Raw genomic sequence first — 142281 nt, forward strand, 5'->3', positions numbered from 1 at the left:
ACAGCAGGAAACACTCTTAGGTGGCCAATCAGACGAGAGATTCAGACCGTGTGAACAGAGCAATCATAATTCTGTTCCTGCTGAATATCTGTTTTTCAGAAGACTGACTTTTTTGTTGTGCATGTTTCATCAATTTATTTAATAAAAAGTAAATTGAAGATTTTTTTTTCTGAATACTTGCAATTTGTTTTCTAGCTTTTATAATTTTAACCCCTGATTTTCGCTCGGAAATGTATTTGAAGATCTTTAAAATATAAATTCACAAGAATAAAAACCATATGTTCATTTATTTATATAATTCATAATAAAAATCACAGAAAAGGTATTAATAAGAATACCCTAAATGGTCTCTTTCACCGGTTGATGAATACATATACATGCATATATATGACAGACTATATAAAAAATAAAGTTGTCCTTTATAATTCTACAGAGTTAATGGACTTACAAGAAGTTTTGTGTAAGAGGATAAGGAACGAGTCTCACAACATCTTGCTTCAGGATGAGGTCTCCAAGCTTCCCTATGAGTTATCAGAGGCAGTGCGTGTTTTCATTTCGCAAACTTGTCCAAAAGCATGTAGACTAAAACCACATGAGCTCATCCTGTAGTGAAGTCTGCTGAGGAATTATAAAGTGACACAATGAGGAACGTAAAGAGGGTCCGTGTGTGTGTGTAACAAACTCAACATCACTTTGTCAGTTAGATCCTGGCAGGAAAGTTATTAGAATATTATTGATTTAACAGAGATCTCTGATTTTCTATATGCTTATTTATCAACCTATGTTCCTTCTAAGAGGCTCACCAGTTCGACTGCAGCGAAGCCTAAAGTCAAAGCCGGAGAATCAACTCTTTCTTGTGTATTTCTGGTTCTATTATGAGATGTTTGAAGATGCATTAAATGGTAAACGCTCACTGTGATCAGGAGAGTGTTGGTGTTTTACTCATGATGTAGGTGAAGTATCATAGATCCTCCAGCTTGACCTACATTGACAAATAAATGTAGGATCTGTATCAATCCTTTCTGCAATGCAACGTGTTGTAGTATGTTGCAAAAAACACAAGTCCTATATGTTCAGGTTCCCTGCACCCTCCAGCCAAAAAGACGATGTGTTAAGTCCCGCCTCTCTGGTGCATCTGTGGCTCTGTGTGTAATCTCGTCAACAGATCAGAGACGAAGGGACTGAGCACAAAGCAGAGTTAGGCCATCCACCTCCTAATGAGATTGGCCACCATTACTAGATGTGCTATTGAGATTAGCCTGCTTGGAAGCATTCAGGGATTTAGACCCCAAACACCCTGCCCCAGGCAATTAGCACTACATACTTAGGCAGAATGACGTGAGCTAATGCTCAGTATCTCAGCACAGAACTGGACTGACATGGTATAAGTGGGGTAGTATAAAAGGGAAAGTGGGGTTTCTTTTTTGATGCATTTATTGTAAAATATAAAAAGTACCTAAAAAGTTTCAGCAATGATTGGAGTTCTTTTATTTTTTTTTTGTGCGGCTGTTCAAATTTGACAAGAGATTTTGCAGTAAAATGCTAAAAGTGTATTAATTCCTGTAAGGTAGAACTCATTTAAAAACAGGAAACAAAGATTTTGAAGCCACTGTGAAACTTAAAGGAATCATGGTTTCTTCTTTCACCTATAGTAACATGTCACACTTTTCCTTCCTTGGAGATCCCAGTCTGTCAATCCTTTAGCTTCCCGCTGAGCTGTTTGACCCTGACGTCACTGAACTGGTACTCAGACTTTCTGGTCCAACTGCTCTTAAACCTGCTCCCCTTACAATGCATACAGAGAAAGTTAGAAAAAAAAACCAAATATGTGCAAGGTTTACAAAAAAGCATTTTAATAAAAATGCAGTAATTCCCACCAAATTTATGAGATTTTTCTTGAACTAGAATGAGCGTTGTAGTTAAACGCCTCTGGCAACCAGTCCAGTTACAGTTTACACTCATGTTATCACTTCATAATTGGATCCTCTTTGACATTTGTGTCACATTGTCCTCAGCATTGCATTTGAATTCTTGAGTTATGGCCAAAACATGCGTTGTGCGGTCGCGGTGACTTTTGACCCCCACATTTCAAATCAGTTCGACCTTGAGTCCAGGTGGTCGTTTGTACCGTTTGAGTAAATCCCTCAAGGTGCCCCAGGTATATCCACACTTATTGTTCTTGGATTTCATGTCATACTGCAGCTGCCTTTACACAGTGAGTACTGCTGCATGCTGTCTGCATGCCATTGGGACAAACAGCCTGAACTTTGACCCTCTTGCTCCCTAGCTGCGTATAGGGTTGTGGGTCAGAATGGCCAGAAGCCCATGCTGCTTACGTGCTGCAAAATGCGACCGGATGCAGTACGACATCCTGCTATTTTTAGCATGCTGCATTTTAAATGATGTCTATTGGGCCATACTGAATACCTTCCTGCATACTAAATAGTTTGGTGGTATGGGTACTGTAATGCACAGATTGTGTTTACGAGAATGAGTTGGACGGACGTACAGATGAACAGATAAACTAAAAACATAATGCTTTTGGCCACGGTTAAAAGCTTTATGCCGTGAAGCTGGATTAAAAAACACTGTTTACTGCGGGTTTCACCACAAAAGCATAGAAGACTGAAGACATCCATCAATTCAACCCAGCAGATATATTTTTATCTCAACATGCTTGTCGTCCCAAAACATAGTTTTTAAAATGAATCGTATCTCCAAATGTTAAAGACATAAAGACTAAATGTAAATATTATGTTGTACATTCCTGATTAATTTACCCGTTTATGCAGCAGTGGGTTGAAGAATGTCCACACACAGACACAAATCTGATGTCTTTTGTTTGCAACGGCGTTTTTTTCCTGTAATAATCCAATGCAAAAATAACCTTCTCTTTTTGTTGAGGGAACAAATAATGCTAACCTTTCGGGTTGGCCTACAAAAATTCCTCATCCCTGCAGCACTGTATTACAGACTTCATTAAAATAGTTTTCAAAGAGTCCAGGACCAGGACACTCGTAACAGTAGAGTTGTGTCATCTCTACTGTGACCTGCGATGCTCCTTTCTTAAATATAAAGGTTTTAAACATTCAGCGACCCAAAATGATGAATTTTTTGAGCACACCTCCAAAATGCAATATCAAAAGTATGTAGAGACAAATAGAAACTAAAACGCTTCACTTAAAAAGCACGGGACATCAAAAGTAATCGATTAACCCCAAAAACATTTTGTGAAGGCCCTGCTGATTTCTGATGTGCCTTTTTGAAAAGATGTACATCAGCAATATAGTATCTCAATGTAAGTCCTCTAACACGCAGGGCAGTACTAACCCTAAAGACCAGGCCCACTGACCTCCACTCATCAGGGCCACAGAGCTGACCTGCTCCCAGATCAGCTGATCCAATCCTGCAACAACAAGCTTAATGCACGTAACAGCCCACCGACTGTCTTAAAAGTGTCTGCTCTGAATGAAAACATGAATATCTTTCAGATAGTTTCAGTTATGTTGGATGTAACTGGGGGAACATATTTAGGTCATGTTATTGTGAGAACGTCTCTAAACAGCAAAGAGCAGAGTCGCTTTATTTAGCAGGCATCACACCACCTGGGATTTAAACGTCTTAACTATAAGAAGTTTAAGAGAGGTTAATGCCTCCCTGCTTCGCCCACGTGACCGACACTGAAGTCAAGAGTCCGACAGGAAATACAGCATGAATCAAATGTATGCACACTGACTACAAACCACAATATAAATGATGGACTTCTCGATCCCAGTCAGACCTTTTGCAGGTCTAAATGTTTCAAAATGCTTACCCACAAATAGGTAGAGTATAAATGAGACTCTGTGATGACAGGAAATACAGTTTGCATTGTGTTCCTAATGTATATACACTGTAGCTGTAGAAACAGTTATGTATAGAGTTATTTTGTGTACTTTCTTCCTATGTGTATACACAAACACACACCAAAACCTCTATAATACTGACACACATTTATAGACGAATCGATTTAATGACTCACTGAGCCCAAGTATGTGAGTGAGTTAATTTGTCTCCTATTCTTCACATTCTTCACTATTGCCCTTATTACGATAATTGGATTGGCTGACCAATCAGGAAGAGGCATCGTCTAAGTCAGGGGTTTAAGCAGAGGGAATTAAAGGGAGTAACTCTGCTGTACAGAGCTGCTGAATTGATTTGAACCTTGAGAGAGTCTCTCTGATCACCTAATCGAAAGAGGCCAACAAAGCCAGGAAAGCTCAAGCACCTCCCTCCCCAACCCGCATCCGCTCGGAAATCGCCTTTCAGCTCGATTAGTGCTGCAACCAGATTCTCTGCTCTCCTGCTCAGACAACCGTCAAAATTTCCTACCTTGAGGATCTTGAGTTAGCGGAGGAAGAAAGCATGGGTGCGGGAGCAAGCGCCGAGGACAAAAAGTCAAAGGAGTTGGAAAAACAACTCCAAGAAGATGCTGATAAGGACTCTAAAACAGTCAAGCTATTACTGCTTGGTAAGTGGACTTATAGTCTTTTGCAAGTTTTCCTTTTTTGTGCCAGACTGGGGGTGATGCAAAGTTCTCAGACTGAAGGATATTCACTTTAAAGATTTAATACTCACACCAATACCAATATTATTTTTAATTTTTAACTTTTTTTTCCTCTGCTTGATCCAAATGTTCTGTCTGCAAAGTCGAACAGGAGTCTTGCAGTCAGCCAACAATCAGCAGGTGTAACTGATGCATAAGTACATGCACAGGTATTAGACATGACTACCGTGTGGGAAAAGTTTCAGGATGAGTTATTTTATGTTACAGATTGTCAAATTCATAATAATGTTTTCATAAATTAATGATAATTCCCTTTCAGATGATTGGCTCATTTGCTACATATTCTTCTAACCTTGGATATGAGCCATCTGAGTCACGTTAAACTCCTCTGAGACAGCTGTTCACTGCTTAGTTAGATGGAAGATATGGTATGCTCAGAGGATTTGTTTCTGGATTAAACTCTCCATTAGTATATTAAAAAGAGGGAAGGACTGTTTAATCTTGAGTAAAACTGAGAGGGAATTAGCATGAGAAAAGTAGAGGGAGACCAGAGAGACATGTTTGCAAGTTGAGCAGCTATAACACAAAGATCTGAGATGAAATTCAACACACAGCACTTTGTAGAATTTAGATTTTAATTTTTTTGAAGGAATACTAACAACTAAACATTTGTAACAGACTTTTTACAAACTACTTTTCACAAACTACGTATGCTTATACTTAATGTAATATAATTACTACAGAGACTTGAGAGCTTGGTCCTCGTTTTTTAAGTTGTGCTTTTCTTTAAAGAATTTGCAGAACCTACATTTACATTTTTTTATTTTTACAAATACATTGTACTTACATTTTCCCCCCACATCTACAATTGAACAATGACTATTAGACATTGGTGCCTAAAACATCAAAGCCTTTGGTCTAAATGAATCACAGGACGGCTGTGATTTGTCGATCTGATTAGCTAACTGGTTTAGTGCAGATCCACTTGGTCAAGTCTCTGTTGATCCCTCAACTTGCACAGCATAACATGTGTTTTATTGCCACCAAAGTTATGATTGATGAGAAGTTAGGATACAGCGTTAAACAAACGTGATACAAAATAGTTGTAGAACAAAAATAGAGATTTATTTTCCACAACATTGCATTATTCAGTCTTTGTACCTGAAACACTATACAGAGACGTCCTATTTTCTCCTTTTAGAGTCACAGAGAAGCTGCATGTCCAGCAGCATAGTATTGGAGATCAGACAGTAAGAACTGAGTTGATAAAGATTAGAAGAGTGCCATCTGGTGGGCTCTGGTAGACATTATGAAAGCAGCCAGAAAGTAACAGATTTGATCCTTGTGTGACGCTGCGCTAAGCAGTGAAATATTTATTGAGGAAGATTTCTTAATAAACGAGAATATTTAGGATACATAAAAAAATAGCGTTCACAAAGACTTTAATCAAGAGAACGTGACAAAGAACCTAAAAAGTGTTATGCTGCAAGTCAGCCCCATTTGAGTCTCTGTGAAATCTGTGAAATTAGCTTTCAAACTACAGCTTGTATACTAAAAAATGTCTGCAAAATCTGCACCCTTTCATTTTGTAAATTGACTGAAGGCCAGAGTTAATGTCACTGCAAAGCCTAAAGGCACATTCCCTAAATGAACACAAGGTGGAAGAATGACTAATGCCTCCGGGAGGATAAAGTAGTTCCTAATCTTCGCAGCTGATGAAAACCAGTCTTGTACGTCACAGTGTCGTCATAAGGATCAGGTAGTAAATGAGAAAATGACTGCTAGTGGGATAACACCAACAGTTTCCCCCTGAGAGGCTTGAATGAGGCTCCACAAGTATCTTTAAATGCTTGTACAGTGTGAGGACCGAGCTCAACGCGGCTCCAGTGAGAGCAGAGAGCCGGCTTAGGTTGCTCTGGGATCTGAGGCGGCTTACAGCGCTGCAGAGAGCCTGATCCGCCTGCAATCTGTTGCTAGCGCATCCAACTGTGACTTGAATTGTACTTAACTGCACAGTTCACATTATGCATCAACGTACAGCGTATGCACAAGTTACATTTCACTACATGTTTCAGTTTCAGTGTGATTTGTTTAAGTTTGAAGATGTGTGCCAACGCACTGGAGCTTAGTGTCTATGTCACAGAACGAGCTGCTCAATGTGCAACCATCTTCCGATAATCTGTCATGAATTGCGCACAGAAGACCAATTTAGACTACATTATGGCTTAGCAAGACAAGAAAAGGCAAGCTTTGTTGTGCTGGAAGGAGATTATGTTGTTCTCGTTAGCGGAGCCTTTAGCCAGTTTAGTGTCTTCTTTTAAACCATCACAAGGCATTACATGAAACTGGGAGCCAGAACACGTCAGACAACTTCATGAGCACCATCATTTCACAGACCAGCTGAAATTAGCAATGAAATTAGCAATCAGCAATAAATGCACACATAAAAAATATGTCTAAGTCTAATTTACATTTGACTTAGACAAGGGAAGCAGTTTTTAAAGCAAACTTAGAGACATGATTATTAATGGTGACACACACTGGGGAACAAAAACAGTTATTTATGAAACTGAGGGTGGATTTTGGCAATGTCATGATTTCCAAAAATACATATGTTACTTATAGGCTTCTCTAGTATAACTCTTTGCGTTGTACAAACCAAATGTCATTGAGATTTGCTCCCATGTGATGAAGGCAGATATCTGAAAACTTCAGAAAATCATCCTGAAACTATCCAAACAGAAAAAGTTTTTTTCTGTTTTGGCCAGACGGCTTCTTTAAATGTTCATGAAAGCAAATTCATATCTGTTTCTGGCTTACAGTGCGATCTAACTCAATAACATGTCTCCGATAAAAACAGCAGTTAAGTGTGTTGTTGCTAATCTTTTTATTCTCTTCCAGGTGCTGGTGAGTCAGGGAAAAGCACCATTGTAAAACAGATGAAGTAAGTATTCAAATAATTGATTCCGTGTCGTTCGCACCATGGCAAAGACAATCAATGAAAGGGTTTCAAATCTCATCGGTCAGACAAACAGCTCGCAGGCCAAAGCTCCGTCATCTCTGACTGTTTTACTTGCAGTGAAGCCGTTAAACAAAAGGTCAATAGGGCAAACATCCGCTTAGTCTGATTTGTCAGCACTTGTTTTGTGCTGGGAGTTTCACTCCGGCAGTGAGATCCACCCTGTGGCCAGAAACACACCACAGGGTGGCGCTGTACAAGCTCCAGTGGATGTCCAGTAGGTCGTTTTCTCTATTGCTCTTTTTATTGACTTTTTTCCTGTGGAAATCCAAACCAATCATTGAGATTTTAGTATTTCTATTAAAATAATAATATTAATAATACATTTTCCACAAATTACTTTTTCCATTCAATTATGTGAAGATTGTTTTATGTATATATTAGGATATATAAATGCCCAACCAGTTCAGCATGGCAGAGGATTAACATTGCACATTTTCTCTCTTCTGTGTACAGGATTCTGCATCAAGGTGGTTACACAAAAGCAGAACAATTGGAGTTCAGGGCAGTCATCTTTGGCAACATCCTGCAGTCTGCTCTGGCTATCATCAGAGGCATGGAGATCCTGGGCATTGATTTTGGATCGAGCGCTACACAGGTCTCATATGACACTTCAAAGATGTACACCTGATTAACTAGCAAAGCGTTTATTTTCAAGGACTTAAAATCGTACCATGAAGTAGTTAAAGTACTGTGCTGGTGCTGATGGATCTCTATGTGTGCATTAAAACCACAGGAGAATGCACAGAAGCTGCAGAACTTGTCAGACTCCATTGAAGAAGGCACAATGCCTGCTGAGCTGGCTGACGTCATCATGAAGCTGTGGAAAGACTCTGGTGTGCAGGCCGGCTTCGACAGAGCTGCTGAGTACCAACTCAACGACTCTGCTGGCTAGTGAGTTCATGTCTACTGCTGGTATCAATCAAGTAAAGGGGTTACATGTAAATCTAAAGAGGCAGCTGGCTTAACATTGATGGATGACGGTGATTTTGTATCTGAGGCCTGACCGCTGTACCATTTGTTTTGCCATCATCAGCTACCTCAATGAAATGGACCGAATCTGCAAACCAGACTACCTCCCGACTGAGCAGGACGTGCTGCGATCTCGAGTCAAGACAACTGGTATCATTGAAGAACAGTTTTCCTGCAAAGAGTTGTACTTCAGGTGAGTCACAACAGGGCCCTAAAGAAAGGTCTGTGACACCACTGAGACCACTCCGAGATAGCCGGGACTGACTTTGTTGGGACTTTCCGTGTGGTAAACAGGATGTTCGATGTGGGTGGCCAGAGGTCAGAGAGAAAGAAGTGGATCCATTGCTTCGAGGGTGTGACCTGCATCATCTTTTGCGGCGCTCTCAGTGCATACGACATGGTGCTGGTAGAGGACGATGAAGTGGTGAGTTGAGGCTCTGCTACACGGTCGTAAAGCTCGAGACGGCAAACACGACGGCTAGTAAACTTGACCTATTGTTCTCTGTCCTTTTCAGAACCGCATGCACGAGTCCCTCCATCTATTCAACAGTATCTGCAACCACCGATTCTTTGCACTGACTTCCATCGTGCTTTTCCTCAACAAGAAGGATCTCTTCGAAGAGAAGATCAAGAAAGTCCATCTGAGTATCTGCTTCCCAGACTACGATGGTAAGACAGACCATCTGATGCTGTTTCAATGGTTTGTGACCGTGCTGTGATGGGACCAAGTGTGTTGCAACAGTGAGAATAACAGGCTTGATTAACAGGGAAACGGTTGTGATCGTTAATAATGTTAAAGAAAGACGAAATTGATCAAGGAAGGAATCTTGAGATTGTAACTGCTTCTTCACTTAAATGATGTGATTGATGCAATCAATTATATCAACCGTACGTCAGTTGAAGATGCATAGAGATTCATTTAAGGGTACTTTTCTTCTTTTTAACAACAACACTCACACATTCTCATAAATCCACTCCCATGTTTACCTTCCTTTCTCTTTAGGCTGCAACTCGTACGAAGATGCCAGCAACTACATCAAGTCGCAGTTCTTGGAACTGAACATGAAGAAGGGCGTGAAGGAAATCTACTGCCACCTGACCTGTGCCACAGACACAAGGAACGTTGAGATTGTGTTCAACGCTGTGACAGACATCATCATCAAAGAAAACCTTAAAAGTTGCGGTCTCTTCTAAGCAGCTCAAGAGTGAAAAGAGGCGAGTGACCACACCACATCCCTTCCAGGGACTCAGTTGATACAGAATAATGGGGTCCAGCTGAGGCCGACCCCAGACGGTTCGATTTAACTCTTGTACGTATCAGGCAATCCTGTGTTGCCAAGCAACAACTTCTGACCATGACACAAATCAACTTGAACCAAACAATTTAGCAACTGTGCAGCTTAATTACACTGCCTGGCCCCAAAAAAAGTCACCATCAAAAAAAAGGTCACACACACACTAATATTTGGTTGGAGCGCCTTTAGCTTTGGTTACGGCAGCATTCGCTGTGGCATTGTTTCGAGAAGCTTCTGCAATGTCACAAGATTTATTTCCATCCAGTGTTGCATTAATTTCTCACCAAGATCTTGTATTGATGACGGTGGAGTCTGACTGCTGTGCAAAGCCTTATCCAGCACATCCCAATGATTCTCCATGGGGTTAAGGTCTGGACTCCATGTGTGAAAATCATGTCTCATGCTCCCTGAACCACTCTCGCACAATTTGAGCCTGATGAATCCTGGCATTGTCATCTTGGAATATGCCCGTGCCATCAGGGAAGAAAAAAATCCATTGATGAATAACTTGGTCATTCAGTATATTCAGGTAGTCAGCTGACTTCATTCTTTAAACACACACTGTTGCTGAACCTAGACCTGATCATCCAATAGGAGGCTCGTACCTATTGGCTTAGTACAATCCAGGTGGCGACTTTTTTTTGGGCCAGGCAGTGTATATGAATGGAGCAAAATGCATACCTTTAAAAGACAGAAGCAACTGATTTTACAAATGATGTTAGGTGATTTAAACATGTGTTGTTCTCTTCTTTGCAGAACTTCCTTTCCTACCTTGACCCCTCACGTATTGGCATTAACTGAGAAGTGTACCGTTGGAGCACTGAAGATCGTGTTTGTCGAGTTCACGCCATCGCTTCCATGCCAAGTCCTTGACTGCTCGTAGCACACCACCATCTCCAATATTACACCCCTGCAACGCAATACACACCCAGCTGGGTTGAAACAATCATCAAGTCACCATATTGTTGTTGTGGGCACGCAGCTTTCTACAAGCTTTCTAAAGTGCAGTATTTGTCTCACACGCTGCTGGTTTAAAGGTTTGAAGATGAAGTAGTTGCTCAACCGATCCTCGTCGCTTCCTTTTGACTAACGCTACTGTGTCGTGAGTTGTATTTATCAATCTCTGTAAAAAAAATTATGAAACAATAAATTGGGGGCTGGGGGTAAATATTAATATTTTGAATAGCAATGTTCCAAACTTGTTTTTGTTTTTGAGTACAGTAGTCTCTGTGGTCTTGATATTTAAACTGTAAAAAGTTCCTGAGCAAATATCTCAGATATTCCCACTGCTTGCAGTATGTCCAGATGACAAACTAAATTGTACATGTATCTAATCTAAATAGTGTTAACGTATTCAATTCATTTAAACAAGTTAATGTGATGAAGAAACTTTGTACATAAGAGTAGGTAATTCAATATATTTTGAAAGATACATCTATATGAGCAAGAGTCAAACACTAGAGGGATGATGCTTTACTATGAAAAGGGAATGAAAATCTACTGAGTTTGTCCTTTCTTATGGAATGTAGAGGCATGAAATAAAGATGCATTAACATCCCTTGTGTCGAAATGTCTTTGCTGAAGAATCAAATGTCTGTCACTGAAAAATGTTTCTGCAATTAGAGAAACCGAGCTGACGACACTGAAGGGAAGCCTCAAGGGACGATGCCGCTGTTGGACAAGTTCTCTGTTCTAGTCAGATGGGAACTGGCAGCGTTTAGAAGTTCATTCACAATAAACCTTTGAGAGAGGGAAACACAAATGAAAGCAGGAATTCATCTACACATTGAGATTTACTGGAAGATTGTTCTTAGACAGATTTATGAAACTAGACAGCAAGCAAGGACAAAACTGAGAGTGTAGTCAGGGCGTGCAACCACGAAAACAAAAAGTCAGCACATGTATATTCAATATTTGTCTCATTTCCAACAAATCCCATGAAATCCAAAAACAACAACTGATATAGCCGGAGCTATAAAACTCTAATATTGTCTGAAAAATATTGCTCCTAAAAATGCTCCTGTAGTTAAGTTTGATTAAATCTCACATACATACCCATGAATAGCAAACCAAAACATGTATTAATCCGCAGATTCCCAACGTTTTACTTCTGTTTGAGTAACATTTGCTCAGAACTACAGTAGCTTGATCTTTTCAAAAAATTTCCAAGCCTTTTTAAAAAATAAAAAAAACTATGCGTGTGCGACTTGTGTGTGACTTGAGTGAAGGACACAATCTTTTAGTCTTTTTATGGGATTCGTTGAGAAAAAGGAAACATCATCAGCCGAATCTTTCAAACTGAAACTGCACAAATTGAGGATTTGGGGCTCAAAAAGTCGGCAAAGAATCTGTCCCTTCACGTGCTCATGTGGACTTGAAGATTGAAAGCAGTTTGAGCATATATCTCGATAACTCATGTCAGTAAAACATTTCTATGGTACACTCCAGTGACAACATACAAGGTAGGACAATGAGGACATATTGGAGAGCTGTGCAGCCGCTGGAACAAACTGAGCTCAGTTCAAGCATACAGATGTGTCTAAAGTCTAAAAATAGTGTTTTCAATTTGCATGACCTCCTTCCCTGCATGGCTTAGGTGAGACTTTATGAATCTGGACCAGTGGACAACATCTGATTGGTGTCACTTGTGGTAAGATTTTGGTTTAGTCTTTAAATAAAAGGAAAGAAATACAAGTTTTTGCCACCATTTAATGATGTTCAAATGAATCAATACAACTCCAGCAGAGTACACAAAGCTAGACTCAAACCTTCAGGAATGTTTTCTCCCTGAATGTTTCATGTGTAGGAAGTGACTGATATGATCCAAACGGTGCTCCATACAGTATTCTGTCTTTCAGCAACGGACTTCTTCAGTATTATGGGATTGCTGCAGCCAAAGAAAACAAATAGAGCTTCTACAGCTTTCAAACTTTCCAACTGTTTGTGTTTAATGTGTTTATATACATCTTCACTGATATCCATAGGATTAAAAAATACCTTGAAAAAAATGTATATTCTACATTGATCTCCATTGAGTGTATTGTATTAGTCATATTCAAACTTCTTGACAAATTAATTTGCAGTGATGTGTCTCATGTATAAAATTATTGTTGAGTACAATATTGTCTAGTTAATAACCAGTTAGCTAAATATGTAGACAGCTGTGTTGCTACTGAGTTCATTAAACTATTTCTAATTAATCCCAGACCCAAAAGAGATTACATTATATACATCAAAACTGCAACAAAAAATAAAACACTTCTCAATACATAAGTTATTGCAATGCATTCACACGTCCAAAAGTGAAAATACTAAATAACTGCAACTCAAAAATTAAAATATAACAAATATTCAATAAAAACCATGTGCTATAGACTACAGCTAGAAGAAGATGCAATAGAAATAAAAGTGAAAAGAATTTACATATCCACTTTGAAACTGTGAAATGCAGTGATGGATTTGATACACAGGCTGTTTTGGTCCTTGTACACATGATAGACAAACTTTAAAGGTGTCAGAGATATCAGAGGGGCTTTACCTGCCAGCCCCTCGACCGATGCAAAGGTCTTGGATATGACAGGACTACACAGTTCTCACAGTGATTATTTCACAAGCTTCCCCAACTCATCATCACTTTCTCCCAGTGTGCTCTGCGTCACAACAAAAATAAGTGTAATATCAAGTCCCTAGATTGTGGAATTTAGGTCTTGCATGCAGCGCGGCCATCAGCTTAGTCCTTAGGTAACACCTACTTTCCAATTTGCCCTCTGCAGACAAGACGTACCAGTCCAGAAGTCTTTCTTCTGCTCCTAACACCTGCAAGTTAAAGGGAAACAAATCAGTCGCACCGATGGCTACAGGAAACAATGAATCCATAATGAATGAACTAATTTCCTAGTTTATGAATCATTTGTTCAGCCCTCTATTTGAAACATGTTAGTGGCACTACATGAAAACTCAGGTGAGGAAGTAGTCGAAGCCACATTTCATTGCAATGCCTCCAATAGTTATGAAGTTATGTTGTCTCTGCGGTGATGCAACATGCTAACATTTTAACTGTTGGCTTTCACAGTAACAACTTGTTGCCACATCTCTGCAGCGTTCGGTATAAACTGTCCAGCGGGTGAAGGTCAGTGTGCTGACCTGCATGGCTTGAAGCTTCAGTAGAGCCCGATCTCCCTCAGGTTGATCTTGATGATGACGTCGGTGACGGCGTCGAACACAAACTGCACATTCTTGGTGTCTGTGGCACAAGTGAAGTGGGTGTAGATCTCCTTGGTGTCCTTTCGTTTGTTTAAGTCTTCAAACTGGTCCTGGATATAAGATGCAGTCTCGTCGTATGAGTTCCCACCTGCAGTCAAAAATATAATTTACACCAAGAAATTGGTTGTAATCCTATATGATCTGTAAAAAGCTCCACACATGTTATTGTTGATCAAAAACACGCTAAAGCAAGTTCAAGATGCAGTTACCTGTGACCAGTTACAGCGCAGTGTACTTCAAATTAACCTTTCATTGGTTGTTCCCTTTTGATCAATACATGTAGTACATTTTTACTTTTAATTTTAGCTTGTTTTGTGAACATAAGTAAAGATTTATCAACAAAACATTTGAAATGCAAACAGGAGGTATGTAATTATTGATGGTCATTTTGTTCTGCGAGCGGCTGTTAAATTCTGTGTGGGACTTTGTGGAAATATCTTAAGTTAAGTCACTTTTTCAGAAGTTACAAAATATGAAGCCAGGAACACACTTAAAATGCTGGTATGTTGATCAAATGTGATAAAATAGAAAATAATAAACATTCATTGCTTATTCATTACACACTGCAACATTTACAAAATTGGGTTTTGCTGCGGAATCTAAATCCAACAGTATTGTCTAACAAAGAGAGATATCCATTGTTATTTATTCAGGTAAAGAAATCTGAAGCACGATCACGCATTTCCAACAAGTTAATGCTCAGATACATCAGCTATAAATATGAAGATATTGTCTGATCACATGTGACAATATCCCGTTAAAACTTCATGAATTGGGAATACACGGGTTTGCCTCACCGGGGTATTGAGGGTAACAGATAGTGAGCGGACTCCGGCCAATCTTCTCTTCGAACAAGTCCTTCTTGTTGAGGAAGAGGATGATGGAGGTGAGCGTGAACCACTTGTTGTTGCAGATGGAGTCGAAGAGCTTCATGCTCTCATGCATCCGGTTCTGAGGAAAGAGCAGAAACCCGTGATCAGCCTTTCTTCACAGACAAGACATTTTGACGCAGGTGTAAATAATAAAATTAATGATAATTTAATTTCCTCGAGCTGCTTTGGTTTCACGGTCCTTGGGTGCGCTCCAAAATGTATTAGTGCTGGTTAGTGCCAGTTGAGCCTGGTGTCTACTCTGATTTAAAAGGCACTTAAATAAAAAAAACACATGTACCAAGCAGATTGTAAACGACACAGACTAATAAAAACATATTTTACATGGCTTTTAGTGGCTGAATCTTAATGGAACAGGTACTGTTGTGTCTTTGCTGGCACTTAGAAGCTATAAAAGTTACCTCACTGTCATAACTTAATGGGGCATTTGAATAGAACCGTCATTAAAGCTCTTAGTAACACAATGCGTTTTTATTCTTATGATTTTCCTGTATCTACTGAAATGTTAAGATTCAAGAAGTGAACCTAAACCACAGTGTAACCATCACCCACCATCTCCTCATCCTCAGCCAACACAAGGTCATAGTCACTGAGCGCCACGCAGAAAATGATAGATGTGACTCCCTCAAAACAATGGATCCACTTCTTCCTCTCCGAGCGCTGACCCCCGACATCGAACATCCTGGAGACACAGACACAGGGACTGCATAAATACATGGACAGTGAATGTGCTTACTTTAATTGTAATGTCAAATTAATTCCTGTGTTTTATGAGAATGAGTGTCCTCGTAAATCCAGGGCAAAAGCACACACACACACACGCACATGCACGCCCACACCTGCACACACACACACACACACACACACACACACACACACACGGTGGCCTCTGTCTCCACCTGAGTCCCTCAGAGGCAAACTGAATCTGCACTGAGCTGTTAACAGACAACACCAATCCAGTGATTGCACATTTGCAGATCCTGAGCGTTTTTTAATGGGGTTACATATGCAGGCCAGGGAGGCTATTACAGTTAATGATTCACCAATATTTATAAGTACAGAGCCAGATCATAAAAATAATGTAAAAGGAATGAAGAGATTTAATCACTTTTACTTCTACAAAGCTGGGTCGTTTTAGGCTGAACGCCACACAGCAGCATTTGTGAGTTATAAAGGCTTGGAAATCCGCACGCCCATATGCAGCTTTTTAGAAGAAACCACAAGCATAACCATCATTATTCCATATGATGAAGAGAGCATTAGGACAACGTATGATACACAGACAACTTAGGAATACCAACATGGACGTGAATACAATACACAGTATGAAAAAAGGCAAGGGACTGCTCATGCAACTTTTATCCAACATATCCAGCTATCCAGTTTGTATTAGAACATATTATAAAAATAAACAAACAGCAAAGGCTGGAGAAAAGTAATACAAAAATCTATTAGAACATTGTCCATTATAATATAGTTCTTGATTGATTCTTGCCCCCTGTGATAATGTCTCTATGAGGGTTGGGAAAGTTAATGCAGACATCTAAATGCTGAGCGATACTGTAAACCAACTCAGTCCCAGACTGCCTGTAAAGCTTCATAAGTTATTTTAATAGCACAAGCCGCCCTCCTGAGGCCAGGCCCCTTCATGAGCAGATAAATTACAGCTGTACTAACTTGAAGTAGAGATCCTTGAAGGTGAAGTGAGTTTCCACGATGCCAGTGGTCTTCACACGTGTACGTAGCACATCCTGCTGAGTCGGGACGTAGCTCTGCTGGCAGATCCTGTCCAAGTCATTCAGGTAGCTGAGAGACAGAAAACGAGCATATGAAGACAATCCCAGAGAAAAGAAACACGTCATAGTTCAAATTTACCGTCGCAGTACAAGCGGCTCCCAAATTGTGCCTCGTAAAAACAGATGTTTGTCTTTCTTTTTTTTTACACCACATGATAAAATCAGTTTATCCAAGTCTTTTTAATCAAAAAAAGATGTATTATTTTCAGGACACTTTTGCTTGGTCGAAGGAGGTTTGCTCTGCAGACAGACCTTTAAGGACAGCACAGAATGATACTAAATATGGGCTCATATTTTGGTGCATGATAAACACTGGCTCCTTGTGGGTTGAGTAAAAACAGACTAACTCCACTGGTTCCTCTTGTCTCGCAGTGTGGACAAAGTGTACCATGACAGTTTGGCTGTTTTCAAAACAAAGAAAGCGTCCTTGAGCTACTCTCTTTTGGGGAGAGCGCGATATAAACGCTACAGAAACACAAAACCATGCTTCTGGTTTCTGGACTGCACTATATTTAGCTCAGAGCACTTTGTTTTCACTGAACTTGCTCAGACAGTTGTATCCAGTGGTTGATTCACATAGTAATCTGGAACCATTTTTTCAAATATAGTAAGACATGAACAGCTGCAGGTTGACAAAAACATTATTACTCTTTGTCAGTTTCTCCTTTCTGTTATTCCTTTTTCAGGAATGCAATCAGCTGTACGACAAGCTGACACAAGACCGTGAGGAACAAGACGCATCTTGTCCCCATTTTTGCTTCGGTGAAACAATTACAAACATGAAGCAGGAAATGTAGTCTGACTCAAACTTGTCCACCGTCCAGTGAAGAGACAAACGCAATCACGAGACATCAGAGAAGTATCGTGCCAGTTTAATAGTGGGAAGATAAAGGATGGTGCAATTTCAAACTTCCCTATTAACTGTTGAAGCTAGTTTCATTTCCATCTGGAATCTTTAGAAAATGTCAATACGTTGAGTAATAATGAGTAAGAATGACACTTAATTAATTGGAAGTTGATTCAGAATCAAATACGGCTGCATGTGAAGATTATTTTCATTATCAATTAATCTGCATTAATCAAAAACCTAACAATATTCAGTTTATCATCACATAAGATAAAGTAAAGAGCCTCATTTTATTTTCAGCAGATGTTTTTCCTTGAATCCCATTGAATTCATCTGTGGATGGACCTGATGACACATAATGTGACGCGCGTGCAGTCGTCACTCTGTGTCGTGGGTCTAAATGTAGAGAAGTGAACAGAGTCCTCACTATGCAGCGGAGTCGTTGAGCTGATACTCCCGTGATCGATCGAAGCACGCCTGAACTCCGGCGTCGCTCCACAGCCTCTGAATCACACCAGTCAGCTCCGCTGGCATCACCCCTTCCTCCGCCGAGCTCGCCAGGACAAACAGCTGGCGGGCATCGTCCTGGCAATAACGACAATAATTGCTGTCATTGTCGTGAATGAGGAGGTGGCTCTTTAAAAGGCATGTTTAATACAGACTGGATGTAGTTAACTTACCGCCCGCGCAGCATCCCCAAAATCTATCTTTAACCGGCCCATCGCCCTGATGATGGCCATGATGGACTGGATGCTGTTGCTGTACACCACCACTTTGTACTGCTTGCACTCCTCTTCTGAGTAGCCATCTTCATGAATGATTCTGACACAGTAACACATCCAAAGAGATTTTTGAGAGTCCATATATATATATAGACTGTATGTGACAGTGTAAACAAGGGCTGCAACAAATGTGGGTCGAATGACAGATACAAAAAAAATCTCATGCAACACTGTCATTAGTGCTGGAATTTGAGCTCCGATGAGCATGCAGCGTGCCTAATGTGGGAACTGGGGGAGTCTATTCAGGACCTGCCAGGCTACAGCGGGCCGCTGGGGCCTTTGTTTAACATGTTATTCAAAAGGTTGCTTCCTACACTGCCTAAGCCGAGTGAAATGATGGTCCCACTTTACTTCAATAGTATTTCCAGAAAGCTGAGCCCCGTTAGTAGCCACATCTCCTCCCGTGTTTTTAAACTCTGACAACGAAGCTGCAGCTGAAAGTGAGAGTGAGGAACTGTTTCTCCTCAACGTAATGCAACAATAGCGACACCGTTTCTTACAGGATGAAGTTTGACATAATGTCATGTGCAGTGGTATCAGGAAGCTGTCACTTACTTCATCTGCTTTACTATTGTGCTTTTCCCAGATTCCCCAGCACCTGAAAAAAGAGGCACAGTAGTGAGATGAGAGCAGCCGAAACACCTCATAATATCTGACAGATCCAAACCCCTCTCACGTGGACGCTGGATCACAGCAGTGTGTAGTATGTTTTTGTCCAAACATCTGAGAAAAAGCAGCCTTGTGATAACTTTTAATGGCAGGGGTTTAAGTGGGGCCTGAGGGAAACTACAGTATAAGGTTGTAAAGTGTCACATGGAGAAATCAGATGCTCACAATAAAAAGTACAGTATGTACCACAGCCTGAGGTTTAAGAGGTGCACAAACACAGGGAGGATAATGGGAAATAATGAGCAGTGTGAAGCACTCGGGGTCCTCTTTGGGAAGTGAGAGGTTTCACAATATTGTCCATCTGTGAACTGATGCTCGCTCAGCTGATATCAAAGCCTCCATTACAATAAAGACCAGCGAAATTAGGAGAAGTGGGGAAATTATTTCACACAAGGGACCTTCATAGTAATTCTTCAACAATCGGCCAAACAGGAAACAGTTAACATGCTTCTGGCTGAGCCAGTGTTTTTCCACTGGAGAGACAATACCAGATATCGTGCTGTTCTGGGCGTTGGAGAGCAGAGGGGCCGTTAGAACAGCACATATGATTAAAAGTCTGTTTGCAATCTAAACAAAACGTCATCACAACATGCAGTGGTGACAACCAGCACACAACGTTTCCTTATTGATAAGAAAGATTATTCTATTCCTCTTTAACAGAACGCCGTTAACTGAACGTCTTTTATGTTGATCAGCCGAATCAATTTGATTCCTCATCATGCTGTTGGAAGCCTCATGGTTCACACTTTTCTCTTCTGTAACAACTACAACGACTATAAGGAGTCACTCCAACAACATGAACGAGATGTCGGTTTTTGTTGGAATCATACAGGAACAATTATTTTTATGATCAATTTCTCTGCATATTATGTTCTATTGTCTAGCTAATCCTGTGTGTCTAAAGCTCAAGGTGATGTCTTCAAATTATTTGTTTGGTCCAAAAAAAAACTAAGATGGAAAAGCACATAAAAGCCACCAGGAAGTGTCCGTGCCAGCACATAACCCCTGTAAAACCAACCTGCTATTTTGACACTTCTGTTTATTTTAAAAATGAAATCAACAAAGCAGATATGAAGTGTTAATTAGTGAGCTTTAGAGTTGCCACTCTGCAGATGTTGCTACATTTGCCAGGCTAGCTGTTTCCCTGTTTCTAGTCATGCTAAGCTAAGTGGACTGTCTTCTGGCTCCAGTATCATATTCACTGTTGCACGATTCATTGACCGTGCAAATAAAGTCAAATACACAACCAAGGCAAGCTAAGATATGAACCCAGGTGTCCGTGGAGGCTTTTCCTCTGTGTATCCGTTGACTCAGTTTAGGATCAGTGATTTTTCTTAACTGAAGTTTAATTAAAGAGGCATGAAAACATGTGTGCACATGAAACATTAGATGTCAAACACACCCAACCAGGGAAAAAAATATTTCCATAAACATCTGGGGTGAGTTTACACTGGCAGCAGAGCCTCCTTTTGCTTAATATAACCACAACAATTATCAGCAACGTCAGGAAGAAGAAGTATTCAGGCTCTGAAATTTGAAATACAAATACCTGCTTCGTCCAGATACAAGTCTGCATGTGTTACATTCTCAAAAGAAGAATATACATTGTCTTAATACTGTTGTTCCCCTAAAAGGTGGCAAGACACGTTCCTACTGCCGGTTAAGAATCGTTAGCAGATTCATTTTGTCAAGGAGGTTTACAGTAGAGTAATATGTTCAGATGGCCGGGCCAACAAGAATTAAATCCACAAATTCTTTTGTTAAGCTGTCACCAGCAAAGAGATTTACGCCCGCTCACACAGACGGGGAGGGGAGGACAAATTGTGTTGATCCCTCTCCTCAGTTCTGTCAGTCACCAATTCTCTCATTCATGGCATTTTTGAGCTGATCATCAACCGTGGCTTCCTGCCAGTTCACAAACCAACTTTACACAGACGTTCACTGAGTTGTCTAAACACATGCGTGAGTCCAAACCAGGCCTCATTCAACAAGAATCTGAAATGCCAATTTTCTTTTTTTATTAATTGCTTTTCATGGTCAAATGGGAGACCATTTTCATCAGAAGAGCACGCTTGTTCTCGGCTATGTGGTTTGGGACAAAGAGCAGCAGCCAAACTCCTCTTTGTTTTTTCCTAATACTCTCTTGTTCCAGCACAGACAGGGAGTGGAGGGCACAGCCTGGAAAAATAGCTTCCCCCCACACACACACACACTCTGTGTTCAGAACTTGAATGTAAGATGTTATATGGTCTGCATTGTAATGTTGCACCATCAAACGTTAAATAAGATGGAATTCATCTGTGTCCTCGACAAATACATCCATGTGACCTCAGGTTTCATTTTTGTTATTAGACTCAGGGTTTCACTACCTAAAATAGCTCTGCGCGACAAAACAACGCAATCAGGCTTCAATCTATCAACAAAACAGTGGAAACACTTTGATAAAAATCCCCTCACAGTTGTGCGTAGTGGCTGTGGAATGGAAGGAAGCAGATAAATCAGCATGGTTTTGTTCCGCCATATCTTAGCTCAAGGTGCAAGAAAAAATCACAGCAAACATAAAGGGACAACTGCATTTCCTAGTGAGAATAATGCCACAACCAGGAAGACAAACAATACGGAAAAAGGCAGGAAAATGGGCATTTAAAAAACACATTTATCACATCTTTAGATTTGCAAGGCATGCACAAACTGTAATGAATGACACAAATCAGGTAGGTAATTTTAAATCTTAATAAGATTTACTACATGGCACTTCATTTTTTCCTGATTTTCTGAATTTCCTGATAATAAATTGCTGCGACTGAGATGCAGCTCTCTGTGGGCTTCATATGTCCTCATGTCATAATGCCTTCAGATCGTCCACTTGCATCTATGAATGTCATGATGATGACTAATGTAAAAGCTGCATCTGTTCTCAGAATCTTCCATTTAATCAAATACTTGGCCCATTTATTCTGGTATGTTGATGTGAGCGCAAGTTACAGGAGGGATTAAAAGACCTGAGTGAGGACTAAACTAAAAGGTTTTGGTCAGTATCTTGAATCCACAGGCATTTACAAGATGGGTGTTTTCTTTGTCGTATTATTCTTTTAACATGAACTGTAAACTATCTTTCTCAACATTTCATGAGAAAAAAGCAAATGTCTCAACCAAAAGCTTAAAAGCGTTGCGTCACAATTGCATCAGCACAATCCGCTGGTACTGCACAATTATTTACAGTGCAAAACATTGCGGATGCAAACATGCTGTGTGTTCAAACGTTATATCCTTCTTCAGCTGATATGTGGGTGAGAAGTTACAATCTGTATTTAAATTTTACAATGAACCATTCCACTTCAGTCCTCAGAGGTAGCTTTAGCTAAAGTGCTCTCATTTCTAGTCATTTTCACCCTATTGTTTTGGCTTGCGCCTCGCTGGCTTTTCACGGCGTTAAGTAAAGCATGGGCGCGTTGCACAAACTGCCTCCTGTGTGTAAGGCGCTTATTCTCTCTGGACAATTGCTCAGCATCAACGTACAGCCATTAAGAGTGTGTATGTTTGCCACCGACAGGCCCAGATTGTGATTATGTCTGACAACAAGTATGTCAGGACTGCATGGAAATAAATGGTTGTTCTGCCTTTTGACCCTGAAAGGCGTGTAGTGATGAACTTGCAGAGATTTATCACCAAACTCTGCTGTTCCCTTCAGCGCTACAGAGTGTCTTTGTATATTTCAGCTCTGTTTTGGTTTTACGGCCCACACATTTACTGTTTCTGTTCACTTACATTGTTCTCATCAGTGTCATTTCTCGCTGCATAAGGCAGTTGTTTTCGCGGAAAAAGCTTAAAAACTCGACTGTGCACTACCACCGGACAAAGTTGGCGACTAACTGAAGAACATATTGGAGCATTTTGCTGAATATTGGACTTACATTTGGCAATTTGATCTCTTCATTGTTGGGAAGGCCGTTTTTTTGTGTCCGCATGCCAAAGTTGGGAACTTTCAAATTCTGTACATTGATAACTGCTGTGATGGCATAAAAAGTGCAACAGGAAAGTTGCCTAAGACACAAATATAACACAGCTGTCTCTCAAACATAGTTCCTCTGATGAGGGTGTGCCAGAAATGTTTCATCACATGAAACGTGGCCAATACTGGCCAAGAGCAGACAACGCTTTATGTTAAAGGGTCACAAACTAAAAGACATCGAAAACTAGCAGCAGACAGAAGTCCCTACCAGAGGGCACAGAGCATATACATGCTGGACTCGAGGCATTCAGTCCCTTTGCACATCTGTGCAGGCCACACCCACAGTGTCTGCAATGCATACGAGCAGGTAGTGCAGTTACAACAGTCACTGGTCAGTACAGACAAGCGCTGTTCCAGTGAGACAACCTGAAGTTAACTGTAACTGTCATATAATGGCAAATAGAGCCATGTTGATTCAATTCATTAGTCGATCAATAGAACATGATTTGGCACTGATTGTTATATATAACAGTTAATCATTTAAGTCATGTTTCTAGTAAAATGTTATGCACTTCTAGCTTTTCTTTATTGCGAGAGTTTGATACACCGCATCCTTTTGAGCTTTGAATTAATGAATATGAAGATACCAATCTGGGCTTTGAGAAATTGTTATTTTATGACATGTTATGTGTAAATAGGCTATTCAGAAATGTCAGCAGCAGCCTTAAAACTTCGTACAAGCTGTATCATGATGCGATACAGCAAGAAAGAGCATGTTATATTGTTGGTACTTGTGACATTAAACACATGATCACCTGAAGCTCTATTTCAGTAGCCATTAGGGGACAAATCTGTCTCGGAAGTTGTTTTGTTTGCTGAAGCACCGCCATGATGTGGAACAATTCAATTAAGTAAAACTACTGCAGCATTTATACTGACCAGCTCCAATACAGATTCAAGTATTTACTTCTCAAAACGTCGTGCTTATAGGACTTTTAAATAGTTAAACAGCATGTCCATGCAGCTGTAAAGTGTTGTGTATACACTGAAGTTAAACAGGCCTGGGTGAGTTACGACATGCTTTGTGACAAGTGACAACATTTAGTCAACAAATAGTGTTCTCTGAGCACTTTTCAGCAATGCATAACCGATAGAAAAGTTCTGAGGCAGCACAGGACGTGTACTCCCTTTTCCCACGAACATCTGGTTTACTCAGTTCTGTCAGTGGAGACATGATGAGCCACAGCTGCATTCAAGTAACTGCACACAAAAAAGTGCCCGAACACTCATGACGGCTAAAACTGATTTTCACGGATCAAAACGCAGTTCATACCAAGCAGAAGCAGTTTCACTTCTCTGGAGGACTTCTCCCTGTCGTCCCGCAGGTTTTTGTCAATCATTTTACTCCTCTCCACCGCGGCTTTGTCCTCGGCGCTGATCGTGCAGCCCATGTTCACTCTAACGCGACTTCTTTATCGTTAGTGTCGGATTGAGGCTTCAGCGGCTCATGAGTTGGAGGTAAAAACGCCGTCAAACGAGCCCAGTGCGAGCTGAAGTGTCCCAGAGAGAGAGAGAGAGAGAGAGAGAGAGAGAGAGAGAGAGAGAGAGAGAGAGAGAGAGAGAGAGAGAGAGAGAGAGAGAGAGAGAGGAAAGGCGTTGCCACCGGAGGCTCGTCGGTCCAACTGAGTCCACAGTCTGATGCTGAGTTTACTCTGCTTCACTCTGCAGTCTGCACAGGTGAGCTGCAGGATTTTTATAAATAAAATGAAAAACTCCCCAAAAAAGATTAAAACAAATATATATGTATATCCAAATTCTCCGAACTTTATTGACTACTCTAACAGGAGCGTACAAAGAACAAACAAACTAATGAAAAATACTTTAAGTATAAACTTGTATGAACAATCCGCAGCAGGACTGTAATGTAAAACTAGCAATAACAATCTCCAGATGTTCCCCTCGAAACTCTTGCTGCTGCGCAGTCGCGCGGTCATCCAGCTGATCCAGCTGCAAACCAAGAAAATGGGAAATGAACATCGATGCGCCCCAAGGGGCTGATGGGAAGTGTAGTCGCTTCTAAAATGCCGGCTACCAGAATTCTGCTTGTGTAGCCTAAATAATGTCTAGAGTCGGACACGTGATCCTCACAAGCTGTATACAACTTGCACTCTCATGTAGTTTCAAACAGGTCCGTAACACACATGTGCAGGGTTTCTCTGCAGTCTACACCCAACGCAGTCAGAGGGTTTGTGGTGTAAGAGCGCCCCCAGTGGAGTTACAGCTGAACTGCATGTGTAGATGTGATCGATTTGGTGCTCAAACAGACTCAAACGATACACAGGTTCAGTGTCAATCTCTAGTAATTATTTTACACCTCTTTCGATCCCGGTCGTGTTATTACAAACTAGAACTGTATTGGATTTCAGTGGCGACTTAGAGTCGACTCTCTGAATGCAAACATGCAGCCATGTGGTTTTTCATGGTGTTTCCCACACTGCTCTGATCACCCAGCAGTGTTTCTGTCAGGCCGTGAACTCGTCAACAAGTTACAAGGTTTGTAACGCACATTGTATTTGACATCATGTTACTGGTACACAACAGGAGCTACTATTGTTTCGTTCCCTTCACACTGGCTTTAATGTCATTGTAATTTCACTACACGCACGTTTTTATCCACCTTCTACACATCAGTCATGTTTACATATGATAGTAAATACATCTTTCTGGTCGAGCAGTCTCGCATCATCCTGGTACCACTCCCCCGTGAGGTGCCCGTTATACAGGGTTCATACAGTGTAACTATTGACATTATTTACATTGAATGAATAATTTACTAATGCTTCATTTAAAATACATTAATACGAACAGATTTTGGGCTAAACAAAATTGTATTTACTGACTGGACCAGATGACCACTTATCCTATGGATTACAATACATTTACTAACTATTTATGAATACAAAAAAATGCATTTCCAACATTTATGAACACATTGTCTAAAGATTGAAAGGATTTAAAGCAACAAAAGGGATTTTTTACAACCCCAAATGTGTTCTGTTATGGCATGTGACTAACCTATAAAGCCTTCAAAGACATGATTTATTCACCATTATTAAAGCTGTTAGTTACAAAGTAAGAAAGCGGTTTGTTAACAGGAAAAAGAAAATCATTTATTATTAGAGGAGATTTCAAAAATTACATTTTTAGAAAGTTACGAATGTTATTTAAAAGTTGTGATGTGAATAGTGACTCATTAACTTATAGTCAGTCAGGAGAGACCCACTAAAGAGTACGTCTTTATTACTTTAGTGTAACAATAATCTCTCTCTCTTGTCTCTGGTGTCTTGTGTCTTGTGTCTTGTCTCTTGTCTCTTGTGTCTTGTCTCTCGTGTCTCGTCTCTCGTGTCTCGTCTCCTCCTGACAAACAAACCCATCAGCGCTGTCACCATCAACAGGTTACCAAGGCATCGGTTGATTTTGGAGGAGTCAGGATTTATGGAAGTAAGTGAGACATTCACGTGTTTGAGTTCATCTTGGATCCAGCGAGGGATCACTCTCAGAAGGTTGTCTTGCTCTGGGAGCCTCACTTCCGTCTCAGATGATCCCAGCTCTCTGTTTCGCCGTTCAGTTTATGAGAAACACACCCGACTCACCCACTGAATGACTGTGCGCTGCACCCAGTGGCCCCCCAGGGTGACATGATGGGGACATCTGTCCTTGAGCCCTTTTACTGGGCGTGTTGTAGCCCTTCACAAAGGTCAGGCTGTTTGAACTGTTTCTCTGCACTGTGGGAGGCGCCCTCCATGGCTCAACATGAAAGCCATGAGTCACTCTGTCCGATTGGGAGCAGCACAGGAGCGGCTATGAAGTGGGATGATCAGAAAATACAGGACGAGCCCGAGTGCTGCTGAGAGGACGCTTGAATCTGTGGGTTTTCTGGAGATAAACAACTGCAGCTACACATGCCAGAGCTGAACATTTATCATAACCTAGATTTAGGAGAACTATTGAGGGGATCTTTGTGGCATTCATTTGCACAATCCATATCTAAATAATCTCGCCTTCCTTCCTATCTGTAGTCTTCTTTTTTTCATGACTAGATTTAAGATTTGTATGTGAAATCCTTAAGGAATAACAGCTTTGATTCATCCATCAGTGCACTTATTGAAAAGAGTGATTGTCCTTAAGTGTTGGTTTGTTTTTTCCTTGAAGCATTTGAGTTGGGTTGTAATTACATTACGTATGTTGGGCCTAAAGGGAAGTTGAGTTCTGTGTTTTTGGTTGTTAGATATTGAAAATAACTGAGTCATCCATAACGCCCCCTACAAGCTTCAGCATCGTCCAAATGTCACTCTTCTTTCATCCTGTTCTTGGTGCTTTGCTCAATCTCTGTGACGCTGCACCAGCTTCCTGCAACACACACACACACACACACACACACACACACACACACACACACACACACACACACACACACACACACACCCACACACACGCACACACTCACACGTGCAGCTAGAGGGCAGAAGAGAAAGAGATGATTGACGGGATTGATCATGTGTTATCAATGCTGTTATTGATCTGGTAAATAAATATGACAACACCCACAACACTCAAGTTAATGTTCTTGCTGTGTCTTTAATCATTTCAACTGATAGGTAACTAATACACAGGGACATCCTAACAGGAGGAAAAACAATCCTTAATAAAGAAGAATCCAAACAGCCAACTCAGGTACAAAAAAAAGAGAGGAACGGGAAAAAGAAATCAAAGGGAAATTAACAGTTTGACTATATTGATGAGTTACAATGACCAGAACTGTAGCTGACAAGGTCCGTGAATATTTCCCAAGCTGGGAATATTATGTGCCATTCACCTTCAGAGCAGCTTACTTCTCCATCCACATAATCAACAGATGGTGGCAGGAATAGATTAAAGCATTTAATCAGATTGGTCGGGGCAATTTTGCTGCTACGGTAACAGAAATCCAGCTGATTGAATGGTGGATTCAGTCACCATGAGGGGCTTTATAATGACCCCGGACTGTGTGAAATATCACTCAATCTATTACAACATGATGATCAATAATGCTCAATGAGGAAGATCTCAGATTATCTCAAGAGATTAAACCACACGCTGGTGGTTATTTCATTGCATAACATTGAATATTAATAATTCTTATACAAAAGTATTTTTAGAATTACCACCAAAAATAAATACAAAATGCATACATTATGCAGATTACTAAGGATTATGGCAGTGATTTCTTCTTGTGCTCACTGTTGTTGGATTCAAATTGGGCCTCACAATACTGCACCATCATTGTGGCACAGAAGAAACCTTTTAAAACCAGATGACACAACGACCCCATTAGAAAAACAGTCAGCAACAAAGTCATGCAACAAAATTAAGAACTTTATGTCTCCTCCTTACAAAGGGACCTTTTTTTTGTTCTGACTCCCAGCCAAATATGAGCTTTTCCTGTACGCCTTGTGTCGGGTGTCTTGTGATCATGCCAACAGTCTGGTATGAGGCGGTCCGAAATAGATGAACACAGCAAGAAAGAGCACGTATAAAAAGAGACAAATAACATTTTTAGTAGGAGATTTGTGCCTTGTAATTTTCTTTGGAACATGTGTCACTGCTCGTGTGACTTGTGCAAACTGTTTGTATTCCACCTGAGATCAGAGAGTATCAGCAGAGTCTTCCGTTTGTTGCTTAATGAGGCCAAAGGCAAAGCTTGCCATATGTAAGCAGTGTCTCACCTGTGTGCTGCTGTGTAGCCACAACAAACCTGGTTGTTTAGAGCACAAACATAAGCACACCCACACTGCCTCCGTGTTTACCTGTAAACAGCACAGACGTTACGTTTTTAACAGGCTCTGGTCGAGATGTTCGAATCTGTCCACATTCAGTTAACAGACTGACAGTTTAACCGTGCTGTGAGCCGATGTTTTTTACAAAGCTTAAAACCTTAACACCATAACTGGCATACAAATCAAACCAGTCACAATGTTTTTCTTTGAGTGGAAAGGGGGTGAAATCACGAGTATACCAATGTGAGATGATTTTTGTGAGGAGGTGATCATCACAAGACTGAGAGCAGATAAACATGATAATGATGTTCGTGGAAAATGCTTAAAAATATGCTGGTGTGTCAGCCTGTTTATTATAAATACCATCAGCAGCACCAGCTGTGAAATGATCCAGTTTAACACAATGAATATTTCAAGACGATTTTAAAAATGGCTCTGAATAATCACTCCATTCTGCTGGGAAAACAGCCACATGTTTGCATTAATTCCTCTGTGTCATGAGTGAAAGTGGTATAAACAGAGAAAATGCTGAAGCACTGAGTCAATTGGATCGATTGTCTAGGGGCTTCTTCAAGTCTTAAAACACAAAAATGACAGAACATTTTGTCCGATATCCTAGAAACAAAAAGATGTTCCATGTAATTACAGTGATGTGTTACGACTAATGTCATTATATTCTAATGTCTGATGGGGAACTTTCCAAGAAGAGTAATGAAGAAATGCATATCAAAACTAGCAGTTCACTGAGCGTTTGTCTCAAAACTTTTTTTCAATGGCTCACATAGTTTTCCATGAACTGTGTCCTCCCTGAAGTTGTGCTTTCCCAGAGTTTCAGCACTTCTTTATATTAATGTGATGTGTGTCACACCACTGACCCGTGATTAATAATGGTTCAGTGTCCATCTGCTAACATCCCACAGAAAACAGCCCGACACTGTGTGGCTCTAAAAACATGTAACGCTCCATGACTCTGATACAAGTAAGGTGACTTACACAATATTCTCGGCTTCGTCTTTCTCTGAAAAGCTACACAACTTAAATTCTTTAAAGAAGACACCATGTTTTGCAGATAGTTAATTCAACACATTTAAGAAAATATGAATGAAACTAAGTACATTTATTGGATTATAGATGGTAAAATAGATGGTACATCAGAGGCAGCTACATCTCTGGTACAGTTTTGCAGCAGTTCTCTGATACATGAAGCTCATTGTTTAGTTGTTGCCGCTGTATGAACTCTGAGGTTTCCTCAAGGATCTGCCCCGGGATGTGGAAGTCAGCTGGCGTGTTCTGCTGAACAGCTGATTCCTGATGGCCTTCAGTCTCTGGCTCCTCTGGGCTGTCTCGGCTGTGAGAGTTGCAGGGCTCCAGATTGCATCCAGTGCCCTGAAGGAACTGCAAAAAGTTCTCCTCAATAGAGGCCTCACGGCTGGGCAGCTGCTCTCCTTCGCTGGGCCCAGCCCGCTTGAAGAGGCAAGCCAGGTGGCGGCCCAGCTGCTCGCGAATCTGCCGGTTCAGGCAGCCGTAGAAGAAAGGGTTGGAGGTGAAGCAGAAATAGCCAATCCATGTGACTACATCCTCCAGCTGGGCCAGCGAGGCGGGAGAGGTAGACACCACAGCCGAGTAGAGATGGAAGGAGAAATATGGCAGCCAGCAGCAGAGGAACTGGCCTCCCACTGCCACGAGCACGACCGCAGCCTTCCCGCCGCTAAAGGTCCTCTGAGGAGTGGTGCGGGGACCGGTCCCACCGAGGCTTGCCGCCATGGTGGAGTGGCTGCTGGTGGACTCGGATCGTTGCCGCGGCGTGTCCATCCAAGTGGGAAGGGGCCCGTGCTGCATGGCTGCAACGCGCGCCACCTTGAACATGTTGCAGTAGACCACCAGAATGATCAGCATGGGGCACAGAAAATAGATCAACGTGAAGAAGACCATGAAAAGCAGCCGCGTGGTCCTGCCTCCCGCCCAGTGAAGGGAGCAGTGTCTCTGACCGTGGACGAGCACTGAAGGAGTCCCCGCAGTCTGGTTCGCCTGGAGCAGCCATCCCAGGAGGGGCAGCACTGACATGATAACAGCTTTAATCCAGATTCCCACCAGAACCGTCACCACCACCCCCACCGTCATCTTCACCTCGTGACGCATGGGGTGGACAATGTAGTAGTACCGCTCTACGTTGATGGCGCAGATGGTGAGGATGGCAGCACTCACCAGACACACACTTAAGCAGAGGTAACTCCGACACAGCGCCTCGTCCACCAGGATTCGGTCGGAGAGCATCCCCAGAGGCATCAACACCAGCGCTGCCAGCAGGTCCACCAGACACAGGTGGAACACAAAGGAAAACTTACGCAGCTGCGGCGTTTTTGTGATGACAATCATCACAGCCAAGTTCCCCACAACTGCAAGCACATCGATGATGAGCATAGCACACAGCGCCAAGGACTGGTTCAGATCAACCCCACCTCCGATGCTCGCGACTGGCGAGGTCACGTTAGAGATATTCGGGTGCAGTGAGGGTGAAGATATGAGAAGGTCGGAGAGAGAAGTGTTCCAGGAGGGGCTCGGTGTGACAGGACGCTCCATGAGAGGATGGGAAGAGGAGGAGAGAGTCCGCTGAATTTCACGGGCCCATCACCCATCCTCCCCTGTCATAGGGTGTCACAGAGAAGCTTAGGTGGGGGTGCCTGTCATGGCAGCTGGAGATGTACTGGCACTGAACACCAGAAGACTTTAGCCTGGAGCTCTGCAGACAGGAATTTTCACTCAATTCCTTGAAACTTTTAGTGTCCTTTCTTCTCCAATGTGACCTTCAGATTGAAATATCTGAAAAAAGAGAAAGTCCTGTTTAGAAGTATGCACAAGTGAAGGTTTTGTGTTCGTTTTTTGCAACAAACTCAAGATGCGTTAAAGGGTATTTCATGAAAAGTAAAATAAACTAATAAGATTGTAAAATATTATATTTTTGTAGTTCTAAAAGATGAAAAACTGTGTTCCAAATTGGATATTTTCAAGGATATTATATGACTATATATATTGTAGCAGGTTGTCTGGAAATATGATTAATTTGTTATCCAAAAAATAAACTAATTCATTCTATGTTCAGACTAGAAATACATTATGGAAATATTAAATAACAAACCTGAAAATCTACATGCCAGAAATCCAATATTGGCCACTTCTACATTAACTGAAAATGGCTTTAAATATACTCCTGTGTAAAACATGTAATTATTTCTGCTGCTGTGATCCTGTGAGTCTAGAAGAAATGCTTGTGCTCTCGCTGCAAAGTCCCACTTGTAGCCTTGGTCATAATTTACTTCACATTTGACATCTGCATCCTCAGATGTGTGTTTTCAGGGCAGCAGCCGGTGCCTCAGGGAGACGCTAAAAGCGCAGAGTGAACCATATGTCCCCTTTACCAGAGTCAAGAAGCAAAATGGATGAGTGAATAAACTGCAAAACTCAGCACTACAGAGCTCCCTGCTGTCTGAAGTGATGGGAGGAGAAGATCGATAAACACTTTTCGTATTACAACCATGACGTGAAAAATATTAAATGTTAAACTTCCTGTGGTTTTCTCATTTATGGTGAATACAATTTGAAAGACTGAATACACATTTTGTAGCTATGTTAAATGACAGAGCACTTTCAGCAGTGAGCGCAGGTGTTTTTGTGGCCAGTCGAGTAGTCGAGAGGCCCGGCGCTGTGTTTACTGTCATAACCTCACCTGGAAACAACCCCACACACTGTAAAAGCCGTGGAACAAGCGCGAAGGCTTTGGTACATTTCCATATGCTGCACACCTGCATGTGCAAGTTTTCCATTTCACCAGTGTGACAGGCTTCGTCCCTGCAAGGCGCCCGTTGTTATTCCTGCGCACGTACGCACAATTGAGCAAGACAGTCACCTGAAAGAGGTAGGCGCACGTAGGCGGCCTTTGCTGAATAGGTCGAAGGGTTACGATCACCCTCATCCCAATAAACCTACCAATAAACAACATCTTAGCTATGATGTAGCAGCAACTGTGGAGCAGCCCTCTTGAGATTCTTAGTTTAATCAGCATTGATTGTTTTACTGATCTTTAGTGTCTGGGGTCACTTAAGGGCTCTAAAGATCACCAAAATTGAAATTCTTGCTGCAAAGAAACTTATCACCACAAATGTTCTAGTCCATCAAAGACCCTTTTATGGCAGAAAAGTCACTTTAAAAAGAATCAAAATGTGCCGGTTACCCGTTTTAAAATTGTTGTTTTATAGTAGATTTTATCAAGTTGAAACCACACAAAGAGAACTATTTCAATGTTTTCGGGAGGGGGCAGGAGGGATGGACTGAGTGGATCTAATGCGGTAAATCCTCTTCTTAAATATAATCAAATAATTGAGATGAATATCATTCATAGTTAAACTCTGAAGCTCTAAACAAAATCCCACAAAGCTAGAATTTAAGGTTGCAGCAGAATCTCTCCGACTGCCGACAGGAAGCCATATGACCCAATAATATGCACATGACATGGTGTTTACTGCCAGGAGAAAACTAGCCTGTTGTTCAAGTGTCCCTTACAAAGCACTTTACTCCTCAGCAGCAACATGCAAGTGACCATCGGGAGTTTAAATTTACAAAACGTAAAAATCTCTTTCCAGATATGTCCTTTAACATGGACACACAAATATGATGAAATGATAAAACACTTCAGTATTGCCCAGTTGAGTCAGATGTGACTCTCCAGCCTCCTAACTTCCATACATTTAAACACACACGCAGACACAGACACACACACACACACACACACACATATATATATATACACATACACACACACACACACACACACACACACACACACATCTCTCCTCACACCCTGCGAACAGGCAGGTATGTGTGGTGGTGTGTGTGAAGATACATTGGTGACATACCTCAGTCTGGAGAGGGCTGCTTCCTCCAATGCAGGTTCACAGTCTACTGAAGGAGTGCCGACCTGTTTCGCTTTCTCTCCCCCACACACACAGCAAACACACACTGACACACCACACACACTTTCTCACACACGCACACACCACGTCACAGAGAGAAAGAGAGAGAGAGAGAGAGAAAGAGAGGGAGAGAGTGGAGAGAGACGCTCTCCTCCTCACCTGGCCCCTTTCATCTCGTCATCACCTCCCACCCAGCCAAGCTGACCGCCCCCCTCCCCATCCCTTCAAACACACACCTCCCTCCCATCAGTTCTCTTCTAGCCAGGTCTTCGATTCAGGTGGGAGAGCACGAGCAGAACGGAGAGATGGTGCAAAAAAAGGAGGAGAGGGCTCCTGTCTTCCAGCCTGCGATGCACAAAGATTGGACATACACATGCACACTTTCATACACACATGTGCTGTCTCCAGCACGCGCCCAGGGCAACTGCAGAGCCGTGCAGAGCAGACAGGCAGGCGGCGGGTGGGCAGGCTGGCAGCACCCAGCCTCCCTGCTCTCCACTGGGTCTTAGTGCCTAAGTGTCTCTGGGCTCCACGCTTTGCTTTTCAACCTTTTCAACGAATTTCACCGCAGGTCACATCAAGTCCCCCTAATAGGAGCAGACGTTGCAAACAATAAGGATAAAAAGTCCCCGCTATACTCTGGATCAGCATTTCTCTGATTCTCTGTCTCCGTATGCTTAGCTCGCCGAGCTCTCCCTCCATGCACAATCCAGCAAAAGCCCTCTCACGAGGCTGGATTATTGATTCACAGAGAGGAAAAGAATCCCAGTGGTCAATGTTAATGAGCTGAGATTAACATTTACAAACTCCCGGTGTACACAACATACATATTACACTTTCTGGACTGTTTCCTGCCCTGAGGAACGACTTGTTTTCCACTGGACTGTGAGGTGTAGGATCTGAGGGATTTTGATATTAATTTGTTGAGAGCAACAATATGTTGACACTTAGTTTGTTATTATTTAATCATGTCGACTCGTCGAGATCAAGAGAGCTGAAACAATTAGTAGATCATCTGATTTAATCATTGCCAGAAAATATAATTGAATGAGAATGGTTATAGTTTAATCAAGAGAAAGTACTAACATTGTATTTTGCATTAAACATATTTGAGTTTTGGACAAAACTGAACGTTACTTTGGTTTTAAAGAACGTGTTTTTTTTTAAAGATATTATAGAAATAAGTGTTGAGTGTGATAGCAGTCCTAAAAACATCAGATATAGAGCATCGTTTGCAGGTGGGCCCACTGTCGCTGCTCGATGGCTCACGTCCTTAATCATACTTTTATTAATCCTGCCAATGGGATGATTTAATAACAATGTGCTTTGGACACAAGACGTAACCTTTTGGTGTATGGCGCTGGCTTTTGCATCTGTCATCTCGATTGTATTTTACTGTGAATATCCCCTTTTGTTATCCAACATCCAGTGTTTTGACTTTATTTTTAGGTTTTCTCGTCTCAATTGATGCCTTAAAAAATTGGTATTTCCTCCCTCAGGATTTGCATGAATGGACTGTCCCACACAACATCAGTAAGTGGCATCTCTCTTTCATGCAGTGTATTTCCTGAGGGATCCATTCATCAGAGGAAGTGCAGCTGCACAAACACTGATTTGTTTATGAGTCATTGCTTTTGGTTACTGATAAATCAATTGGTAAATTGAAAACATTTTCAGTTATTGATCCAAGTGCAGTTCAGCAAAGGTTATCTACCATGAAGCTGCTGCTGCCGTTTGAAGATCACACGTCCTGCTGCTGCTGAGAGGCTGCGGGCGCTCATAGATCTGTAGGAAGAAGGACCAGATATTAATGTGTCCCATACATGTGGTTTAGCATTGAAATGAAGATAAAACAAAAACCTTGGAGTGTTTTTGTGTAATGATCAGGGATTGAAGAAGGGAACTGAGTATAGAGGAGTCTTTGTTTGTGTTTGTTAATGTTCCACTCTTCAAGTTCTATGTATCCTGTGTTTGTGTGTTTGTGTCCTGTGACTGCGCTCGTGTCTGAGGTGTTGAATAATAACACAAATAGCAGATACTTGCTCTGGCCATGAGCACCAATCAGGGGTAGGGGAATACAATGGTTTCTGTGGCAACCCCCCCCCCTTCTCTCCCCCTCTGCCCCCCCCCCCCCCTCTCCAATCCTCTAACAGCAGATAAGAAAAGAAGAAAAGTATCAACCTCAGAGCACAAATACACACTTACATCGTACACACTGGACGCACTACCAGCCATTATGAAGAGAGTGCAATGTGTGCTGCCACCATGTTGGATATCTGAATATTCTCAGCTTCCTTTTCCCCCTTCAACTGAGCACAGGTGGGCTGATTCATGCTCAATTACAGTTGCTGATCTCATGTTGTTGTCCGTTGTGATCTCAGATCTCATCAGCAGGGGGAGCTCTCACATTTAACAAGTAACTGCAACACCTGACGTCCCAGAACATATTGCTTTTTTTAGCCAAATGACTAATGCTCACAGAGCACGACTTTTAATAACATTCAGTTATTTATGTGGCTGTCATCACGGTCATTAAATGTATGTTCCACACTGAAATGTTTGGCCTCATTCAAGCTCACTGACTGCAGACAAACGCTGTGGAACAGTTCATGAATTTTAAGAAGGACGCAGTGAAGCAGGCACACAAACTCAGTGTTGGAGCAAGAGGAGATCCTGTTTGGGCTGACATCAAACCCCCATGGATAACCTGGGCTGTAAAAATCATTTTGCATTATTCCATTTAAATTGCTTTGCTCGGGGCTTTAATTTCCTCATGACCTACATACCAGCGACTGAGTGTGCACATTATTTTAAAGGCAAATTACCTATTTTTAATGTCTACATTTTATTTTTGTATCTGTATACACAGCGCTATTTAGACTTGTACATAGTCCTCTGTAAATTCCAGTAGTCAATACATTAATGAAACATGCAGGAAGACAGTTTAATCGTCTTTGCTCAAGTTTCATCCCCCCACAGTACCCAAGAGAACAACATCCAACTGGAAGGTCACATCCGACTGATTACTAACACCCTATCATGCACCGCCGCAGATGAGGGAGATGACAAATCTCTGGGAGCAACATTGTGTATCCTCACTTACTTCAGCTAAACAAAGAGCTATGTGAAACCCGAGTCAAAGTCCATGTATGTGTAAACACACATGGCCAATCAAGCTGATTTTAAACTGCCAAAGGTAATGCTAAATTGTATTAAAATAGGGCAGCTGCAAAGAAAGAGCAGTGATCCAAAATTGTAGGGTTTGTTTCAATGAAGTGTCACCAAATGTTGGTCTACACATGCTCCTCTAACTCCTTTTCAGTTATTAGAGCATGTAGATCTTAATATATTTCATCCTGTTTTAAACATTATGGACAACACCAGACTATATCAGACACTGAAATCTACTTTTTTGAAGCTCACTTTAACCAATAAGATCATACGAATATTTTGGGATTGCTCGCTGGGAGTCCTGGGACAGCCAGAGAAAACAGGAGCCAGTGACGGGAACTGGTTTCTGCTGTAAGAGTCCAAACAGACACAATTAGCTCTCTCTGTTGGCTCCAGGTTGGCAGCGTCATCCTCTGCACACTCTGAGTCACGGATGAGTGTCGACGCTGCAGGCCGCTCTGTCTGTCTGGGGACGCATAATACCACTGAACTTCAAAAAACAAGCCAAGACCGTTTTATAAATTAAATACAATTGAGGGTGATATGGCATCTTGCAGGTATTTGAATTCCTCCTGCTGATTATGATTTTCTTATCACCACCTTTTCTTTTTCAGCGTGCTTCAGACCGGTGATTTGAGTAAATTTTATTACTTTATTACAGGCTGGAAAACTACAACGGACTGCCTCGAGGCCACAGATGCTCGATGACTCTTTTCAATGTCACACTTTTTATTGTGAGAACATCATGACTCCTCTTCGAGTTACAGTTTTTTATTCACTTATCGACTGTGACTAGTTTTGTGTCATTGGACGGATTCACTTGTCACTTTCTGTTTATTGTAAAAAAAAAAAAAAAAATGTCTTTCCTGTGATACTATATGCTCTATCACTTTTTTGACATTTTGATATTCTGGCTTTTCATGAATAATGACAATAAGTTGAATTTTAAGCATCAAGCTGGTGGTTCAGTAAGGTGAGAAGTCCTTGGTTGAGTCACACATGGCCTACAGTGGCTTTGCTGCTTCACACGGCGGCAAGACACGACCACGACACACAGCTCAGAACCACACAAGTAGACTTGGTGGACCAGAAATACAGGACGGAAATAATGGCATGAACCATACAATATAATTAAATCTAATACATCAAACCTTTTTTCTGTTAAACTTTTAACACAAAGAATACAAACATAAAGTTGATGATTTGCAGGGGTTATATGCTGCACTAGCGCTCGGCGTGCAGTTAGTCCAGCATATCACCCCCTTAAAACCACAAATTACACTTTGCTTTTTTGCACAGATTAAACAAGTAAGATAGAGGAGATGTATAAATGTTAATTTGTGCTGTTAAGTGGAGCCTGACTGTTTCCAATCGTAATGCTAAGCTAAGCTAATTGTATTAGCCATCTCCAAGCAGAACCAAGCCCGAGGCCCTTCCACCCCTCCCCCCTCTGAAGGTTACCCACCATGCATCACAAGTCTCATCTTCACTGAGAACGACAGCATATTTGCATTTTTATTCTGGAGCCTCTTTCACTTCCTCACTCACATCAGGAAGCTTGAACTCAGCAGTTTTTGAAGTAACATCAATATTCAGCATAAATATGAGCACTAAGTGCATTTCCTGTCAGTGAGTTGAGCCCAGATGTATATTCACTTATCCCACCTTTCATTTTTTTTTGCTTTCTCCATTTTGACATCATGGGAGTGTAATCTCTAACTTTTTATTTTTCATAAGAGGATTATGTTTGCGTTCTCTTTTCAGAGAAAATGTGTTGTTATATAACAAATAGATCCTACTTTTTTTTAAAGTCCCATTATTTATGAGATTATTGTATCATTTGTCCTGTAAACAGTTACATGTAAATCCAACATTATTTACCACAGTGGTGGTCCAACAAATCCACTTCAGTCTGTCAACTCATGAAGCCCTTTTTTACGTGAACACAGACTCATAGTTGATATTTGCATGTGGACTCAGATCAGGGAGTGATACACATGGCTTTAGCCTTAGAGACTACAGGTGGATGCAGGGATGACGAACAGATTATTATAACAGCAGTGAAACAAGAGTTAATGTAGGGTTAGTAAATCTAGGTTTAAACTCGTTTATACTTTATCAGAGATATCTAGAATCTAGTTTAAACAAAGGTTAAAACAGGATTAGTTTATGTTTAATGTCTGCAATGATGGATTCCGACAAAATGTAAACAAATTCACAATGTACATTTAACAAATATGGAACTAAATAACCCTAAATAAATGCAATATTTTTCCTAAGCTAACCCTGTAGCATAACATCTCAAAGCTACAGCAGCTGGACAAGTGTTGGCACAGCAAAATTCCTCTCACTTCCATGCTTGATTGCTGGTCCAACCTTCCCATTGAGGTATATGACAGATTACCAAAGGGTTAGATTTACCCAGGGTTAAGTGTAAACTAAGGTTAAACTAGGTTTAAAGTTTGGTGCAACAGGATTAAAAGACAAACCTGTGTGAGACAACACAAGTTACACTTTTTTACTTGTTATGAAGAAAATGAAAGCATGAATAATGATGCTTCACCCAGTTTTAACTTGAATTCTTGAAGAAAACTTGTTTTTTGTCACATGCCTCCACAACAACATTTAACAACAGCTAAATTATATCAAAACATCCGTTTACAAACTGTCACATAACACATGCTGTATTACCCGAGTCTCATTTGTCCAGTTGCTCATTACATTTAGAAAAAGTGTTTTTTCTTTAAAGATAAATAAATACAACTTTATATGGCAATATATTTTGCTGCGAGGCAGTTAAATGACAGCTTAAATGCCACAGAGTGATGAGAGAAATAAAGAGTGAGTGTGTGTCAATATCACACTGGCTCACTGCACAACCTATTCTCTGTGGTTTGACGGGTGATGAAAGAGCATTACTCACTCTAACTGTCCAAATACACATTAGGTGACAGAAATAGTCATGCCATACATATTTATGAGAACATTTCAAATGCCAGAGGTCTGCAAAAGTGAAACATTTACACGACAACTTTCCATGTCTTTAGTCACAATTTGTGAGCTTTTCGCTCACTGGTGCTGACGTGTTTTTTTTTTTTTACAGTAACTTTTTTTTACTCTCAGCCCTTATCTCTTCTCTCCACTGCCATCTTGTTCATGTCTTCCGTGCTCATTAGAGCCAGAGAGCCGAATCCTGGAGGCGGGATGTTGTGAAAGCCAGACAGATGCCGCACAGTTAATAATCCAAGCCAGCTGTCAGCATTCAGAAGGGTAAGACACTGGAAATCAGCCGAGCAGCCTTCAGGCTCGTCCGGCACAGTGGCTCAACAAACTAAAACACATTTTGACTTCAGCCACATCAGCACATGCACAATTTCACACACAAAATACAAAAACCAAGAAAAAAAAACATTCCACATTTTGGAGAATACTTATTACATACAAGCATATTTATATAATGCACCAAATGTTTGCAAGAGCTGCAGCATCAAGAATCAGTTTCCAGCTGCTCATTCATTCTACACGCTCCTGATTATGTTTTTGACACAAATGCCTCTTCCTCAGAAATAAATGCCTGCTCACACTTTTACATTGTATATGAATAAAAGACAAGAAAAGCATTCGGGATCAATTGTTTTATTCCTATGGTTTCAGACAATATCTTCATGCTAATTGGGTGCAGTTTAGATAGACAGATAGACAGACAGACAGACAGACAGACAGACAGACAGACAGACAGACAGACAGACAGACAGACAGACAGATAGATAGATACTTTATTAATTCCCAAGGGGAGATTTGCTAAATGCAGCGGAACAAGTGAAAAGTGTCTCCTGTGTCATTACGTCTGCTTCCTTCTGGTCTTATTGATAGTAATTGCACATCATTCATTACATTATGTCTGTCAATGTAATGACTGAGCTTTGATGTACAGTATGACAATATGTTGTTATGTGAGTGCAATTAGTAATGCTTTCAAACTAAAAATCTATATTCATCAAAATAAAAATATGTTTTTTTCTAATTAGCCTCTGTATTATACTCAAGTTATTTTTTTTTTTAAATAACACAAAATAAAGCCTTTCAAGTGTGATTCAAGTTTAAGCACAAGTCAAAAAATAATAGGACTGGAAAATAAACATGTACATGTCGAGACAAAAAGACAAATCTATAAAAACAACATGATTTCTATTTTTGACAACGTGAGCAAACTAAGGGATTTTTCTTTGTGTTTACAGTCGAATCAGATGTAATAAACTCAGTGGAAATCCATTAACTAGGTAACAAAAATGACATTTGAGTGCTCGAGGGCAGCATCTCTTTTAAGAATCACTATGCTTTGACTGTGTGTTTGTGTAAGAGGGGTATTTGTACTTGTCACCGGGTTCACAGCTCTGTGGTAATGACACCAGAAACAGGATGGAATTGTAATAATGACCCTGCATTAAACCTCTAATACCCAGAAACCGTCCTCACGCCACTGAGAGCAGAAGGTTGTGATTAATAGAGCCAACAGCAAGAGAAGTAGATATCCTTTTAAGTCCCTTATAGCTCGCCACAAGGCTGTTCTGAAGATTATCACAGACTGACACTCATAAAACAAATCTATTTAATATCAGTAGCATGCTCTCTTTCTCTTGTGATCCCAGAACGCCTTGCATTTTCTCTTGATTGTGGTTTTTGTTTCAGTGTGTCCTGGACTCCTGGACCCTGATAGCCATCATGACCATGACACAGACGTCAGAAACCAAATCTGATCTTGCAGGTTTGCAGTAGCAGCGTAGAGTCAACCAACCCCTCTGAAGGGCAAAGAACAAAAGGTATTCAGACGAGTGAAATTAGCAACACCGCAGAGTAAAAACATTCAAGTCCTGAAGCTGAATAAGAGTTCAAACTGCTTTCATCAATACTTTCAAACCCCCAGATGATCGCAGATCATTGTAACGCATCACGTGCCACCACCTCTGAGGTTGCTTTCGTCATACCAAAGTGGGTGTGTGGGTGTAAATTCTCAGCCTCAAACCCATTTTTTTTTTTGCTGCATTTTGTTATTAAAATTGTGCATTGGGTGGAAAGTCACCCGGTATTGTGCAACAATTTCTGCCTGTTTAAACTGAACTGTGCGTCGCTGGGAGAGTGCTGCACTGCCACAGCGAGCGCTGACATCCCTGATGCTCGTTCGCCGGCTGTTTCTCTGGACCTGCTGAGTGAGTGTCTGGTCTTGACTGGAAGATTGACACATGGGAGAGCACCCAAGGGCCAGCCTGAATAATAGATACATCCTCCAGCAGCAAAGCAACTGACTCATTCCACTCCCTCATCATACAGTGTCCTCAGCATCAGCAGTCATTACATAACAACCGCAAAGGCCAGTTTCAGCTTAACAGGGTCCGTCTGTCTGGAGCTCCTGCTGAATTGGCTTTTTGGGCCAACTTCCCACTAGTGCATCATGGGATTGGAGCAACCACATGCCGGAGAGATAAAATTATAATTGAGGTTAGATTGCATAGGGGAAAGTTTGAAACATAAAATCCTCTTTACTCGCATTTGAGTCACTGCTGTGCATTCATGCCTGAGGGGTGTGTCTTACGCAAGGTTTTGTTTTGGCTGGCGCGGTGAAGGTCAGAGTTCAAGGGAAATAAGAGGCTGTATCAGACAATAGTCAAGCAGCTCAAGATGGGTATTGAGAAGGTGTGTATTTCAGCATTTTGACAATGATGACTACATTTAGAAATAGCAAAGAGCATCAACGTGACTATTAATCGAAGAGGACGTAGACTCAAATACATTAGCAAATGCACAAGTGAGTTGTCTGGCAAGCGGACACACACAAACACACACTTACACACACACACACACACACACACACACACACACAAACACACACAAACACACACACACACACACACACACACACACACACAGGGAATTGAGGAACCCCCTCAGTGTGTGCTCCATTATTCACAGCCTAGAGCTAAATAAATAAAGGCACAGAGTAAACACCCCAGATCCCATGATGCAACAGGACACTCGCTTTGGAAAAGCCAAAGGACATTCTGTCCGACACTTTCTCGCTCTGCCACCCTCCCTTCTTCTCTGATATTAACGATATCCTCTTTCAGCCCTCTGTCTCCTGCTCCATCAAAGCCTCCAAAATGCCTCCCCGCGTCCTGCTCGTGATCCAGCCACTAGTTTGTGGTTTGGAGGACATTTAATGAGCATTTCATGTGAAGATTCAGTCGATTCATGTTTCCAGGCTCCGTTATCTCTTATGGGTTGAGACTTCCGAGCCACTTAGCCTCTCGATTACAGTCCCTTCCTGTATTGTGTAGCACCACCCCATTATAATGTAATGTTCCACATCTAGCTCACTGAGGTGTTGGAGAAAATGATCCGTGATTACATTTGATTTCCTTCACACAGATTTTTGAAAAAGCATCTTGATTCCCTTCTAATTTTGCCGCCGTTTATTCACAAACTATATTACTGTGGTATGTTGCTATTGATAATTACTCTGCTTCTTGTCTGGAAAATTGCAGAAGAATGTGTATCTCGATATGGCGCCGGTACAAAAAGATATTCAGGACTGCAGCCTGTTACTTCCTTTACTTCCGTGCATGCTTCCCTCTCAGCCTCATTACAGCACTCCACTCCAAAACGCAGATTCAATTTTCTGCCTGCCCTGAAGCACAATCATTGCCATTTGACTGGAGAGCTGTAGAGAAGACCTCTTTGCCCAGGCTTGATGTGCCACGAGTGGCTACAGGCACTGGCACTGGGAAGTGGAAAGTGAGGGAGGAAAACGAAAGTTAAGTGCTCAGCAAACAAGGACTGGAGGTCAGTGTTTCAACCTGCCCACTCTGGCTGGATGGACTCTTAGCAAAGACAACGAGAGGGTCTCCGGGGCATGCACAGGGAAGGAAGTCCTCGTGCCAAGTGATGGGCTCTGTGATGTGTGGGCCTCATTGCCTCATTGCTCGCTACACCTCTCTGACACGCTCCTAAAATGGCTCCAGAGCAGAGAGTAACAAAAGACTGGTCTAAGAGGCGAGTCTAAGAGGCGAGTCAAAGAGACTTTGCTTTGTGTTAAATTTGTAAACCTCTGTCTTGTTAGTACTTGACAATGTCTCCTGAATGATGACACATGTTTGAAATTGTAATATTCTCACTCTGTTCATTGTTTGTGCATGCATTGTAAAGCGTATAACCGTGTATATTTAATCCGATTTTAGTTTTTTGTTCTGTTTTTTTAACATCTGCCTTTCGGGACTGCGGAAGAAAGATAACCTCTTGGCTAACTAAAGAGCATTCACATAAATGTTTTTATTAATGTGCACTGTGCCCTTATCAAATAAACCATTTGACGAGTCTAAAAGACCAGTCAGAGAGACGAGTCTAAGAGCCTCGTGCTGAATGAAACATTTCAAATGAGGAGAAACGTGCAAGGCTGAGTGCTAAATGCAGGATTAACTCCTGTTGGAAACCAGCAGCACATACTCATACTTATCACGATAAAAAAGACATTTTTTTTCTGATTGTGTGGAACACATGGAGCCAAACATTTTCAACCAGTGAGTCACTGACTATTAGAGTCTTTTCCTGCCTTCTCCAGGGGGCCTCGTCTTATTTGCCGAGTGCGGGGGGCATGGCTCTTATTGCAAAGAGAGAGGATCAACTTTGTTTTCCCACAGAGTTAATTAATAGAGATTCACCCGTTTCCTTTGGGAACAGCTTGCATGCATCAACTGGTTTATCTTTCCCCTGAGGACCGGATTAACAGGTATTAGAGATACAGACCGGCCAATGCTTTGTCTTCCAATACCTCTCTCGCTCTCTCTCTCTCTCTTCATTCAGAATATCAACATAACTCAATTATGTCCTCTGTTCTGTTCTTTCTCTACAGCCCACCTGATTGCAGATGTGATATTTCCCCAGCTTCAATGGATCCGTAACGGGCCCTCGGCTTGATAGTTTCACCTGACAGAGATAATGATGCTCAGTGATTACTTCCAGAGCTTGCAGTCGCATTAGTGACAGCTCTAATGAGTGAGTGAAAACAATGCGTGCCCTGCCTCTTGATTGCACCCATTGTCCATGCTCACAGGGTGACACTTGCAGCCCTTTCTCCAGGATGGAGAGTCGTCGTCTCCGTGGCTAAATTACGGCCTGTTGCTAAGCAATGGGAGACTTGTCCGAGCCAAGATTACAAACAGCTTTGCTTTTATTGAAGCATGTGTCGCCCATGTGGGCCTTCCCTCCCAGATATGATTGTTGAGTGACCTCGTTTCCTCCAGGCACTTCTGAACAAACATAAAACTGAAAGTGTTGCCATGGAAACCAAGAGCAGTCCAGATGCAGGCGAAACAAAGATTGACGAAACCTTTTTAAATGTATGTCTTTGCTCTTTCCTCTCGGGGCCGTTCCTGCAGATCTCTGCTCTTTGTCTCAGAGTTTTGAGCCGGAGAGAGGATGCTGACCACTGAAGAGCTCAACGCTTCACTCAGCCACAGACACCGGCGTCCGACACCATTTCACTGATTTATATAGAACTTATGCACATTATTATTGGTGAAAGCTGTCCCGGTATTTGTATGCATGATTAAACCTGACGTAGAAGAATTACAGCTACTAAAAACGTTCCAGTAAGAAAATGAACGTAATGAAGTATGAAGTAAATTCACCTGGAAGCAGCTTTTATTTTATAGCAGGATTATAATTTACATTTTAATTACTCCTTAGACTAATCATGAAAATAATCATGTGAAAACAATGTGACATTGTGAAAAAGAGTTGCTACTTTAGCTTTAAGTAAAGACCCACTGACCGCAGTGCGAGACAAAGTTCCCCCGTATTCATCATCTTCAGCAACCAGGCAGAGATCATTAGTTCATGCATCTTTCTGTCTGTCCTCATAATCTTGCATACTTGTGGACCTGTCTGTCTAATATTTGTTTGTGTTCATTTATAACTGTATGTTAAAGGACCCCTCGCAGATATGTTGTGATCTAAAGTTTTACTTGCTGCTGATGAAGGAGTAGAAGGAGATAAATGTTGTAGTTTCTGAGATCCGTATTGTGTATGGTCTTTGCATCAAAGATGACATATTATGCACACAAAAACAAAGTGCTGCATGGCACAAAGTTACTAACATTGTCTGAAAGCGTTTCAGGTTTTTTTGTACACAACGATCACAGACAAGCAGGCCATCTGCACACACGTCCATGTGTTTCAAAAACGGTTTCTAAAGGCACTGAGACAACAAGAGCAATCATACCTGTGTGCAACAACACGCGTTTATCTGTGTTGCGCCATGTTGTGTACAACAAGCACTCCAGCATGGAGTCTAGTTGCATCAGTGCTGGAGGTCATGTTGCTGCCGGCTCGGGGACAAGAGGGTATGTTTACCATGTCAGCAGAGAGGCAGCTGGAGCACAGAAAGCACCTGCTGTATGTAAACATCATTTACATCAGCGTGAGTAGGATTTTAATCATCTTCTCGGGTGTAAAATGAGCTAATAGGTTTCAGAAAGAAAAAAAACTTGTAATCCTCATGTTATCATTTGTGAAATAGGATCGAGAAATACATCTCAGGCGCCAAAGTGCTGGTGACAAGAACCATACACTTCACAATGCTGCCACCCTTTAATGATTAATACGTGGTGGATCACCGCTTTGCAGAGAATGTTTTGCATATTTAAATAATCGCTAATGCATTATGGACAAGAGAGTAACAGATGTTTCTCCCTGTGCTCACGGAGAGGCGTTTTATTTTTGTTGCAAAGATCGAGACATCGATCCGTGCTGGAAATCCCATCTGAGCAGGTAAACAGAGATACACAAGAGAAGGAGAGACACCTCAGACTTGCCATGAAGCCAAAGCAGTCAACGAAAGGCCGCAGACAGTTGCCAGGCAACACTATCCCTATCACAGCAGGAAGTGGAGTCGAACATTAATCACTTTGCGCATCGCACAAGAGTCACAGTGTATGGTGCTCGTGTGAGACATGGGATTGTCACTGGGTTTCGTCGGTTCATACCTGTATTTCCTCACATTTTGCCTATTGAGAAAGAATCGAGTTGTGTGTTGGCAGAATTAATGGAATTAATTTCTGAGAATTTATATATTCGTCCGTTTTTGTTCTAATTTACTGTTCACGTTCTAACAGTGTTTGTTTCAAATGATCTATTTTGTGGAGAATTTATTTGGCACTCAACTTTCTGAAAACAAACCATGTGGGAAGTCCGCCTGCAGTTCAGTCTGCTTCAAATCTGTTTGTTTCACCTGCCAAAGCACACCGTTTCAAGGCAACTCCAGCTCCAATAGAGTTTCTGAAATGGTATCTGCGATGCTTGTTTGTCTCACGAGGGTCCAGCTTTGTACCAAGACAAAAAAAAGACTTGAGCCTCGTGTCAGCAAAACAGGAAAAATAGAAGTTGACATTTAAAGCACAGAAAAGCACAACATTTCACAGCAGTCCTCCCTCTATTGGTCAATTGAGTTTGACCTTGGGATAAAATCAGCTTAATGGGACCAAATGGGGAGTGACCCCTTCAGCGTCTGACCGATATTGAGATGATATGATCAGCTGTGATCACCTGATACGTCTCCATCGATCAGAAGAGGCTTTCACACATTTATATGTTTTACAATGCGGTAATAATAACATGACATTAAAAGTATCCTGTGTCCCCTGTTGCGATGCTATTCATTTATTAAATTATTTCTGGTGGCATTTTGAGTAGGAGGCTACATGTAGCAGCTTATTGACCATGCATGGGTTCTCACAGCTTTGCCTAAGCCAGGCTCGCTGCAGCAGACCTGTGAATTGAGGAAAACCCGAAAAAAAAAAATCTCAAAAAGGCAGCATGTGGGCGGATTCACTTGAGTAAAAAAAAAAAATTACACGGTTCTCCCCGCTTAGTCGGCACTCATAAACAGACTCCAATCAAATACATAAATAGAGTCTGCACACTGAGCAAGAACAGAACAGGAGATGTGTGAATATTATTGTTGGAAAGCTGGACAGGCTGATGGCTGCCTGCCTAACTGAAGCTATAAAATAGTGTTCTGATGTAAATAGTAAAACCAGTATGTTACCTGGGCTAGTCAGCAACTAACTACTTACAGAAATACTACAATGAAAGTGCCTCTTCGGTTATAAAGGCCCTCAAAGACTGGCACAGGAGCAAGTTGGCTGCTGTATGTGTACATTTCAAATAGGCTGAAAATGTGAATACAAACTGCAGCTGAATCACACATTCAAGGATTATGAATGAACCAAAGATAGTCCAGTCTATATGACAAAATAAAAATAATGGCAGTAGTCAGAATATGTAATTGGCATAATCAACTGCCAGTGAAGATGTACTAAGAATGTGTGACTGTAGCATGGCCACATTCACCAACTTGCTGGTGGACTCTGTGTTTTAGTTTACCCCATATGGTACAGGAACATCCATCATGAGTCTGCAGTGAGGTCTTCATTAATATCAGACCAACAAGGGCACAACTACCAGGGCATTAAAAGAGGGGAAGAGTCAGTGAGATGATTTATTTTCTATAAATTACATTGTTGTATTGAATCATTAACCACTGCTACTTGGCAGTTGTTTATTAGAGACTAATAATGATGGTAATTTAAATCACCCTAAAGCTATATCGCCGTTATAACGGACACTGAATAACATGTTCAAGGCCGCGTGGACCCTCTCGTGGGGTTTCAGGAGTGCGTCTCCGCAGCGCATCTTCGGTGCGGCCACTTCCAGTAAACAGCGCCTTCTGAGTTTGAGCGCACAACACACGTCCATCCCTGCAGCACTGCGCGAAGACAGCAGCAGCAGGCCTGTGAAGAGCCACAGGGAAGCTTGCCAGCCACAGACTGCTCATTCTTAATTATCTCCGCGGCTGCTGATGATAACAGACAGGAGCCGGATCTGCTCGAAATGCACCAATTATCCGCAGGGGACGGACGTGCGTCCGTGTGTGCGCAGGGCTGTATGCTCAGCTGAGAGCAAAAACAGTTGATTATCGATGGTTGTCAGCAGTTAAAAGGACGCGCGTGCTCTGCTCTTTACGTAAGCCTCTTTTTTTTGCGTAATTTTGCACTGAGTACTGGATGCCGCGTGGACCGGGGTTATATTGGTGAGGATATCTCTCGGGCTCTCCCCGCCTCCCTCCATCCGTTTTTTTTGTCCTCAACAGCAGACACACAGACTCATTCAGACTGGGACTATTTGTCTGGAGCAACATTGTGATTGTAAACAGACGAGGAGCTGTTTTAATGCAATCCACCATCGCTGCATCCCGGTTGAAGGTAGGTGTTTCTCTCGGTTTCCTTCTCCATCTCTCGCCTCACGTTTTCATGTTGTGCTCGTTTGTTTTCGAGCAGAATGGTGCAATGCAACGTTTGCACAGCTCTTCCATAAATGGATAAGGACATTTCAGAATGCGGCATAACCTAAATTTGGATAATTTCACATTTGAATGCGTTTGTTCTTCGTGTTTTTGTGCCGGCTATAAAACATTTTCAGCGTCTTAAAGAGATCAAGAGAGCGAGGGAGGGATGGAGCGGGAGACAGAGAGGTGAAATAAGAAGAGGAAGAAAATCAATGCATGTCTTCCAGGAGTGTGAATGCACATGGGTCAGTGCGTGTGTGCGTCCGTGTTTGTTTCAAAGGAAGACGTGCGTTGTGCAAAGCAGCAGGTTAAAGTTAGCATTGTACACAATATATGCGCGAGGAGCCAAGAGACAGGTGCGTACGGTGTTTTACTGCATGGCCACATCGATGAAGATGTGATAAGTAACTATAAGGACATTTATATAAGTACTGCGCAATATGCACAACACAGATAATACAATAGTATAACGCGTATTTTCCCTTTGGGTAACTTGGCATTTACGAGGGAGATAATGCAGCAAGTCCATTCAGGCTGCTACACTCCTTTATTTGCATATTAAGCGTGTAGTTTCAAAACAATAGTCATTTTTTAAAGATTTAAAAAGGATATATAACAAGTTACACAACATTGCAATGCTAGTTTAAAGGGACAGTTCTTCCTAACTTTTAATATTTACATAACAGCGAATGTTTGTTATTGTTTATTCGTGACCGTCATGCAGGTAAATATTTAGAATGATGTGAATATGCATTTATGTTTGTCTCAAGAGATCATAATCAAACATATTATAATTGAACTAACAGTCAATACTGAAGTGAATAAACGGATAACAGCATCTAAAACATGTGTTGTTTGTCCCTGTGTTAATGTGAGACATCAAGATCATGTGTCAAATATTTCCATTGTGGTACCTTTGGGATTTGAATACGTTCTCTCTGTGGCATACGTGTTTGTTTGTACAAAGCATGATATTCCCATTCAGCTATCTATCTACACATGTATCTATACAAAGTAAAATCAGTATTTCTGTCTAATAATTAGTTTGTTGTCTCTGTTTCTGCTTTATTTTTCCAGCCTTCACTGTGCAAAGCACCGGGGAATTCTCCAGCTGCTCTTCCATGCTTTTCTCTGAGAATGGGATCGTAGTAAACATTTCTGGGTTTTAGATCAACAGCTAGCATGTTGCAGCCTTTTACCCGAACAGGTGACAGCCTGCTGAAAACAATACCTCACTGGAGAAAGCGTCCGGGATGGGTCCTCTCCCTCACTCTCTGCATGGCTCTACTCCGGCTTCCGGGGGCAGTGGCATCGACCCTAAACTGCCATAAGACGTGCATCTGCGCCTCAAACATAGTGAGCTGCTCCAAGATGAATCTGACTACCGTCCCGACAGGTCTGCCACACTACACTGCTGTGCTGGATCTCAGCTACAATGAGATAGAGCGTCTGCGATCTGAGTGGACGCCGGTCAAGCTTCTGAAGCTGCATAACCTCCTCCTCAGCCACAATGGTCTCCACTTCCTGTCTTCAGAGGCGTTCCAACATGTGAAGCCCCTGCGTTACTTGGACCTGTCCTCCAACAACTTGCAACTGCTGGATGAGTTCATCTTTGAGCCTTTGGTCAACCTGGAGGTCCTCTTGCTTTACAATAACCAGATTTCCCAGATTGACCGCTCAGCTTTTCTCGGCATGATCAACCTTCAGAAGCTCTACCTAAGCCAGAACCAAATCTCCCGCTTCCCTGTGGAGCTGGTCAAGGACAAGTCCCGCCTGGAGAAACTTAGTCTCCTGGATGTGTCCTCCAACAAGATCAAGATGTTTCCCCTCGATGAGTTCAAGGTGCTGCCTGCCTGGATTAAAAATGGCCTCTACTTCCACAATAACCCTCTGCTGTGTCACTGTGATCTTTACACGCTCCTTGCCCATTGGTACATTCGAAAGCTCAACTCTGCTGTGGACTTCAAAGACGACTACACCTGTATCCTGCCTGGCCAGCAGAAAACCCATGTAGGCGTTTTTGATCTCAGCGGTGACAGTATGAACTGCAGCACATTTAAGGAGGCAGATGAAGAGGCTTTTTTGGAGCAGAGGCTGATCCTTAGCTGTGACACCAAACACAGGGGGATGTTAAAAACCTGGACGATGCCTGGCAATGTGGCTGTGACAACTGGAAGCAACCAGACAGCCAAAGTCTTAAAGGATGGAAATCTGCAGATTAATCCAGTGAGGACTGAGGACTCTGGGACCTACACTTGCTTTGCCATGAGCTCGGCCTTCAATGAGACGATCTATGTGGTGCTAAAGGTTCACAACTTCACCATGCATGGGGGCAGCGAGACCCTGAACACAGCTTACACCACCTTGGTGGGCTGTCTGGCCAGTGTGGTGCTTGTGCTCATGTATCTTTACCTGACGCCATGTCGTTGCTTCTGCTGCCCCAATAAAGGTAAAGCTCGAGGTGATGACAGCATCCACTCGTCCATGCTCAGCGTGACCCCGACTCATGAGGACCCAGCGCTCAAGACCGAGCTGAACAGGCACGTAGCCTTCATAGACTCCAAGGACTTGCGGGGCCAGAACGGCAAGCTGAACCCCAATGGGGATGAGGATGATGAGGATGATGATGATGAACTGGACGCAGAGGCTGGTTCTCTTATGAAGGGGAAGAGGAAGAAGTCAGTAGCAGAGTCCATCAGCTCCGTCTTCTCAGACACTCCCATGGTGGTCTGAGAAGAGACTGGATGTATATGGTGCAATGTGAGCCATGTTTCAGTTGACATAAACTGTGACCTTGTGGGAGAAAACGGAGGAGGGAAGTTCATCTGGAGTTGTCGGCAAGTGGAAATAAGGATCTCAAAGGGAGTAGAAAAGGGTTAGTTTTGTTCCCCACAAGGACAATGAGAAGACTTTTCCAGCATTTTAATCTGTAGCACTTAATATTTATACTGTGAAGGAATGGCAGTGTACATGAACAGGAACTACTGAAGTCTTATGAGAGTAAACGTAGACAATATGTTGTTGATATGAGCACTCAGGAAGCAATCCATTAATCTGCTAAAGTGTGAGAAATAGATATAATACAATGCACAGATTAAAATTAGATTTGAAAAACTTAGTTTATATTTAAACCATGGCTGGCTCATAATTCTATATATTACATTATCTAGAATAGATTCATCTTACCTAAACATTAGATCATAGGTGTGACCCTCCTCTATCTGCACGGGGAACAGGCCATGAATACATTTGAGTCATCTGTAGAGAAATAGCATGCCATAAAAAACCCTCATTATATGAGGTCTCAGGCTGATCTGTAGAAGTGGGATGAAGAAAAATGTGAGAAAGATTGAGAAAGCAGTAGCACAAACATTATAAATTGCAGGTCATTTCTATTCTACGTCATATCCGATACTTAGCTACACTTAGATATAGTTCATCGGTCTGATATTTATAAATTCATAGTAGTTGTGTACAGCGATATAGGAAATATCAGTATTTGAGAAAAAGGGATGAATTTACTCAGATGTATTGTATAAAATAGTTAACCATCTGGAGGCAGATTATTGCTTATGAATGAACTAGAAAGGAGAAAATAGCCTCTTAGTTATTGCATATCTACAGTATAACCCAAAAAGAAGCCTCACCATTAATAACACGGCACACAGCCAGCAGAACATATTGTTTCAGATCTGTATACAGACCGGGTCTTACGAGGACTAATAGACTCATGTGCCACTTGCTGAGGAGCTCGACGCTTCCTTTCGATAAAGTTATATTAATTTGTTTCTCTCAGTCACAGGAAGCTAAAGACCAAGCTAAAAGCTGCCAGCTTGAGTTTATTAGATTCATTCTTGTATGTAAAATAAGCACCTTACACAGAATATGAACCGTAATGTGAGCATATGTCATAAATTGTGTAGTGGATTTAAATATTTTGTTGGATGGACAATTACAAATGTCACACTGTCCTGTGGCAGGCAAACAGAGTCTGCAAATAATAAAACCTACAGGATTCCTCCAGATAATTATGAGTAATGTTGATGAGGCTGTACATTATTTGACAGAGATGATTCTACAGTTTGTAGCTACTGTCAGAAAACCTCTAGTAAAAACTGTAGACATCAGAAGATAAGTTTAATTATTTTCAATGCGAAACACCTCGTATGCTGTGCATATTTCATTAACAAGGTTTAAAACAGGAGTGGACAAGAGTGATTTTAATAAATGTGTCATACAACAAGACTAGCCCGGCGTAAATGCTAATTGCATCTTTTTTTTTCTGGGACGCAGCTTCCCTCTGCTTCGTCTTTGTCTCTCTTGGAAGCAGAGGATCGGTGTGTTAACATGAGTCACAACAACACAAAGCCTTTCTCTTTGGCTCCCTGCACACGGACAGCCTCAATTCAGTCCAGATGTGTTTGCTTTTGTTTGTGAACCTCTGTCAGTACAGAGCTGCCCTCACTTTTGTTTAAAAGCAATCAGTCAACCAGGCCATGAATGTGATGCCCTTTAATATGTTTAAGAGGGAAATGCCTGGAGCTTTCATTCAACATCTGCTCTCCCACTGAGTCTTATTATTTCCAAGTATAATTATAGTATAATTTATTGCTCAATGCTTAAGTTTTCCACTCCACCACAACACTACATATAAGAACAGATAGGTGTATAAAATCCCTTCAAGCTCACAATTCAATGTTAGTATAGCTCTCAAATGTTAAAATGTACACTTTTCTGAGTGCAATAGGTTTTTACGCAAAATGTATGTTATATTCACAGTTGCAGTGTACAACGCAGCATCTCCTGTGTGTGGGTGAGAAGAGGAAGTCACACTTATCAGAGAGGTGGTGTGTGAATCATTCCACTCTCACGCACACACATAGGAATACCAGGTGGAAAAATGTAAAGCTACATTTAGCACGACTGCTGACTGGCTGCAATTGGTGAAAAATCTGTCCCATTTTTAGGGCTTCAGCCTCTAGGTGTTGCTCTCTAGAATTTAAATGTATGTGCTGTTCCCTGTTTTCGCATCAGGGGAGCAATCCAAAACCTCTCGGATTTCAAGCCCTGGTCCCTCAACGCAGCATGAGAAGCTACTGAATGGAAGTTACAGAATCTAAAATGGTGAAAACAAATAACTAAACTAATACACAGAAATAACTTCTGTTGCATTGTGCACATTGATCTAGAAGACTCTCAATGAATATCATGTGTCTGGCCCGCATTAAGTTAGTGTCAGTGGATTTAAATCGGCCCGGGCTAATGATTGGTCTTTTGGGTTTTCACTCGAAATACAAGTTGCAGTTCTGTACAAAGAAAAACTAAGTGCTATTGCGAAGGTCCTAGCATAGAGGAGAAGAGTGGCTTTGTTGTCTCTAGAGCAAATCTGCCTTCCTATATATATATCTATATATACAGTATATATATATGTATTAAGACTCACTTTTCTGTGTTCAGTATTGATTAGTTGTGTACTGCTATGTTCTACCAATGTACTGACTGTATTCTCGTATAATCTGATGTCATTTTGCATTACGTCTGCCGCTGTGCTACTGTTAGTCGTTTCAACATTCAAGTCTTGACCATAAATGTTTATTTTTTAAGCGGGGTGGGGTTTAGTTTTTTATTGACATAGGATGTATTTTACACTTGACTATGCTGAACAAAATGGTTAAACTAAAAATATGTATTGAACATGTCTGTAAAACTGCATAGGAGTGCCAGTTTTTAATTCATCGATCCATCCTAATGGGCAGTGAGTATGTAGCCAGCAGTTATTCTCAGTCAGTATCATAAAGCCATAAGGAATTCAAGGAAAAGCAGAGCGCTTCATCAGATTAGTGGCTATGTCAGGTGATACATGGAGTTGTGTGTGAGTTCTCAAATCCATACAACGACAACTTTCCTGTCGATTAAAAAAAGTAAAAGAATATTTTTTATAAAAGCTGGTTGGGGAAATCAAGAGACCTCTCCGCCAATGAATCCCTGAAACACAACGAGTTCTGAAGGGATTTGAAGAGATGGTGAATAAATCTTCTCAGGACTATGTCATTTTTAAGTTCTAATTTAATACAATGTACACATTTGCAGCATCAATAAAACTAAAGCTTTGGTTCGAGATCTGTGCAGTCCACCGGCCTTTTGCCATCTGCAGTAATGATACATTTCCTGTACCCTAAGTGATTAGGGAAGGGAGGTCTCTGCCCGACATACATCTAGCTCCGATCATCTGACTGTGTAGTAGCAATTACGGAAACATCCTTGAGGTGGTGGGGCTAGAATCTCTCTGTTTTCAGTGTCCAAAGGACAGAATGGAGCTTTTAACAGCATTAAAAGCATAGAGTTTATTGACCACTGCCTCAAAGATGAGCTGCCATAAAATCTGAAAGGTCTTGCGGCTAAAGTGGAATGGCTTTGCATGGTTTGCTTAAGAGCTTCTCTGACTGCAGGATAGGTGCAACCTAGTAGGCATTAAAGATAAAGAAAAGGTCATTTGACTTAATAAAAAATCTCAAGATTCTCACGTTGTGCTGAATCGTCCTTCACTGTTGTTTCGTACTATTTCCAGAAATCATCTGTGACATGTTCCTGTATTTGTTTTCCTCTAAATCTTTACGCCTGATATCTCATTGGGTAGTTTAAGGACACAGTTGTGATATTTTGCCAACGTTATGACTAATATAGAGGTGCTAACACAGTAAATATTGAGTAGCCATTGGGTGATACTTGAGACATACACCATGTATTTCCCTGTTCAGTAACTGTCATGAAAATATGATCTGCATCAATGTGTAAAAACTCCATCAGTTATAAATGTTCATTGTGAACTTATTAAATCATTTATCTGTAATATAACAAACAAATTAGGTATATATAAAGTCTGGGCTTACATAACATGCTGGGAATGGCTAAAGGTTCATCATCCTGCTTTTTTTCAGAGGAGCAACATTGATGGGTGAACAACATCTGGTGGTACACCGAGGTAGTGCACTACTGAATAAACACTGACATTTACTGGTAACATCTAAACTATTTGACACATTTTAACAAAAAGAATTTCCCTGTTTTAAATAACTGTACTTTGAGTAGACAAGAACATTAGAGTAACATTAAAGTTAATGTTTTTCAAAATGTCTGTATTAAACTACTTTTGATTTACTTTTTTACTCGTTTTAGTCCACAACACATCACAGACACGGAGATATATATATATTTTAAAAAAGCAACATTAATTATTTAGCCATAAACCTTTTTTTTTATTTTTTATGTGGCTCCTGTAAGACACAAGTGAGATTTCTTACTTCTTGGAAAAAAAAAAAAAAATGGTATCCCTTATATATACACACATACATACCGCCATACATACATACTGTATATACAGTATGTATAAATACATATGCACACATGCATATGTTGTAATCCTTGCGGGAGTTACTTCATGTTATAAATATGTTTTAATTTAATAGTGTCTACCTGGTTAAACAGGAACAAAACAAAGCAGTCTGCTCATCTACGTCAGATTTTTCTAATACCGGATAGCACCATCTGGTGTTAAACAAATCTGAAGATTATCAAAGCAGCACTTGGCACAATAAGAGAAAAACCTTCAAATACGCCTGACCGTCTTGCTCTCGTCTATTGGTACAGAACAACAGTAAAAACACAGGGCAAAATATGGATTGATTTTTTTTAAATTGTTTTTATGATATGACTTTTCATTTTAGCAGCAAGATGAGTATTGAGGTATTTTTACATTCTTACACAAGTAACAAACTAAGACATTTAGTCACGTAGAAAAATAGACTGTTTGCAAAAAGACATACATATGGTAACATGCAGACAAATATTTATTCCTGATGTCTGTGCATAAAAATGTGACGACCTAAACATGTGTGGACAGAAACATACAGACAAACACACACCATGCAGGCAGCAGATGCAGCAGACTTCTCCTTCAAGTCTTTCTTTAAGGCTGGCCTCTTTATTGGCTGTGAAGATAAGACGTAAACAACTGTCACCTATAAATGCATTTATTGTTGGTGAAACATTCAATGAAATTCAGGTCAAGAACATCTTCAGTGCCACTCATGTCATTTTAGACTTCACGGTCAAAAAAACATTGATGCTATGCGACCTGCAGTATTGCATGCCACAGCTAGCTAGTCTACTCACTCTTCAGGAGTTGGATCTTTTCTCCAGGCCCACAGCATGCGCGTGCTCGTTATTCTTTCCATCCTCTCTCCTCTCTGGGAAGGGGAGGGCAAGCGTTGACACTTGGTTCTGGATAGTGAGGAGCTGAGGGGCTGAGACTCATTACTGCCTTTGCGCTTTTGGGCAGGACCTCTGTGGTCGTAGCCCACCACCTTCTGCTGAATCCCCGGGGGCTTCCCTCTGCTGCGGGGCGAGTTGTTGAGAGAAGGGCATGGCTTCTTTTTGTGTGAAAAGGTGCCGTTTACCGTTCCTTGATTGGAGGGGACGTGTGGCTGGTCCTTTTCATTGAGGGGGTCTCTGGTGTATTTGGGGGATTTGTCCTCACTGCTATGAGCAGCTCTCTGTGCTGTGCTTGCATCCTGCATAAGTCTCACAGATGTGGTGGAAGATGGCGGTTTGATACTGTAAGAGTTGTGCTGACTGGATTTGGTTTCCAGTGGTCCCAGTGAGGTAGACCCAAGGCTGAGGGAGCCAGTGGATTTAGTGGGTCTGGCAGTCTTGACAGATGATCCTACAATTGGACGTGTGACATGAAGGGACCTGAGACCTGATGACACTTGAGGCATTTTCCTGCAAGTTAAAAGGAAAAACATGAGGCAGATTACAAAAGTAAAAAAGCCAAGCAGCAGATCGGAGACAGGTCTGGTCAGCTATTGCTTTGCTCAAAAGCCGGTGTGTCTGGCTATCAACCACAGGTACACATTGTGCCTTCAACTAAAATATCTAAACCCTTTTTTAGTTTTAGTGCTTGTGCACATACATTTGGATATCTGGAGTCAATACCAACCCACGACCTATGAAATAAGAAAACTGTGAGTGCTGCCCAGCAGGCAGGATGACTCTTCGATGAATAGCCCAGTTGGGCTAAAAGATCCTCATTAAAATGTAAAACAGGATATTATCACTTACCCTGATGTGGTTCTCATGGATGAGTGGCAGCATTATTTCGTTAAAACAGAAGATGCAGTGGCTGATCCTCACAAATGTAAGTTTCTTTTACTAAATTTGAATAAAGTATATATCCTATTCTAACGTCCTTGCGATTGAATTCCAGCTCAGGTTCTAAAATCTGGCTTCATTAGTTTTTTTTATTATTATTCTTATAAGAGAAAAGGGGTCCTTTTTTAAATGGGAATGCACTTTTTTTTATACTGGCTAGGTGTCTCCTGACTCACTGAGCAACTCCTTTTCTTCACCTTGTCATGTGAAATAGATGTAATTTCTATCGTGTAGAGTAGTGATACTCACTTCCACAGCTGCGTGCTGACATGGCGCTCCAACATGGCACTGAGGGCAAACCGCAGGTGCTGCCATCGCCGGTTGAAAGTGAAGATGCTGCAACCCAATGTGCGACATCCAAAAGTGCATAGCTACAGAACAGAAACAGGTTTAATCGTACGGACAAACTTATATCCTATTCAGAGGTATAAATGGTGAGTTTAAGAATATTTCAGCCTAAAGCATAGAGAACTACCCTTTTCCTTTTAATTGAGAAAATGAAACTTAGCCTTGTGTTTTTCACTCTAAATTCCAACATCCCAACTGCTTAACTTTTACCCTATCAAACTTTTACCCTCTTAAAACAATCATACTAAACTACTTTTGCGTTGTACTACTATTCCTACACTCACCCCGAGAGGTTTGGGGTGCCAGGGTGTGGCAGACAGGTCTATGGCTTCAGCCTGCTCATTGTCTTCACTCTCCTCGCCTGAAAACAGGCTCTTGTTGAAGAGAATTTGAGGCTCCACTTTAATAATGCTGTCGCCTTCCTCCTCTGGAATGCTTTCTGATGGGACTCTGGACCTGCTTTGTAGGCAAAAAAAAGTTACAACTGGGTGCATCAGGAAGGGTATTGCTCAAATACTTCCTAAATGCAATGTGTGTTACTGGAGATTCCACACCAGAGGACTCAGCTCATATAGAAGACAGCCATCAGGACAAGCATATTGTGTGCAGAGGCAATGACGCATTGTACAGATGCAGGTAATTATGAGAAATTGCAGACTTGGTCCATTAGCTTATTTTCAGAGGTTTTCCAACATTTTCCTGCCTACTGACCCCTGACCCTGTCACATCATCTTACTGCCCCTACTGTTCATGTGTGTGCACAACCTACACTCCAAACAGACGCAAGATACACAAGGCAACCATCCTGCAAACACAAAAAAAAGTATATCTACAGTTTAAGTATGTTTAGCGTTCATGTTTAGGAGCCCTTGTTTATCTCAACCAGGGATTTAGAGCAATACCTAATCTCCAGAAACAATTTGTTATAGTTACTTAAAGGAATATTTTTAGTCAATCAAATAAATGTATTTAAAAAAAAACACACATTTCATACCTGAGAATGTTCACAGTTGTACTGCTCTGCAGTGCTATTTTCTCTTGTTGTTGCTCTTTGTTTTTTGATTTGACAGGAAGCTGCTCTATATCTTGACCCGCAGAGGCTGTTTTCTGCTCTTCTGTCAACTGATCAAAGGTCTTAGTCCTTCCCAAAGCTTTCTGCTGCTGGTGGATAGAATCCATCTATGTAGACATTAACAGCACAAGGAGGAAAAAAAAGAGCTTTACATCCCATCCCAAACTATGATAAGCAGATAAAAAAGAATCTTCAATGTTCCTTTATCAAATAACAAATACAACCGTTACAACAAAGTCTCACATCTCTGTTAATAATAAACACCAATAAAGACACTCGTAACAATATTGGGCAAAAGGCCATGATAATACACCGAAGGTTTACATTGCATATAAGCTCCTGGCTGCACAGCTTCTTCCTCTCTGGATCCAGAACCCCATACTGTTTGTTCAGGTCACATTCTTTCTCTATGGGAAAGAAAGCAAACACAATAGTGAGTGGACAACACAGACGGCCAACGTGATCCACTGCTGGTGGAGAGATTACAGACCACCGTATGTTCATTTTTCAAAAACAAACTACTGCAAACTATTATGCATACAATCTAATTATACTAGCATGTAAATATTGCTGTATACAACATACCATGCTCAGACCAATTCACTTAATGTTTATTGGTCCTTGAAAATTCAGAGACATGGTAGAAAATTAGTCAAGGAAGAAAGATGTATCAACAGAAGACTTACTGTTGATGCTTTTGTAAGTCCGGCTGTAGGTTCTCGTTCCCCGCAGAGGACTCTGAGACTCACTGGACTGCCCAGCTGTGGGCTTCTGCACTGAGAGTAACTCTGACGGAGAAGTAGCAGAGGAACAGTGGCCAGGGGGCAAGGTTCCTGAGAGCCGTGGAGGGATCCTGAGGCGAGGTGTGGAGGCGGAGTAGTGGTGTGTGAGAAGGGACTTCTCCACTGAATGAAAACTGCAAGTAGTGAAAGTTGACTTCAGAAATGTATGCAATATAGGCTTGAAACATAGATATAAAATCAAGCTTTACGCAAGTTCCAAATGAAATAAAATCTAAGACAGTTTCTAAGTGGGAACATATTGCAAAGTATTTGGTATGTTAAACATAATATTTTGTTGACATGAACTGGGCCTCATTCTTTAATTAAACAACGTCTAAATCTGAATAATTCACATTCCGTAAGTTGCTATGAAATACGTCGTAAACAGTACCTCACTGCCTCCTGCTGGGCCTTGCTAGGCCTGTGCTGGTGTACCGGTGACGCTGCTGAGGAGGAGGCACTGGCTTCATGACCTCTGCCATCTTTCTGCTTTTCTCTCGAGGAATGATTTGCAAGAGGGCGTGCAGGGCGAAGTCGCTGCTGTGAAGCCAAAGAATAAGACTGTCCACATGTCTTAGTGAGAGGATCATGCCGCCTCTCACAGTGCTTCTCAAAGGCTTGAGGCTTCACCACCTGGCCACAGTGGCTGCACACCACCAGATTGATCTCATCGTGTGATGGGCAATGGCCAAATGTGTGCATATCTGTAGAGATGAACAGAAGAGTTAATGGGATATACATGAACTTGAGGCAATGCTGAATGAGTGTGATTGAGTTTCATGTGTCACCTTCTTTCTGTAGGGTCGTGGTCTCAGGGGGGGTTCTCCCATGCTTGCTGCTGTCATCAACATTGGACTCAGCTGCAAGAAAGGAAAAACAAGTCAGCATGAAAAATTGTGTGGTGACATTTTTGTGGCATCTTCCAAGAGACAGGTGTACCAAAATATAGATAGCTTTGCTGACGAAACACCGGAACAGGGCGGTCAAACCAGTTCCAGATTTAAGGAGGTTTTGCGCAAATGTGAATAATACATCTAAAAGTTATCCAAAAATAAATTTCCTTCTCGAAACCTCACCTATCATACATCACCTGCCAGCAACTCCCTTTTATGTGGTCCTGTCGCAGCTGCTGGAGACTCAGTTTTGCTGTTAGCAAACTGGACAAATCCCCCTAAGTAGTGCTGTTGTTTAGTGTGACAGTAGCTTACAGGCTAACGCTAAATGTACCTGTCATAAAGGTAAAGCGTTCGCGTTGTTCGCGTTGTATTTGTAGCGCATGTTACCGAATGCAAAATACAGTATTATTTTAATTTTTTTTCTTGTTTATTGTCGGTTAACATTCCTAGAAAACGTGCCCTGCACTAGGACCCAGCAGGTCTTTTGTTTGGGTCGCCCTTTATGCCGCTATGTGCATGTAACAACAAATAAATCACAGGCCGTGCGCACTGTGACGTGATGAAGACCAGGTCTGGGGCAGGGAGGGCGACTCACCGTCAGATGGTGAAATGTTCACTCTTTCTACCCAACAACTCCAGTTTAATCCCACAAAATCGTCGAGATTAGGATTTCGCCGATCCAAAGCGGCCATTGCTGCTCTTGCGTGTTCACGAGGTGATCGCGTCAGGTCGCGCGCATCACGGTCGCGTCACAAAGCTCGCGGCCGCGTCTTTTGAGGTCGCGTTAAGTAAGGCTAATATAGGAGGGAGGGAATAGATATTTGTAAAGTCGTCATTAATACATCTGTATTCACAGCGAAAGTCACCATATTTATTAAACTTTTTGTTTTATAACTAGCAGAATAACATCTTATACTGAAGACATTAAAGTCTATCAGTAACGAGGAAGAAACCAAACATATTGGCTGTGGAGGGCCGTCAGAGCCTTCTTAGCCTTCACTGCTGGCCTTAACAGAATCACAAAGTTATAGCTAATTTATAATTTAATTGTTTTCACAAATACACTACATGTATTATACTTATTTTCCCCTTATTTTCTCATGGCACAAATCTTGTCATTGCTCTGCCTGCAGTCTCCAGCCTGCAGCAGTGCAGTTTGTTTTAAGAAGAAGCTTTCATCCAATCCCAAGCTACTAGAAACTTCTAGCTTTTCCCAAGAACCACAGCTGATAGAGTGATTAGGTTTTTAAGCTGTAGAGACGTGTTGAAGGCTCAGGTAGGAAATGCACGGCCCATCACTGCATATTGGCAATTTTAGAATGTATTATAATTTAACAGTCAGGAGCCTTCAGTAGCGTGTGCAAGAACAAATCAACAAATGGAGACGCCCGACACACCGTCACACTTCCTCCACCAAAAGGTTTTACTCTATCGGTGCAGGAATCAGCTTAGCATTCTCCCCGTCTTCTCCACGCGTTGACCCTACGATCCAACTTCTGTAGGCAGAACCGGAAGCTCAAAACAAGAGTCAATAGCAACAGCAGAATAAGCTGTTTGGCATAGACTGAGAAGATTTGCCAAATTTTTCATTGGCACAACCAACATACTCATGTGCAGGATACTTACAAATGGGGCACCATTTAAAAAGAAAAATGAACAGGCGTTCCAATGGCATAAAAAAAAGTATTGCCAAGAGTATTGTTACAACACAGAAGTAATCTACCAAACACAATTTTGGACGAAGTAGGACGTCTGCCACCTAGTGAGTGTCAAACTGTACCGCAGGCAACCTTGTCTTTCTTGATAAAAGCCTAATCAGTACTACTACTTAATAAAACTGTGGCAAAGTGTGTGAGAGGTGTAAGATCCTATTCCGCTGTCTAATAAAACATTACATACAGTATATGTGTGTGCTCCTAAGAGTTAAAACAATGAGGCAAGAAATAAGACATGTCACAATAAGTCCAGTTTATCCTTTTAATGATGCAAAGCATTTCATGACAACTTCTCCCTGAAATGTGAACAGCAACTCCAGTCTCAACTATGTGACACTTATAAAAACACAGTTAACTCAAGCGAGAAACAGTGAATCAAGCAAGACTATATCAAAGTAGGAAATAATAATAATGGCAGTAACAGAGTAAGCAGCTCATCTTATTATCATACAATAAGGTAGATTCGAGGCAATAGCAAGAACAATGATTAATGAGTAAATGGTTAGAGATCAGTAAATTGTTACTAAAGTAAGGTTATAGAATACATAGGACCGTCGCTTTGAAATACTGTCGGACATTGCTGAGGTTACAACATTATAAACACCCAGGGAAAGATAAGAAATTCTGTGTAGTACATGTGATAGTTAAATGTAAAATATCATAAAGAGTGAACATGCTGTTAGTCTTTATTAACTGCAGAATTGAGCCTTTTGTAGTGAGCCAATGAAGAACATTACACAAAAAATGCAATTAAATTTCTTTCACCCATTATAAATAATCTCAGAATGGCAACTGGAATAATGTTCCAAATAACAACTATTCAACATTAATTAATTGTAACTACATGTTTAGATACCTAGGTTTGGGCTAAAATTATATTTTGTCTAGACCTGTGTCAACAATAATAAATGCACTTCAAGTATTTCATGTTGTATTTCCTACACTCAACTACCCTGAGGTTTTTTTTGTTTTTTTAAAGAAAATGCTGATGGTACAGAAATGCTGTTGGAAGTTGACAAAGTGATGCTTCATTCAGGATGCACAGTCCAAATCTGCAGTAACATATTTTAGAAGGGACACTTTGGGAATAAATGTTTTAAAACATTAAAACTGAGAAAAACATTTGAATGCTACAATTTCCTGTATTAGTTTGACAATGAACAACTCAAGGGCTAATTAATGTTCTAAGTGTATGAGAAAATACAGCCTTAAATATAAAATTAATACAAAAAAAAGATCAGTCAGATTTGGGAATGTATACCGTGTAATCTACAGCATTTTGACAGTTAGTGCCAAAACAACTCTTTCCATTTTGAAATGATGAAGCTGCGTGGTTACGATGACCCGACTACTTCCTGCACATCTGCAGGCGGGTTAGCTGATTTGTGAAAAGGTGTTTCCTTGAAAATGAACCAGCAGTTGCTGCCCCACAGGATGAGGTTGAGAAAACCAGAGATCTGCCACAGAATAAGGCAGAAGTTAAATATCCCAGACTGTTGTACACACAATGTCTGAAAAAGATAAAAAGTTTTATGCAACTTACCACAGATGCGTTCAGTCGGCCCATGTGAGGCATAGCACCTGGGGTGCACTTGTTCTTTATGTCTTTGCACACATCAAGAAAAGTTACAATGTTTGCAGGACTGGTGGCCCACTTCACATCGGACAAGCCTTTAGCCCAAGCAGAGGAGGATGCCAACCACAAGAAGGCCAAGGCGGCAGTCACCAACAGGTCCTGAGAGAAGAGAAATGATCAGTTTAAAATCAATAGACTGACCACAGTGGTAGCCTCACTCAAGCAGCTTTCTTGGACGTGGACTACCGAGTGCAGTATGTTCCTTAGTTGCTTGGGAACTACAGCCCTTCCCTCTTTTTCATTTACACAACTGTGTTAACTGCACTTTCTCTGACCTGCAGTCGGATTCCAGGATGAAGTGGACTCATTGAAGTCCAGCAACAGACGTCAGTTGCAACATTTTATACATAAAGCAATATAAATATTATAAATATTACCTCCAAAGATAAATCTTCACATATCTCTTCAAATCAGTGGTTTCGGTAATCTTGTACAACAGCTCAAAAGAAAACTCTCATGCTTCAAGTACAAGCTCTTGTAAATCCACACCGTGTCATTTCACCTCACTCCATATCCAAGCTATTTATACACGGAGAAGGGGACTTGGCTAAACACAAACATTTGCCAAAACTGCAAAATGTGGAGAATTCAGACAAACATACCAAAGTGGGACCACGACTAGATTCTCTATATATGTGCTGGTAGCCCAAGTAGAGGACGAGTGTGGCTGTGGCGTAGAGAAAGGACAAGACGCCAATGCAGACGTAAAACTGGGCAGAGGATGCGTGGTCTCCAGTCAGGAAGAACTCGGTAGTGGTCGTTTGATTGATTTTGCAGTCAGGAACATGATAGGGATGCTGCATCAAACTGTGTAAATACAGATATGAAAATTATGTCAATCCCAAAGAGTAAACACTTTCCAGTAAACTGGTTCTTCACTGTAAAGGAGTGTGAGATTGTTTGCTCTCTCTCTCTCACACACTCACACACACACACACACACACACACACACACACACACACACACACACACACACACACACACACACACACACACACACACACACACACACCACACACCTGAATGGGTAGTTAAAGTCTGCCTGTATCTCTTGACTCGGACTCCCTTTGCACTGGACGTTGATGGTTGTGTAGCCGCTGTAACCTCCAGTCGTAGCAAAGGCAAAGATGGAGAATACCTGCAGCCACAGGATGAGAGGAGAGATTTTGACATGAGAGTACTGATCAAACTGTCACACACACACACTTCCCTTTATTTTTACGCAACTCACTTTTGACAGGAAATAGTCTTAATCACCAGATGCCTTCACTGTGAGTTGTGTTCATAGTTCACAGCAAAATGGACTCACTTCTAAAAGCAGAGCTAAAACTAGTAGTGTATGAGCAATGCATTAAGACGTTTCATCTGGGAAGCAGAAGCACACATGCCAAAAGAAAACGCCACATTTTGTATTGTTAGTAGACTAGAAATATTGTCGACCTTGACAGGGATGCTTCCTACTTTATACATCATTAGCTACAGGTACTGCTAACACGTGTTAGTTAGTTAGTTAGTTAGTTAGTTAGTTAGTTAGATAGATAGATAGATAGATAGATAGATAGATAGATAGATAGATAGATAGATAGATAGATAGATAGATAGATACTTTATTCATCCTATGGGGGACATTGTTTGTATAGCAGCAGCAAGCAAATTAGAGAGTAAACTTACAACTATTAAGTATGAAACTAATCAATACATACAATACAATAAAATAAAAAGCAAAGTATATACAGTGCATATAAAACATTTCTAAAGTATATACAGTGAGACATGTTAGCTCAACAGTTTGTGTCACATAGTTTGTGGTATGTTGTTGTCACGTTACTTATCTGGACACACACGCCCTCCTGAACTGGCGTTAGTAGAAACGTTCACAGCTCAGAGGATGGGCGTCATGGCCGCACCGGCCGTGCAGTGGGTCACAAGACAAACAACATAATCAATTCGCGTGGAATTCCAGCTCCCTGGGATGGACAGCTCGTGCTTAAGACACGCAGTTAGACTGAGGCCATATGCTCCAAAATATGTTAAAAACTCACCCATTGCAGCAGGCGGATGAAGGCCAGCGGTTCTTTCAGAGGTCCCAGGTCAAACGTGAATCCCGAAGACAGCACTTTCTAATAGGAAACAAACATGCAACGTGAGCGAGAAGTTGCTACACTGCAGAGGAAGTCACACGAAAATATGTGTTTGCTACCAAAACAAAGTATGCGCCATGAAGCGTTCAAGCTTCCTGTCAGCGGGACTACCTGTACGACGGATTCCATTGTGTGTCCGGAGATGTGAAATATATAAGATAAATATGTAAGATATGATGTGCCTCTTTCCCTCAATCCGGAGCAGCTCTCTCTCTCTCTCTCTCTCTCTCTCTCCCTCTCTCTCTCTCTCTCTATCTAGGCTTGTCAAACTTTTCTCCAACTTCAGCGAATCGCAGTACATAGCACGTGATCACTGACGTGTACGCGTCGACAGGCGGCGCTGCTCACTGCGGTCAAGTGAGCTCTCACCCGCCGAGTGAGCCGCACGCATGAAAATAAATGACCGTCTATTCCTGGTGTTACGGTATGGTGGTGTACAGTGGCTTAGATAGCACAAAAAGGATTCAAACGTAATTCCCCAATATCCCAATATTCAAACAGCTATAAAAACAGATCCTTAAATTTGTAAGGTATGTCCATGTGTATGGCCTTGAGATTTTACTGTACAGTTTTGGAGCAAAGTGACTTCAAAGTCAGCTTACATGTAAAAATGATATTCATACCTTCACAATTTCCAATATTCAAAGGGCTATTAAAGCAGATCCTTAAACTTGTAAAGTGAAATTACAATGCAGCCTTGTTCGGACTGACCCCATCTATGTCCATGTACATGGCTTTGAGATTTTAGTGCACAGTTTTGGAGAAAAGTGACTTCAAAGTCAGCTACAATGACATAATAATATTCATAATGTCACAATTTCCAATATTCAAACTGCTATAGAAACAGATACTTAAACTTGTAAAGTGAAATGATATAATATATTATATAATATTTGTGGTAGATGCTAATACTTTTGTACTTTTAGACCTAAGTGATATTTTTCATGCAGGATTTCTACTTGTAACAGAAAATTCTCTCTTATTATTGTTATTACTAATGTGTTAAGCAGTGTTTTATGTTTAGATAAGCAGGATGGGACTGATTGAATACTGAAATATTATTCATTGTTTATATTAGTTATTTAATTTACTTTTTTGTCACTTTCAGAGTACTGGTTGGTCTCTGGGTGTATTATCAAACCTGTGCGCTGCCTTCTGTCTGAACTGTACTTATATGGAACTTGGAGGCAACAAGATACATATACAATGCAAAGATGGCAGATGTTCGGGCCTCTATTGGGCCCAAGCAACAATTGTTTACCCTGGGGTCCCTTAACCGGTTAATCTGGCCCACCCGCTGAAAAGAAAAAAAACACTTCATGCATGCTTCCAAAAAGCTGAAGAACCTTTTAATTTCAAATTGCAAAATGTCAGTTCCTTAAAATATTCAGGAACTAAACTTTTTCTGCCTTAGGTTAAAAAAGAAAATTGTGGTTTTTATGTACACATCAGTTGTAAAGTTTGAGGTCACCCACCACCAAAGCTTGATCAACTACAGTACGGCTAAAAGGACTGCTCTGTATATGTTATGCTGTTAGGTAGAAAGTCCTTTTCATAAATATATGTTGTTTTCTTTGAGGTTTGTAAATAAAGGGTGCGTTTTGTACATGGAGAACAAAGCACTGTACAACGGTAAGACCAGTAATTGAAAGGGCAGGGAGAGAAAAAGATCCCTCTTTGTAGCAGTTGAATAGGAATCACCAGGCATTAGTAAAATAAATTGGAAGCTTATCAAAAAGTGTGTGAACATGCCTGTAAAAAGATGGAGTATTAACAGCTGTGTTAATATTAACAGCTATTCTTAAACAATCCCAATACAAATAAAAGGTTAGTATAGTGTTACCAGTATTTAAATTGTAACCATGAATATTATGGACAAAAATGGACAAACACATCACAGTGTGAAACTATTCAATCCCACCATTGAGTACACTGCGCAGGGCCCAACATATTTAGAGCTCAAATGCACTGTTGTGTTTCAAGAATGAGCTTGGGTTCTTTATGCAAATTAAAAATGAAGAGTATTTGGGGGACATAGTTGCAACAATATTCTCCTCTGGCATGTAACATTTTGGGACTTTGACTAAACACACGTTTTATTTAAACAATTCTTCTTCTTCTCTTGGGGCCAAAACTATTACAAATGGGAATAATGAATGTAGCGTTTGCATTTTACTTTTTTTTGTCTTCAAAATAAGAAAGAAAGAAAAGAAAGAAAAAACATCAACACAGGTAACCCCAAACTTTATCACTGATGATAATCTAAATTTAGATCGGAATGTTAATATCCCCCTTACATTACAGTTTGCAGGGTGTTCAAAATGCCCAGGAGTACATTGTGAATGCACTGTAATGGTAATTATTTTTCACTAGAAGTCGCCATTTCCACAGACACTACCTGAACATTACTAAACTAACAATTTTTACACAAAGAAGCCATGTGTTTGCCATGACTCTCATAAGTGTGGACTGAACTCATTGGCACACAGACCGTTTGGTTCAAATTAAATGCTTGCTAACAGGCAAAGGCACTTTGTTCCATCCTTTAAATTTCCCACTGTCTCTCAACCAAAAAGGAAAATCTGCAGAAAGATACCGCTCTCATCCTAACAGAGTACATCTCGAAGGCATAAGAGTGGCTTTGTTCTCCACCTTTTAATAGTTGACTGAGCTGCCATGGGGGAGGGGCTGCGACTCCATTGTACAGTCTTTTTGTGGAGGAATGCTTCTCCCTAGATCAGATTATTTAGCTTTCTGAGTGAATCAGGGAATAAAGAAATACACAAGCAAGACTTGATACATACAAAAAGTATTCCGAGGATCCAATGCTTAGTTCTGGCTTCAGCTTTAAAATTATAGGTTTTATTCAGGGAAATTTAAACTTGTTTAACAGCTTTTTTCAGCAGTGAAGAGATGACACACTTTTGTTACAGTTACATGCCTGCAGACCTGTCAAACAGGTTGTACTCTCTAAAGGACAAACATGAGGATAATTAAATACTCATCATGACTTTTGGAGAAGATTCTCCCACCCTCTACTAACAGAGAGTTTGTTCTTGTTAACCCACTGGTATGACTTGACAACTAAATCCCATCCTGTTCAATTGGAAGTTTAATACAATGGGAACTTAAAACTCCTATACTTATTAAGTTAGAATTACAGTTGGTGGTCTGTATCTCTTCAGTCAGGCCCATGGCGGCTTTAGGTGCAGGATTCAATTTCCCTGCATCACATGACCAGTCGTCATGGGTTTGTTATGACCTGCAGTCTCATCACATGCACCAATTTAATCAGGAACATATTTGGACTCATCGCAACCAACACAAATATAAATGTAAGAATACAGCAGGCTACACAAAAAGAGCCACTTTAATTAATTCACAGGTGTTCAGATCATATGATACAAAGGTTAGTTTCTTCTTGACTACGATGAGCAAGTTAAAGCTATCCTAAACATTTTCAAAAGACTTTGGTAACTGAGACGGCGGTGACTCAAGCAGGTCACCCATAACCACAAGGTTAGTTCAATAGTCTCTTTATGCAAACACTGAACCCAAGTTGCTTCCCAGACACTTCACAGTAGCCCACTGATCCCAAATGATCAAAATGGATTAAATGAAAATGTATGTACTTGTATGTTTATGATAAGTAAACCTGAAATGATGTTTAAGAACAGGACATAAATTAATTACATTATTTAAGAAAATGTGTTTGTGTTAATGTCAATGAATTAAGCATTTTTTTTCCTTTAAAATATCTGCCATCAAAAATGTACCACTAGTTAGTTAATTAGTTACAACTCATTTTCTCCAGTTGTTTTCAGGACTGTTTTACTGGTGGAGAGATCACTGAGATCCAGCAATGTAGTCTATTATTGGCTTATTTTTTTAAGTAACGTATTTGCGCTATTAATTTGATTTTGTTGTCTTTTAATTAGATTGGATAGAGTATTTATGATAGTATTGCTCAACCTAGCTTGGCAGGCTTTGACAGCAAATATGCAATTCCTCTGACCCCGCCTTTTCAGAATGTAACCAATCAAAACATCGGATAGGTGGAGCAGAAAAAACGATCAGCCAATCACAGCGCTGCACAGACCATCGCAGTCCACAGACACAATTTGCGTGCTCGTTACAGTGTGTCATGTTGGCTGAGGAGTTACAGCGCGGATGATTTGTGTCAAATATTCCGGTTAATTTCGCTCAATTGCAATTTTTTTCTGTTTGGATATTTGCTCTGCTGCTGCGAGGAGAAATAATCGGAGCGTTAGGGGTTATCATAGCCCCGAAATAATCGCTGTCAGTGTTGTTGATGTCATCCTCGGCAGAGCTGTAGCGACCTTCAATTTGTAGGCAAGACCAGCATAAACAAAGACTGGGTTTGGGGTGTTTTTTAGCGTCTTTGTTTTGTTTTTGTTTTTTGCTAGTGACAACAGAAACGAGGATGGGACTTTTGCTGCCCTATCTCCTGCTGTTATCGCTGTCCACTTTAACAGCCGGTCTAAATGTTAAGCTGGGATCCAACCCATTCGCACAGTCGTTTTTGAGGCATTCAAAGAGTGAAGAGAAAGCTGCGAACATCATAAAGAGATCTCTGCCTGCATGGCTGGCTGCACCATCAACCCACAAGATAAAACGAAGAAGCGCCGAGCTGGGCGACAACTGCAAAGCTCTTCAAGGATATGACACCAAGTTAGCAGACAACACCCACAGTGTAAGTTACCAACCGAGGTCCTGTTACTCTTCACACGTCTGACATTTATATGTGCCTCGACAAGATGATGCGCAGGTGCTAACCAGGTGCACTCATAGGCCTAATCAGCTATTCTCTGCGGTTAGAAACCTGGCTCCTGATGGGCTGTTTTCCATTCAACTGTCAGCATGGAAGCCCGAGATGACAGTTAGATACAAGATATGTTGCACTGTATATGTATTTATGTGTTGTAGGCTACAACAAAAGCAAACAATTAAATCAATAGGACTGGCTGGTTCCAAGTCCTTACACCTCAATCAGCCATTAAATATACCACCTTAGCTTTGTGTTGGCTATCAGTTTGGCCCTACCACGTTTTTTGTTCTTTCACATTTGGTGCAGTGAAATACAGTGAAGTGAAACAGTAACAACGCCTATTTCCCTCAAGCTTTTAGACCTACGTAGGCTCAACTGAGCTCTCCAGCTCCACCGGACCGGTTTACCTCTCAAATGCTCCAGTAATGGCCATGACCTATATCTCATTCTTGTGCAGGATGCAGCTGCATTCTGTATGTGAGGACGCCACTTGTCTGCCTCACTGAGAGTGAATCTGTTTACAGGGAAATTGGCCCAGTGGGATCCTTGTGACTGGCTGTGTGGTAGTTATTTTGTAATAAGCCTAATTAAAAGTTGTGTTTGTGTGGTGGTGAAAGCAGTTGGCATTGGCAAGCAGGAACTCTGTTAGGACACAGAGAGACTTCCTTATTGTGATTGGAAAGGTCAGAAGGCTATATTTGGTCTCACTAGATGTGTAATGGATTTCACTGCTATAGGAAGTAAAAGCATTCAAATAAATGCAGTTTATAAAAGATATATTTAACTGTGCAGTGCCGAGTTCAATGCAGGTTATTTACATAGCTCCTCATTGCCATGGGATCAACTTTGCATGGCAGTCTCTGTATGCTTGTCCCCAGTAATCTAAAGTCAACAGAATTCCTGGTGGCTCAGCTTCATCGTTCCCTTGAGGTTTCTGTTGCAGGTCCCTTCGGTACTGGAGCTGCTTACAGCATCAGACCTTGATTTGCACATAACTAATGTCCGCTTAAAGTCTGATCCCAGGTTGTTTGGTATTCAGTAGCTGTATTCAGAAGTGTTGGCTCTTCCGGGATTCTTGCCTGGTCTGATAAGTGGTGCTTCACTTTTTACACTTTGTCCTGTATGCTCGACCACATGGTGAAGGGGAACACGGTGCCAGTCAAAGCAATAATTCCGCCTAGAGTCCAAATTCACAAATAGGTTTTGACTCCAGTTTATAATTGTGTGGTCAGTTCATCCCTTCTTGTCAGCAGAACTTTAAATCCTCACTTGATTTAGTGTCATTCACACAGCTATTTTGACCTACTGCTTAATTGGTGCTGTGGTTTTTAACGTGTTTAATTTTGTAAGTGTTTTACATTTTTTCTCAGTATACCTTCAATGACCTAAGTGGGTCGGTGTCGCTGGCCTGGGTTGGAGATGGCACAGGGGTGAGTGTTATATTCAGTGAACGGTATGGAAGTGACGGGGTAGCAAAGAACCTGGTAGATTACACAAACAAGGTCCCTCACATAAGGGTCTCATTATGCATGATCTATGCTCCACTTTCCTCAAGCTGAACCTCCTTTGTTTCGACAGGTGATCTTGGCATTGACAACTTTTCAGGTGCCCTTTTTCATGATAAGGCTTGGGCAGTCCAAACTCTATCGAAGGCAAGTCTCACAACCTCACCTGTTGGAAAAACAACACAGTTTGCATTTGTTTGGCATCTAACTTGACTGAAACCATTTGTCTGCCAGTGAGAACTACGGGAAGTCATTCGAGGATGTGACCAATCTAATTAACAACACCTTCATCAGATCAGAGTTTGGCATTGCAATTGGGAGCTCTGGGAAAGTAAGTCATGTCCTCATCAATAAGTGTAATGTGGGTTTTCTTCTATGAATAACCTTTTAATGTATGACCATCTTCTATGGTTTCATCAGTCTGAATTTTGGGCTTTGGCTTATAGGTGATCCTGACAGGAGAAATGTCCGGAGCTTATGGATCTCGGATCTTTGTCTCCAATGACTTTGGAAAGAGTTTCACCCCTCGGGGCCTGACCTTCATCCCCATGACTCAGATCACATATAATCCTGAGGATTCCAATGTGCTGCTGGCCCTCAGCAACAGCGTGAGTAGTGAATGTGGAAAAGCTATACATTTAAGTAATCCGTTTGAATGCAAGCTGGTCTATATGAACTTGAAAGCTTGGATTAGTAATTAGTAATAGTACATATGCCATTAATTTAAGAGGGCAAGTGACCTTTTTTATGGCAGGTTGTAAAACTTGCCATAAAACTCCATCATCTCACTCCCTCATGGCCAATGAGACCCCTGTTGAGCAAACATTTGTTTGCACAGAGTACATTTATTAACATGGCTATAACCTTTTATAGCCAGCTCTAGTTGACCAAGTTCTACGGGAGCTGTGCGAGCCGTGTAAACGGTTCCTAATTGAACAAATGTTGTTTTTTCTGTACTCAGATGGAACTCTGGCTGTCTGAAGATTTTGGCAGCAACTGGAAAAAGCTCCACGACATGGTGTGTCTTGTGAAATGGTGAGAAATGACACAAACTGATGATATCTTTGTCAAGTGATCAATGAGAAAACAGTAATTCTATGCAATATCCCCAAGTCACTGTGTCTCAGGGAAATATTTCTAATGAGTGAGATAGTGGAGGTGTGGAAGATCAACATTGTTATTGGTTTGACATGCAGCAAAGATTTAAAAACATAACTTTGTATCCTCCTTTTCTTTCTGTCCAACATGCTAATTATTAAAGGTAGTTGAAGACAGACTGGTGACAAAAGAACCATTTTGAAAACTTGTTTTGAATCCTTCACAGTTATGCTAGCTTGCTCTCTCTTACTGAGAGTTGTAATCACTTTAAACACCCTGAGATCAATATGTGGGCGTTTTTCTCCCAAGACTTTCATTGTTGCTCCACCTTTGCAAAATAGCCAGTACAACTGCATTGCAGTGCAGTCAGTGACTGTTTAACTTGCTCTGGTGTGGCCAAGCCTTCACCACATTCTTGTTGTTTTTAGAGGAACTTCCTGGTACATATCGCTTAGTAACCTTAACAGCGCTAGATATCTGTTCAGTCACATTTGAGGCTCCGCTTTCAAGGTCTGAGAGAACTGAGAGAAATAATTAATTACTAACCCAAATACGTTGATCTGAACAAGCTCCTTGAAAAGCTCCAGGGGCAGACAACATTTAAAAGACAGTAGATATTAAGTAAGGGCATGCCTTCATGCTGGTTGCATTTGATAAGCCATGCCATGTGATGCTTACTTTCACAATGAAGCAAAGCTAATTATGGGAATAGATAAATAATACATAAAGAATCCAGCATGAGAGCAGATTTCTTCCATCCTGATTTGTTCTTTATTGAGATAAAAGCTCACAAGAGCTGTTGCAGCCTTTTCAACAGAGCAGCCTGCCCCTATATTTTGCTCACATATCCTTGAGTCTGTCGACTCACACTGTGTGTGTCTGGTTATCTGACATTTTGGGTACTTTCCACTCTTGTTCTAGGGGAAGAAAAAATACCATCTTCTTTACAGCCAATTACAATGGATCCTGCAGTAAGTGATCCTCTTTTTTAAGCAAAATCTGAAAGAGAAGCTTGGTATGTGCAACTTTTGTGTCCATGTAGGAAATGTAATGTATTTTAAACATCCTCAAGGCAGATTCAAAGATAAGCATCATTACATGTTTTTAATTATCTGTTCATCACTGAATAACTGGATTTGGATTGGATTATGTTGTAATATAATTGTAATGAGAAATGCTTTCCAGATTTTAGTATTCCTCTTAAGTGGTTGCCCTTTAATTTCTAAATTGTCTTGTATTATTTTTCAGGTGATCGGGGAATGCTGGAACTGAAGAGGACGACGGACTACGGTAAAACCTTCAAGACTGTCGCCGGAAAGATCTACTCCTTTGGCCTGGGTGGACGCTTCTTGTTTGCCTCTGTCATGACAGGCAAGGTCAGTCTACAGTTGGTCTAAATCTCCCACAGATACAGAAACAGAATCAGGCATCCATAGGCAAAATATCGCTTAAATTTCCGCCTTTGTGTTTGTAAGAAAAAGCTTCATTCTACTAAATTTGAAATAAAGTATGCTGTTGTGACGTGAGACATGTTTGCTGTCCTTCTAGATGCTTTTTATGACATAGGGCACTTCAAATCAAGCATTAGGACAATATTTGTGTTGTATTCGTATATTTAGAATACCCATACTTTCTATCTCCATGTTTGGTTTAAAAGAGAAGTAATTTGGTTAAATCGTCCGTGAGGAAGTTTGGTATTTTGAAGGAAATCAGTGTGTTCCTTTAATTATCAGATGGGGAAATGTTCATGGATAACAACAACTGACCACATTAACTTCAATGGTCAGAGTCAGATGAATAGTATGCTGCGCTCCACGGCCAGCTAATGTGGATATTGTTACTCTCAAAATACATCCCATCGCTCTCATGACACATTGTGTGCTTATTTTCTGCACGGCCCTGTTTCTTTTCCTCTGCCTTTTAGCACGAGGTAATTACTCTCCAAACTGATCTAATTATTTCCTCTTTCTTTCTGTCCGGCCTCTTTCTCTGCAGGGCACTCTGAGGATGATCCATGTGTCAGTGGACCACGGAGAGACGTGGAACATGGCCCAGCTGCCCCCTGTTGGTCACGAGCAGTTCTACTCCATCCTGGCAGCAAACGATGAAATGGTCTTCATGCATGTGGACGAGCCAGGAGGTCAGTCCATACATAAATACATCTCACCTGTTTACTCTTCCTATTGTAGAGCAATGTAGTAACATTATTTAGGAATAGGCCACAGTGTGTTTAGACAATATAATGTAAAAAACGTGGTCATGTGTGAGAACTTGCAGCATGTTAACTCAATATTTAATTATTTCAAATAACCATCTCTAAAAGCCTGCATCTGAATTTTCTCTCCAGTAGGTGTGAACTAATTTGTGTTTTTTTTCCCCCACGTTCACAGATACAGGATATGGCACCATTTATGCGTCAGATACCCGGGGCACTGTGTACTCCAAGTCATTGGAGCGTCACCTTTACACTGCCACGGGAGGCGATACAGACTTCACTAACGTCACCTCCCTGCGAGGAGTTTTCCTCAGCAGTGTCCTGGCAGAAGGTACGGTAGCTCTATTCATGTGCCTGTGCGTTGATCAGGAATAGCAATATTTGCCTTGACTCAAATTCTCCTCAGAAAAACATACACATATGACTTCTCCATTACATGCCAGAGTGAGGGCGTTGGGTAAATATTTAATTAGATGTTCAGTGTTAGATGTGCTCTCCATCTGATGCGGCGGGTTGACCATTGAGCAGAAATACCACATCACCAGTTAAAATCATGACTCGCTGCTCGCTGTATTTTCTGTTGAACAATCTCCTCTGTCTTTCTCCATGTTTACAACATTTTACTGTCACACCAAACAACAACAAAACTACTTAAAGCAGGAATTGTTGCTGTCAGTGGATGTGTGATAAGAGAGGTTTAAAAAAGCAAATTATATCCAGATAACTTTTACATTTCTTATGAAAGTCCAGTCAAACTATCTCAAATCTGAAACCTGGATAGATGTAAACATCCGGTTCTCTTTTTCTTACCTCAACAACCAGTCAGTGGTTACATGATTATTGCCAGCAGTGAGGTGGCAGATTGCAACCAGCTGAAACTTCTCCCTTGTGCTCAGCATGAGGTTCTCCAACTAGTCGCTTGCGAATTACCAGGGGCTCACGACCTGTTTCCAAGTGGAATATGTACATACATTTTATAACTGAAAATCACTTTCTATACCTGTTTAAACATTTAAACAAGACATTCGAGCCCCTTCAGGCACACAATAATGAATTGCCAAAAAGCTGTCAATTCAACAAGTATGAAAAAGTAAGACATTGTTTATGTCTGCTATTGGAGATGTACAGTGAGTGAAAAGTATCGGACTATAGATTTAATGGTTTATCCTAAGGTAACAAAAAACAAAAAGATTCACTAAAGAGAATACATACCTTTTATTTGTATATTTCATTTCCAATACATCCTCCTGAACGCTACATATGATGAGCCCTTTAAGCTTTACCTGCACACAGTGTTTTTGGACAGGGGTATCTCAGTGCTTCATGTGATATCGTTGTCTTCTTGCTCCAGATAAGTCTGTGCAGTCAGTGGTGTCCTTTGATCAGGGAGGGGAATGGGTTCCCCTACGGAAACCTGCCAACAGCCATTGTGATGCTACAGCCAAAGACCCAGACAAGGTAAAGAAAGAAACAATGATCCATAGAAAGTTGATCAGTCTTGATCAGTCTGCTTTGAATAACTATTTATTTTTCATGTTATTTTTTGGACTTTCACAGTGATTGTACCGTGTCCAATACCAAATGCTTCTTGTGTTTGCATCTATAGTGCTTTCTCCACCTCCATGCGGCCTACAGTACTGCTATGAGGCTGAACGTCCCCATGCTCCCTCTGACTGAACCAAACGCTGTGGGTCTCATCTTAGCTCATGGTAATTATTTAATTTTTTTTAGATGGAGTGGAAGTTATTCATCGGGTAAACTGGAGCTTTTTGCCACATCACCTCCTATGTATCTTCTCAGGGAGTGTTGGTGATTCGATCTCCGTGATGAAGCCTGATGTTTATGTGTCTGATGATGGGGGGTACACCTGGATCAAGGCCCTGGTTGGGCCCCATCACTATGCTATTCTGGACTCTGGAGGGCTGCTGGTTGCCGTGGAGCACAGCACCACTCAACCTATCAACACAATCAAGTGAGTTACAGTTAGAAGGAACAGATGAATTCGTAACGTTCAGTGTTTTTGTGAGATTTACTTATGCTCTGATTTGTTTTTTTAATTGCAAGCTATACAACTTCCTCTCATATGTTGTTGCTTTACTTCTAAAGGTTGTTTATGTCATGCTAATGTTTGCACATTCTTGTCCTGACAGATTTTCTACTGATGAAGGACAGTGCTGGGGTGTTTACAACTTCACCAAAGACCCCATCTACTTCACTGGGCTGGCATCGGAGCCGGGAGCTCGCTCCATGAATGTCAGTGTCTGGGGCTACAGAGACTCTCTCCTCAGCCAGTACTGGATCTCCACAACAATTGACTTCAGGGAGCTTCTCACCAGAGACTGTAAGTGGCATGACAATGGGTTTGCTATAACAAACTGATCTTTAACACACCTGTGGAAATCTAAAGATCACTTGTCAGTAGTTTGTGATTTGGTCGAGGTTATACAGAGTCCACAATGTTGATGATCATAGGTGGTGACAAGGATTATGTGCAGTGGTTGGCCCACTCAGATGACATCAGTGACCCCAATGATGGTTGCATGCTGGGTTACAAAGAGAAGTTCCTGCGTCTCAGAAAGGACTCTGTTTGCTGGAACGGACGAAAATACCAGGTCAACACCCAACCAATGCTGTGTCCGTGCACCCTGGATGACTTCATGTGGTAAGACTACACACTACACACCAATTCTGTACAGTCTATTGGACATAACAATTGGTATTGTTTATTATTTTTGCAATTAGTATACCAAATAAATGTACGTACACAATAATAACAGGAAATAATGTAATCAATCAAATAAACATGCAATGTCAGATGTGCTGCTGACGGGCCGTGATTGCTTTTATTGAAAGTTAAATTACTGGTGTCAAGTCGACTCAAGGAAAGTTAAAACGTTGCTTATTCAAATGTGATTATCTTCCTTTTCTAACACTGATGGAATGGATGTACTTTGACACATAAAATACAGTAATTTGAGGATAAGTTGATGTTAAACATCGCAAATTGGTATTGACAGCAGTGTAAAAGTATCCTTGAGTAAAACTTAATTGTGGTTCGTGATAATAAATTCACCTTTGCTTAACATCCTGCCATCTTACGACTCTTTGCAGTGACTTTGGATACTACCGTAAAGAGAACAGCTCGGAGTGTGTGGAGCAGCCGGACCTGAAAGGCAAAGTGCTCGAGTTCTGTCTACACGGCCAAGAGGAGCGACTGCAGACCAGTGGGTCAGTGAACATGTTGACTCTCTTTTGTCATCAATGCTACAGGATTTGCTTCAACTTTGCTGTGGTTGTCTATTCTGCTCCATCATTTATTTAGTTATTGTGGAGTGTACTGCCAAGAGTCTTATCAAAGCAGTGACTTTATTTGTATTTTTTAGATATGAAAATAATATTAATATAAAAACAGATACTGTGTACATTGTTTAGTGTACGCAGCCATGCCCGCTGCCGTGTTTCATAGTAGAGACAGTGACAGAGGATTGCTTTCACTGATGAGGAAGTCATTGTCATGCAAAGACCAGTCAGAGGAAGCGGATGAGGGGGACAGTGGTGAGTCTCATGTTTTCAGTGAGGAAGAATGACTGCTGACTGTAAAAGCAGAGGACATTCTTGGTAAATCATGTTTGCTTCACTGCACACAGTGTCACTCATACAAAATGAATACTTGTCGTACAGAATGTTTTGTAAAAGTGTGATAATCAATGAATGAACAATTTGTGGAACAACAATAAACTGTTTTAGACTGATTTCTGTTAGAAAGAGCCAAAACTCAAAAAATATATCAGTTACAGCTGCAAACCTCCAATTAACTTTCATGCACTCTTAATGTTTCTTTGGTCCACAGCTATAGGAAAATCCCTGGAGATAAATGTGAGGGAGGAAAGATGCCTGAGCGTAAAGAGATCGACCTCAGCAAGAGGTGTGTGAGTGACCTGGTGGCCCCTGAACTTCTGGTCAGTACCCCTGCCTACTTCTGGATAATGCCATGTGTATAGGTTCTATGCTATGTATTTACTGTATGTTTGCCAACAGTGTGTTCGAGCACAACCACTTTACCACACGGCTGTTGTCTGCCGTTATTTTTTACAGATTGAGAGTCACTCCTCTAAGCGTGTAGCCATTACGGTAACAGTCATCATCATCATGCTGCTGAGCATTGCAGCAGGAGTCGTCTTTGTCAAGAAATATGTCTGCGGTGGCAGGTCGGTGTTTCTTTTCACACAAATGTATAGTCTATTACAAAACCAACAAATTTGTCGAGGATAGCTAAGTGTATTTTTGTAATTGAGGCCAACACTTTTCTTTTACTGTCCATGTGTGTTTTCCAGATGATTTTAAGCGAGCTGATAATATTTTGAATGTGCCCTCCAGGTTCTTGGTTCACAGGTACTCTGTGCTGCAGCAGCATGTCGAGGACAATGCTGTTGATGGGATGGACGAGCCTCTGGAGACCAACCACACTCAGAATGGGAAGATAGAGTTTCATGACGACTCAGATGAGGTACAGTGGATACCGTTTCCTCGTTCATACACGGGCTAAGATAGAATAATGGGCCATTGTTTTGCAATGGAACTGATGGCATACGTCTGTATCTTTAAAGCTTGCTTGATGTTCTGTAGAAATGCAAAGAACTTAAGTAGTTACATAGAAATATCGAAAGACGTAGAAAACAACCAACCCAGAATAAAAATAATCTCCTACACACCTTAATGCTGAAGATAAATAACTTTAATCAACTTTGTCAAAAACACAAGGGAATATTTGCTTTGTTAAATCAACTCTAACGGTGGTTTTGCTTGGGTTTATTGATGAAGGAAGAAAACCTTTACATGTCATGAGCCTCGTTTTCACGTAGTTAAACATTAAGGACCCTGGTGATGAAGCCATGATGTCCCACTGTGCACTCCTCCTGTACAGACCTGCTGTGACAGCTCAATTGTCTTATATAAGTAGTGAAGGTTTAAAGGGAAACCGAGCAACATAATAGCCCACAATGATGATGAGATAACAGATGTTGTTTGTTCTTGTAATGTGACCAATTAACTAAGCGTTGCAGCGCTCTCTGGTGGACAAACTCTGTAATGGGACAATTTCTAAATGACTTCAAACTTTGACAGTTCTGAACTGCAATTTTTATTGCATTTTCACCTAACATTTCACCGATGCAAGAATACCTGTGGTCAGCTATCACTAGCTGATACATCGTCCACGATGGGATCATCAAGGGATAATCGTGCTTTGCACGCCACATTTCTGTCGACTTACTGCTCATTTTCTTAGAGGTGAAGCTTTAATAAAACAGTAATCGGTCCAAGAGTAAGTCAGAGTTTTGAAGCTGAAAGTATGGGTTTAAATTATTGCTCCAAAGCCCCGACATTGTCATACATTTCCCTACTACCTGAGTAACCGAGTTAAGTGCATGTGTAAACATTGCCATAATGGTTCCTTGTGTGCTCACCTGTGTTGTTTCTGGCTTCATTGGTATGCTGTTTTCTTTTCTTCATACAGGACCTGCTTGAATAGCGGGTACAACCTGTTATGCAACTGAACAACAGGTTTCCAGTTCACCCGAGGCCGGCTACTGCTCCGGTCACTCTCTTGTTTCCAGCTACTTTACCTTTCACTTTCTATTATGAACTTTGGCCTCAGCTACCAGATGAAGAGTGTGAATCACTCTGCTGTCATCTATGAAGTATAATGAATGTACAGAGGCTTTCTGGGACTAAAGCCACAGTTAAGGGGGAAGGAGATGTTTTAGTGTTTGTGCTTCAGTTATTGATTCTGTTTGAGTCTCCAAGTTATTTATTTTAGGGAACAAAGAATTTGTGCAGTAATTTGAACTGCCTACAGAGCGAGAGTAATGGGTTTTGAAGCAAAGCTCGCTGTATAAATCCACCACCATAGCATTATGGGTCCTGCCTCTCCCACCACCTGGGAGCGTTCCTGGAAATACTTCTCACTTCTGTTGGAGATCTGTTTCTTTTTTCTCATGCAATTGTAAATAAATCCGCTTTTCTTTGCCATTTTTGACGTGGTATGAATTTGCTAGGTGTAAAAAAGGTTACTGTTGGTTAATAACTCTCCCAAAACCACTTGAGTCTTAATCCCTACTTTTAACAAAGTAGTTGTTTGTCGAAACAAAAAGTGTCCCAGAGTATGTAAATGTAAGGTTTTCAGGTTTCTCCTCTCTGAGCACTGATTTGTGAAATCCTCTGTTGTAGTCTGTATTTGGACACAAGCCAGCGTACTTTTACTCCATGGCATTTAGAACCACGGCTCAAGTAATAAGACATAAAATGGAAATGTCCCTTTGCATTAGTTTCAATAGCAATAACGATGTGTAGATTCAATAAATTGTTCATGTAAGTTAAATAATCTTCATGGCATGTTTGGTGAATGAAGATGTCATTGTGTGAAACACATTAATGTATCGGGAGGTAAAGTGTGTCTGTTTCAAGACAGGATTTGTTAAAAAATGTATGTCTGCAGTTATAACTGCCCAAAGCACAAAGTCCTTTGTATGCACACAGTTTGTAGTTCAACATTTTTCCTAAATGTGACCTAATGATCAACGGGATAAGACTGTAATAATCACTGTAGTCATATACGAGTTGTGTTAATAATCATTTGAGCAGTTTTTGTATTAACAGCCTTTTGAACTTGTCACAAATTGTGGTTCGAAGATGTTCAGAAATGACAGAAATAATTTTAGTTTGATAGTAAATATCTGTTGATATTTTTACATCAGATTCAGATAACTGATTTATTGATTTGGACAGAAGCATAGGAAGCAATAAGAAAAAAAAAAAAAATTGTGTGAATGTTGTACAGCATAATTAAAATTGTAGTAGCCTTTTAGAGTTAAGACATGGTTGTTGGGACTGTTTTTAAATTGGTATTTGCATCTGAGGTGGAGCAGGATTGTTGAAAGATTTTTATTTCACAGTAAATTGCTGTTTTTCACTTTGTAATCATCCTAATACTGCTGTAATTTTAAAGCTGAACTGGATTGGTCAATGCCTCTTAAAAGATCTGTCTCGTTTATCACGCCAAGTCTTAGTTATTTTCTGTTTCTTTCGAACATTTATTGCACAATTATTTTTCTGTCTTGTGTTAAATACATTGCTTTTGTGAAGGTTTTATTTATTCATGACTTGCAGATTCAGAGTGCAGTAAATTGGATGTGGTTACACAAGTGCCTGTTGTGAGGATATGATGCGAGGCCCTCTCGAGGTGTGGCCAGCATCTCTTTACTATTTTATTCATAGTAACTAATGTGTAACCAATTCCATTCAGTTCATCTGGGACACCCTGGAGTTGCGCTTATTGCCTAAATTATATCCTTAAGCAGTGATGTACTTGTGTTTCATACGCGCATCCATTGAACTGCATGTTATCTTTCACTATTTAAACACACGGAGCTTTGTAAAGAAAAATAGCCTTCAATAACCTGTTTTTTCCCCCTTTCATGTCTTGTTCTGATTGAAATTTTGATGAGATTATAAAACAGAGTGGATACAGGGTTAAGTAGCTGCAATACACTGAGAGACACTCGGCAAGTTATTGAATGATGGTTTATTGCATTATGTAGAAGTTACATTTTTCTTACTGTTTAAAACTGCTGTATAAAATAATAATTCATTGTGATGGTTCTGTAAATATACAAGGTTGCATCTTTATATCTGCTATGTTTCTCTTCTGTAAATTTGAGGCAATTTTCTTTGGGTTTGCTAATAAATTCATATGTTCCTCTATTTGTCACTGAACTCTTTTCATTTTACAGCAACATAGAAAAGGTTGTTTATAAAGGGATATATTTCCAAAAACATTCTGGATGTCAGAAGGTTGCTTTAAGCAGGTTGAACTACTCTGAAAGTACAACTGTAGTTTCATCACAGTTGAAAAATGCATTAAAGATTGTTTTTATTTTACCTATAACGATTTAGAAAGTCACTGGACACATACATAGTTGTAATTCCAATCCTCAACATCACACATTGTTAGTCAACAGTTCAACACAGGAAGTCCTTAGATTCTATACAATAAGTTGCCCTCTCCATCAAAGAAGTCATTGCCAATTTGCACCGCAGGGGAAGGCTTTTCCATGTCCATAAACTCTTCAAGTTCTTCGTCTGTCAACAGACGTCCATCCCAGCTCTCCTCGTCCTCTTGGTTATCTTCTGTCGGATTAGAGTTAGAAGCGCAGTCCTGTTCTTCTGTTATAGTCATAGAGACATCTTTACTACCAGCTTTGTACTGGGTGGCCTGAACAGCAGCAGTGGCAGGAATCTTTGCCAGGGATCCTGTAGATTCACCTCGAAGCATCATCGCTTGCTTAGCCACCGGCACCACTGCACATTCTCTACTTTCAGGTGGGAATGCAGCTGATGTGTGGCTCCTAAGCAGCTTCAGCCTATTCGGCTCGGTCCCAGCACCTAAAGGCAGCGCCTGCTGCCCGAGACTAGACAGTACTTTGGCATCCTGCTTTCTTTTTGTTTCAGGAGCCGGGACATGCTTGCTCCGGAGCACTCTCCGGATGACATCAGGGGTGACAGAGTAGCCCTCAGCCAGACGCTCTACTGTCCAGGCATCTGGTTGCTCTTGCTTCAGATATCTAAAAATTGAATACAATTGTAAGCCTTATTTATGCAATTATCTTGAAGTCAGAACAGCTATGTATTGGGTGAGTGATTGATGCTAGATAACAAAGCATCTCACCTGATCTGCTCAATAGCATCCCAAGTTAGCTTCCTCTGTGGAGCTCCGAGTGGAGTCATCTGCCTTCTCAGTATTTGATATTTTACATTCTTCCTCGCCATTCTCTCCTTCCTGAAAAACACGGGAGATGTAGTTTAAAGTTAGGCAGCACACATAAAAAGCATTGCACATTATGTTAATTGTTTTATACGAGACTAATCGAATCTTACTCAGCCAAAGCTTGTAGTTTGCCTTCTACATCGTCCAGTTCCAGTTCATCAATTGACATCTCGTGGCCGTGTTTCGGAGCACTGTTTGACCGTCGGTCACTGTACACAGGGCTCTGTCGCAGCCTCGGCTTATTGGCTCCTCCGCTAGCAGATCGACACCCGTTTATGGAAACGGAGGACATCGCGCACAGAGCACCAAGCCTGGAGAGGAGCGAGAGGACCTGTCGAGGTCGAGCCATGTTCACCCTTCGCTTTTTGAGCCAACAGCACGAGCTAGTTATCCCACAGAGGAGGCTTAAACTGTCGGGCACAAGTTAACTGACATTGAAGCACTTCTAAGAGTCTTTGCTCAACCCGAACAACGTCCCTTGCTTGTTGTGCTCACTGGATGTTATCAGTTTACATGCAGTTATTACAGAAGGACCCTTCAGCCAAAATAGCCAGCTCCGAAACGTGTGGAGGTACTTCCGTAAATGTCACTAAACGTCACAGCGACGCACTGCATTGCCCACTACCGGAATGGAGGCGCAGTTATGAGCTGGACCTCCATCAAACAAATAGGTTCTCTTGTACAAAATTAATCGCAATATCATCCATTACACGACTTAACAGCTACTTGTGCTATTGCAATGCCAAACAATCCGACGGACGATCTCATAGAGGCCATCATGTAACCCAAATAGGCGCTGTCAAAGAAAACAAAAAACACCAAAATGGCAACATCTGCCGGTCGCCCCCGGCCCTGCAGGCTGCTCCGTCCCCGCGTTCATGTGTCACGCAGCTGCGCACCTCCTCCCAGGCGCCGTTTGTTTCATTTGCGCCATTTTGTCCGCTCACTTTGTTGATTGGGCTTTAGCGAGCTGTACTAGAGCCAATCAGAGGGAAACCGGACAGCGGAGACACGGTAAGGGAAACCCGATTGAAGGCATTGGTAGTTGTCAGCACGGATTGGTTTGCCACGAACCAACCAAATTACTAACCCAGATAAATGCAAAAAAAAGAATGGCAGTTTTGTTTCGACCGCTGCGTCCTCGGGCCGGCCGGGCTGTAAATACCGGCCCGTTTCCACTCTTGGCTCCTGGGAACATGATCTCGGTGGTCCACGAGCCCCGGACAACGTTAGCGACGAAACAGACTCAAACAAAGGGATGGGCGGTACACACATATGTCCTCTCGTCAGCGAAAGTTGCCTCGTACTTGGTCACTAACGTTATAATCACATAGCAGCATAAAGGCGGGAGGTACCTGTTTACCTGTTCCTGTTAACTGTTTACCTGTTAGCTGGCCTCCTGCTTTGGAGCGTTCACCACGCGTTGTACGGAGCTAACTAGCCCGACTAGCTCCAACGGTGATATCGGCTAGCTTAACACCCAGCAAAGACGAGCGTGGACCCAGTGTGTGCTTCTCATATCGAGGCCAGATTCCCGAAGTAGCATTTCATATATTAATGGTACACACGTTAGTTAGTTAGTTAGTTAGTTAGGGATGAGTTGAAATATGGTGAAAAAGCCCCACTTGAATATCCTTCATGCCAAACGTGATCAAACAATGAGTTGGCTGCAGTAACCTCAGATTGGTTGACAATACCTTCTTTTTTTCTGGAGGATCAAGAAGGTTGTTTGTACATTTACAATGCATTGTTAAGAATCATGCATCTGCTGTCGGCAAATACTGTACGTGTCTTTCTTTTGTTTCTATAGGAGGTTGTGACGATTACAAGCTATGGAGCAGTACACCACTGCCACCACTACTACTGGGGAGCAGATAGTTGTGCAGACATCCAATGGACAGATCCAACAGCAGGTGAGCACAGGGTGTACTCTCATTCGTTTAGTTTTGATAAATAAATCGTCTTTTACCACCAACAATGTAACACACTCTGATATAAGGTAACAGGTACCCAGAATAAAAGCGTTCCAGTGGATTCCAGAGCCAATCTTTTTTTCTCTCCTGTTAATTACTTGTCTGAGACTGTATTATCCTGCATTACCTTTAGACACAGGGCACAGTGACTGCTGTGCAGCTACAAACAGAGGCGCCAGTGGTGACGGCCTCAGGCCAGCAGGTGCAGACACTCCAGGTAGTGGTGTCACCGCCGCCGCCCTGCGTCAGAGTCATGACAGTGTTACAGCCTACGAGATTGCATGCTCCAACCAGGGCTGTTTTTCATGACCCTTCATCCTCCCTCCCGGCATGTCTTACAGCTGCCTGAACTGCATGTTCCTCAGCACAGTGTGTTGCGTGTTAGCCTCAGGTTCCCGCTTGGGTTCTCATGACGTTTGTTTGAGTTGTGTTTGTCTCTTGCAAGTTAAGCAAGTTTAACGTTCTTCCCAATGACAAAGAAATTGATCTGAAACATGCGTCATATGGATGTGTTTTGCTGTCTGCTGTCGAACCAGAACTGATCAGCAAGGATCGATTTTTATTATTGGCTGTCACCTCATCATCTATCTGTGTTTTTTTTTTAATTTTATAATGACAAAATGTACAACTGGTACAACTGCTGCCACAGGCTTTCAGTTGTACATTGTGGTCCCTTGCTTAATGAAGCGATGCCAATTGCACAATTTGTACATGTTAAGTTGCATAGTGAATGCAAACTAATTTGATGCCAACATATTTTTAGCAAATCAAGATGAAAATAACTTCAATTTCTTTATCAAATATACTGTACATAGGCTAGTTTGGATTTACTATGGAGCCAGATAGTTTCATGTTTGTATCCCAAAACGAAAAAGCAAAATCATCATATTTAATCCATGATGTGGTGTCCTGGATGTTCTGAATTTTAAATCATTTGCTTGCGGTCTGTGAGTCACCCATAAGAGATATTGATGTAACAAACAATGGCAGTGGTGCTGTAATAGCTTTCAATATCTCTCTGTAGGTCCAGGGACAGCCTCTGATGGTCCAGGTGAGCGGTGGGCAGCTCATCACATCATCAGGGCAACCCATAATGGTGCAGGCCATGTCCGGGGGTCAGGGTCAAACCATAATGCAAGTCCCCGTATCTGGAGCTCAGGGATTACAGCAGGTAAGAAATGATGCTCAGTTTCTAGATTCCGTTCTGTATTCATATTGAGCCACATCATCCTATATCAGTATTTGTGTTCTCTTTATATCGGCAGATGTAAAAGGTAGATAAAATATTTTAGTATGAGAAGCACATTGTGGCTGGGCTTTCATTTAATTAGTCATCAGTTGCTATACATGTTGCTGTTGGCAAATGCTTCTTATTTGGGAGGTTTTCTAATTTAAAGTTACTACAAGGAACTTCAAACTAGTTTAACGAATACATAAAAAATCAGTTTCAATGTAATACTGATGCCTGTTAACGGTGAGACGATTGGTTATTTCTATATAGTCATCGATGTTGCCGCATCAGATTCCACATGCAATTAGATGAAATCATGCAAGTTCACCAGAAACCTTTTCAGGTCAGACTCCAACAGGGCCCCCGGCAGCAAACAGCCCACCGAGGAAATACTCAGATCTGGCTTTGCTGCTGCCTTCAACCTACAATCTGAGCTCTGGCGGGAGGTGACGAGCTCCACGCTGCTGGAGTGTCACACACTCGGCCCACTGGAGGGGCAAGAGAACCAGGACAGTGCAGGAAAGACTGTCAGACCGTGCTACAGTAAAATAAGGGAATCTGGTGCTTGGAAACATTACTACTTTTGTTCTCAGTAGCTGCCAAAATCAGCATCAAATGAAAGTTCCTTGTTTTAACTTTAAAGTGCTGGAAATATTTTTTGTCCTTCCACTTTGTTTGTGTAGATGTTTGAGCTAAAATGGACACGGCTAGGATGTTCTTAAATCTAAAGGTAGTGCTTTGTCCACGCTTAGATCCAGCTGGTGCAGCCCGGTCAGATCCAGCTGCAGGGCGGGCAGACTATTCAGCTCCAGGGCCAGCAGGGTCAGCCCCAGCAGATCATCATCCAGCAGCCACAGACAGCCATCACCGCTGGACAGAACCAGGTGTTAGACTCTGACCAGTTGAACGGCAAATCCCTTTAGTCAATTATTATTGACATGATTACTGACTGTCTTCTCTTCTTACTTGTGGTCCCAAAGGGACAGCAGATCAGTGTGCAGGGCCAACAGGTGGCACAGACGGCTGATGGACAGACCATTGTCTACCAGCCTGTCAATGCAGATGGCACCGTCCTGCAGCAGGGTAAACTCAAAATTCTCCTCCATTTTCTGTTTGCCTTCTGCTTTGTAGACTTTATAAAGAGGAGCACTGCTGAGTGGTAATTTTGCATAAGAACTGGGATATTAATCTGTTTGCAGGAATGATCACTATTCCAGCTTCCAGCTTGGCAGGTGCCCAGATTGTACAGGCAGGCGGTGCCAACACCAACACTACTAACAGCGGCCAAGGCACTGTGACCGTCACCCTGCCCGTCTCTGGTAACATGGTCAATGCAGGTGGAATGGTCATGGTAAGACCCTGTGCAGAGGTATCCAGCATCTTATTACCTTTTTTTCACACAGTGTGGTGGAGGTCCCTTTTTAAGAGCACCGAATACAGTTTTTCGATTTATAGTTTTTGTGCCAATCATAAGTGCTTTCGTCTATCCATTGTGAAACTGTAAACATGTGGTGTAGAAATGTATTTATATTGTTTTAGTATAATCATATTGTGTTGATTTGATTCATTCATTATTTGGTGATTCATCCTTATTTTTCTAAAGTAGTTTTTCGTTGAATGCAGTGAATAATACTGTTTACTTAACACTCATTGTCCTTCCACATTGGTATTTCACACTTCTTTTCAGGGCACTTTTAAGTTCTTTATTTGTTCAAGGCATTTGGTGACTTCATGCAATTCCCAGAATAACTCCACCCTGTGTCTGCCTATAGAGAAGTCTATTCAGCTAGAATGACTGAAAACACCTGTATTTGCACAGTAACTACTTGTTTATGTCAGCATGCTGCTATATATGTATGCTTTCCATGCCAGAGACTCTAAACACTGTTTCTCTGTTTGTGTCTCTCCCTCTATCAGATGGTGCCTGGAGGTGGTGCAGTTCCCACAATGCAACGTATTCCCCTGCCAGGGGCTGAGATGCTCGAGGAGGAACCTCTGTACGTCAACGCCAAACAGTACCACCGCATCTTGAAGCGAAGACAGGCTCGTGCCAAGCTGGAGGCTGAGGGCAAGATCCCTAAGGAAAGGAGGGTAAGACACATTGATTAACGTGACCCGTGCAGGCACATTGAAGCTCCTTCTTCCTCAATGCCTGCAAGTGCACATGTTTTTTTTCTTCTTTTATTGATCAATTCATACTGGGCTCATTCTGTTCTTTTTCTTGTGCTGTGATAGTGTTCGTCTCGTGGTATTTAGCCAGGTAATCTAAAAGATGAAAGGCAAGCGCGAAAATGTGTTAAGTTTTTTTCACCAGTACTGGTACAGAGGTGGCACATAGTATTCACAAATGTAAAAATGCACTGAACCTATACATCTGCTTAATCCATAGCAGAAATACCTTCACGAATCTCGCCACCGTCACGCTATGCAGCGCAAGCGAGGAGATGGAGGACGTTTCTTTTCACCTAAAGACAAAGAGGAAATGGCCTTGGCTTTGGCACAGGTGAGAATTTGTGTGCAGAATAACATCACCTACATACATCAGCATAAACAAATATATTGATTCAAGCTTATATACTAAATGTTATAAATTGTCAACTCAACATTTGATCTTTATGGAATTAGGTGTCACTTTGTTTGAATAAGAGATGTCTCATTTTGTAATGCAACTCCACATAATTTATTATGATGACCTCACTGATCATTTCTGCTCCTCCTCCAGCAACAGCAGGAGGTAGCCCAGGCAGCAGCAGATGAGACCGTGGCCCAGATGATTCGAGTCTCATAGCATTGTTGTTGGCAACATCATCTCTTCTGTCTGTGAACTCTGCCCTGCCTGAGACTCTTCATCCCATCTAACCTGATCTGCCGCACCATCTGCTCTCACTTTTACTCCCTCCTGCCATGCCGTCACACGCTAAATCACAGCACCGTCACTGGGTTTCTTCTGTTATCTCTCCATTCCGACACTGGTCTTCCAGAGAGCCGTCTAATGTGGCAACTCAGCCTGTTGACTGTTCTGGGCGTCATTCTCTGAAATTGAGAATGCTTCCACCTTCAGCTTATCTGGTCGAGTGGTTACAACCAGTTTTTTATTTTCATAAGGACAATAATGATGCATGAATTTGTAGGTAACCAGGGCAAGTCACTCGCAGCAAATAACAGCTGATGTCACATTGCGGTCTGTAAAAAAAAAACAAAAAGAGATTTTGTCACCAGTGGATGCTTTAAATATTTTTTGTAAATGGTACATTCGTTTTCATAGACACTCTTTAATTATTGGTGTCTTGTATCTTTTATGTGATGCCCATTTTGACTTTTGCATTTTTTTTTTCAACCCATGTACTGTGGGGCCTGGACTGCATCCATTGAGAAAAAACTAAAATGTGATACTAGTGTGAAGATATTGTACAGACATTTTTCTCTTTCCCCGTGTGTAACCGATGTACTTACTAATTTGCCCAATTTTGCAGATGCATTTTATACAATTTTGTTGTTAGACATAGTGTTTGTAGGAAAACAATGACTTGGTGTTGAATCACATTCTATCAATGTAGTTACCTCTTCATCAGTCAGTCCACCTAAGTGTTTTGTTTTTTCATTGTTGATAATAGATTTTTTTTTGTAGCTATCAGATGCAGCAATGCAATATTTTTGTTTGTTTTTTTATAATGGAAAAAAAGGTTGGACATTCTTAAAAACCTGTCAATTACATTTTATTAAGACACTCAAGGTTTTTTTGTGGTTACTTCTCCACTCCCAGTTTTGGTTAGTTTAGTTATTAATCTTTTCATCATTCATTCAAGATGTTACATAAGCTTTATCTATTATCTTTCTATTAATACTTTATGGGAGTTGTAATTGTTAAGCTTTTGGATAGTTCAATAAATACAAATATAGCACATTTTCTATATGTATTATGTAGTTTGTATATAATAATACTTTTAATAATAATTGTATATAGCTTTTTTTTAAATGATCAAAGATGCTTACCATAGGACAGAGACAAGCAGAAAAAAAAATAGAAAGACAATGGAGCGAACAAAACAATCAGAAAAATGTGAATGTGAGTTTGAAGAAGTGAGTTTTGAGGGCTTGCTTAAATGATGATAAGGTGGGAGCCAGATGGATGTGGAGGGCGTTCCAGAAGAGCGGTGCGGCAGCTGAGAGGGTCTTGTCACCCGGCGCTTTGTACTGATGGTCTTAAGAGTGTTTGCATCAGCGGACCTGAGGCAACGGGTTATTGTATTACATTTAGCTGACGCTTTCATCCAAAGTGACTTACATTTTTTTTCTATACATCATAGACACAGCAACTGGGAGCAATTCAGGGTTAAGTGTCTTGCTACAACTGAGCCACAGTCGTGTGACTTAAAGGAGGATGAGGTCTGACAGGTAGAGAGGGACAAATTGTTTAGGGCTTTGAGGGTGGTGAGTAATATTTTAAAGTCAATGCTGTATTTGACTGGGAGCCAGTGGAGGTGGAGGACCGGGGTGACCGGGGGTGGTCATGGCCGCAGGTGAGCAGACGAGCAGCAGAGTTGATATTGAAGTTTGTTGATAAATTTGTTGGGAGAGCCGTAGAGGATGCTGTTTTTCATTATTATTCCATCCAAATAAATGACCCTGGGACTAATTAAATTATAAAACTTAGTGTTTACACATTTTAATAAATAAATTCAACGCAATACATGTATTGAAGTATTTTCGATAAGGGAAAATGGCATGGACCTTTCCTATTTTTTTTTTACACCTCCTAGGTCAAAGGGTCAAACCCTGTCCCGAGCAGGCTTAGCCAATCAAAGGCTGTAGGATACAGACGTTGGTACCACGGTCTGCCAATCACAAATGACGAGGGCGGGACATGTCCTCAGCCTCCTATGACGTTGAAGGGCCATTGTAATACTGCTTCTATTGAAACGGAACATCTAGGTTACACTCGCATGGACTCACAAGTAGTTAACTGGCACTAACTGGCGAATGTAACCAAAACTAGCGCTACTCTTCATTTGAGGAACCGGACTCAGCCGTTGCTTCTCCGTATTCTTCCGCACCGGTGCTGGCTGGACGAACGCCGACTAACGTTCCTCGTCCAGGTGACAGCCTCGTCAAACCGCCCCCTCCCCTCCGGAGATGCTGCCGCCTGCGGATGACAGCAGACCAGAGGACCGAAACAAGTGCCTGTGCCGCTCTGTAGAAAGTAGTGAAGATAGAGAGCACGTTCACCTCTTTTAAAGAAGGCTACTTATTGCTTCTGCGCTGGGGTCTAGTGGAAGAAGAGCTTCCGCCACGGTGCGGTCATTTTAAGCCACGAAGCTTAACGACGCTCGCTGACAACGCGTCTGTCTTCAGCCAACAGTCTCACCATCTCCTGGATGCGATGACCGACACGGTTGTGGACAGCAAGGCGGAGGTGAAACAAGCCACAAAATATGTCAAGGAGACCGAAAACGTCGCGGAAAAATATTCGGCGTTGACCGTCAGCAAGAACAGCAGCGATGTGAACATGAACGTCGGGGAAATGCCTTCCGCCGCGTTCACCGCAGTCCCCACGCTGAAATCCGTCAAGAAGGTAAGAAACGTGACATTCGCCATCACTCGGGGCAAAGAGATAGAGCCGGTACTGTCTGCGGGCACACGCGGGGAGGATACAGCAGCATTGTTCTGCAGAAAAGTACCAGTAAATGTACCGTGTGTTGAATTGTCATGTATTTATTCATAAGCCACCAGAGGGTCAGCACGACGGCAGGGCAGCTCTGATGCCTCGTTACGTCTAATGCTGCAGTGTCACACTCTCCATCCTTAGCAGAGCTGCGACGTGAACAATTATATTTACCATTTACGTTGTTAATATCCGATTATATAATCTGAGAAGTCAGACCACCAAGCAAAGCCGTCACTTGTGGTATATGTCTCTAATCGTTGCTTTTAGTATATTACGGGGGCTACAGCATTTATGTCAGAAGGGCTTTCATCCAGATTGGATTATTGCTAAAAACCTGCCTTCATGCAGCCTTCCTGTTTATTTAAATCGCAATGTCGACATCATGTCACATCCTGTCGGCAGGAAACAACTAAAAGCCAAGTTGAGCTCTTAAACCTCTGATTTAAGGCCTCTCAAAAGTCAAGTAATACATGGCCTAACATACCTGAGTTTAGACGGCGTCTGCACGCCACACATGAGGTGTTTAATGAGGGGTGGGCTTTGCTTTCTGAAGGGAATGAATTGCCATCACAAAACTTTAATTTTGTTGAAGGTGTAGGGTCAGGGAGATTTCATTTGTAAAAATAAATCAGGACTATATTTATTATAAACTTATTGTTCAGGAGTGTGTGTTACAGGTATTAATAATACGAACAGCATGACAGAAAGGCCATGTGAGAAAATGCCTTAAATGCCTCGGCGGTTACAGAGCGGCACAAAACAATCATCAGAAATAAAGACTCTCTTGAGATGGCTGCTTATGACAGATCCACCACAATGTCTTACGGATGGCAACAGGCAGCAGATTCCAATGGAACAGACAGTGGATTAAAGTGAATTTTATTTTTCATTGCATATTATTGTTAAGTTTGCAATCTCAATTGAGGAGCATTTTTCTATGACTCAAGGTGACCTTTAACTTGTGACATCGCTCTTTCATACCAACACGGTTTGTTTGTGTTTGACACACACAACTGATGCAGTATCATGTCATGTCTCAATATGATGGCCTGTGCCCATACCTGTACGCATGTGTGTCAGCAGATATCCATTCCATTGAAGCTGTACAACATGTATTGCTATGTTTACTATCACTACAATATTGATACCAGCCTCACAATGTCAGCATCAGTTTGGGTTCTACGCGACACATTACATAATTACAAAGTAATTGTGACACACCTGCTATTCAGGGACCAAATGCTAAAATTCATGAAGATGTTAAATCTCACATGCAGGAGTGGTCGCCACACCTCTTGATACTGTGTATTGTTACCTCAAAAACAACAATAGTTTGCATATCATTCAGTCACAAGCACTGCACAGTTATGAACTGGGGTAAAGATACATCTTAGTAGTCACAATGGCATGTACAATGTACCCAGCACAGGGATATTGCAGTGGCAGAGGAAGTTAATCACAAGCAGACAGTCCCATTGAAGCAAAATGCTGAGTTATCAACAATGAGGCCCGCAAACTAGCTTTTCTCCTGCTTTATTGCTTGTCCTGTTTAACACTAGTTATGTGTTATGGTCCCTGTTAAATAAACTAACAAACAAATAATCACAGCTGTAAAAAAAAACACCCGGGATTTGAGGGAACCTCTCTTACAGTATCAACAAAATCTACAAAATGTGAACTTCACCAAAGTGACATTTATTAATGGAGTATTATTTTAAAATGTAATCCAGGTGGTATCATTTATTGTTACATGTCAGTAGTGTTCATTCAAAATTATATTTGTGGAGCTGCATTGGTGATTTGATTTCTTCAAAATTAAAGTAGTCTGATGGACAAAATAATCAGCATAATACAAATATCTATATTCCCAGCAGCGGGACTTCCAGACTTCAGAATATTAGCTCAGACCCCCTGTCTGACAAGGCAATAACGTGTGGACTGCGAGTCGCTGTGGGGAGCCCCATTGAAAACATATTGGATACGAGGAATGTGCTCTCCGTTTATGAAAACAAAGCAGTGTTATGAATAAATGTGAGAGCCTGGTGTCAAATGGAGCCACCTGTTTGCATGGAAACAATGAATAAATAAAACAAATACTGAAAATGATTGGGAAAAAAAGATAAAACTAATTGAAATCCTAGAAAAAATATACAGGAAGAAGAAGCGTTCGATGTCTGATGAAGTTAGGAGGCCTTGTTACATAATCTACTGAGAGGGACCACGAACGAAAACAATCAATGCTACAAAATGAAGTGTGCGTGTGTGCGCCTGTGTGTCAAAGAACACCACTTCTCTCTCTCTCTCTCTCTCTCTCTCTCTCTCTCTCTCTCTCTCTCTCTCCCTCTCTCTCTCTCTCTCTCTCAATCCATCCAGCAGCAGTTACACAATACGCCCCCCTGGGAACTGGACTTACTCACTGTGAATTTGTTCATGCATCATCATCCTTTTTTATCTGATTCCTGTGGGCTGTTTTACATAGATAAAAAAACAGATTGTACCTCATTTTCGCTATCTCATCTGATCAGTCTGCCAGTTTTGTGAAGGTCTAAATAAAAATGTTCTTTTCCCCTGGCAGGTTTAAATATAAGTGGGGAAATGATGTGCTTAGCTATATGATCAAAAAATAAACCTAACAGTTTCCTTCTGCTGTTAATTGAATGTCACCCTGTTGTAGTCCACACAAGTATAGTACTGTGCAATACATATTAACACTGAGGGAAAAGTCACCATAAGATGAGAAATATAACACCTCCATACTGACTTGTTTCATCATTTCCCGTCCATGTTCTTAGTTTTCCTTCTGGTATTCAAAAAGGATCCTTTGAGTTCAACTACAGTTTTTGTTATCAGCATTCTTTCTCTTTTATCATTTTACAATTGTAGGAACGACATGGTGTTGGTATTGTAGGTGATAGATTTCCTAGGGCCTGTTCATAAGATACGATTTTAGGTTATTTGTTGTATATATTCATTGGAGATTTAGGTGTATGGTAGAAGTTATAGTTTCTGGGAAAGGTCACATAGTTCTGAAGGAAGGATTAGCATTGTGTGTTTTTTTCACAACACTGTAATCCGTCATGCAAGCGCTGATCTCAACAGGCGCCTCTGCAGAACACATGAAGAGCTACATCTGTCTGAGGAACTTCACACCCGTTGCACCCCACTGCTTTACTGTCCACACCATTTGTCCTCAGTTAAATCCGAGAAAATTACTCCTCCCCTCCTGACTTTGACTTGTTGAACTCTGTAGTCAGTAGACAAAGATTTGTGTGGATTAGACTGGATGTCTTGTCTGTTAGATGGCGCTGTAGAGCACTAGTGGTGTCTTGCTAAGTAGTTAATGTCACCTTATGCCAGGCCCATATTGAACCCTTTACACTGCTGACTGACAGTCACACCACAGATTAAGTCGGTGACCTGGCCTGCTATCGAAGAGAGAAAGGGTATTTTTAGCCGTAGGATGGGACTGGATGGGCCGCTTATTGATGCAGCTAAAGGCTAATGGAAACAGGGTTTAATTCCTCCTGTCAATCCCCTTTCATTCAGCAGTCCAAATCAGGAGTACAGCCTGAAAGTAAAAGCTGCAGCAGATGTGTTTTTTTTTTCTCCTTGTATGTAATTTCTTTTCTCCCTGTTCCTATTTCTTGTTTGTGTCTATATGTACAAATATTGAATCTTCCAACGTTTGCACTCTCAGCACTTAAAAAACCTAAATCATAAAATACAACATACCGACTTTAGCAGCTGGCTGTCAAGGGCAGAGACAGAGAGAAGAGAGAGAGAGAGAGAGAGAGAGAGAGAGAGAGAGAGAGAGAGAGAGAGAGAGAGAGAGAGAGAGAGAGAGAGAGAGAGAGAGAGAGAGAGAGAGAGAGAGAGAGAGAGAGAGAGATCATCTCTCTCTCTCTCTCCCTCTCCAGGTTGGCCATTAGAAATCACGATAATAGGTGGGAACCTCCCCCTGGCTCTGCCTGGGAGTGTTCTGGGATAATAGCATCAGGGACACCTAGTCCCATCACACAGAGGACACACACACACAGCAAAGCAGGCTAGAGAGCTGGAGAGTGACTGGCAGCCATGGCACACAAACATGGGCACGGGAGAGAAAGGGTGAGTCTCTACTATCGCATCACCGGGAACTCATCCAGCACACTTATTCTTAAAGATACTGCATATCCCCCACACATATGTGCCACATTTACTTTTGGCATGTCATAAGTTTTCTTTTTTTGGCAGTTATGTAAAATGGCTATTTATCTTATGCAACAATACAGACCACATAGAAGTGGTTCTCTGTTAATTGCAACTCAATATTTCAGCCGAAATGCAGGTATAAGTCTATCTTCTCCTCAAAAGGCCACGGTTATTCATAGGCTCACTTCTGGTATAGTTTACTGTGTACAGAACCCAAAACAGAATGCTGTCTTAAGTAACACTTCATCATTAATCAGATTAACCTCTAGGGACAATACAGAAATGTAAGAGACTGTGCAAAAACTAATGCAAAGCGAATATAAAATAACTATTTCACAAGTGCATGAGAAAGAGCACAATCTCAATTGTAAAAACAGAGACATGCCGAGATCTCGGTTCAAACTGTCTCACAAGCTTCTTGAGTTTCGTTATACTGACACAGTAGATGTTGAAGGTATCATTGTTCATATGAAACAGGGACTTTGAGATACACACACTCAGTAAATAAAGTTACTACTGTTGTAGCCATTATTGCTACAGTTACTTTCATTTTGAACGAACAGCATATCAGACGTAAAAAGAAGTTTTAGGTTAAAACAAACCCATTTTGTCTCACAAGGCGTGTGCGTGCTGTGTGAAGCTATTTTTCTTAGAGATCAGAAATGATGGTGCTGGCCATATGAACTTTATTCATTCCACCTTGGCTTCCGCTAACGTGCGTGTGGTGACTACGAGGAAATTGAGTCATGCACCCTAGTCTCCCCCCAGCTGTGAGCTTACACTCCTCTCAGTACAATGTTAGACAGAGCAAATCTTATCTTTAAATTGCCTAAATGTCATTACTCTTTTGTCATAATCGTTAGCACTAAGCTTTTACTATAGGTCACGGTTGTGATCTGGTGGTCATGTGTGCACTGCACATCTTACTCAAATGTTACCCAACCCTTGTGTTGTCAGTCTGACATTTTTGTGTCCCCGGATTTATCCTCTGTGTGTTGTGTCAACTCTGATGGCCTGCACGCTAGTTTGAAGTCCAAACACATTCTATGGACATTTAAAATAAGAGAAGAAGGAAATCCCACAGGAATGTCACTATGGAAGATAATTGAATGGAGTTATCACTGAGGACAACAAAGCAAGATAGCACATACAGTTGACGATAACCTCTAATCTTTAACACTATCAATAAAGAAACATAATTGTTCTGTCAATGATCAGGAATTAGAAAGTATTAGCAACAAGAAGGCCTTTGAATGGGTTTCAGGGGCTTGGCACATCCTCCAGTCATTAAAGCACAAGTAAACCATGAATATAAATACATAAATATTATGACAGCAACAAGACATCGTCACTCAGCAGCGATGACAAGGAAATAATGAAGGAAAACAGAAAGAACACCAATAAAAGAATGTGTAAATGTGCATGTTACAGTTCACCCCTCTTCATTGCATGACATTATACAATGTTGTGACCTAATACAGTGTTGACAGAAAGTTTAAGGTTAGCAACACCTCATCAGGCTTTTAGCAAAGTCAAGGTAACATTGGTGAACTGTTTAATTTATGCAAGATAACGTTGCTTAGCATGCAGTAGTGCATCTGCTGTCGGCAATTATCAAAAAGCATTTGTGCGTCAGTGTTCACCAGATGTGATGTGAAGTCTTGGAACAGAACAATTCAAACCAAAACTAAAACTAAAGGACATTTACGAGGTTTAGACTTGAAAGCCATCTGCAGGATTTCTATTTCAGTAAAATGCTGAGCACGTTATCTAGCTCTTTCTTACTGGCCTATTTATTTACAGTGCCAGGTGGAAGCAAAGTAGAAGCTACAGCCCACCTGGACTCCTACGTGTGTAAATAAGTATTTCTGCATTTAGTTTGGGATTGGTTTGGTCCTCTCTACATTTGTAGGTATTGTCAGGATCAATGTAGTTGGTTTGAATTGTAACTCCTTACATCGTGACCCAGTTTACTCAAGGACCTGAGTGTCAGGTTTCCCTACGGTTTCTTGATTTGTCATCTGCGCGTGCAGCCAGACTGTTACAGTCTTGGTTGAGTAGCCCCAAAGACCGGACAGGTGAAACTTTAAGTCTGTTTTGGACCCATCAAGAAAATAGCCAAGCTGGCTGTGTGCTGATCCACTCGATGTGTTTCCAGGTCTTTGATCTTGGGCCCTTTGAAGGGTCGGGTTGACGCAATGCACCACACCAACAACTGAAGCCTATGTTTTTTAACAAAGCATAAATCACAGAGCAAGAGGGCAGCATCTAAAAATAGGCCACAGCCTTCCTGATCCACCTGTGATTTACTGAAACAGACCCAGGTGACATATCTTAAAAAGCAAAATGAGTCTAAATATAAAGTAGTGTGAAATAACATAAAGCATATAACTGAGTGTGTTCAGGTGTAATGATGATGGTCATTTTCTTTGCTCCTCGCTCTTTCTTGCTCCCATGCTTTTATTTTTGACACTTAATCAGTGCATACAGGCAGAATAAAAGACCTCATGCCAAGTCAGTAATGTCTGGATTGTGTTTGCCTTTTATGTTTACCTTGCGCACCATTTCTTTCTGGTTCTTTCCAGATCCAGTTTGCGAACACTGAGGACAAACAAGAGTTCAGCAAGTACCCCACCAAAGCTGGTCGCCGCTCTCTCTCTCGCTCCATCTCGCAGTCCTCCACAGACAGCTACAGCTCAGGTGCTGGTCATCTGAAAGTTTAATTTATATTTCCACTTCCATGAGAAGTTAAATCACCTCGCTGTAGTTTTACAGGCTGACACAGATAGTAAACATTTGCTGTTGATATTAAAAATAATTACAATAGGTTATAGTGTGTGTTGTAAATTTGATTGAACTGAATATGTGTCTATTTTTACGTTCTTTTATCATCTTTTAGAATGAATTATGTACATTCATATTATCTAAAATGATATGTATCAAGATTATTTTTCATATAATATGTTTATTTGAAATATTGCTATCAATCATTACCATATATATAAATTTACATCCAAAATGCACATGCAAGCTCCACCCTACACACAAGTATATATTTCATAATTGTCTTTTTAGCATGATATTCCTCAATAAGTGACCTTCTGTGTTCTTCCTTTCACAGCTGCGTCCTACACCGACAGCTCCGATGATGAAACTTCCCCTCGGGACAAAGCCCAGGTCAACACCCACGGCAGCAGTGACTTCTGTGTGAAGAACATCAAGCAGGCCGAATTTGGTCGCCGTGAAATAGAAATTGCAGAACAAGGTATATCTGATCCAGCGGGTGTTTGAACACTTTCTCTTTTTTTTTCTTTTCTAAATCTGCTGAGAATTTCTATTCTGTTTCTTATGAAATCCCTTTCACTCATGTCCACACTGTTTCAATCTTAAACATTTTATTTTGTTTTATTTGACTTGACATTGGATAAGACACCGTCTATTATTACAATTTAAACAAAGAGAGCTTTGTGCTACCTGTTAAGACTCCTAGATATGTATCACATGGCATCTGTTTCGCTGCTTGGACACTATTTGATAACAGCCCTCTCCTCCTAGTTACAAAATAGTTTATGACCCAAGGTTGAGGCAGTGTCAATATTATTCTTGAAACATGATCGGCACTATTTCTCTCAGTTTTATTCATCACTTCTTACTTATTTCCTTCTCTTACCTCTTCCTCCGCCTCATATGTGTTTTTTTTGTATATTCCAAGGCTGCAAGTCAGTCTCCCTGGTTGTTTACATTTCCTGTGTGAGTGATATGTAGGCGTGCGTACTGGACGAGTGTTCTTCAGCCAGGGTGGCAACAGCTGTTGATGACATTATTGTTTAATCAGTCTCCATTTTATAGCCATTTACTGCAAATGCACATCGTAGAAAGTGGCCTTGTGTTTTTACATTAAAAACTTCCCATCATTTTTTTCTCTCCCAAAACAAAGCCTGACCTTTACGTCCTCTCAGCTTTCACTAACGTGTGCTCAATTGGTTCCTCCCCAGACATGTCGGCCCTGATTTCCTTGAGGAAGAGAGCTCAGGGGGAGAAGCCATTGGCCGGGGCGAAGATAGTGGGCTGTACCCATATCACTGCTCAGACTGCAGTACGTCCTCTCATTCTGTTGTAGCAGATCACTGTGCTTCTGTCCTTTACCTCCGCTACCAGTTCACGTAGCTGTGTATTTTTTGTCGTTCGCTCTCAGGTCCTGATTGAGACTCTGGTAGCCCTCGGGGCCCAGTGTCGCTGGACTGCCTGCAACATCTACTCCACTCAGAATGAAGTGGCAGCTGCTCTTGCTGAAACAGGTACGAGTCGCTCCTCTCTGGCATTACTTGTTTTCTTGCAACTTGGTTTGCAGCTAAATCTCATCAGTCAGCTCATCAATGGCAAGAAGAACATGTCAGCATTCTCAGTTATTATAAGTATAGACATAGTTTATAAATTAATATGTATAACATATATATTTCAGACTATTAAAAAGCTATTAATAACATGATCTACACACAAACTATAACAAGTATCTACAATGCCTTAAAAAATGTTGCATTTACTTTGGACTTTGTGTGAATCCAGTCCATGTGTATTATTCCCCGGATAGACGTGTTGCTCATGCAGCTGGCCGGTGCTCCACTCCTCTGTTGTCTCTTTGCTATTAGGTGTGTCTGTTTTTTTTTCCCGCAGGGGTCCCTGTGTTCGCATGGAAGGGTGAGTCAGAGGACGACTTCTGGTGGTGCATCGATCGCTGTGTCAACACGGAGGGCTGGCAAGCTAATATGGTACCAACCTGTCAATCCCATGATGGATTCAACCCTAATCTTGGACTGTTATCTGTTCTATCTCTGGTTTCTACTGCTCTATTATAGATTGTGTGGTGGTTATCATTCATGCTGTGAACCATGCTGTGTTCTGTCTTAGATCTTAGATGATGGTGGAGACTTAACTCACTGGGTGTACAAGAAATATCCAAGTGTCTTCAAGAAGGTTCGGGGAATCGTGGAGGAGAGCGTGACTGGAGTGCACAGGTGGGATGGAGCTTAGATTTGATGACTCAGGGGGGTTTAAAGGAAGGAATAATGTGTACACACCATTGAGTCGTCCATCAATTAGTTGCACAGCTTATGACAGCTCGTAATGGACTATACATCATTGAGACTGTGTCAATTTCTTTTGAGTTATCAGTATTGATCAAATATGTTATGGTCATTTTCTGTCCCATCAACACTAAACTAAAAACTGCACTAAAGAAGGTAGAGAAAACAATGTTAACATGTCATGAATAAGGACGTGATATTTAGAGTTGCCATTGCAAACAAAAGTGGATAATTTTAGGTTTCATGCCATCTAGTAGTATTTTCTAACCTCTTTCATAACGTGTGTATATATATATATATATATTTATATATATATATATATATATATGTGTGTGTATATATATATATATACAAATTACTGTAGTTCGATCATGTGACTGCTGTCCCTCTTCTGTCAGTGCAGATTGTGTTTAGCATATGTTTTTTAACACCGCTATACAATATAATTTAGCATCGTTGGAGTTCCGATTATTGTTGTATTATATATACATATCATATGTTGTATATATAATACAATAAGACTCACTGTTGTTGCTCTGTTTTTAACCGCTTAAAGTTAAGATGCTTCTTTTCCACAAGGTCATTACATTATTTCATCCTTCATATGGAGCTGGGCAGTGAATGACACATACTGTGTCAGCACAAACAGTATCAAAAGCAGTTATATAAGTCATAGTAGTATTAATACATACTGACAATGTAGATTGAAAAGGTCACTGGCCTGATTTGACTGGAGCCTATTTAGGAAGCCCGACAGAGCTGGACTGCAGGTTTCCAGCGTGCATGTATGACTATCAACGGAAAGAATTAGCCAGTAGCCCCGGAGAGCATAAGGTCCCACTCAGCTCAGTTTGTTGGTGGATCTCTGCATGTGTGTTGCGTGTACCTGAGCATGTTTCCTCATGTGTTCTCTCAGATTGTACCAGTTGTCTAAAGCTGGAAAGCTGTGTGTCCCGGCCATGAATGTGAACGACTCCGTCACCAAGCAGAAATTTGACAACCTTTACTGCTGCCGTGAATCCATCCTGGATGGGTGAGTAGAATTAAATCATCCAGAGAGTAAGCCAGTATTCGCTAACTGTTGTGTTCTGTGGTTTATTCGTTCAAATACATAAAAGTGTGTGTCATCTTGTCTCTGACAGTTTGAAGAGGACCACAGATATCATGTTTGGAGGCAAGCAAGTTGTCGTTTGTGGTTATGGAGAGGTACATCCTTCTGTGATTTCAGATTTTTTTAAATCGCCCTTTCAATATAACAATGTGAAGATTTCTGTTTACAACTGTTGCCTCATCCTGTGGTGTGTAGGTTGGGAAAGGCTGCTGCACTGCTCTAAAGGCCCTCGGAGCCATTGTGTGCATCACAGAGATCGACCCCATCTGTGCCCTACAGGCATGGTGAGTCACTAACATTACCATTTCGCACGGCTCCATGTTGTGCTTCACTGTCTCTATGTTGTGCATCAGATTAGCTGTGATTCCAAAAAGTCAATTTATTTCCATCATGTGTTTAAAATTGTGTTAACAGTGTTAGTACAGCTTAAGATAATGATAGCATCTCTATATGTATCCACACAGCATGGACGGCTTCCGAGTGGTCAAGCTGAGTGAGGTCATCCGGCAGATGGACGTGGTGATAACTTGCACTGGTACTGTGCCCCATGCAGTGGCATCCATTACTTCTGCTTTGAAAATCATAATGTTTCCAGAAAACAAAAATATGCCCCATTTAAATATCCCAGTTTACATTTCTGGGTCAAAAAACGACTTTACATCTGAATACTAAAATGCTTTTTAAGTCTGTAATCCCAATCCCAATTTAGATGTAGCTGTAAATCCATTCTTACAACAGAAACTGGTGCAATAATGACCCACTCTCACTCATGCTCTCACAGTGATTCTGTTTACAAATCACATTAGGTTTTTATTCTTCTTTTTTCTAGGTAACAAGAATGTCGTCACTAGAGAACAGCTGGACCGAATGAAGAATGGCTGCATCGTCTGCAATATGGGACACTCCAATACTGAGATTGATGTGGTAATGTGTCTTCCTAATGGTATGAGTGTTGTGTAAAGATGCAGACCAGTGGGAGCTTCAATACATACACAATTAAATATGTTGCACAACTTCTCCTTCAGTACACTTGCACTTTTGGCTTTCTTGCTTCTATCAGTCTGAGGTTGTTTCCGGTTTCATTATCCACAGTCACGTGATTTAGAGATAACCGTAAATTATCGTCATCCTTTGAGAAATACTATATTCACTCTTACATTCAAAACAAACATACTTTTCAGCTTAATTTTTCTAAAACTATTTTCAAGTCAGTCTGTGGCTGATCTTAACACATTCAACCCAAGTAAAAACAATCCTGTTCTTTGAGACCAAATATAATCATTAGACTTGAATAAACAACTAAATCCTCATATTATTCTCTTGGGTTTTAGATGCCAAATTAGGACATCCGGAATAAGAAACTTCTCTCAATATTTGCCTGTCTTTGACAAACATGTCTTTTTGATTTCTATATATTTTAGACCGGATGATGAATTTCCATGAATTGTGACTTCTATGTTCCACTCTGCTTTGTTTAATTGCTAACACATTAATGACACCCTTTGTGTTGCATTAAATTAGCTGACGTTTGTTCTTCTATCTGTATTGTATTTCTACGTGGAATACAGTTGCAGGACTGACCTGTGTTTTATGTGCTCAGGCGAGTCTGCGCAGCCCGGAGCTGACCTGGGAGAGGGTGCGCTCTCAGGTGGACCACATCATCTGGCCCGATGGAAAGAGGGTTGTTCTGCTTGCAGAGGTAATGCACCTCTTCAGTGCTACATCGGTGCAACATTAAGGCTCTTACATTCCTAAGATTAGTTTTGGCTCTCTTTTGAACCTAAACTCTAAACTAAAATATGTTGGTGTTTAGATATTGAAATGCAGAATCTCATGATGACTGTGGTTTATTTAGCAGGAGTTCCCTCTGTCAGTTTAACCTGAGAGTAACATTTAATTACTCTAAGTCAGCCAACAGCTCCTGTGTGCTCAGTGTACATACAACAGCTGCATACTTATATCCCTTGCGGGCTGGAAAGATCAATGCTGACCCCTCACATCCTGGACACAAGCTGTCCAACTCCTCCCCTCTGGTAGGCACTATAGAGTACTGTATGCTAAAACCACCAGACACAGGAACAACTTCTTTCCACTGGACGCCACTCTGATAAACAATTAACCAGACTCCTCCATCTGAACTACTTGCACTATTGTTGTCTTTAATTATCTTTTTGTCTTCATTGTCTTTAACGTCTTTTTCATATGTATCTTGTTTACTGTATACTGTGTATGTATATAAGTATGAAGATCTACGTGAAACCAGGGTCAAATGACTTAATAAAGCTGATTCTGATAGTGACACTCTTTTGTATCTCCTGCCCAACTTCTACATTGCAGTTCCTGTATGTGCTTTGTTATTTCTCAGGGCCGCCTCTTAAACCTGAGTTGCTCCACAGTGCCTACGTTTGTGTTGTCCATAACCGCTACAACTCAGGTTAGTCTCTGTCTCTGTGGAGCCCTTCGCCGACACTTTAAACATGTAGTTTCCTGAAACTCATGTGCTCTGTGTTGTCTGAAGGCCCTGGCCCTGATTGAGTTGTTCAACGCTCCAGAGGGGCGTTACAAACAGGATGTCTATCTCCTGCCCAAGAAGATGGGTAAGAAAGATATCTCCTTTGTTTGTTTGTTTTTTATCTAGATTTAGAATAAGAATAATCATATATGTCAGTTTAAAAAGCCTGTTTGTTGCTCATTGTTGTCACCTTGTGACTACACAAGAACAAATATCTTTCCAGACAGTTTCAATTATAATCGGTCTTTTTTTCCTTCCAGATGAGTATGTGGCCAGTTTGCACCTACCAAACTTTGATGCCCACCTGACAGAGCTCTCTGACGAGCAGGCCAAGTACATGGGTCTCAACAAGAACGGCCCCTTCAAACCTAATTATTACAGGTAGATTTCACCATATACATACATACATACATCTTATAATGTATATCTTTCACTGCTGTTGGTTGTCTTGCATCCCATATATTTTTATGATGTACTCATGCGCAACAACACTGTATTCTGTTCACAGGTATTAATGACCACGTCTGATGCTGTGATCCTCAACACACAACAGTCCTGGGATGAACAGAGATATCTATTTTGTTTTGTAAATTGCTACAAAATGGAGGAATTATTTTAAGTATGCTGAATGTAACTTATTAATAGCACTTCGGACGTAGTGTTAAATATGAAGAATAACGCGTGTAGGAAACATACAACGTATAACCAACTAACATTTTACATGTCTTGTCACGTGTTTGAGAGAAAAGCTGCTTGCATGCTTACATGTGTATGTGCTTATTTAGTTGCTAATGCTTCTGTTGCTAGATCACAAAGTTGTTGATTTGTTTGTTTATCCTATTTATGCACAGTGCCAAAAGATGGCTGTAAGAATGAAACAGATACCATGTATGTTTTGTCTGTCGATGACATCAGGATTATATTAGTACATTCCACGAGCCAGAGTTTGGGCTGCACCATAACAGAGTCTGTATTCCAATGTACATTATTTTAGAAATATTTGTCTTACATTTGTTAAATAATCTCATTGAATGGTATCTGCATACATGCCCAAAAAGGTAACATCCAGTCACACTTTTTAAAATTATTATTTAAGTACAGTGATTAAATGTACTGTAACGCTTGTTGTTTACTATTACAATGTAATAGTCTGCAAAAGGCTGATTGAAAAGCTTCACCTGAATAAATTTAAACTAAAGGGATGTTTTGTGTACTGACAGATGAAGATGTTCTGTTATGTTAAAGATAACACCCTGTGTGCGTTCTTTAAAAGGAAAAACTGAAAAGCTTGAGAAGTGAAAGATTTTCAAACTACTACAATTTTCTTTATTTAATACCAAGTTTCCACTGGCTCACTGAGCTTCCAGCAGGGATCTGTGTCTCTGACTGCAGCGAGGTCGGTTAAAAAGTGTTTTGACTGGATACTACCTTTGAGGTCATGGTATGAATGTGCCTTTTAAATCATTTACAACACGTAATAAATCTCAGCACTGACCTTAATTAAATGAACATTCCTTTTTTGTAAAACCACATCTATTAGTGGTGCATTTAATGTCTTCCTTTCACTGCTTCTGGTATTAAAATTAACTCCAATGTTTGAGCCGTGTTGAGAAAATATATTAGACTTTTATGTTTGCCATAATGATTGTCGATGTCTTAATTTGATCCAAAAGGGTCACCTAAAGTAAAATTGTATGTCATCAAAAAGCATAAGTGTATACAATGTATGTAAAATAATGCATTAAATCAGCAATAAAACAACTTCTTTTAACAGAGAAAAGTAACTTTAAACATGTCAAACTGTTTTTGAACCAAGAAAGCGGAATCGAAAGGCCTCTTCAGGTCAGTGGTTGGGTAGTCGCAGTGCATGTTTACATTTTTGGGGGGATAAAGTCTGTATTCATGGATAACTCTCCTCCCCTCAATGTGCCTTAGTGCTACATTCTCTACATTGTGTTCCCTCGCTGTCAGCCCTGCTGGCCGAGCGTCAAACTGCTGTCCCGTTCCAGAATAGTCTCCGTCTCTCTCGCACCAGGCCAGCTGCATTAGTTGCTAATATTAACAGTGGAGTCACTGAGCCAGGAGGAGGGAGGAGGGGGGTCTCTGGGAGCTTCTGGAAGCCTGCATGTTACAACTATAAAAGCAAAGGGCCCGAGTTCGTTCAGGCATCAGATTAAGAAGAAGCACACAGAGGCAACAAGCTGCCAACGAGGAAACTCTGAGATCCTTCAACGTCTTTGAGCAACAGAGAACTCATCGCTGAAAGTAAGTAACAATTGATATTCACATTTTTGTAAATTGTATTTGAATGTAGACATCAGTGCAGACTTCCTATAATGACATTTGTGATGGTATTCTTAAGCTTATCTTACTCAACTTGTTCCATGAAAAATAAGACTCAAACTCACCATTACTAATTTCACAGTGCATTAGAGAAACTTGTTGTACTTGTATACTTGTATGTATTTTTTTGTCAAATGTAAAATGGTAATATTATTGTATTATTAGACTTAAATATCCTTAATAAGTCAATATGTATATATATGTATACATTTGTTATATTTTCATAATAGAGGAATTTATTAGATTATAATAATATAATAAGAATGGTTTTGAGTCAGTGTTTCCTTAATTTTAACTCCAAATTTAACATTTGTCTGATTATTATTAGATCAGTGACATCAATGATAGTAATTTTAAATGAGTGCTTTCATGTGTAGCACTACCAAATATTAAATGAAACGTTTTCTCATTTTTCTAGGAACTCTAAAGCAACAAGTAAAATGTCTTCAGCTAAGGGACTATCTATAGGCATTGATCTGGGCACCACCTATTCTTGTGTGGCGGTTTTCCAGCATGGCAAAGTGGAGATCATTGCCAACGACCAGGGCAACAGGACCACACCCAGCTATGTGGCCTTTACAGACACAGAGAGGCTCATTGGAGACGCTGCCAAGAACCAGGTCGCCTTGAACCCCACCAACACAATCTTTGACGCCAAACGGCTTATCGGGAGAAAGTGTGACGACGCCGTCGTCCAGTCTGATATGAAACTCTGGCCTTTCAAGGTGATCAGCGATAACGGAAAGCCCAAAGTCCAGGTGGAGCACAAAGGGGAGACCAAGGCCTTCTACCCAGAGGAAATCTCCTCCATGGTCTTGGTCAAAATGAAGGAGATCGCAGAGGCCTACCTGGGACAGAAGGTGTCAAATGCAGTCGTCACAGTTCCAGCTTATTTCAATGACTCTCAGAGGCAAGCCACGAAAGATGCCGGCGTGATCTCAGGACTGAATGTTCTCCGGATCATCAACGAGCCCACAGCGGCCGCCATCGCCTACGGCCTGGATAAAGGTAAAAAGGGAGAACGCAATGTGCTCATCTTTGATCTCGGGGGAGGCACCTTCGATGTATCCATCCTGACCATTGAGGACGGCATCTTTGAGGTGAAAGCCACGGCAGGAGACACACACCTCGGCGGGGAGGACTTTGACAACCGAATGGTCAATCACTTTGTCGAGGAATTCAAAAGAAAACATAAGAAGGACATTAGCCACAATAAAAGAGCAGTGAGGCGACTGCGTACAGCTTGTGAGAGAGCGAAGAGGACCCTGTCCTCCAGCACCCAGGCCAGCCTTGAGATCGACTCTCTGTTTGAGGGCATCGACTTCTACACCTCCATCACGAGGGCCCGCTTTGAGGAGCTCAACTCGGAGCTCTTCAGGGGAACTCTGGAGCCAGTTGAGAAGGCCCTGCAAGATGCCAAGTTGGATAAATCAAAGATCCATGAAATTGTCTTGGTTGGCGGCTCCACAAGAATTCCCAAAATCCAGAAGCTCTTGCAGGACTGTTTTAATGGCAGAGAACTGAACAAGAGCATCAACCCAGATGAAGCTGTGGCGTACGGCGCAGCAGTCCAGGCTGCCATTCTCATGGGTGACACCTCGGAGAATGTCCAAGATCTGCTGCTGCTGGACGTGGCTCCGCTGTCTCTGGGTATTGAGACCGCAGGTGGAGTTATGACGCCTCTCATCAAACGAAACACCACCATCCCCTCCAAGCAGACTCAGATCTTCTCCACCTATTCGGACAATCAGCCAGGTGTGCTGATTCAGGTGTATGAGGGTGAGAGAGCCATGACCAAGGACAACAACCTCTTGGGCAAGTTTGAGCTCACAGGTATCCCTCCCGCTCCCCGGGGGGTGCCACAGGTGGAGGTCACATTTGACATCGACGCCAACGGCATTTTAAATGTGTCCGCTGTTGACAAAAGCACCGGCAAAGAAAACAAAATCACCATCACCAATGACAAGGGGCGCCTCAGCAAAGAGGAGATAGAGCGGATGGTACAGGACTCTGAAAAGTACAAGGCTGAGGACGATGTGCAGAGGGAGAAGATTGCTGTAAAGAACTCACTTGAGTCATACGCCTACCACATGAAGAGCAGCGTCGAAGATGAGAACATGAAGGGAAAAATTAGCGAGGAGGATAAAAAGATGGTCGTAGACAAATGCAACCAGGCGATCTCCTGGCTGGAGAACAACCAGCTGGCAGAGAAAGACGAGTATGAGCATCAGCAGAAGGAATTGGAGAAGGTGTGCAAGCCGGTTGTGACCAAGTTGTACCAGGGAGCAGCGCCGGAAGGAGGGTGCAGCAGCCAGGCGGGAGGCAGCTCCAAGGGCCCCACTATCGAGGAAGTGGACTAAAGCATGGATACCAACATTTTGTTCTCAGAAATACTTTGACTGTATCACTGTTTTGATCGCAAAAATGGTGTGATGTCACCCTTTGTTTTATTGACTTGTCATAATAAAAATACTTAAAATGATATAACACTCTTTAATTTGTTCTTGGAACACACACTTTGTCGATGTGTTTTGCACACGTTGACCAATAAAGGCTGACTTCAATCTGAAACTTGTTTGGAACTTTGAGCTTTTCTCTATTCAAAAAGTTAGCACAGTGTTGCATTTTTAAATCTACTTATTAGGCTACCATTGTATTTATCTTCACTTCTCACAAGAAGATCTTAAATCTTAAAACTCACTCTGCAGACTGGTTTTGGCTACTGGTTGTAATAATATATTCTGAGCTTAGAAAGTTTGATTTCAAATATTTTAACAGGGTTTAACAGGGGTGTTGAAATATGATGTATAGTTTACAATGTATGTATTAAACAATACACAAAACAATTAAAAGTAGCAAGCTGTTTTGAAAACACAACATTTTGTGTCTTCTTCCTTAGAATTTAATTTTAATGTAATTGTTCACTCATACTGTGCCAAAGTACAATTTTGAGGGAGGCCTACTTTACCTTTACATATTCACTCGTATTCTCATTCATTGCCTGTTTGTACTCCATTTCACTGCCAAGCCACACAGGTGTTTTCAATAATCTGGTTGATTGGGAAGGATTGAAATTGGGATGGGTTGAAAATTGGAAGGAGCTTTAAGGGGACTCGAAACCCCACCGAGGTAAGAGAGGGAAACGTAAACAAAACTTTATTTGTACGGTCTCGAGAAAAGGGAACATAACCTGGTGTAGATTTACATATTATCAGTGGTTGCATCAGAAGCTAATATGTCAGAAATGGCACCACCATGTTCCACTCTGCAATGAGTTATTTTACTTTTGATATAAAGTCCTACTTTGGGGATTTATTTCTGATCATATTTACGTTCTCTGAGTTAGCGCTGCACCAACTCATCGGACTCACAATGCACAATTTAATAAATAAATATATCCAGGGATCGTCTTTTTAAATTAAGTGTATTCCTTTATACAACTTTAATAGCCTGAATTTCTCTCAAAGACCTGTAAACAGATTTTAAAGAATACAATTATGTATCATTCGCCTTTTTATAACATGTTAAACTCATTAGGATACTTTCAAATGTGTTTACTGTGGTATTATTTTGCTTATAAAATCAACTGGACACTCCTTTGTACACTTTCTACACTGCGACTAATTGGCCCAATTATTAACGCTCCCCTGCTTGTGTTGTTCACTGAAGAATCCACGAGGGGGCGGTGTTGGCTCGTGTCAGCAACATCAGGAGTCTTCTTAACTCACTGGAGGCTTTAAAGCAACCTGTTGGATCGCACTTATTTTTGTTGCACAATAATAGCAACAATAAATATAATAATCTTGGGCTCCTCATGAAAATCACACCTGTTTATGTTTCTTCTGTTTACTGCAACTGGAAGTCTAGGCTAACATTAATCTGAATATAAACAGTGATGAAATGGCTGGATTTAAGAGGATAGTCTGTAGCTGTCATGCAGTGAAACACCATCATGTTCAGGCCGGTAAAGGCCTATTGAGTCTGACACTCCTAGTCCTTCAGTCAGGTTAACAATAAGCCCTTTGTTCACATGCTGGAGTGGACATGTCACTGACACCTGTACCTGAACCAGACATGTAATGCAAAATGTACAGTACACAACATTTACAATATTGTGCACAGTACCCCCCCCCCCCCCCCAACTCCCCCCCCCTCCCCCGCCCCTACACACACACACACACACACCTCATCAGCTATTCCTCTCGGTCTGATTAGAGGGAGTGGTTCAATGATGCGCCAACCTTCGCCAGCAACCAAGGGGTTAAACCGTCGAGCCTGTTGTTGAACGCACCGTCCATCCAACCGGGCTGTGTCGCTGGGGGAAGACAGGCTACTCGTGAGGAAAGCAACAGATACCCAGCTGTAAAACAGCCTCACATCTGGCGCTCGAGCTGAACTGGCAGAACTGATGGGAATATGTCCGCGCGCGATTAGCGCGGCTGGATCATCATCGCCAGGCTTCATCATCTTGTATGGAGGAGAGAAAAGTTGCCAGGAATAATTGTGGATTTTGGCGTTGCAGAGTTTGGATATAATTTGTTTAACAGGAGGTGAGAAGTGACACATTACTTCAGACTAAGTGGTTCATCCGATAGGCAGGTACGGTCGCCTACTGTGCGTAATTTGTCACTTATTCTGTCGCCACAATCTTGTTTTTATACGCGTGAGATAAGTTCCACATCTTAATCGAAGTCACATTGTGAAATCTATTCGACGAAAACATTGAAAAACACATCAAGTGATCCCGGCCACCCGCGTTTTTTTTCCGACACCTAACGGAGTTTTGTAACAGGTGGTTTTTGTTGTGCGTTCACTTCTGCAGCTGCCTGGATTATTAGACTGTCATTTTTTGGGGGGGGATGCTGCACGAGACTGGGCTGTGAAATGAGGGCGCACTTTGCGTTCATTTCCTGATTTTTGGACGGGTGGACAACCGCTTCTTGTACCGGAGGGGAGCAGCCAGAAGGTCCCTAGCTGCGTCTCGATGATCAGCTCGGTGTGTGTGTCGTCTTACCGGGGCCGCAAGTCGGGCAACAAACCTCCGTCTAAAACATGTCTGAAGGAGGAGATGTACAGAGGGGAAGACTCTGAAAAAATTATCATCAACGTGGGCGGCACCCGACATGAAACCTACAAGAGCACCCTCAGGACCCTGCCGGGGACTCGCTTGGCATGGCTGGCGGACCCGGACCCGCAGGTCAGCTCGGACTCGGACGCTGCGCCCCCGAGCGCCGAGTTCTTCTTCGACAGACACCCGGGCATCTTCGCCTACGTGCTGAACTACTACCGGACCGGCAAGCTGCACTGCCCCGCAGACGTGTGCGGTCCGCTGTTCGAGGAGGAGCTGGCGTACTGGGGCATTGACGAGACCGACGTGGAGCCGTGCTGCTGGATGACCTACCGGCAGCACCGGGACGCGGAGGAGGCCCTGGAGACGTTTGAACCGCCGGACCCGGAGGCCGAGGATGACCGAGAGACGCCGAGGCGGTTCGGCATCGAGGACAGCCCCGACAGGTCGAGGGGCTGCTGCGAAGTTTGGCAGCCGAAGGTCTGGGCTTTGTTTGAGGACCCGTACTCGTCCAGAGCAGCCAGGGTGAGTCCACCATGGGTTTTTTTTTGTCTTAAATCTGCTTTAATGGGTACATGTCAACGTGAGACCGTGAAACCGCCGAGTGATTTGGTCCATTTCGGGCGCGTATGTTGTCCGAGTCAACAGATGTTGTCACCATCATCAGGCGTCCCTAAATAAGTTCAGCCACGTTCATCCTCAAGTCGTGCTGGATGAACTATCTGCGTTTTATATTTACACTTTTCACGTCACAGTTTTTACCATCGACTCCGCACCAGTTGCTTTAGTCCAATTTACAGTGTGTTGTCTGCAGGGTCAGAAGCTCGATTACATTTAAATTAGCTTTATCGCTCCAGGGTAATTCCCTCAATATAAATACTGCTGTAAAACCAAGACGGGACACAATAACACAATGAAACACATGACACAATAGCATCGCTTCGTATTGTCTGCCAGCCAAGTGCACTTGTTTCTATTTCCTCCTCAGTGACCTGATGTTACTGCTTTGTTATTTAATGGTAAAATCCTCGAGCCTAATAACTCAACTTATTCAAGTGAGCATAGAAAACGTATTAATAGCTTAATAATTTGAAACTGCCAACTCCAATATTAATGTGACTTTTAATTTTTGATTAACACGCTGGATTTTTCTCAAGAAAGAAGTCTGTTTTCGGCAGGTGTTGAGGCTCGATGTGGTTGATAGGAAAAAGGTTTTCTTTACTTCTGTGCCATATTCATATCATCACATCTGTTTCATTGACTGTTTCCAGGAACAGATGTAGCATCCCACTCATCAAATATGAATCTTGACATCTGTGCAGATGTTTGACTTGTTCGCATTTTAAACAACAGTTCAGAAAATCACACAAACACCACAAATAAAAAACACAAAAGATGGAGGGCTGATGAGGGGAAAAGTGATCGAACAAAAACGAAGAATGCAAAATACTACAGGGACCAAACAATTTTAATTGTGTTCTTTTCTGATATATTAAGATTAAAACACAAAAGCACAATATGTTAAAAAGGTCATGCACCACATACTTTTGTGTACTTCTCGTCTGGACAAGGGAAGTCCTGCATTATTCCATAAAACATGTTGAACCCATTGGTTGTGTAAGAAAGATGGACTCAACCCCATCCAACACCTTCGGGGTGACCTGGAGCTCCGACAGTGAGTCAGGCTGTATTACCTTGTGAGAGCAAATCCTGGTGTACTGGTGCCAACATATTGTGGAAGTCCCGACAACAATAGTGGAGAAAGCACTGTATTAATGCCGGGGACTTTTATTTCTTTGCTCTTTGTAGATTTCTGTGTTTTTTTTCAGAGTTTCATCCTCTGTAGTCATGTTCGGGTCCCCCAAAGAGGTCCAACTCCCCATTAGACTCACAATAAGACAACAACTACGGATTCCAAATAGATTTTTGACGGTTTCTGAGCGGTAAGTCTGTTTTTACAGCACTATCAAGAAGAGCCACAGAAAAGGAGCAGCAATAGTTTTCACCATGTTCTTGGTCCATGCCTTCAGAAGCATGTAATCCGTTCAGGAATATGTTAATGAACAACAAAAAGTATGAAACAGCATGATGTATCAGAATAAAACAGTGTAACAGATGTTTTTTTAAGCTGTTAAAAAGGGCCTTAGACCTCCAGAACCCTAAACAGAACATTTAAGTTTATGTAGTATATCTTTGTGCTCGTTTAACTTCTTGTCTGTCTCTCCACCCATTTGTCTTTTAATAGTTAGAAGTCATGACAAATGTATTTATTCAGCTCCCAGTTAAAGTTTATAACTATTTATGTATAATGTAGCACACGGCCCACACTCACTCCCCTCCCCACAACTAAATGTTGCTTTTATTCATTTAAATAGTTGTTTTTTTTTAGTTCCTTCCTAAATATATGTTATGAAATTGTACCAGATTGCTGAAAATAGAGAAAATGCTGTTTTATGATAAAAATACAGTGGTGCTGAAGTGTTCCCACACATCCTGTTCAAGGGTTGCTCTCAAAGCTTCTCTCATCACAAGTGCATGTTGGAAAGGCAGCGGGAGTGAACACCCATGTGCAGTAAATCATGTTAAACAGAATAATGGGGTCGAAAATACACACATCATCCATTTATTACAATGTTGAGAATCTATTCTACAATGTTGAGAGAAACACTACTTTATTCAAATATTGTCATCAATTCACTAGATATATATACTCCCCCAAAAATGAATCTCAGTTTGTATTTCATCACGCTGAACCAGATACACTCCTCTTCAGTTTATTGATGAACTGAATGTTTCTATATTGTAAATTAAAATTACTTTGCCCTAATTTCTTCCACAGGGACTAACAGCCATTTCTAAGCATTTGAAACTATGCTCTGCCTAATGGCTTAGCAACAAAAGCAGCAGAGCGCTTAATGAAGTAAACATGAAGGCAAGTATCGAGTGTCACGAGCAGGAGTTGTCAGGCAAAGTGCCAGGAGCTTTCATCGTTCAAAAAAGAAAAATGCTTTTAGTCCGGAAAGAGAGAGGCTGATGCTCACTCTAATTTCGGTTTGAATGGTCTATTCAGAGGCTCCCGCAGTGTTGCAAAAGTTCTTATTGCATGCCAGTCACAATACAAATAGTGTTTATTTTAGCTTCCCGTCCAGGTGGCATTTTCAGGCCCGTCACTGTGGAACAGCCGACGTCTCTGAGTCACAGCTGCCATCTGAAGATGACCGCGCTCTGACTGCCAGATCATCACGTCTGTCGCTCACTGCTAAAAATGTGTAAATGAATCAGTCAGGATTTTCACTGTAGATGCGACTCTGGATCCATCTAACAAGAGCGAGCGAGCGAGCACGGATCCATATTGACTCGCTCATAATGCTCTTTGTCCATTTCCTCTCCAGCTGGAATATGCACGTATGTTTGCTCTGTGTGCGTTCTGAGAGGAGTGCATTTTTGACTCACGTTACCTTTATGGCCTTTTTATTTCAAAGAGCCTCTGAGCTCAGCTCAGTTAATGTGATTCTTGAAAGCCGGAGGGAAGGCAATCATTTCAGCCACATCCTCCTCACTAGCAACCATGACTGGAGGTGCAGCTCTGGGGAAGTCTGCACACAAAGACTGTTCTGATGATGGCATAACTCAAAAATCAAAGATGTGAGAGCGTCCTGTCCAGCGTGTACTCGAGCAGCAAGTGTTTTAACATTAAAGTGCAGACTCTCAGCTTTAATTTAAAGGGTGTTTACTTCCACATACTGTGATTTGTAGTGCTCGATACAATTTCGACACTGTTCGCCAATTATGGATGTGAATACTCTCAAATATATTTGAAACTGAAAGTCAGAACATTAAGTTTGTCGTGATGTATTTTACTTTTAAACCAAATCACTGGAGCAGAGCGCCAAAACACTCGCATATGTAGAAAAAAACATGTTATTTCAGTTTAACATCTGGAGAGCTCCAGGACGCTGAAAGCGTCCCAGGCGTTGTAATTTCTGGTTGCATGTGACAATTAGACTTGACATTACCATTAAAATCAGACTAGATAACTTCGTTAAATCTTCCCGTATGCTACATTTAATAAATTCCACAGCGCTGCTGCCTGTAGTTAATCGTCGCTGTAATGCGCTGAAAGTTGTTATCAGTGGTGAGATATTAAAACTGCCTTTCCCACAGAAAAGAGCAGCGCATTTCATCCCACGTGAGAAAAATCAATTTGTCTTTGTTGTGAGAGCAAGGGATTAACTGATGTGGGATTGTTGAGGTCTGATGCAAATTATCTGAGATCGTCGTTTCCAATACCGAGTCAGTTTGATATTAGAAAATGTTGTTGTGTTTTTGTGTGTTTAGATTTTACACTTATATTTCTTATTGAATGACATTTATGTTCAGATTCAGTCACAGGATAAGAGAATGTGGCGTGAATTTGGTATTTCTATTTTTTTTAATGTCAAATGAGATGTTTAAAATACATTCATCCTTGTTTAAACTTGCATTTGTGATGTAAAAATATAGTGAAGTCACACTAATAAGTAATACGTCTACCTGAGCAGAAAAATAATTCTCTCGCTCTCTCTCTCTCTCTCTCTCTCTCTCTCTTTCTCTCTCTCTCTCTCTCTCTCTCTCTCTCTCTCTCTCTCTCTCTCTCGCTCTCTCTCTCTTTGGGTGGAAAGTCCAACCCTAATAAGACATTAAAATGGCCTTTTTCACCTTTATCTTCAGGGAATCACATCAGTGTCACCACATCCTCATCAAAACCTAATTTTGTCTTTCTTGCTGAATATGAAACCCGTCCTCACACGTCCCATTTCGTTTCCGTGTGACAGCAGTTGATAAATAATAAAGGAGCCTTCCGGGCTTCGACATTCACAGCGCTGACGCCTTTCTCTGCTGCTCTGTGATTGGACCACAGGATTTGATTTTCTAACACATTATCAAAGCAGCGCAGCCTCGTTAGGAAACTGTTATAATCGCAAATCTTTTGTGAAAGAGGGTTGTAATCTTGTGAGATTATGTTGGCTGTTTATTCTGCCAGTTCTAAGTACTTTGCTGAAAACAGATGTTTTATTGTGAGTTCAGTTAAAGTATACACAGAGTTACAGACTAGTTCCTTTGTAGGGAAAATATAATCAATAACATATAAAACAAAATAGAATCTTACATCTACCAAATCAAAGATTCCCCTTTTTTTGTCTGGTAGTATTTGTCCTTGATTACACAAAATTATTTCTCAAAAAGTAACATGGTCAGATTCAAACCACAGAAAGACTGTTGACAGTGTATTACAATATTGTACGTTTGAGAAAGAAAGATATGTCAAATAAGTGTGACGTTTGGATTTTTTTCTGGTATTTTCTGTCTTTTTCTCCCCTGAAAATGTTCTTTCTGCTGAGTACCTCCTAACCAGCGCAAAACATTGTTGGTTAAAAATGAAATATGTAATACACAGCGCTGTGTTATCAGTGTCTGATTTAAAATAGACTTTATTAAATTCAGTCCATGAATTTACACTTATATTTTATTGAACATTTATTAAATCACTATGTTTAAACGATATTTGAATTGATGCTCATTTTAAATATTAAAAAGAAATCTCACGTACCCCCAGTTCAGAACCACTGGTCTGAGGTATGGAGTTAAAGTTGCATTGTTACAGATGGTCATAACCCCTGTCCCTGATCAAAAATGGTCTATGATGTTGGATGTGGATCTTTCTCCAGTCGCCCACTGACTCCTGGTCGATGACCTTTGCCCTGTAGTCGTCTACGCTGCGACCGGCTTTGATGGGGATCATCCCCGTTGCTTTCTGGTTCCATGAAATAGCAACGTGTGACAGCGAATAGCTTCCCGACCGATATCATGCAGAAGCCCAGCTGACAGTCTGAGTAATGGACATGAATGCTGCTTCATCTTCAGGTGGACTGATCCTGAATCAGTGTGACATGAATTCTAAGAAAACATCACCAGTGGCGGCGCTCACCGGCTTTGCAGCTGCTGACTGCTCGGAAGGCTCGTTGCTGTGTTTCTTACGTACACCGCGTCAGTGTTCGTAACAGAGCGTGATGCTGAGCAGCTGGAGGTGATGGCCGTGGTGGGACTCCCCAGCTGCTGCACCCTGACGCACAGCCTGCTGCCGGTCCTGTCACCCCCCCACACACACACACACACACACACTCTGGTTCTCCCATCTGGGACCGCGTGGCTCCTCGGGGGAACATCGGCTCTCTTTGCACACCGACACCAGTGATTGGCATCACATATCCTCTATAGGCTTTAGTGTACTCTCCTGTGGTACAGTGCTCGTATTTCATCTTTTAACAAAAAGTTGTTGTCATTCATACTGATGAACTCACAAATAATGATCACAACTCTGCCGTTTTCATGAGCTCTTTGGGGCTTTATGGTGTCTTTTAAACGCGTTATTCTGCTGTCCGGTCCACACTTGTACTCTTTTATTCTCACCGCTCTCATCGCTCTGTGTTTAGCAGGCAGACACAGTTAGAAACTAGCTGTTAAATGCAGTGAAACATTTAGGAGTGAATACTGGAATTACATACACACAGAGACAAGCAGTTCACTTGGCCAAAACAAGACCGTGTTTAAAGCTTCTACCATTCAGACCTTAAATTAACTTTACAGACACATTTAAATGCTGCAAGATTTAGTGAACAAGACAAACACTTGCAGACATGGACACATGCAAATAAATAAGAAGACAAAGAGGTATGAGGTGAGGCTGTGTGGTGTTATTGTGTAGACTTTAGCAAATCGTTCTCGTGTGCTAGGACCTCCAGCCTCTTCCCTGCAGTGGTGCCCCTGGCTGCAAATATCCAGCTCTGTTTAGTTCTTGGGTAAATTGTTTTCCATTTGAATAAAATGAACACCGTTCAGGCCTGTTGGGCTCATCACAAGCAACAGGACTCAGTTTTTTTTTATCGTCATACCAAGGAGCCTCTTTTTGTGTGATGTGTTTTTGTCAAAGCTAGACAAGTGTGACAATGTGTTTGGCTGCAAGAGGATTTTTATTTACACGCATCAATACAATGAATGTCACTCGCAACGAATTCAGAGATTGAGAAAACAGCTGGACTTTTTTTTTTAATTACACGATGGACACATTTGTTGAGGCTTTTGTTTTCCAACAAACACGACGGCCTGGGTTTGCAGGATTGAAGGTGTCCAGGCTTCAACCTGCTGGATGCCTGGGAGGTGGCAGCTGGATCTGGGTGGATATCATGGAGGTCCCACATGTTGCTTGGTGACAGGAAGTGGCTGCTTACACCACTGTGTCACAAAGGTGGCACCTGTCTGTCTGCATGACGCCCAACAGAGCTAGCAGGGACGAGGACTGCAGTGCATTGAGAGCGATTACACGTCTATGTATTAGTCAACATGACACCTTGATGATGGCTACTTTGGTTTAATAGGGGAAAAGAGGTGTTTGACCAAAATACAGTATAAAAGTATTTTGTAGATATTTCTGTAAACTTCTTCCCTAACACTTCTTCTCTGGATGGTAACACTGAGCCCCACTATTTAGGTTATTATTCAGGTCTGTTGTGCAACAAGTAAAGAAGCCATAGTTGGATTTAGTAGTCCAGAGAGGACTGATGAGAAGCTTGTGTACAATTTGTTATAATTTACTTCGTAAAAATAGTTTTGATGCGGTATATCTTTTGTCTAGTTTTTCACAAAAAGGCACAATGAAAACATAATGAGTGCATGTAAAATAATACTTCATTTTTGTTGCAAATAAAGGCTCTTCAAAGAAAAGTCAGTGTAGCGAAATCCTTCTTTAAACCTTCCAAATTCCTTGTATTTGCCGATAAATGATTCTGATTCTGGTTACAATCTTCAACTCCAGCTGCAGTGATGTGCTTAATAAGTAATCCAGCTGTGCGCTTCTGTTTCTGCCCGCTTGTTGAGATGCTCCCTGTGACTCAGCGCCACAGTCGGTGGGCTGATGCTCAGGGAGGCCGTGTCCATGCAACCAGGGGAACTCTGAGCTCCTCCTGGGGCAGTCGGGGCTTCACAGCCTTGCTTCTCGTCTTGCAGCTCAGTTCTCAGCATCTTGGGAGATCAGCGCTGTGAGCTCCTCCGAGCTCTGCAGGGACAAAGTTGAAGAAGGTTGTCATGGTAGAAAGCGGCACATTATCTGTGTGCACAATAGAGATACGACCATACTGTGTGCATCATTGCCGTTTTCAACATGGGCTGCTATTTGCTGCATGAGCTGTCCCATTCGTATTGGTTTTATTTGTTCCACAGTGAGTTAGTATCTCCATTGGACATCGCATGTTTTATTTGTTTTCTCTAATCCCAGACTCAAACACTATAAAGCAGATTGATATGTGAGAGGGCCCTGGAGGAAAAAAGGTAGCTGAGGGCACGTAGGGTACATATTTATCCAGCTGAAAGATAATAAAGGTTCGAGAGGCATTGCAATTCATCAAAGCTTTAGTAAACAGTAAAGACATAACTGGTATGAGTTAGCACACAATATTAACACAAACACAGACAGGCATGGCCATTGTGCTGGAGCAGGAGGATGGCATGCAGCCACAATGTTCAATTTACATGGACATTTTGCCGTTTTCTTTGGATTTGTACTTTGAGAGAGATCATTTGGGTTTTTATATTGTGATAATTTGAGGGAACGCTGATGGCAGGGTTTCACTTGGTGAAATATGTCCGATAAACCTGTCAACAGCACAGTTGACTCTGCTCATCCCTTCAATTCCTTTTCCTCCACTTGTGGTGAGAGACGGCACAAGCTGTTATCAGATGAACCAAAAACCTCTTTTTCGGAAATCAACCCACAAGGCTACTTTCTGTCGGTATTGGCGCCGTGTGAGCGCCTCCTGCTGTCTGAGACTGCCATGGCTCATGTATTGGGGCTCATGTTTCCTCTCAGCATGATTCAGGCTCTGTGTTCATGGCAATAATTGGTTTGAAATTGGTCCATTTTATCAAAAAAAAAAAAATGTCCTGGCTTCAAAGTCCTTAAAAAAAAGTGTCAGTGGACAATCACAAGAATGAATTAATTCCTGGCAGGTAATAGGATGTCATGAGGAGGCGTAGTGGCAGCGTCGCACACAGTCAACATATTTAAAGATATCAGGGCTTAATTTCTACACTTCATATGAAGCTATTTTTCAGCCAGTCATTCGTTTAAGTGAAAAACTATCATTATTAACTTCCTCACAATTAGCATTTATCCTCACAATTAATCCTTTGATATCGTCACCGCTTGTGTCTTATCATAATGTTTTTGTGCTTGACTTAAGTGTTCTCCCATCAGTGTTTAGTCTTTGCTTGCTGTCAATAATCTCACTGCCTCCACCAGAAAATAATCCCTCAATACATGCTGCTTTCACATCAATATCTTTTTATGCGTGATACTGTAATGGTTGATAAACGTCTGATACTATAATTACACAAGGAATGGATAGAAAAATAGATTTCTGGAGTCAAACGCCATGCAGGCAAAGGTTTTAAGCCTTTGCACAAATACTTGGTACAATAAACACACTACCGATTGCATATTAAGTTTTTGGAAGGCGTGAAATTGTATTAATTGTTAGTTTTATCCATCTTTTCCAGGGAGTGGCGTTTGCCTCTCTCTTTTTCATCCTGGTGTCCATCACCACCTTCTGCATGGAGACCCACGAAGCCTTCAATGAGCTGCAGAACCGGACGGAGCTGGTTGTGGTGGGCAATGACACGCAGAGAATGGAGACGCAGGAAATGGTCACCAAGCCCATCCTCACCATCGTGGAGGGCATCTGCGTGGTCTGGTTCACGTTTGAATTCCTGGTGCGCATCGTCTGCTGCCCGCACAAGACAGTCTTCATCAAGAACACGCTCAACATCATCGACTTCGTGGCCATCCTGCCGTTCTACCTGGAGATGGGCCTGAAGGGTCTGTCGTCCAAAGCGGCCAACAACGTTCTGGGCTTCCTCCGCGTGGTCCGGTTTGTTCGGATCCTCCGGATCTTCAAGCTGACGCGGCACTTTGTGGGCCTGCGCGTGCTCGGCCACACACTGAGGGCCAGCGTGAACGAATTCCTCCTCCTCATCATCTTCTTGGCACTGGGCGTACTCATCTTCGCCACCATGATATATTACGCGGAGCGCATGGGAGCCAGCCCCAGTGACCCCACGGGTGCAAACCACACACACTTCAAGAACATCCCCATCAGCTTCTGGTGGGCGGTGGTCACCATGACCACGCTGGGCTATGGAGACATGTACCCAAAGACATGGTTGGGCATGATAGTGGGGGCGCTGTGCGCGCTGGCCGGGGTGTTGACCATCGCCATGCCGGTCCCCGTCATCGTCAATAACTTTGGGATGTACTACTCGCTGGCCATGGCCAAACAGAAGCTGCCGAAAAAGAAGAAGAAGCACAACCCGAACCCGGACGCTCCGGCTGACTCGGTCTCGTTTGGGAAGTCGGAAACCAACTCGCACAGAGACAGCACGCAGAGCGACACGTGCCCGCTGGCTGCTGAGGAGAGCGTCAGCAGGAACCGCTCAGGTCAGGCTGCAATGCAATGTTAAAGGGTCAGTTCACCCAAATTATAGGAGGAAGAACAGCATTTTCTCGCTTGCCTTTTGTGGTTTTGTGGTTTGCAGCCATGCTGGAGGTTTGATTTTGTTTTGATTCTCAGCTTCCAGATGCCGTCCAATACAAAGAAGATATTTGTTGTGATCACATCATTGAAAAATTTGCTTTTAATTCAAACTGGAAACATTGTCCTAGTTACTTAAAATAATCCATAGTCCATAATATCCTCTTTTCAAATTGTTATCCATGTTTTCTTTAGTTCATCTAGAAAATTGGGGACATTTTTGCTGGGGGAGATATTCGAAATATTTTTGATTTCATATTCATAATTAGATTATAAAATAACCATATATACAACATTACATTGACCTTTATGGTAATAAAGAAGAAATTGGGGTAAATGAAACCAAAAACTACCTGCATGACTAAATACCACGACAGGTAAATTAGAAGATATTCTCTTTGTAATTTGGATGAAGTGACCCTTTTCAGCCGATGTTACTGTTTGTTTAATTCATTCATTTCATTTATATGAATAATTTGTTCATACTGTTTGTTTAATTAATGATAAATATTTGAGAGGTTTTGAAGTAATTATAACATAGCGTATTTCTCATCTATTGTTTGTTTGACAGATGAAATGTGCTTAGCATACCACAATCTAATTACTGCGTATAACATCTCAGACAAATTGAATTTCTTTCACAGAAAAATACAGATTTTATGCAATATACCGCTGCCTTTGTCTGCGCACTCGGGGCAGCCTCAGTAAAAGCTTTGGCATTTACGTCTCTGTGTGTTTTTGTCCTCCTGTCAGACTCCAAACAGAACGGAGATGCAAATGTGGCCCTTTCAGAGGAGGAAGGCTGCAGCCTGACCCAGCCGCTTTCCCCCAGTGAAAAGTGGTCCCTGCGGTGCTCTCGAGGGCGTGACAAGACTAAGAAGGAGGCCACCTGCTTCCTCCTCACCCCTGGAGACCCCAACGTCCATACTGGTAAGTTACATATCAGTACACACCTGGATATACACATTTACTGTTGGTGTGGTTGCACACTGCTTTTTATCTGCACTGCAGTTTCAATTCACTTCTCTCATCAGGTAAATTTGCGTTTTCCTCCACTGGAGCTTTTTGTGAATTAAGAAGTTTATTCAAGAACATCGTGTTAGTTATCAAAGATCCTGACAGATTATCGTTACTTGAGGGGAAACGTTAACCTTTTAGAAAATGTGCTTTTTTGGAAACCATTCTCAGGTCTGAAGCAGGAACAACAGCCGGCCTGGCTCTGTCCAAATCTATAAATCAATCTGCCTACCAGCTCCTCTGAAGTTCACTAATTAAAAGTCGTCTCTGCAATATTCAGAGCATTAATATAGCAGCCAATGATCATTCGCTATGTAAAGATGAAGTGAAGTGATGTCTGCCGTAGTAGGGAATGAAGTCGCAGCCCATCTGTGTGTGCTGTAATTTGAGCTTCTGCTAGCTTTATTGTCATATCTAAGCCGGCCGCGCAAGCTTTTTGTGCATGTGCACGTTACTTTCTGCTCTCACTGCTCTCATATGGCTGTTCCAGCTCATAACGAAGTCCCAGCAGACAATTGAAGCATAGCACCCATTTCTGATTCCCCCTTTGATAAACACAGTTATTAGCTGCACTTTTGCTTTTTCGTGAGCAATGTTAGAGCCGGTAGCACCGTTAGCTATGTGCTACCGGTTCAGCCGTGGCCATTTTGAAAACTGTGTGGAGGACATTCAGATAACATTTTTACTAGGGCTGGGCAAAGTTGAAAAAAAAACAACTGATTAATTGCATGATTTTTCTGCGATTATTCGCATTATGCGCCAAATTTACTAATGAAGTAAAAAACTAGTGTATTGCAGCTTTTATTTTAAAGTAATGTTATCAGAACAATATAACAGTACTCTGGAACAACAGCAAGATAACATACATTCATATACAGTACATACATATACATATATATATATTTTTTGAACATGTACCGTTCAGTAGTAAGGGTCCCTGTGAGGGACAAACCACTCCTTCTTTGGTCCATGTTCAGTCTGTTGCTTAAGTTAAAGATCTTAAAGACCAGCAACTGATTAACTTTATACAAAAGCAATAAGTGCTTTTCATATTTTTCAGTTTGGTTTTTCTTCCTCAGGGAGAAAAGTCCAGTCTGTGTTGTCTTGAACAAGTGCACTGAACCTCTTGTGATGTGTGGAAAGTTCACCTCTTTGAGAGAACAGTACAGATCCAGAAGTGATGCTGCTTTAAAGTGCTCTGCATGGATCAGATCGCGGGGTCAGGATCTTTGCGCATGCGCGACTAACTTTCAGTCTGGACGCGGAACCTGCTGGTACATATTCATGTAGTGTATTTTGCCCGCCAGTGAGCGCGTGTAAAGCAGCTCGCTGCAGCACCGCTGCTTGTTGAGAAAAGAAGCTACGGAACAATACGTGCTTTACGTCAGACTCACAACGTCACGCTGCCTGTCGGCGAGGCTGCGGCAGCGCGCGCGCACCTATATGAGTCGCCTTCAAAGTGAAAGTAGTGCTGCTGTAATGCCTTCATGGCGTTTATCTTTTGTATTTATTTTTCATGTTTGATTGACCTCACGCCGGCCGGACTGGGAGAGCCGTGAGACGCCAGGTCTGAACTACGCCTCCTGGAGAGATTTAAAGCGATAAGCCCCTCGCAATGCAAAAAAACAACAACAAAACATGCAAAAAAAACAAAACATGCAGTTAATGCATGATCAAATAGTTAACGCCGTTAAAGGATTGCCAGATTAATCTTGCGTTAACGCATTATCGTGCCCACCACTAATTTGTTTTCCACCTTTGACCTTCAGCTCTCTGTGATTACTTATATAAACACCAATATTCTTTAATTTTGACTGTTAGAGAAGCTGTCTGAAGCAAGTAAAAAAAAAGGTGAAGCTCCCTTTAAGTTTCTCAATTGACATCCATCCGCCTGCCTGCATCTCCCTCTGCTTGAATAGCTGCTGGATCTCACACCCGAGCTTCTTGAAGTACCCAAAAGCCCCTTGTTAGAAGAGGGTCTATATTTGGCAGTCGTGGATTAGTTCCTGACATCCTGAGCACACATCCCACCCAGTCAACATCCTGACTCTCCTCCGTAAACAGCACAACACTGAAGGTGTTTTCCTGTAAAACTGCACTTTACCGAAATGCATTTTTTTCTCCCGAAGGTCATTAGCACATCACTGTGGAGGAAAAAAAACAACACATAATTGGAGCACTTTGTGTAGCTTGACTCCTATGAGACAATAAACTCCAGCTTTTTGACAACCCATTACAAGGAAAATGTATTTGAACATGTTAGTTGAAAGCCTCGTCAATCACTGAATGTGTTAAGTGTTGTAGATTGGTGTCGGTTAATGGTAGGTTGTCACATGCAGAGGATAAAAACAAAACAGCATCAGTTACATCAGGCTTCTGATAAATAAGAAGAAGAGATGTTCGTCGACATGTTATGATGCTCAGAGAAGGAAATCATTCGTCAATATAAAATTCACAACCTCACAGTCACGGTGAGCGAGACAGAAAAACAGAAACACAAATCATCCGCAGCCTGCTTTAACGCTGACTTCTCTAATAATACGCTGAAGTATCTCCTCAGCTTATGAAATTGCCCAGCGAGCTTTCTTCTGAACGCAGAGACAAAAACGATTGGAAGCAAAGCCAGAACACCTCAAAACTAATCTTTGAGAGAGAGAGAGAGAAAGAGATAGCAAGAGAGAGAGAAAGAGAGAGAGAGAGGGAGGGAGAGAGAGAGATGGGGTAATTCAATCCTGAGCTCTATGTCTGGTGAGTATGTGGATAATGACATCCCAGTCTATTACAGGGGAATATTGCACATACACAACACATTTTAGTGCATATCACCTGCAAAAAGAGCTCAAACAGACGTCCACTGTTGCCTAACAAAGGTTAAAATGTCCTGTCAGAGTTCCAAATGAAGAACTCCTCGTTTGTGTCCAGCATGCAAAAAGGCTGCATTTTGTGATCGCAGTCGTTTTGAGCTGGTTGGATGGAGATGGATTATGACACTACGCCCATAAGGGATGGTGTTAGCTTGATTCCAGGGTTACAGGATATAAACTATGGATCATATTTCACCAGAGCAGTAAGGCAGGAAGCAGACAGAAGGACAGATGGATGCAGCAGGTCTGAAGATGCTCAGATGGTTATCAGTGACAGGAAATGGTCGCCCGCCTTGCAGTGGGAACAAAATGCTGGTGAATTTAAAGTGATTACGGCCGTCACAGGGAATCACGGGGCATTGTTGCAACACTCGCCGTCACAATTTATACGTGCAAGCACTGTCCTGTTGGGAAGTGCGTAGCCTTCGCGATGTGACAACCACCAGCATGTCTCCTGTCTTATGATGAGTGCGTAATGGTGTGGCAACCTGTTCAAGTGCTGCTAAAAGGTAGCAGCAGGCGGATACGATGGGATCTGATGGGCCGCCATATTCCCGAGTGACTCCTCTGGGTGATTGCTACTAATAAGTTTCCATTAACAACATAGGTGGTCAGAGCAGAAGCCTCCTGCTGGCCTCTAAAGCTCAGATATGTGGAGTAAAGGTAAAATACTCCTTAACCCGAGAATACTAACGTTAAAAATAGTAACACCATCAATAACGTTGGGTATATTTCAATCAATATAATGTACCTGATAAAATATACTTCTCATCAAAAATGTATTCAAATACAACAATACAAGGCAAGTTGAAGTACTCTTCTTTTATTTTACCCTGTAGAACTTCTCATAAAACAATAAACAGGTATCATGGAGGGACCCTAAAGAAAGGCTCAAAATCAGATAAAAAAATTTGGGAATCATCAATAAAAAATCATTAAAAATATAAATAATGGAGCTATGAACTTGTTCTTTGGTCAGGTCGATCCTGGGACATGTGAGTCTCCTGTGAAGGGGAAGTCTCCCCTCAATGTTAAAACCCATCCGGATTGTTTTCACCCTCTTTCACTAACGTCAGGTGAAAATCACCTGAACAGGTGATTTTAGAAAAAAACAGAGATCGGAGCAGAGAGACACGCCCACCTTCAATAACGTCTGTGAGCAGCATGAAGCTACACAACGACCCACACAACTCAGACAAAAGCAACACAGTTAAAATAACAAAACCACAATCGCTCAGGTGAAAATCATCCGTCGTTAGTGTTCCAGGGTTAAACAGGACATTTTAAACAACAATTTTGATCTTCAATCAATAATTGTTTTGTAAATTTGTAAATTTAATTTCTATGGGTTTTAAACTGTTGGTGAGATAAAATGGGCTTTTTGAAATTAAATTGATCTATTTTACGACATTCAATAGATTAAAAGCATTTATTTGGGTTTAAAAACAATAAAGGATGAACTAATAATGAGAATATTAATTAGCTTACAGTGACAAGTTACCCGCATGAACAGGGGCAGCTTATACATTTCATGACACGACAACAAAATGATGCTCCCAGACCATGTTCTCGGTCTTTCATGCTCAAAGCTCAAATCATACATCATTTCATTGCGTTCCTTCACAGAGACCTGTAAGGACTTCCTCGGTGCCACTGGAAACTACGCTCAGCCAGAGGTCACCTCGCTGACCTGATGCTGATTGGCCACGAAAAGGAGAAAGAGCGCGAGCTCTGGGTGCAGCGCTTGCTGCAGGGCGCTCCTTTTTCGTCCTGCAGAGTGAATTCTCTTTATTCCAGACAATATGTTTTGTATTTAGTTTGTTTTTCTCTGTCATACATTCATTAACCCTGGAATAGAAAAGCAGTTGCATAAGAGATTTGCCATATGTGTCCACTCATTTTTATGTTACGAAGCATTTTGCATGTGTTGCATGATCTACCGTTATACAATGTAGTGGCTACCATCTAATGTTCATCATTTAGTGGGCGGGTCTTAAAGGCCCTCGTCAGTCCTACATGAACACACAGGTTTATAGTTTTGGTTACTTCACATACAATTTCTGGGTATTTTTTTCTTACTCCTTTATGGGCGAGGCTCAATTGGAAAAAATATGATGTCATTTATGTCAGTGCACTGATCAGGATTTAGCAACATTTTATTGGATGACAGGTGTTTGGTCTCTGGCAATCAAATCTGACCAAGTCTTACCCACACAGTGCCGATGAAGCAGATTAATAGTTTTCAGGCACGAACTTTGAATGTATATTATAAACTTTAGTTTCTATTACTTGTCAACTTTGACAGTTGCTTATTTAGTCATGAATAATCGATGTTGTGGAGAGAGACATATCATGAGTTTCAATCTACAGTGAGTCTCCTTTAACCATATGGCAGCATTTTTGCTAATGAGATTTGTTCACGTGATTTTTTTTATCTTTTGGATTAGAACCGTGTGTACAGAAGTGTCAGTTTTAGAACTATAAACAACATACAACTTAATCGTCATTTGAATTAATATCTTTCCACATGTTAACCGTCAAGTAAGAACCCCGAACACTTGTGAATATGGGTTTGTACAGAAAAACTGTTACTGTGAACTAGGATTAGACGAGAATTTGAAATCGCTGTTCTTTTGAAATCCTGAACAAAACAGAACCAGAATTCTCCGTTGGTCATTCGGTCGCTGCCTTCTGTTGTGCCACTGCTTTTTAACACTGACCACAGGGACACAGCACGTCCCCACAGTGGTATGAACGCTGCTCAGGCAACACATTGTTTGTAAATCCTTGTACAATAAGAAACAAACAAAGAATCAATGGAGCAGTATTGTTTGTAAGTTACATTAGCTGTATACAATTATGGCATCACTGCTGGTTGAGTCAGGCCAAATGTAGATTATATCAGATCAAATGGTAGATTTTTATTACTATCATTTGTCAAAACAAAAAAAAAATACATACAGTGCAATGCCATCAGTTCCATTTGTGGCTCATGTTGAGTAATGGAGCTTAAATGTGTGCGGTAAAGTGATTTGTACCTTAACACTTCTGTAGATCTGTAGAAACCCTGTTACTCGTTTCAGCAGAGGGAGAAGCGACAGGAGTGTGGTTTCTTTCACGTGTGACTCATCATACATATTCCTCATGGTCTACCATAGTGGCCTTATGTGTAATAAACAAAGGGAAAGCTCATCTCATCCAGCTCTGTTTCTTTGCTGACCCGTGGGTCTGTAATTATGTATAAGCACAGTTGTACGTATGTAGCACAGCATATTTCATTCCTTACACTCGTTTCTCTTCTGTATATGTCATGTATATGCACCATAAAATGGCCATGAGCCAATAAGAAAGCATTATTATTTAGATGATTAACCTTTTTCTGCCTCATTTTCTGTTTTCCCTGTTGTAAACTTGAATGCGATGGAGAAGGACACTCCGTTTCATATCTCCCATCATGGATTGTATAGGTGTGATGGAATTTAACCCACTCCAACTGTCAGATGTGTGTGTGTGATGTATCATGTAGGCATGTGTTAAAAGAAAATGCAGAAATAGAAATAAAATCCACCGTTTCTCGCCTGGTGTTGAAGATAAGACCTTGTCCTTTCTGTACTTTCTGTACATTTGTATTTTCATTCACAGCTCGTGTGACGGAATCTGCCTTTTTTTCCCCCAATAACTGCCCCGTGTCTTTCTGTCTCTGCTGCTGTCACCGTACGGCTATTTATAGTGGTGACATAAGTGTAGTCTGGTGGCTTGTCTGCAGCACTCACAGCCGCCCGCTCGCCTGTGCCTCCACGATTATGTACCAAAGGTGTAGATGGCATACAGAACACATCACCATGGAGATTTGGGATGACAGGCAACACATTACTGCTCGGCTTCCTTCGTCTCCCCCTTCTGTCTTTCACAGGCAAAGAAACACCTTTCTCTCTCTACATACTCGTCTCTGCGTGATCATCATGACTGTTGCCCATGAAGAAGGTTTTGATGTTCAGGGATGTATCGTGCGGCGCTCGGTGGCGATGGAGGGAGGGGCGTCAAGATGTCACGAGCGAGTCCAAGCCATCCAGGCTGCACGAATGTGAAAGCAGACGCGGTTATTTAACGAAGCTAAATGTGGACTGAGATACTAATTGGTTCAATAGAAGCAGGGAGCTGACAAGAAGATGCTCATACTCGGTCTCAAACAGTATTTGGCTGCACTAATATTACATTATGTTAACTTGAGTAACTATGTAAACATGTAAAGAGAAATATTCAGATCATCTCGTTATTGAAGTCTTTACATGTGCCGACGTCACAAGACCTGCATTTGCTTGAAGTTGTGAAACATTAAGCATTTGTTTCACAGACTAATCACCTCTAGAGGGGGCAGTTTGGGTTTTCTTTTGCCGGGTTGAACTACCTGCTTCCTCCATAACACAATAAAGGCAAAAGGAGTTTACATTGTTTCGTTTTTCTTTACAGGTATGGGTCCATATTACTCAAAGCAATCCACCAAACTGATTTCATGAAGACTTTACTCAAGTAAAATATGTTTTTGTGTGGTTAACAACAGTTTTGCTCATTTACATTGCCGCTGTACTGAATAGTTGATTAATGTCTGTTACCTTATGACTTAATTAAGTTATTTGTCAATGCTGTGGGAACCCAAACTAAATTCCCATACACTCTATTGCTTTTGGCTAAAAAAAAAGATGGATATTTAAAAATGCTGGGAAATAAAACAAAAAATGTCAGCATGGCCAGATACCACCAAAGGTAAGTGTGAAAAAACATGTTTACATATTTTTGTACCGACCTTCTAATCCACTAATAATTTCAGTGACTTGTCCTTTGAATAATTTATAAACTCAGATTGTATTTCTGTGTTTGCATCAAGTCTACGTCAGCCAACAATCTAAAAACTGCCCTGTTTTCAGAACACTTGTTGCCTGTGTTTCTGCTTCAGGTTTCCATTTCTATATTTCAAATAAAGCAACTTTGGGTGCTGATTGAAGAATGAACGAACGTGTTTTACAGCTCAGCGTGTCATCTTTTTGCTCTGTTTCTATTTGACTGTCATGACCATACATCACAGGTTTCAACACAATCACCTGGTTTCCCAGCTGAGGCCCCCTCAGCTCTGCAACAGACACACTGATAACATACAACCCTCACGGTCTTCAGAGGGAATACAGCTCTTTAATCTTCTACATCTCTGTGCTCAGAGGTGATAATTGCCCAGCTGGGTCCTTTGATTTGGTTGAATGCCCTATTTTGATAACTATCAACACAAAGCAGCCATCATGCTACATTATAGTTTTCCACACTTGAATAGCTCCATTAGTGAAGCAGCATCTCCCGCTTACTCCAGATGATTGACAGGTTTGCGAGGCTGCGATTCACGAGACGAGGTGAGCTCATGCCGAGGAGAAAGATCCGGAGCCGGACGCCAAGAGAGAGAATCCGTCATCTGAGATAACTGCCTTTCATTTTTCACCCTCATTCCCTGTTTTCTTTTTTTTCCTCCTTTGTTGAAGGTTGTCATGACAACATAGGACACAGTTTCCATGGAGAAAGGATGAGCCTGAGCCATTTTACGAGTTCATTGATTGGTGTGACGCTGTAGGAAAGGGACCATCTTGTCATCTTATGTTGTCCGGTGGAAAAACAAACTTTTACGAATGCATTGCTTTATGAGGATGTGATTCAGACGGTGTGATAGACGGTGAGCTTCTGTGTGATATATTCATTTTGTGTCATGATTAGATTGTTGTTGCTTCCGGCAGTAACAATATTGTACAAACCAAGTTTATTGCAGAGATCTTGTAATTCAGCAATGTTGCTAAAATGTTTTATCGGACTAGGTGAGCATTGTGAGTCAGATGATTATATAAAGAAAACAAAGACACAAAGAAACAAAGACAAATGATATTACCATTCAAGCTTTTCATAAAAATAAATCCATTACAGTTAAAACCTTTCGGGTTCAACTTTGACCTGATGTGCATGCAAACAGAAAACAATAACATCATCACCCTTTGAAATTATGGTAAAAAGAAAAAAAGAAAAGAAAAAAGAAAATCATGAAAATGAAAGACGAGCTGTAATAAAACTAAATGATCATTTGAACAATAAGCAAAATGTTTGCGACTAAAATGTTGTCAGGACATTAAATATCAATAATTTCCACAGCTGCCGTTATGCCGGAGTGCCTCATGATTATAACTGTGCTATGGGGTGAAACAATCACACTGCCCATAACAACAAAACCCCAAATAATAAGTGAAAGCAATCTGTGAGTGTTGATGGAGACACAATGATCTGTGAATTGTTTCCCAGTCAGCTGTCCTAAAGGGCGTTTCCTCTGTCCACGGAAACATATGTGTTCAGCATAAGGCCAGTCTCCTGTGGCCCACTAATGGACAACACTCCCAGCTTTCCTGTGCTCAAGTGTGTGTCTGTGTGTGTGTGTCATCATTGGCCCTTCACATAATGATCACAGCACCAACATGGCACACTGTGATCAGAAACTATCTTTGCCTGCTTGATATTCTAATCTGGTAAAAGGGTTAATTCATCTTTAGCCCAAGATGGACGTAATATGATATGACCGGCCAGTACTGACGTTTACAAAAGTATTGATGAAGTTTACAGTATGCAGCTCCAAGAGGAGGCCACGAGGAGCAGTCATCAGGACATACAGCTGAGTCAGTCACAAACTGACTAAAATAATACAAGAAATGTTTGACCAGTAAGAGTTTAACTAGAGGTGTTTTCATGTTATACTTTCTTAAATACCGAATATAACTGCCTGGCTGTTTTCTGTTTCCATCAGACTCACATGTTGTGCATCTACATCTTAATGAGGGACCGAGGTGCAGCTGAGAAGCCAATGAACAGACACGCAGCAGAGCCGCTTCATCATAAGCTTAATTGGCCTCGACTGAGGGAGGAAAACTGGTTCGTTGGTGTTGTGGTGGAAATGTTGTTATTATCTGTCTAGTTGCGAGTCTCTTTACAGAATTTGTCTTTGTTGTTTTTTTATTTGCTGCAGAAAAGATTCAAGGGTTGAACAGAGTGCAGGCAGTCTGGACTCAACGCAGGAGAGTTGGATGTGTAAACACAAGTAGAGCAGAGGTGGGGTCTCTCACTTCCTGAAAACATAACAATTGCTAATATCTTAACTTGAAAGTAGACATGGAGGAAGAAGAAGAAGTGTGAGTCACAAAGGCAAGGTCAGGCATGTTGTAGGTGAGATGCCAAAGCGAGAGGCTGCTTTGCACATAATTGCAGAATCCGGCGTGGAGTAAGGGAGTGGTGAGTCACAAGAGCGAGAGCTGGTACAAGTCCTCGTGGCAGGAAGCAAGTCTCGCATCATATGCAACAAGAGCGAGGCGTGAAAACAACCTCACAGATATCGGAGAAGCACAACAGAATTTTTTTTTTTTTTCCATCACAGTGTGTGGAAATGAGACGAGGCATCATACAAGTGTTTCCAAAGCGCTTTCCTTACACTGGAAAACTTGATTGGAAAAAAAAATCTTTTAAAGATAGTTGATAGTCAACATTTTGGGAGAGTAAAATGAGAATATTCATATCATAGTGCAGACCTTGGCAGGGTCCATCTGACTGCATATTTATCTCACAAACTAGGAAAGTATTGATAGTAACATAACTTTCAATTTCTTTTTGAAATTTACACATCTTATGTCAGCATACTGTAGATTTTAACATTAAATATCAGATTAATAATATGTTTTACTTAATTTGTGTTGTGTATTTGTGGAATGACAATCCATACTGTATATAAATTAAGAATAGCATACATTGGTATTTTACATAACAGAAACGTGTGAGCTGAATAAAAATCGGACCCATGTGCAATTCCTCTTTTATTTCTCAAGTGTCCTGATTGTTGAACGTTCTGCTCGTGTTCCTGCTCTGGAAGTCACAACAATCAACCTTCACCAAGTGACCCAGCTGATTGGATTTGTGCCAGCTGACAAAAACAACTGAGAAGCCGACCCTTCTTGCGCAGATAACTCCCGGTGGATTGTGTATGTAAACAGTTGAACAATAATGCTTTTCCAAGAAGCGTGTATGTATCCTGGACAAACTTACACACAATGTCTTTGTTCAGCGTGACAAGTAACTGGTTGAATGACAAAGTTTGAGTGTCATTTCAGCTGTGGCTACATATCTTTGTTCTCAATCAGGAATCTGCTAAACAGCAGAAACGTTCAGGAAACGTTCCGCGTTTTCTGGCCGGACGCTTTTGATGCTCTATACATTGGGAGGGATGTCTTGTGTAAGAGTTTGGCCATTATGTCTAAAGACAGGCGGAAAAATAATACAGCCATTAGCAGCCTATATGTGCATTTGCACTCTGAAATACTGGGTCCATTTAGATACCCATACAGTCACTTCCCAACCCTTTGAGAGGGAATAATTAAAAACATCGGTAAGTGGAAATATGATTATTCATCGCTCCTTTGTCTTCCCTCAAAAACACTTTCTCAGTTGCCGTAAAGGCCTGTTGAAACACAACAGACTCCATCTTCTCTTTACAGCAACAATACATCTCAAACCTTCGATCATACAGGATGTCATTACTTATGCATAATGAAGTCTTAACATCATTCAAAAATCAATGAGGAGTTAGAGAATAAGAACATCTTTCTCAGCAGCGGTCTAATCGGTGCCTACTGCTCTTCGGCTGTCATTTCAGAGCTGCACTCCAAGAGAATGGTTGAATGGGTGCAATCATCCCTCTTGACTGGGCCAGCACACACTAAATGGCTAATGCATTAGTGATGAAGCCTCTCCAGGTAGGTGTGGCATCTTCAACTCCTCAGTACAAATATAAAGTTCAATATTTCATATTGATGTCGATTTATTAGAACTTTAAGGGGCCGTTAGCCATGCTAGTAGCTCAGTGGGGTTTCTCTCAGGCATAGCGGAGCTCAGTGCTTGTATCAGCATACAATGTTCTACTGGGTTCAACATAGTTGAGCATGTCGGCACGCTAACGTTAGCTAATTAGCACTACATTTCAAATTCAGCTGAGGCTGATGGGAGTGACATTCGTTTTTATGGTATAAAGTCATAAATCTAAATTCAGAGAGTCATCAGAGAGTCATTTAATTTCTTTCAAGCTATCCTCTAGATATTTGTTCCGAACTTCATGTTGGTCAATTCAGCAGTTGCTGTCACATTTTACTAAAAGCCCCATAGCATCTTTATGCTGTGTGCTATAGTTAGGTGGTTTCACCATGTTAACTTAACAGCTTGGCTTGCTGATTGATCTGGCCGACCAGAAGCTTATGGTGGCTAATGTTAGCACACATACATATTACCAGAAGACCTGTTTGTTGCAGCCTGCTTGTGGTGCCATTGCATTCGCTCTCATCGGGTTTCTAGTGATGGAGTCTTTAAAGCAGGTGCCTCCAAAGACTCTTGGATATGGAGGGAAATTCAAGGTGCCATATCTTGTAAGTACTCTAGTGATCCATGTTCTATGTTTCCCAAAAGATGTTTCCTTATTGTATTTGAAAATTCCTTAATTTTCCATCTAGCCCCACCGTGAGATTGACGGGTCTTCTGGTAATATGTATGTGTGCTAACATTAGCCACCACAAGCTTCTGGCCGGCCAGATCAATCAAGCTCTTAAGTTGACATGGTGAAACCACTTAACCATAGCAGACAGCTTAAATGGGCAGGACTTGCATATTTTACTTACCACCAGCTGGGTAATTTATTCACCGATGGTGATTTCCCTTCCTTCATTCACACCAACCTGCCGGGTGTGAGCAGACGGGTGGCAGCTTCAACAGATGGATTCGGTGTGGACCTGAAACCATAGCAACCATAGCAACCAATGAGGATCTCTGTCGGAGCAACTTCAATCAAAGCAGTAATAAATTCAACAAATCAGACCAGACCTCTCAACCATCACCCCGACACACACACACACACACACACACACACACACACACACACACACACACACACACACACACATCTCTCCCACTCTAGGACAATGTCTTGCAGCTGATCAGTTAAAGAAATGGAAATGTGTGTGTTTGGGTGTGTGTGTGTGTGTGTGTGTGTGTGTGTGTGTGTGTGTGTGTGTGTGTCAGTGTTTTACAGCACAACCACAATCCCATTTTTATGATTTCTCACATTTTTAAAGAGGTGCCCTCCAGAAAACCCGAGGTAAAGATCACTCGAGTGGGAAATACAGCATGTCTGCCTTGTGAATTGGTTTGAGCCATCAACGTCACACCGTGTGTCAGTATGTTGTATAAACTGAACATTTTCTCTTAAAGGGTTATTTTGTTTTAGCTTCCTATGGTCACATACTGATGGCAACAGCGTTTTATATCACCATTCTCTATCTTTATTGTGTGTCTATAGATAGTTCTGGCTATTCTTTAATGCAGCACAAACTCCAGTCAAGTGAAACATGAAAGTTTCACTTGACAGAACTGACAGTTTCACAGTTCACAGGACCCATTGGTGTCTGGGGCCACAGTTACCTCAACCAACTAATTAGGATCCAGGAAGACAAGGTGCATTGTGGTTAATCTGTGATTGAGTGTGTAGATAATCTTTGAATTTAACCTTACTGTGGCCATACTATAGCGTAAAGATCACTATACTACGACTATATAATCATTGGATCATATTAAAAAAACAAATGCTTTAAGATGAATTTTTTTTTTTTTTTAAATTGTCTCCTGCTTCCTGCTTCCCTTCGCTCTGCGTCAGATAATTGACCTCTACAGCGCTTGCAGCAGTTTATGTAGCCCTGCTCACAACTTGTTGCTCATCCAACAGGAAAAAACAAACGGAGCGGAAAAAGCCGCCTCTCATGACCTGCGCTACCTGTTCTCTGAGTCAGATTATGACAGCTATCTACAGTACATCACACAACTAACATTGTATTTTCATATAGCTTGCCAAGTTCAACAGTTACCCAAATACTGAGATGGATGTTCTGACCCTGCTAGAGTATAGGCTCACTCAGGAACAAGCTGTCCATCTTAGTGTAATATTAAGGGTTCATAATCTGTCTGGTGGTATCTGACTGTTCTCAGTGTCTCTCAGTCAACAATTACTTGCATTATCCATGAATCTATTCATTTTTTGGGATGCACCAATTCATTGTTTGATGGAGTGAACATTAAAATGTCTTGCTTTCTAAGAGATGAAGAGAACAGTTTTTGAATGGTTTGTTTCAGTTTCAAAGATATTTACATAAAAGTGATAAAAAAACACAAAAAATCGGCCTCACTTCCACTTTGAGAGACCCGGACCAGAGAACGTTTGCTTTTTTTTTTTTGATTAAAGAAACTGAAACAATATATTATATGTGATGCCAATTAATTTTTATGTTAGCATCCCCAGAGGCTCGTGACTGAAAAACAAATTAATTTAGGGAGGTTCTCTTAAGTTAGCTGCTTTATCTTCACGAGGTTAGAAACTCACATTTTGGAGCCTTTGCAGTTTTTATCCACTGAGCAGATTAAAACTACAAATTGTTTATGTTCGCATATTTTCATCCTGCTGATTACCTTGTGGTGTAAAAAACAACAACATGTATTTCGTTGAGATCTGTGTGGTGAGAGAGGAAAAACAAAATCCATCCCCAAAACATGAAATCCCTGTCTGCCTTTCTACAGAACAGCATGTGGACTCCCTCACTAGGAATGCTGTGAAAGCTCAGCGTTGTTTGCAGTGAGACTAGCTGGTCAAACAGTAATGAGCTGTCGTGGCTGTTGGGTCAGTCCTCCGATCAGCCTCACAGAGGACCATCTGGCCTCTACTGTGGAGGCCGACAGCAGCTGAAAGAGCCATGTGAGAATATGACTGATGGATCTCTGCCCACGCAATCCTATTTGGCCAGGAGAATGCCGCTCAAAGTGTGAAAAATGTCCACCGACACAGTCTTTTCCTGGATCAGGTGGCGGGGCAGTGGGAAAATGGGAAACAGCCTTTTGGCTGCATGTGTTGTTTTTTAGATAAACATCTGAAAGGGATCCTGCATGTGGGATTGTCATTAATGCTTGTGCATAAACTCTTTGTGTGTGTGTGTGTGTTTGTGTTTGTTATCAAGTCACCTCAGCCTTTTTGTGTATCACACGTGTTACACTGTGGTGGGAAATTATTTGTTTACAGGATACAGATAGTGAGAGATGTTCTTCAAAGTGCACCGGACAGCCGAGTCAAAAGGGGATGTGTGACGCAGCCTGGGAGAAAAAATAGCTCGACGTTTACACAAAACAATCTGTGAGGCCAAAACCAACGCAGGAGCATCGGTCTCCGCTTGACTGGAACTGTGAGTGCACGCTGTCCAATATCAACTTCAGTAACATCACTCTGTAGACACCAACATGGCATGAGGCAGCATCTTATCAAATCCACTAATCAGATGAAATCAAGCTATTAAAGACGAGAGAAACGTTTTCACACTATTGTGACCACTAATTTTCAGCAAATGTGTGTGTTGCGTGACCCTGGTGTGAATCTGTACCATCTGACTGCACTTGAGAGCCACCGTGAGCAGCTGCATGCAGCGCTCGCAGGTGATGGAGCTCGTAGCTCTAAAAGGTGATGATGTGTCCCTGTCGACAGACCGTAATAAGTCTGCGTCGCAATGGATGTGTGATGTGTTAGTGCTATTAGCACCTGGATCTGTGTTGCACGGCTCATGGCGGTTTGGTAGGCTGAACTGGACATAGTGCAAACCGCCGTGGGCTGCCAGACCTTATCGCTGCGTCCATTTCTTACCAACCGTCTGCCACTGAGCAAATTAGGCAGTTTAGTTGTCGAAAGATGTAAAAAAGAAAAGAAAAGAGGAGCGCAACGAACTAAATATGTTTTTTTATTTATTGAATGCCAATGCAGCAATGAATTGTCACTTTAGCATTAAAAGTGAGCTAATAAACAGATAAAACTGACATTCGGACATGCAACACTCTTCAAAATGAAATATT

At 41.4% G+C, this 142281-nt stretch overlaps 12 protein-coding genes across 29 annotated transcripts; 7 read left to right on the forward strand and 5 right to left on the reverse strand.

Annotated features, from left to right (window-relative positions):
• The first annotated feature begins 4404 nt into the window (after positions 1-4404).
• On the forward strand, positions 4405-9731 carry gnat2 (guanine nucleotide binding protein (G protein), alpha transducing activity polypeptide 2). Its single transcript, XM_068596817.1, has 8 exons — positions 4405-4510; positions 7448-7490; positions 8022-8163; positions 8302-8459; positions 8602-8730; positions 8832-8961; positions 9053-9206; positions 9541-9731. The coding sequence occupies exons 1-8, from the start codon at positions 4405-4407 to the stop codon at positions 9729-9731; spliced, it is 1053 nt and encodes a 350-aa protein (XP_068452918.1).
• A 2796-nt stretch (positions 9732-12527) lies between these two features.
• On the reverse strand, positions 12528-24581 carry gnai3 (guanine nucleotide binding protein (G protein), alpha inhibiting activity polypeptide 3). Its single transcript, XM_068596993.1, has 9 exons — positions 24365-24581; positions 18966-19008; positions 18309-18450; positions 18056-18213; positions 16663-16791; positions 15538-15667; positions 14893-15046; positions 13976-14183; positions 12528-13648 (listed from the first exon to the last, which is right to left on the reverse strand). Exons 1-8 carry the CDS (start codon positions 24480-24482, stop codon positions 13993-13995), a joined length of 1065 nt encoding a protein of 354 aa, XP_068453094.1. The 5' UTR covers positions 24483-24581; the 3' UTR covers positions 12528-13648; positions 13976-13992.
• Positions 24582-29945: 5364 nt separating this feature from the next.
• gpr61 (G protein-coupled receptor 61) lies at positions 29946-35811 on the reverse strand. Of its 2 annotated transcripts, XM_068596804.1 has the most exons (4): positions 35675-35811; positions 35529-35599; positions 33758-34401; positions 29946-31667 (listed from the first exon to the last, which is right to left on the reverse strand). In XM_068596804.1, exon 4 carries the CDS (start codon positions 31425-31427, stop codon positions 30009-30011), a length of 1419 nt encoding a protein of 472 aa, XP_068452905.1. In that variant the 5' UTR covers positions 31428-31667; positions 33758-34401; positions 35529-35599; positions 35675-35811; the 3' UTR covers positions 29946-30008. The 2 variants fall into 2 exon arrangements, with proteins under 2 accessions (XP_068452905.1, XP_068452904.1); XM_068596803.1 differs by lacking the exon at positions 33758-34401.
• A 13122-nt stretch (positions 35812-48933) lies between these two features.
• Positions 48934-56392, forward strand: amigo1 (adhesion molecule with Ig-like domain 1). Its single transcript, XM_068598520.1, has 2 exons — positions 48934-49299; positions 50460-56392. Exon 2 carries the CDS (start codon positions 50565-50567, stop codon positions 52113-52115), a length of 1551 nt encoding a protein of 516 aa, XP_068454621.1. The 5' UTR covers positions 48934-49299; positions 50460-50564; the 3' UTR covers positions 52116-56392.
• A 754-nt stretch (positions 56393-57146) lies between these two features.
• On the reverse strand, positions 57147-62410 carry atxn7l2b (ataxin 7-like 2b). 3 transcript variants are annotated; one of them, XM_068597843.1, is made up of 10 exons: positions 62286-62410; positions 61583-61654; positions 61186-61498; positions 60699-60928; positions 60337-60419; positions 59935-60119; positions 59225-59396; positions 58842-58963; positions 57555-58163; positions 57147-57370 (listed from the first exon to the last, which is right to left on the reverse strand). In XM_068597843.1, exons 1-10 carry the CDS (start codon positions 62380-62382, stop codon positions 57364-57366), a joined length of 1890 nt encoding a protein of 629 aa, XP_068453944.1. In that variant the 5' UTR covers positions 62383-62410; the 3' UTR covers positions 57147-57363. The 3 variants fall into 3 exon arrangements, with proteins under 3 accessions (XP_068453944.1, XP_068453943.1, XP_068453945.1); XM_068597842.1 differs by having other exon boundaries at positions 59225-59399; XM_068597844.1 differs by lacking the exon at positions 62286-62410 and adding an exon at positions 61871-61986 and having other exon boundaries at positions 59225-59399.
• Positions 62411-63663: 1253 nt separating this feature from the next.
• sypl2b (synaptophysin-like 2b) lies at positions 63664-67427 on the reverse strand. The gene is made up of 6 exons (XM_068597732.1): positions 67294-67427; positions 67084-67161; positions 66061-66179; positions 65644-65848; positions 64949-65140; positions 63664-64862 (listed from the first exon to the last, which is right to left on the reverse strand). The coding sequence occupies exons 1-6, from the start codon at positions 67309-67311 to the stop codon at positions 64740-64742; spliced, it is 735 nt and encodes a 244-aa protein (XP_068453833.1). The 5' UTR covers positions 67312-67427; the 3' UTR covers positions 63664-64739.
• A 3891-nt stretch (positions 67428-71318) lies between these two features.
• sort1b (sortilin 1b) lies at positions 71319-84550 on the forward strand. Its single transcript, XM_068596931.1, has 20 exons — positions 71319-71896; positions 73342-73401; positions 73550-73623; positions 73711-73807; positions 73923-74084; positions 74438-74511; positions 75496-75545; positions 75823-75950; positions 76570-76714; positions 76965-77120; positions 78141-78247; positions 78396-78498; positions 78590-78761; positions 78940-79130; positions 79262-79451; positions 79901-80017; positions 80640-80748; positions 80885-80997; positions 81167-81296; positions 82305-84550. Exons 1-20 carry the CDS (start codon positions 71627-71629, stop codon positions 82317-82319), a joined length of 2463 nt encoding a protein of 820 aa, XP_068453032.1. The 5' UTR covers positions 71319-71626; the 3' UTR covers positions 82320-84550.
• On the reverse strand, positions 84363-87387 carry ngrn (neugrin, neurite outgrowth associated). The gene is made up of 3 exons (XM_068596930.1): positions 85724-87387; positions 85515-85625; positions 84363-85410 (listed from the first exon to the last, which is right to left on the reverse strand). The coding sequence occupies exons 1-3, from the start codon at positions 85960-85962 to the stop codon at positions 84825-84827; spliced, it is 936 nt and encodes a 311-aa protein (XP_068453031.1). The 5' UTR covers positions 85963-87387; the 3' UTR covers positions 84363-84824.
• Positions 86472-92706, forward strand: nfyal (nuclear transcription factor Y, alpha, like). 11 transcript variants are annotated; one of them, XM_068596922.1, is made up of 10 exons: positions 86472-86627; positions 87424-87526; positions 87720-87806; positions 88611-88757; positions 89570-89701; positions 89798-89900; positions 90017-90186; positions 90735-90908; positions 91210-91320; positions 91540-92706. In XM_068596922.1, the coding sequence occupies exons 2-10, from the start codon at positions 87446-87448 to the stop codon at positions 91603-91605; spliced, it is 1071 nt and encodes a 356-aa protein (XP_068453023.1). In that variant the 5' UTR covers positions 86472-86627; positions 87424-87445; the 3' UTR covers positions 91606-92706. The 11 variants fall into 11 exon arrangements, with proteins under 11 accessions (XP_068453023.1, XP_068453025.1, XP_068453020.1 ...); XM_068596924.1 differs by having other exon boundaries at positions 90017-90168; XM_068596919.1 differs by having other exon boundaries at positions 91207-91320; positions 91540-92705.
• Positions 92707-93691: 985 nt separating this feature from the next.
• ahcyl1 (adenosylhomocysteinase-like 1) lies at positions 93692-109164 on the forward strand. 5 transcript variants are annotated; one of them, XM_068597323.1, is made up of 18 exons: positions 93692-94389; positions 101259-101373; positions 101795-101938; positions 102669-102769; positions 102869-102971; positions 103348-103442; positions 103582-103688; positions 104674-104790; positions 104900-104963; positions 105064-105152; positions 105333-105403; positions 105698-105792; positions 106469-106567; positions 106776-106901; positions 107234-107302; positions 107387-107465; positions 107641-107761; positions 107889-109164. In XM_068597323.1, exons 1-18 carry the CDS (start codon positions 94198-94200, stop codon positions 107893-107895), a joined length of 1794 nt encoding a protein of 597 aa, XP_068453424.1. In that variant the 5' UTR covers positions 93692-94197; the 3' UTR covers positions 107896-109164. The 5 variants fall into 5 exon arrangements, 4 of the variants coding, with proteins under 4 accessions (XP_068453424.1, XP_068453425.1, XP_068453426.1 ...); XM_068597324.1 differs by lacking the exon at positions 106776-106901; XR_011079538.1 differs by lacking the exons at positions 107641-107761; positions 107889-109164 and having other exon boundaries at positions 106780-106901.
• Positions 109165-109557: 393 nt separating this feature from the next.
• Positions 109558-112287, forward strand: hspa1b (heat shock protein family A (Hsp70) member 1B). The gene is made up of 2 exons (XM_068597357.1): positions 109558-109645; positions 110142-112287. The coding sequence occupies exon 2, from the start codon at positions 110164-110166 to the stop codon at positions 112081-112083; it is 1920 nt and encodes a 639-aa protein (XP_068453458.1). The 5' UTR covers positions 109558-109645; positions 110142-110163; the 3' UTR covers positions 112084-112287.
• Positions 112288-114013: 1726 nt separating this feature from the next.
• On the forward strand, positions 114014-132851 carry kcnc4 (potassium voltage-gated channel, Shaw-related subfamily, member 4). Its single transcript, XM_068598392.1, has 4 exons — positions 114014-115316; positions 124383-125319; positions 126167-126343; positions 130921-132851. Exons 1-4 carry the CDS (start codon positions 114708-114710, stop codon positions 130986-130988), a joined length of 1791 nt encoding a protein of 596 aa, XP_068454493.1. The 5' UTR covers positions 114014-114707; the 3' UTR covers positions 130989-132851.
• The last annotated feature ends 9430 nt before the right edge of the window (positions 132852-142281 follow it).

The sequence above is a fragment of the Clinocottus analis genome, unplaced genomic scaffold, assembly GCF_023055335.1.
Source record: "Clinocottus analis isolate CAN_PGR_092001 unplaced genomic scaffold, fCliAna1.0.p SCAF_4, whole genome shotgun sequence".
Taxonomy (NCBI): domain Eukaryota; kingdom Metazoa; phylum Chordata; class Actinopteri; order Perciformes; family Cottidae; genus Clinocottus; species Clinocottus analis.

Coding starts and splice junctions, on each gene's coding strand:
- gnat2 (XM_068596817.1), top strand. CDS start 4,405: ATGGGTGCGGGAGCAAGCGCCGAGGACAAAAAGTCAAAGGAGTTGGAA. Junction 8,460..8,601: donor CTCAACGACTCTGCTGGCTA/GTGAGTTCATGT, acceptor TGCCATCATCAG/CTACCTCAATGAAATGGACC. Junction 9,207..9,540: donor CTGCTTCCCAGACTACGATG/GTAAGACAGACC, acceptor CTTTCTCTTTAG/GCTGCAACTCGTACGAAGAT.
- gpr61 (XM_068596803.1), bottom strand. CDS start 31,427: ATGGAGCGTCCTGTCACACCGAGCCCCTCCTGGAACACTTCTCTCTCC.
- atxn7l2b (XM_068597842.1), bottom strand. CDS start 62,382: ATGGCCGCTTTGGATCGGCGAAATCCTAATCTCGACGATTTTGTGGGA. Junction 61,655..62,285: donor GAACATTTCACCATCTGACG/GTGAGTCGCCCT, acceptor CCTTTCTTGCAG/CTGAGTCCAATGTTGATGAC. Junction 58,164..58,841: donor GTCAGCACGCAGCTGTGGAA/GTGAGTATCACT, acceptor TTTAACTTGCAG/GAAAATGCCTCAAGTGTCAT.
- ahcyl1 (XM_068597323.1), top strand. CDS start 94,198: ATGACCGACACGGTTGTGGACAGCAAGGCGGAGGTGAAACAAGCCACA. Junction 101,374..101,794: donor CACAGACAGCTACAGCTCAG/GTGCTGGTCATC, acceptor TTCCTTTCACAG/CTGCGTCCTACACCGACAGC. Junction 101,939..102,668: donor AATAGAAATTGCAGAACAAG/GTATATCTGATC, acceptor GTTCCTCCCCAG/ACATGTCGGCCCTGATTTCC.
- gnai3 (XM_068596993.1), bottom strand. CDS start 24,482: ATGGGCTGCACGATCAGCGCCGAGGACAAAGCCGCGGTGGAGAGGAGT. Junction 16,792..18,055: donor CTCAACGACTCCGCTGCATA/GTGAGGACTCTG, acceptor TCTGTCTCTCAG/CTACCTGAATGACTTGGACA. Junction 15,668..16,662: donor TTCAAGGATCTCTACTTCAA/GTTAGTACAGCT, acceptor CTGTGTCTCCAG/GATGTTCGATGTCGGGGGTC.
- hspa1b (XM_068597357.1), top strand. CDS start 110,164: ATGTCTTCAGCTAAGGGACTATCTATAGGCATTGATCTGGGCACCACC.
- ngrn (XM_068596930.1), bottom strand. CDS start 85,962: ATGGCTCGACCTCGACAGGTCCTCTCGCTCCTCTCCAGGCTTGGTGCT. Junction 85,626..85,723: donor AAACTACAAGCTTTGGCTGA/GTAAGATTCGAT, acceptor CGTGTTTTTCAG/GAAGGAGAGAATGGCGAGGA. Junction 85,411..85,514: donor GATGCTATTGAGCAGATCAG/GTGAGATGCTTT, acceptor TTCAATTTTTAG/ATATCTGAAGCAAGAGCAAC.
- amigo1 (XM_068598520.1), top strand. CDS start 50,565: ATGTTGCAGCCTTTTACCCGAACAGGTGACAGCCTGCTGAAAACAATA.
- kcnc4 (XM_068598392.1), top strand. CDS start 114,708: ATGATCAGCTCGGTGTGTGTGTCGTCTTACCGGGGCCGCAAGTCGGGC. Junction 115,317..124,382: donor ACTCGTCCAGAGCAGCCAGG/GTGAGTCCACCA, acceptor CATCTTTTCCAG/GGAGTGGCGTTTGCCTCTCT. Junction 126,344..130,920: donor AGACCCCAACGTCCATACTG/GTAAGTTACATA, acceptor GTTCCTTCACAG/AGACCTGTAAGGACTTCCTC.
- nfyal (XM_068596919.1), top strand. CDS start 87,446: ATGGAGCAGTACACCACTGCCACCACTACTACTGGGGAGCAGATAGTT. Junction 88,758..89,569: donor GAGCTCAGGGATTACAGCAG/GTAAGAAATGAT, acceptor GTCCACGCTTAG/ATCCAGCTGGTGCAGCCCGG. Junction 91,321..91,539: donor TGGCCTTGGCTTTGGCACAG/GTGAGAATTTGT, acceptor CTCCTCCTCCAG/CAACAGCAGGAGGTAGCCCA.
- sypl2b (XM_068597732.1), bottom strand. Junction 65,141..65,643: donor CTAGTCGTGGTCCCACTTTG/GTATGTTTGTCT, acceptor CTCTTCTCTCAG/GACCTGTTGGTGACTGCCGC. Junction 64,863..64,948: donor GCCGACTGAACGCATCTGTG/GTAAGTTGCATA, acceptor ATTCTGTGGCAG/ATCTCTGGTTTTCTCAACCT.
- sort1b (XM_068596931.1), top strand. CDS start 71,627: ATGGGACTTTTGCTGCCCTATCTCCTGCTGTTATCGCTGTCCACTTTA. Junction 78,248..78,395: donor CAGCCAAAGACCCAGACAAG/GTAAAGAAAGAA, acceptor TTGCATCTATAG/TGCTTTCTCCACCTCCATGC. Junction 78,499..78,589: donor GGGTCTCATCTTAGCTCATG/GTAATTATTTAA, acceptor GTATCTTCTCAG/GGAGTGTTGGTGATTCGATC.